This window comes from Oncorhynchus gorbuscha, linkage group LG17 (assembly GCF_021184085.1).
Source record: "Oncorhynchus gorbuscha isolate QuinsamMale2020 ecotype Even-year linkage group LG17, OgorEven_v1.0, whole genome shotgun sequence".
In the NCBI taxonomy this organism is placed as follows: domain Eukaryota; kingdom Metazoa; phylum Chordata; class Actinopteri; order Salmoniformes; family Salmonidae; genus Oncorhynchus; species Oncorhynchus gorbuscha.
In genome coordinates this window covers 49,198,410-49,341,982 of record NC_060189.1, presented here as the reverse complement: position 1 = coordinate 49,341,982, position 143,573 = coordinate 49,198,410, and the positions used below count along the sequence as shown (strand labels likewise).

At 43.0% G+C, this 143,573-nt stretch overlaps 6 protein-coding genes and 2 long non-coding RNA genes across 18 annotated transcripts; 5 read left to right on the top strand and 3 right to left on the bottom strand.

Moving 5' to 3' along the window:
* Nucleotides 1–24,838: 24,838 nt before the first annotated feature.
* Nucleotides 24,839–41,923, top strand: frg1 (FSHD region gene 1). Its single transcript, XM_046309564.1, has 9 exons — nucleotides 24,839–24,993; nucleotides 25,213–25,280; nucleotides 25,395–25,517; nucleotides 35,249–35,306; nucleotides 35,616–35,730; nucleotides 36,027–36,131; nucleotides 36,345–36,436; nucleotides 41,364–41,474; nucleotides 41,777–41,923. The coding sequence occupies exons 1-9, from the start codon at nucleotides 24,935–24,937 to the stop codon at nucleotides 41,811–41,813; spliced, it is 768 nt and encodes a 255-aa protein (XP_046165520.1). The 5' UTR covers nucleotides 24,839–24,934; the 3' UTR covers nucleotides 41,814–41,923.
* A 1,821-nt stretch (nucleotides 41,924–43,744) lies between these two features.
* On the top strand, nucleotides 43,745–49,052 carry LOC124002212 (acid ceramidase-like). The gene is made up of 14 exons (XM_046309563.1): nucleotides 43,745–44,036; nucleotides 44,165–44,211; nucleotides 44,585–44,675; nucleotides 44,781–44,867; nucleotides 44,995–45,073; nucleotides 45,189–45,263; nucleotides 45,391–45,436; nucleotides 45,690–45,834; nucleotides 46,000–46,054; nucleotides 46,153–46,234; nucleotides 46,441–46,572; nucleotides 47,331–47,454; nucleotides 47,637–47,693; nucleotides 47,819–49,052. The coding sequence occupies exons 1-14, from the start codon at nucleotides 43,869–43,871 to the stop codon at nucleotides 47,906–47,908; spliced, it is 1,278 nt and encodes a 425-aa protein (XP_046165519.1). The 5' UTR covers nucleotides 43,745–43,868; the 3' UTR covers nucleotides 47,909–49,052.
* Nucleotides 49,053–49,056: 4 nt separating this feature from the next.
* On the bottom strand, nucleotides 49,057–86,695 carry LOC124002211 (pericentriolar material 1 protein-like). Its single transcript, XM_046309562.1, is given in 41 exon segments — nucleotides 49,057–49,997; nucleotides 50,250–50,370; nucleotides 50,506–50,598; nucleotides 50,752–50,942; nucleotides 51,206–51,281; nucleotides 51,369–51,484; nucleotides 51,780–51,912; nucleotides 53,940–53,999; nucleotides 54,122–54,346; nucleotides 54,804–54,938; nucleotides 59,237–59,340; nucleotides 59,682–59,834; nucleotides 59,956–60,091; nucleotides 60,925–61,056; nucleotides 61,347–61,519; nucleotides 62,189–62,245; nucleotides 62,413–62,577; nucleotides 62,960–63,279; nucleotides 63,813–63,990; nucleotides 65,069–65,301; nucleotides 65,873–66,018; nucleotides 68,177–68,447; nucleotides 69,547–69,738; nucleotides 69,924–70,102; nucleotides 70,353–70,532; nucleotides 70,718–70,847; nucleotides 70,976–71,106; nucleotides 72,096–72,322; nucleotides 72,427–72,590; nucleotides 72,928–73,134; nucleotides 76,481–76,670; nucleotides 76,960–77,239; nucleotides 77,614–77,723; nucleotides 77,854–78,034; nucleotides 78,507–78,626; nucleotides 79,329–79,499; nucleotides 80,183–80,506; nucleotides 80,839–80,945; nucleotides 80,948–81,089; nucleotides 81,943–82,061; nucleotides 86,523–86,695. Coding segments are annotated over 40 exon segments (6,384 nt in total). The 5' UTR covers nucleotides 82,048–82,061; nucleotides 86,523–86,695; the 3' UTR covers nucleotides 49,057–49,971.
* Nucleotides 86,696–95,661: 8,966 nt separating this feature from the next.
* Nucleotides 95,662–98,068, top strand: LOC124001972 (zinc finger protein 501-like). The gene has a single exon (XM_046309163.1). It carries the CDS (start codon nucleotides 96,429–96,431, stop codon nucleotides 97,698–97,700), a length of 1,272 nt encoding a protein of 423 aa, XP_046165119.1. The 5' UTR covers nucleotides 95,662–96,428; the 3' UTR covers nucleotides 97,701–98,068.
* Nucleotides 98,069–102,488: 4,420 nt separating this feature from the next.
* LOC124002152 (oxysterol-binding protein 1-like) lies at nucleotides 102,489–118,738 on the top strand. 9 transcript variants are annotated; one of them, XM_046309469.1, is made up of 20 exons: nucleotides 102,489–102,706; nucleotides 103,843–104,021; nucleotides 106,204–106,412; nucleotides 108,044–108,212; nucleotides 108,542–108,653; nucleotides 109,001–109,199; nucleotides 109,354–109,468; nucleotides 109,679–109,733; nucleotides 109,859–110,029; nucleotides 110,531–110,776; nucleotides 113,554–113,674; nucleotides 113,786–113,889; nucleotides 114,082–114,362; nucleotides 114,564–114,823; nucleotides 115,285–115,326; nucleotides 115,498–115,536; nucleotides 116,130–116,162; nucleotides 116,250–116,282; nucleotides 116,404–116,442; nucleotides 116,896–118,738. In XM_046309469.1, the coding sequence occupies exons 2-20, from the start codon at nucleotides 103,885–103,887 to the stop codon at nucleotides 117,036–117,038; spliced, it is 2,508 nt and encodes an 835-aa protein (XP_046165425.1). In that variant the 5' UTR covers nucleotides 102,489–102,706; nucleotides 103,843–103,884; the 3' UTR covers nucleotides 117,039–118,738. The 9 variants fall into 9 exon arrangements, with proteins under 9 accessions (XP_046165425.1, XP_046165421.1, XP_046165423.1 ...); XM_046309465.1 differs by having other exon boundaries at nucleotides 109,676–109,733; XM_046309467.1 differs by having other exon boundaries at nucleotides 102,489–102,774; nucleotides 109,676–109,733.
* On the bottom strand, nucleotides 118,727–120,841 carry LOC124002155. Of its 2 annotated transcripts, none has more exons than XR_006832918.1 (4): nucleotides 120,414–120,841; nucleotides 119,824–120,278; nucleotides 119,583–119,657; nucleotides 118,727–119,313 (listed from the first exon to the last, which is right to left on the bottom strand). It is a non-coding gene; the product is annotated as an uncharacterized LOC124002155 (long non-coding RNA). The 2 variants fall into 2 exon arrangements; XR_006832919.1 differs by having other exon boundaries at nucleotides 119,914–120,278.
* A 2,072-nt stretch (nucleotides 120,842–122,913) lies between these two features.
* On the top strand, nucleotides 122,914–130,862 carry LOC124002156. Its single transcript, XR_006832920.1, has 5 exons — nucleotides 122,914–123,487; nucleotides 125,428–125,578; nucleotides 125,858–126,469; nucleotides 130,435–130,544; nucleotides 130,763–130,862. It is a non-coding gene; the product is annotated as an uncharacterized LOC124002156 (long non-coding RNA).
* On the bottom strand, nucleotides 127,907–137,757 carry LOC124002154 (probable E3 ubiquitin-protein ligase HERC6). 2 transcript variants are annotated; one of them, XM_046309474.1, is made up of 10 exons: nucleotides 137,633–137,757; nucleotides 135,653–135,749; nucleotides 135,463–135,573; nucleotides 135,164–135,240; nucleotides 134,982–135,038; nucleotides 130,755–130,824; nucleotides 130,269–130,435; nucleotides 129,929–129,992; nucleotides 129,144–129,229; nucleotides 127,907–128,915 (listed from the first exon to the last, which is right to left on the bottom strand). In XM_046309474.1, the coding sequence occupies exons 4-9, from the start codon at nucleotides 135,196–135,198 to the stop codon at nucleotides 129,155–129,157; spliced, it is 468 nt and encodes a 155-aa protein (XP_046165430.1). In that variant the 5' UTR covers nucleotides 135,199–135,240; nucleotides 135,463–135,573; nucleotides 135,653–135,749; nucleotides 137,633–137,757; the 3' UTR covers nucleotides 127,907–128,915; nucleotides 129,144–129,154. The 2 variants fall into 2 exon arrangements, with proteins under 2 accessions (XP_046165430.1, XP_046165432.1); XM_046309476.1 differs by lacking the exons at nucleotides 134,982–135,038; nucleotides 135,164–135,240; nucleotides 135,463–135,573; nucleotides 135,653–135,749; nucleotides 137,633–137,757 and adding an exon at nucleotides 132,613–133,670 and having other exon boundaries at nucleotides 127,907–129,229.
* Nucleotides 137,758–143,573: the final 5,816 nt, after the last annotated feature.

Below are 143,573 nucleotides of genomic sequence, written 5' to 3'. Positions count from 1 at the left end.
TCTACTGCAGCCCTCATCCTCTACATACAACACCCGTTCTGCCAGTCACATTCTGTTAAAGGTCCCGAAAGCACACACATCCCTGGGTTGCTCGTCTTTTCAGCTTGCTGCAGCTAGCGACTTGAAAGAGCTGCAACAAACACTCAAACTTGACAGTTTTATCTCAATCTCTTCATTCAAAGACTCAATCATGGACACTCTTACTGACAGTTGTGGCTGCTTTGCGTGATGTATTGATATCTCTACCTTCTTGTCCATTGTGCTGTTGTCTGTGCCCAGTAATGTTTGTACCTTGTTGTGTTGCTAACATGTTGTTGTCATGTTGTGTTGTTAAAATGTTGTTGTTATGTGTTGCTGCCTTGCAATGTTGTTGTCTTTAGATCTCTCTTTATGTAGTGTTGTTTTGTCTCTCTTGTGATGTGTGTTTTTTCCCATATTTTATATATATATATATATATATATATATATATATATATATATATATATATATATATATATATATTATTTTTAATCCTAGCCCAGTCCACGCAGGACACCTTTTGACTTTTGGTAGGCCGTCATTGTAAATAAGAATTTGTTCTTAACTGACTTGCCTAGTTAAATAAAGGTTAAATAAATATATACAAAATAAAAGCTGCCAGTTGATGACTTGTGAGGTATCTGTTTCTCAAACTAGACACTCTAATGTACTTGTCCTCCTGGTCAGTTGTGTGCCACGGCCTCCCACTCCTTTTTCTATTCTGGTTAGAGCCAGTTTGCGCTGTTCTCTGAAGGGCGTAGTACACAGCGTTGATGGTTGATGTTATTTCAATGGACACGTTTTTTTGTTGCTTTTCTTTCAAAACAATGACATTTCAAAGTGACCCCAAACTTTTGAACAGTAGAATACCAATTGAACAATTCAACGGAAGGCTAATCAAATGAGCAGCTTTTTAACATTTGAAAGACATCCTATACATCAAGATTCTAATAAACCCTTGTTAATTAACCTACAGGCTAATTTCATTAAATTTCATTAAATTAACGAAGCAGTGTAAATTACTGTCCTTTTAAAGTTTTCACATGGGAGCTAATTATGAATGATGTTTTATTAACGTTTCACAGACGTCAGCCCTTGATCTATACCAAATGGTGATTTGGAAGAAAAATAATTTGTAATACCAATATAGTGTGTTTCTTTCTAGAGATAGATGTGATGATACAGTGAATATTATCTCGCCCTGCAGGCATAATGAGGACTAAAACACCCATAAATGTGGACTGATTCTGCTCAGGCCTTTCAGTCTTTTCTCTCTCTGAGTTTCAATGGGGCAGTATGGGATTGGGCCGGAGCAGTTTAATGGTCGTTTCAATTCTTGAGATGTACTTATTGATTCTCGAAGAATATAACTTATAAATGCCTCATGAGTTTAATCATTGAAAAAGTTAAATGATCTATTTCTTTTACAAAAAAACAGGAACGTAAAACAATCAACGTCTTGGGTGTCATGGACTGTCAGGGTTTTGCTTCTAGAGCATCCCGTTCTGTGGTTTTCAATTTGCAGTGTAACTTTTAAAGCTTCTTTACTTTATGCTACGAAACGAGATTCGTCGCTTTGAGCCCCCGAGTTTCTTCCCTTCCTTGCCAGGAGCGATGTGACATCAAGAGCCAGATCTGAGGATTCAAATCATGCGAGGCCCCGTGGGCGTTCTCTTCTGTAAGCTTCCTAAATAGCAGAGACGATACGCTCCTATTAGATAAGCAAATGTATGTGGAGATACATAATACATGATTACCCAGAGGACTACTGTCTCATTTGGCTTGTTTTTGTCAAAGAAAGGGAGGGTGAAGAAGGAGAAGAGAATATCATGGTGTAGCTTGAATAAACATAGGGCTGCTAAAGGGCACCTCCTATTCACAATTTGTTGTTTTGTTCACCGTGATTTGTGGAAGGACATGCTGTAGGCGGAGTGAGAATCGACTGGAAATGTGTACAGCATTTGTGTAAGGAAAACAAGGAGGACAGCACTCGAGCTCCAACAATCCACAATCCACGGTATCTCGCCCAGTCTCGCTCATTTCTGAGGAGTTGGAGATGCAAATTGGACCATTTGATCTGGTTGTCTGTTGTTTACAGTAGATAGTCGAGGTGAGGGAGCTTTACTCGCACGGTTGATAATTGAGTCTCGAGACTCCTGCATCTGCCTCGTAGGTAGAAGCACGAAAACACGTTTCTTCTATTTTCTATTTTTCAGAACAGAAATTATCCTGGCGCTCACACTCGGCTCAGATGAGTAACATCTGTTTGTAAAACATATTTTATAAAAGCGGAAACAAGTATCACGTTAATGTGTGTCGGAACAAGATGTTGGCTTTCTGCAAGCTCCTATTACAAGGCTTTACTCGTCCAAACATGCAAATCCATGTCAAAAATTTGCCTTCTGTGTATAATCCAAACACAGTTCCCATGGGATTAGGATTGAGAGGAGAGTTTATAGAACAATCCCACTGGGCACAGACATTTTTTCCTCGTTGGTTCAACATAATTTCATTGAAATGACGTGGAAACAAAATTGATTCAAACAGTGTGTGCCCAGTGGAATGTGGCCAATATGACCCAGTCTGCAATGTACGGTGTTCATATTAGGACACAGCAGCCTGCGGACACATCTCCACCTCTACAAAGACATAGTATGTCCTGGGTATGTTGATCAACTTAAACCAGGTAAAAAGCCATTTATTTAAATTCAGGAGAAAGATTGTCTGCTTGCCTCAGGACACATCTCCACTACAAAGACATAGTATGTCCCTCAACTTGTAAAGCCACATTAAATTCAGGAGAAAGACCTAAACTCAACTGCTCCCTCCCGCTAATATTGCATCTTATCTGCCTGTGTGTTTGCTGCAGTGAGGTAGGATATGTTGAACTACACTATATATACAAAGTATGTGGACACCCCTTCAAATGAGTGGATTTGGCTATTTCAGCCACACCCGTTGCTGACAGGTGTATAAAATTGAGCACACAGACATGCAATCTCCATAGACAAACATTTACAAAAAAGAGTGCAGTGATTCACCATCATAGGATGCCACCTTTCCAACAAGTCAGTTCGTCAATTTTCTGCCCTGCTAGAGCTGCCCCAGGCAACTGTAAGTGTTGTTATTGTGAAGTGGAAATGTCTAGGAGTAGCAACGGCTCAGCTGTGAAGTGGTTGGCCACAGAAGGTCACAGAACGGGACCGGCGAGTGCTTCAGTGCTCAGCGCTTAAAAATAATCTCTCCTCGATTGCAACACTCACTATCGAGTTCCAAACTGACTCTGGAAGCAACATCAGCACCAGAACTGTTTGTTGGGAGCTTCATAAAATGGAGTTTCCATGGACGAGCAGCTGCACACAAGCCTAAGATCACCATGTGCAATGCCAGGCGTTGGCTGGAGTGGTGTAAAGCTTGCTGCCATTGGACTCTGGAGCAATGGAAACGCGTTCTCTGGAGTGATGAATCGCACTTCACCATCTGGCAGTCTGACGGACGTATCTGGGTTTGGCGGATGCCAGGAGAACACTACCTGCTCCAATGCATATTGCCAACTGTAAAGTTTGGTGGAGGAGGAATAATGTTCTGGGGCTGTTTTTATGGTTTTGGGCTAGGCCCTTTAGCTCCAGTGAAGGGAAATCTTAATGCTGCAGCACAATTCTGTGCTTCCAACTTTGTGACAACAGTTTTGGGAAGGCCCTTTCCTGTTTCAGCATGACAATGCCCCTGTGCCCAAAGCAAGGTCCATACAGAAATGGTTTGTTGAGATCGGTCTGGAAGAACTTGACTGGCCTGCACAAAGCCTTGACCTTAAGCCCATCGAACACCTTTGGGATGAATTGGAACGCCGACTACGATGTTCCAATATCTAGTGGAAAGCCTTCGCAGAAGAGTGGAGGCTGTTATAGCAGCAAAGGGGGGCTCCATATTACTGTAACGTCCATGATTTTGGAATGAGACGTTTGACGAGCAGGTGTCCACATACTTCTGGTCGTGTAGTGTACGGTCACTTTGTAAACGCTTCAGCCAAGTGAAATAACTACGTAACATTTGATATAACGGAAGTTCAGTTATTAACACCGCATCTCCTCCCCTCTGTCTCTCAGCAATGGCTGTATACACACCTGAGAACTCACTGTAATGCCTGTACAAGTTGGAGACACCTTTTGCTGAGTCTGTGGGTAATCTGTGATGTGTATGTTCTCTCACGTCACCCCGCTCCTCCGCTCTCTCCACTGGCTTCCAGTTGAAGCTCGCATCCGCTACAAGACCATGGTGCTTGCCTACGGAGCTGTGAGGGGAACGGCACCTCAGTACCTCCAGGCTCTGATCAGGCCCTACACCCAAATAAGGGCACTGCGTTCATCCACCTCTGGCCTGCTCGCCTCCCTACCACTGAGGAAGTACAGTTCCCGCTCAGCCCAGTCAAAACTGTTCGCTGCTCTGGCTCCCCAATGGTGGAACAAACTCCCTCACGACGCCAGGACAGCGGAGTCAATCACCACCTTCCGGAGACACCTGAAACCCCACCTCTTTAAGGAATACCTAGGATAGGATAAAGTAATCCTTCTCACCCCCCCTTAAAATATGTAGATGCACTATTGTAAAGTGGCTGTTCCACTGGATGTCATAAGGTGAATGCACCAATTTGTAAGTCGCTCTGGATAAGAGCGTCTGCTAAATGATTTAAATGTAATGTAAATGTATAACAGAGGAAAAAACATTTGTCAAAATAGGTTGAACCCTTGTTCATGATTGACTTCAGGTCATATAGTTATATTGAAGCCCTTTCTGTACATGTGCACATCCCAAATATTCACTCCGGTTCAGAGCCGAAAAACAGACTAAGAAGAAAGAAAGCCTGCGTATTCTGCTCCCAAGGGGGGCTTTCTTTCTTTTCAGGTGTCACCTTTTGGCCGACATGATATCATAATAATAATAATAATCATAATAATAACAATAATAATATACAGTGCCTTGCGAAAGTATTCTGGCCCCCTTGAACTTTGCGACCTTTTGCCACATTTCAGGCTTCAAACATAAAGATATAAAACTATATTGTTTTGTGAAGAATCAACAACAAGTGGGACACAATCATGAAGTGGAACGACATTTATTGGATATTTCAAACTTTTTTAACAAATCAAAAACTTAAAAATTGGGAGTGCAAAATTATTCAGCCCCCTTAAAATTACAGCTGTAAGTCGCTTTGGGTATGTCTCTATCAGTTTTGCACATCGAGAGACTGAATTTTTTTCCCATTCCTCCTTGCAAAACAGCTCGATCTCAGTGAGGTTGGATGGAGAGCATTTGTGAACAGCAGTTTTCAGTTCTTTCCACAGATTCTCGATTGGATTCAGGTCTGGACTTTGACTTGGCCATTCTAACACCTGAATATGTTTATTTTTTAACCATTCCATTGTAGATTTCGCTTTATGTTTTGGATCATTGTCTTGTTGGAAGACAAATCCCAGTCCCAGTCTCAGGTCTTTTGCAGACTCCATCAGGTTTTCTTCCAGAATGGTCCTGTATTTGGCTCCATCCATCTTCCCATCAATTTTAACCATCTTCCCTGTCCCTGCTGAAGAAAAGCAGGCCCAAACCATGATGCTGCCACCACCATGTTTGACAGTGGGGATGGTGTGTTCAGGGTGATGAGCTGTGTTGCTTTTACGCCAAACATAACGTTTTGCATTGTTGCTAAAAAGTTCAATTTTGGTTTCATCTGACCAGAGCACCTTCTTCCACATGTTTGGTGTGTCTCCCAGGTGGCTTGTGGCAAACTTTAAACGACACTTTTTATGGATATCTTTAAGAAATGGCTTTCTTCTTGGCACTCTTCCATAAAGGCCAGATTTGTGCAATACACGACTGATTGTTGTCCTATGGACAGAGTCTCCCACCTCAACTGTAGATCTCTGCAGTTCATCCAGAGTGATCATGGGCCTCTTGGCTGCATCTCTGATCAGTCTTCTCCTTGTATGAGCTGAAAGTTTAGAGGGACGGCCAGGTCTTGGTAGATTTGCAGTGGTCTGATACTCCTTCCATTTCAATATTATTGCTTGCACAGTGCTCCTTGGGATGTTTAAAGCTTGGGAAATCTTTTTGTATCCAAATCAGGCTTTAAACATCTTCACAACAGTATCTCGGACCTGCCTGGTGTGTTCCTTGTTCTTCATGATGCTCTCTGCGCTTTTAACGGACCTCTGAGAGTATCACAGTGCAGGTGCATTTATACGGAGACTTGATTACACACAGGTGGATTGTATTTATTATCATTAGTCATTTCGGTCAACATTTGATCATTCAGAGATCCTCACTGAACTTCTGGAGAGGGTTTGCTGCACTGAAAGTAAAGGGGCTGAATAATTTTTCACTCCCAATTTTTCAGTTTTTGATTTGTTAAAAAAGTTTGAAATATCCAATAAATGTCGTTCCACTTCATGATTGTGTCCCACTTGTTGTTGATTCTTCACAAAAAATACAGTTTTATATCTTTATGTTTGAAGCCTGAAATGTGGCAAAAGGTCGCAAAGTTCAAGGGGGCCGAATACTTTCGCAAGGCACTGTATGTATTTTCTATAGTGCCTTTCATACAGAATCTCAAGGCGCTTAAAAAAAAATAATCTAAAGGTCAATCAGGGAGCTTGCAGTTGATGGGAGGTGGTCTTTCTTCCATCTGAAATGCGGACAACGCTCACTTACTTTTCTCCGTCCCCCCCTTCTGACACCCAAGTGGCGACACGCATCTCTGCGTGCCTGGCAGACATCTCAGATTGGATGCTGGCCCATACTTCAAAATCGACCTTGACAAGATGGAACTGCTCTTCCTCCCTGAAAAGGCCTGCCCGCTCCAAGACCTCTCCATTACGGTTGACAACTCCACGGTGTCCCCCTCCCCGAGTGCAAAAACCGGAGGGAGGAAATGGGAGAGCCATACATTAAACACTTCACATGACAGAAACTAGGATAGAATTACTCCCAAAACTAGAAGGATTATGCGTGACCCTGGATAACACCCTGTCGTTCTCTGCAAACATGAAAGCAGTGACTTGTTACTGCAGGTTCATGCTCTACAACATCTATAGAGTGCGACCTTTCCTCACACAGGAAGCAGCGCAGGTCCTAATCCAGGCACTTGACCTTTCCCGTCTGGACTACTGCAAGTCGCTGTTGGCTGGGCTCCCCGTTTGTGTCATCAAACCACTGCAACTCATCCAGAATGCTGCAGCACGCCTGGTTTTCAACCTTCCCAATTTCTTTCATGTCCCTCCCGCTCCTCCGCACATTCCACTGGCTTCCAGTTGAAGCTCGCATCCACTACAAGACCATGGTGGTTACCTATGGAACAGCAAGAGGAACTGGCCCTCCCTACCTTCAGGCTATGCTCAAACCCTACACCCCAACCCGAGCACTCCGTTCTGCCACTTCAGGTCTCTTGGCCCTCCCACCCGTACGGGGTGACAGCTCCCACTCTTTACTTGTACTACTTTCTACATTGTAGAATAATAGTGAAGACATCAAAACTATGAAATAACACATAGTAACCAAATAAAGAAGTAACCACGCATGTAGTAACCAAAAAAGTGTTAAACAAAACAAAATATATTTTACACTTGAGATTCTTCAAAATAGCCACCCTTTGCCTTGATGCCAGCTATGACTCTGCTGATAGCTACGTTATTGAGGAAGAATGTACTTTCTATGCCTGTGATATGTGGTTGTCCCACTGTCACGACTTCTACCGAAGTCGGTTCCTCTCCTTGTTCAGGCGGTCGACGTCACCGGTCTTCTAGCCATCGCCGATCCATTTTTCATGTTCCATCTGTCTTGTCTTGTTTACACACTCACCTGGTTTCAATTCCCTAATTACATGTTGTATATGTTCCCTCTGTTTCCCCCATGTCCTTTTTCGGGAATTGTTTATTGTAAGTTCTCGTGCTTTATGTTACTGGTGCGCTACGGGTTTTCTACCCATGTGATTGTTTTTATATATTAAACTGCTCCGGCCATTTACCAAGTTCTGCTCTCCTGCGTTTGACTTCCCTGCCACCAGTTACGCAACCCTTACACCCACCTAGCTATCTTAAGATGAAGTGCACTAACTGTAAGTCGCTCTGGATAAGAGCGTCTGCCAAATGACTAACATGTAAATGTAATAAACGGTACTGATCCAGGCACTTTTCATCTCCCATCCAGGCTACTGCAACTCTAAGCTGAGCTGGCGCCATCAAACTCCTGCAATTTATCCAGAACGTAGCAGCTCGCCTGGTATTCAACCTTCCCAAAATGATTACTTGGGTCAAATTTGAGTCACAGAAGTGTATTGTGCCATATCACGTGTTGCTGAGCTCATGAGGGTGGCAGGTAGCCTAGTGGTTAGAGCGTTGAGGGCCAGTAACTGCTAAATTGAATCCGCCGAGCTGACAAGGTAAATATCTGTCGTTCTGCCCCTGAACAAGGCAGTTAACCCACTGTTCCTAGGCTGTCATTGTTAATAAGAATTTGTTCTTACCTGACTTGCCTAGTTACACATTTTTTTTAAATGAGCAGTATGATTTTCCATGTTTGAAGGCCTATTTATTTGCCAAGACAGCTATAAGTGGCAGCATCTCACTGTAGTAGGCTGCATCTCACTGTAGTAGGCTGCATCTCACTGTAGTAGGCTGCATCTCACTGTAGTAGGCTGCATCTCACTGTAGTAGGCTGCATCTCACTGTAGTAGGCAGCATCTCACTGTAGTAGGCTGCATCTCACTGTAGTAGGCTGCATCTCACTGTAGTAGGCAGCATCTCACTGTAGTAGGCTGCATCTCACTGTAGTAGGCTGCATCTCACTGTAGTAGGCTGCATCTCACTGTAGTAGGCTGCATCTCACTGTAGTAGGCTGCATCTCACTGTAGTAGGCTGCATCTCACTGTAGTAGGCTGCATCTCACTGTAGTAGGCTGCATCTCACTGTAGTAGGCCGTAGGCCATGTTTTGGTTATTTGGATCTCCCTTCGGCTTTAATTTACTGCGTTTGTTTACTGTTAATGTAACTAGCCTAAATATAGATTGTCATGCCTTTATCGATCTGATATTTTGGCCTAAATACTTTGTACCACTGTTTTGTTGTGTTCAATTCATTCGCATTCGCAAAGTTGTCGGTATTCTAAGCCAGAATGCTATTCAGCACTTTTGTTTGCATGCATGAATAACTAGGCTACTACTTTCAGCATTTAGTTTGCATTATTTTGGGAAGACAGCCGTGTGCACCGCTGCATTCACACAGGGCAATTCACCTATTACAAACAGCCTATCTTGTAGCCTGCATTCAATACCAACCAGCCTAGCTGCAGGGTGCTATCCATTGTGCTAATATAGCGCAGCAGAGATAAGACTACAGATTTCAAAAAGGACTTGATGATCTTTGAGTCTCTGCATTTAAACGCTGTTTACTGTGTTATAGCGTGATTACAGTGTATAAGCAGAATTCAATTTAATTCCAATGCAAGTACTCCAAACATTTATTCCCCTCGCTGATTTCAACTGCCCCCTTCATCACTTCATCCTGGCGCCGGGTACAGGAGGGCATCTCCCACTCAGCCCAGTCAAAGCTCTCCTCTGGCGGCGCCATGGAATTGATTTAAGATACTCATTGAAGAAGTAGGGTTTCAGATGCTTTCAGAAGATGGGAAGGGACCCTGTCGCTGTCCTGACATTGGTGGGAAGCTTGTTCCACCATTGGGGTGTCAGGACAGCGACTGAATCCCTTCCCATCTTCTGAAAGCGTCTGAAACCCTACTTCTTTAATGAGTATCTTAAATCAATTCCATGGCGCCACCAGATATTTTAGGTCAACCCTCAAAAGGTTATCAAAAAAACAAAACAGACACTTAAAAATAACACATACAGTGCCTTGCGAAAGTATTCGGCCCCCTTGAACTTTGCGACCTTTTGCCACATTTCAGGCTTCAAACATAAAGATATAAAACTGTATTTTTTTGTGAAGAATCAACAACAAGTGGGACACAATCATGAAGTGGAACGACATTTATTGGATATTTCAAACTTTTTTAACAAATCAAAAACGGAAAAATTGGGCGTGCAACAAAGAAACATAAACAAACATAAAACTGCCACTCTGGAGGAGAACTGCCCTTCGCCATTTACGCCCATTCAACATAGCCTAGATTTAAGTAGCTGTTACTTCTAAACGAAACAACCTGTTGGTGTTCTCACAGGCTAACAATGTTGTTTAGATTATTGCTTGAACAGTCGATAAGATTATATTTGGTTGCGATAGCAAAATGCCTATTTTGGATGCAGCAGTTGTAAGCTAGAATGCTAAAGCTCATTGCCTACATTGCTGCAGCCTACATAGGACAGGCTAAGCTACAGCCATTTTACTGGTTGAAGTTCAAGTATTTTTGAAGTATAATGTCGTTGATTTACGACGATGACACAAACATTATATTAAGCAGGACATTCATATGAGCCTCACAATCCAATTGTAATCCAAAAGTCGTGTGAAATGCACTCATAAGCAACATGTAAATTGAGACTTCTTGTTGTTGGCGGTCTATGAGAACTCACCCATGTTTTCGCCAGAGGTAGGGAAATTGTGAATAGCGATTCAGAGTGTACTGTAGCCTATCTTAGCGCATGTCAGCTTTTCAAAAACACTGAGAATAACACACATTAGGAACATCTTCTTAATATTGAGTGGAGATGCTGGAATATACATTCAACATTTTTGATCAAATAGGAGACAATCAGATAAATCCTATTTCACTTGAATTCTCTTGCTCTAAATCATGGTTTTCATCATGTACTCTCCATATAACACCACTATTGAGATTTGTGCAAAGCAAATGGTTCACACAGCCAAACATTAGGCTCGCTGAATTCCATTGACATCCTATTATGGACCGATTGGATCTCCTTCACCCCATTACCTTTCGCAGCACATCCTCTCTGTTGGCTTTGTTTTGAGTAGGCTATTTATTTTGCAGAAGGCTCATACTCTCTTCCTCCCCACTTTCTCCTCTCGTTTCCCTATCTCACTCCCTCTCTCAACACCCCCCCCCAGTCTCTCTCCCACCATTTCCTCTCTTTGCTTTCTCTCTGTCTCTCCTTCCCCCTTTCTGGCTTTCCTTCACTCTCCTTCTCTCCCTCTGTCTCCCTTTCCACCCCATTCTCCGTATCTCTCTGAATCCAAATTGATCAGAGCTTAGCCCGAGTATTAAAGGGCTTCAGTTGTCTCAGGTGCACGTTTTGTTTCTACAACGTTGACATTTAGAGTGAGAGTGGATGTTTGCATCATCTCAAATGCAGCAGAGAGAAATACAAATGAGCCTACCTACTGCCTAGCTGTGTGTCTGATTCGGGATATGATGAATAATGCATTTGCAATCCAGTAACTCTCTGTAATTTGTTTGGAATAGTGGATGTGATGCTCCACACTACTGTTTCCTTGACTAATTGCAGTTTTTTTTCTGACGTGCATAAGGTAGTAGTTTTGGAATTGTTAGGTTAGATTACTCGTTGGTTATTACTGCATTGTCGGAACTAGAAGCACAAGCATTTCGCCACACTCGCATTAACATCTGCTAACCATGTGTATGTGACAAATACATTTGATTTGATTTTGATTTTGATTTGACAGGACAATCCTCCATTTTGAGAACAGTGGAGCTTAACAATTGTCAAATCAATCTTTATAGTTGTAGTGTACTGGCTCTCTAACCAGGGTTTCAGATATTTTCTGGACTGCTAAAGGGGCGCTCAGTCTTAGGAATGTGAAACTAAAATAATTGAAGTTGTCGCCCAGAACCTTATTTCAATATTTAAATTGTCAAACAAAATCAACCTTGGGAGAATACAAAGGATATTCATCATAATGCCCTAACATGCTAACTGTTATTTTCAATATTGACTCCATAACGTCACAATACTCAAAGCCCATTTGACGATGTTCAACCGAATGCAGGTCATTGATTGGACAGTGCAGTGTTGTCAGGAACAGATGATGCTTAAGAGATGATGCCTGGCTTATTAGCGACCGAAGAGCTTTCAGGCAGGGAGGGCAGGAGGACATTCTAATACTTGAATGAGCATCAAAAGGTATCCGTGGCCTCGTCACCATCTGCACTGACATAAAGAAATGGATAGGTGAGATATCATTCCTGGTCGGCATCCTACATGTTACTTTCACCCATTCTGTGTTTTGAGATCAGTGTAGAATCAGGTGCAGGAGAGGGAGCCACTTTAGACTACTGAGATTAAACCAGAAGGAAAACATGTAGGACTATATGTTTAAATGTGTTTTTCTCTCCATTTCACCCCATTTTTCAGTTACCTGTAATTCCACAGTTTACCCCAAAAAATGTATGCCAAACATTAAACCATTGATTTTCAAAGTTTAACAAATCATACAACTCTGCGCACAAGGACTACTTTTAATCATTTACACTGAACAACAAAAAAACCATTTTACTGGAAGAACTGTGCTGGTGTAAAGTTCGGTAACGGAATTTTGGAATTTCGGTAAAACCTCCCGTTGCCACGTTTTCCAAAAACTCTGGTAAATATCTGCTCGGAATTAAGACTCAACAATGTCTGCAGAAAGAATGGAGTGTCAGCTATGACATGATACCTTGAGTTTTGAAAAAAATCTCTTTTGGTTAGTGAACTACGGTAAGTGAGGTGGATTTACACCCAGGAAACAGAATTGCGGTAACATGAGTCCATGATCTGTACTACACATAAATGCCTGATTATGGATATTAATGTTATTCTCTTCATGGTACACAAATGTAGAAATAAGCAATATCCTTCTTTGCATACTTGGGTATTATTCTACACAATGGCTATTATTTTTAATGCTCTCCGCCATCAAAACAAGACCAAATGTGGTTGGTTCAGACCAGACCAAATCAAAACAAATCATAGGCGTCTGTGTTTCACATGATTGGACATGAATGTATGATGCAGTAGAGTACAGCGGAGTACAGTAGAGTACAGTTTATTACAGTAAAATACAATACATTATAGTGTACTCAACTCTACGGTGCTCTACTGTACTATGCTTAACTATACTCTACTTTACTGTACTGTGCTGTGTAGCACTGTACTGTAGTGTACTGCACTGTGCTGTTTCAACTTGTGAACACAAAAATGCGTTGTAACTATTATGATTTCCCATTGTAGCCAATTCAATTGAAGAAATTCCGTGATTTTTTTTATTTGAATAATTGAATCATTCATAAACAAAATGGATATCAGCAGAGACACTATATCTAACTGGTAGGTCTACCTTTCTGTGCAATTTCATTATCCTTCTCCCCTTCATCTTAAAGATATGTGAGCTTTTGGTGATGGGATTGTAAGGCACAAGGCAATGTTTCTGATTACTTACAGAAAGCAGAGACGTTTTTCCTAAACTATATATAAAAGTGTTAATATTAGTTGCCAGGGTTATTTACATAAACATGATGCTATTTTGAGGTGTTTCTAATACCTTTTTAGGTCTTTTCTGGTTGACGTTTCCTGGTTGACCCTTTTTCCATCTGTTTGACAAGAAATCAAACTCTGCTTATTTCAATTTTTTGGGGGGATGGAAATTGGTTGAAAGATGGATATATGCCTTAATGTCTTACAAATATAAACTCTTAACTTTCATTTGGCACCCAATTTGACATGATCCTATGAACTTCACGTTGGTGCTCATGGGTCATTTTACATGGAAATGACCTTACTCAACACACCCCAGCCATACGCCTCCATGTACTATAAGGGATATGACTACTAGACAGTTAGGTGGATGGGAAAATGTCACTCTTAGTATGTTGTCAAACATGGAGCCCATGCTGTTTATCACATTTCCCACCAGCTGTAAATGGTTTTGTCGTAAATGGCACCCTAAGCCCTACATTGTGCTCTACTTTTGACCAGAGCCTTATGCTTTACTCAGGGAATTTGGGACGCAAACAAACATTTCAGGCTAAAAACACTCAGAGTGAGAGGGAGGGGCTGAATTATGCACCAACCTGTGTACTTTCAAACCTCTCCATACATGTATAATTCAGAGAGATGTGAATCACGTTCCAGCTGCCATGGACTGACATACTGTTAATCATTCAGTGTATCTTCACTTCACGCCAGATTTGCACACACACACACAGTGCCATACATATGCACGCAACACACACACTAGGGTTGAATGGCAGGGACCCTGATACCCAGATTTACAGGCCAAAACCACTCCCTTTTCCAGAGCTAAATAACTGCAAGGAACCGGTAAATGATAATAAATGATTTATATGAACAGCGTAGCGTGAAATGGAACTGTTAAATGATATGCCATGTCTAAATCTGGCTTCTCTACGGGCCTCTGCGGCCTCCTGGCTTCTCTACGGCCTCTTCGGCCTCCTGGCTTCTCTGCGGCCTCTGCATGACGAATCAACAGCAGGGTGGGGACAGACCCATCTCAATATGAAGCACGGTTCACAATGCATTTAGACCTACGTGGACCTCATCTCCTGGTGACTTTTTTTCTTGGTAGACCCACAGTCCATGCTACAGTCGTATAAAGGCTGAATGTGAGTCTTATTTACCCAAATCCCCCTGGCTTTTGGGGTTCAGCTTGTTTTTTAATTGTACTTTAAAAAAAAGTGTTTTGCTGCTGCAGAGTTTTAAAACAGCCTATCAAATCGTACACCGTTGCTTTAAATCAGTGCACGCACAAGCACTCTCTCGCGGTCTTTCTCTCTCTCCATCAACTCCATTCAAAATAGATCATCCTGTTCTAAATTGACATATAGCCTTATATATATATATATAGAGAGAGAGAGAGAGATGTCCTAGCTTGCCTTTTTCAGGTAATCAATTAAATTCAGTATTAGCCTCATATTTAGTTCATTCATGATGGGTGCGTAATAAGCATCTAACTTGTAACCTCTGTAGCTTCCAAAATACACAAGCATCTGTGCTCCAATGGCCTCTCCTTTTAAAACCCCTCCTTGGCTATTGGAGTCCCATGCAGGAGAAACTAGACTAGGATAGCTTGCTGGACATCATTTTTGTTGTTGTTGTTGTTGCATTTCTTATACAAATAGACTATTCGAAGAGGAACGCAAGGTCTTTTGTTGCTGAATGTTAAATGCAGCAGCCAATAGAACTCACGGGAAGTTTGAAAGTAGAGTGAACACGCGATGGAGGTAGGCTATAGCAGTTATTTATCCAGACCCATAGCCCTTCAATCTTTGCGAAGAGAAGTGAAAGCCTTCTGCATCCAATTCTTATCGTATACTATTCAAGGATGCCATTAGAGTGATTAAGATAAGGACAACGAAACGTATTTAATCTAGCCTAACTGTCGAAAGTGAGGAAAGATTGAAGCAACAATAGAGAGAGAAAGAGGAGGTAGGCTAATAACATTAGCGGAAATATTATGAAAAGTATATATGCGTCGGCCTACTAATTATACAAACAGGCCCTATTATAATGTAGGGATCATTAATCTCAGGTAGCATCAGGTTTGAATTGTCATGCTGATCAAAGCGCTAATCAAATCCAGACATGTACAGTACCAGACACAAGTTCGGACACACCTACTCATTCAAGGGTTTTTCTTTATTTGTACTATTTTCTACATTGTAAAATAAGACATCAAAACTATGAAATAACACATAATAACCAAAAAAGTGTTTATACAAATTATATTTTATATTTGAGATTCTTCAAAGTAGCCACCCTTTGCCTTGATTGACATCCTTGCACACTCTTGGCATTCTCTCAACCAGCTTCAACTGGAATGCGTTTCCAACCATCTTGAAGGAGTTCCCACGTATGCTGAGCACTTGTTGGCTACTTTTCCTTCACTCTGCGGTCCAACTCATTCCAAAGTATCTCAATTGGGTTGGGGTCGGGTGATTGCGGAGGCCAGGTCATCTGATGCAGCACTCCATCACTCTCCTTCTTAGTCAAATAGCCCTTACACAGCTTGGAGGTGTGTTGGGTCATTGTCCTGTTGAAAAACAAATGATAGTCCCACTAAGCGCAAACCAGATATGATGGTGTATCGCTGGAGAATGCTGTGGTAGCCATGCTGGTTAAATGTGCCTTGAATTCTAAATAAATCACAGACAGTGTCACCAGCAAAGCACCCCCAAACCATCACATCTCCTCCTCCATGCCTCACGGTGGGAACCACACTTGGAGATTATCCGTTCATCTACTCTGTGTCTCACAAAAACACAGCGGTTGGAACCAAAAATCTCACATTTCAACTCATCAGACCACAGACCAAAGGACAGATTTCCACCGGTCTAATGTACAATGCTCGTGTTTCTTGCCCCAAGCAAGTCTTTTCTTATTATTGGTGTCCTTTAGTAGTGGTTTCTTTAGTAGTTTTCTTTGCAGCAATTCAACCATGAAGGCCTTATTCACACAGTCTCCTCTGAACATTTGATGCTGAGATGCGTCTGCTACCTGAACTCCGAACATGTTATTTGGGTTGCAATTTCTGAGGCTGGTAACTCTAATGAACTTATCCGCTGCAGTAGAGGTAACTCTGGTTCCTCCTTCCACAAATGAACTTTTAACAAGGGACACCTGTTAATTGAAATGCCTTCCAGGTGACCTCATGAAGCTGGGTGAGAGAATGCCAATATTGTGAAAAGCTGTCATCAAGGCAAAGGGTGGCTACTTGATTAACACTTTTTTTGCTTACTACATGATTCCATATGTGTTATTTCATAGCTTTGATGTCTTCAATATCATTCTACAATGTAGAAAATAGTACAAAATAATAATAATAATTAAAAATGGAAATGAGTAGGTATGTCCAAACTTTTGACTGGTACTGTATATGCTTGATAATTCTTTTGAATGACACTTCCGGTTTTGGCAGGAAATACAGGGTTTCCCGGATGAAATGAGAAAATACTGAGAAAATATTTAACTCTAACATACACACACACAATTACAAACACGCATACACGATTACACACACACACACACACACACACACACACACACACACACACACACACACACACACACACACACACACACACACACACACACACACACACACACACACACACACACACACACACACACACACACAAAATGAAAGTTTGTGATTGCAGTACCTCCTACAGTGGAGGACTGTTTGATTGGAGGATCATGAATTCTGTTGCAAAACTCTTTGCTGCAGTAGGCTCTACTGAACACAACCCTATGCAATATTTATCTCAAAACCTTAAGGATGTCTGTAAGATATCAACAATAATGTATGTAGGCCTGTTAGTTTTTTTTTTTTTTGCAATATATAATCACAGCTGGACCCTCAACTGAACAATCAGATTGTGTGTCTGGAACTAACCGTTTAATAAGAATCAGCAGTAGACACTCAAACTGTATCACACCATGGATGTGTTCACCTCCTACTACCTGTACCTATGTCATTAAAAATGACCTAAATGAATATCATGTGTGCTTTTTAAACCAGTTCCTCTCATCCCAGGTGGCTCGTCCTGCACCCTCTACACACTCCACAACACTCCAATCACAAGCCATATTAGGTTTTCTTGAAATATAATGATGTTCCTCAGAATTACACATTCAGATATGCACAGCCCAAATAAATTTCAGTATGATTTACTTTGGAATCCTTCCTAAATCTCAGTGGCACAGTGGCAGGCTGGCAGCACGAAGCACTGTGCATGAGCAATTTCACTTGACTTGTGCTGGTAATGGTTAGGTCTCTGCAGTCCTGGGTTCCTTGAGATATCCCTACCCCATTGAAGTTGAAATGTAAAATGGTTAAGGTAAGGGTTAAGGTGAGGGTTTAGGTAAGGCCAGGTTAAGGTTAGGGTTAGGGTAAGGGTTGGGACATCGCAAGGATCTCGGATAGCACTGACCCTAGTGATTAGTAGTACATACAGTATCTATGAGGTGACACTGCCCCCTAGTGTTGGCATGTGACAGACAGTGGTGAGGGCAGACTATGATAAAATATTGAAACTGAATTTGAGCACACACAGACACACGCGCACATGCACTCTCACAAACACACACACTCTCTCAAAACACACACACACACACACATTGACTGGACTCTACAGCCTAATCTCATTGGCCCAGCAGCAAGAAGACCCATTTGGCTGCTAAATTAATCTCTTTAACATTCACAACTGATGAAGCACAACCTCTAGGTCTGGGAGGATGAAAGGGTTGAGGGACCTGCAGAAGACGGGTGGTACAAGGGAGGGAAGGAGAGAGTGACAGAAGGAGAGGGTGAGGGAGTTGTGTAGCGGGAACGGGAGTGTGTGCCAATGGTACACAGAGTCCCCACACAGCGAGCACCTGCCAGGGAGAAGGCATGCTGAAGTGTTCCTGGGGAGTGTGTGTCTGTGTGTGTGCCTGTCTGTGTGCATGCGTAGGACATCTACCGCAGGGTGACCTGCCAGAAACCTGAGTGTCACTAGTGTGTCCAATGGTGTATTACTGTGCTCTGAAGGGAAGACATGTTTATTCTTTTTTTATTCTTTATGTTTTTTTACTGGACACCAAAATGACTAGTTTCTTCAATCTCCACCACACAATTTGTAATTACAGAGAGCCAGCTACGGGCCTATATTTAACTGTGGTCCATGGCACTATATGGAATCGGAGATGGCGGATGATTGTAAAAGGGATTTTCTCAAATCACTGTTTTTCTCCAAACCCCTTCGTATGAGCAACTAATATTTTTGTTCCATCAATGTCACTACTACTGCAATTATCTGTATGCATTTGTTGACATAAGCCTTCATGAAATGAGCCATCCTCATTTGGTCGCCTGGAACGAGATAGTTATGAAATGCTCAAGTAGGCTACTGTCATGAATGCATAATGTATGGATTATGAATGTGTAGGAATCCTTCAAATAAAGAGCGACCCTGTTTTACATGACCGTGGATGGGGCCATTTTGATAATTACAATTTTCACCACGGACCTTTGTTTGGCAGCCATTCATGTGTCAGTTCTCCATCAAGTCCATTGTTTGAAATAGCTTTGTCAGGTGCGCCACCATGAAATGGCATGTCTAGCGAAGTCAGACCACCGTTGACTTGTCTCTCACTTGGCCTTTATGAGAATTACTACTAGCCCCCCCCCCCCCTATCACCATCATCCGACCTCTTCACGTGGAACCCATAAAGTGGCTACCTCTGTTTTCCTCCCTGTGGCGTCGCTAGCGACACTCGTCCCCAGGGAGTGCAACGTTTCTCATCCTCTCTAGGCTCCGAGTGAGCGTTGAGAAAGACAGGCGGGAAAATGAGCGGCGGAGAGAGAAACAAAGCAGAAAAGGGTTTTGTCTGTTACCTCCAACAAGGTGTTGAAAGGAAATTTCACGGCTGTTTATCCATTTGCTGAACTCCCATCTTCCATAGCCTGCGGCGGAATTGCCACAAGCCCCACAAATGACTAGAGACTGTAGTCAATTTCCCGAAGTAGAGCCCCATGAAGTCTGGTAATACCGCAGTCTAGCACACCACGAGAGGAGTATTCTACTCACTCCAAAACATTAGCCCCTAGACTGCTTCTTACTTCTTTTATCGTCTGAACCCCTTTTTCTTCCCGAGGTAAATATTTTTTTCCAACTTGAGAGTATACAGCAGCATCTTCAGTTGAACCTTAATTAGCTTTTGATTTGTGCTCTCTCGTCTATCTTGAAACAGAATTGGAAATGTAGGGCCCACAGACACAAAGTGATAGCTTTGTTTGAGCTGATTGAAGGTTGAATTAAATGTATTTCTGGAGGTTTTTTTCTTTCATTGGACTCTCATTTGCAGAAGTGAATTTACAGTAACACAACATAAATCAAAAGCATATGAAAAAGCATGGTTTACAGCTTGCTATGCTTATAATGCCCGTTTCCCAGACCCGGATTAAGCCTAGTCTTTTCAGTGGTGAATCTCCATTGAACATTATTTTTAGTCTAGGGCTAGGCTTAATCTGTGTCCGGGAAACCAGCCCATAGAGTCTGTGGTTGAGGGTCCACCCTTGTGTTGCTGACCACTCTCTTTTTGGAAGGCTTGGTACTAACAGAGAGAGGGAGGCGAAGCTTGGTTTCCACATCATTTCAACCAAAATGTTCTACGTGATGACGTTGAGTCAACGTGGGAAAATGATTGGATTTGAAAAAAGCTAACTTCAGGGAGTTCGCTTTTTTTTCCACCCAACTTTTAACCTAAATTCAATGACATGGCAAATTGTTTTATTTATTTCATGTTGAATTCACGTCAGTGACAACTCAACCAAATGTAAATCAAAAATAGACATTGAACTGATGTCTGTCCAAAATCTGTCCAAGTCTAAATCTGACCCAGATGCAGACACAGGAGGCAGATGGTTGGAGTCTTAGATGTTTAATAATCCAAAAAGGAGTAAGAGAATGGTGGTGGACAGGCAAAAGGTCAAAACCAGATCGGAGTCCAGGAGGTACAGAGTGGCAGGCAGGCAGAATGGCCAGGCAGGTTGGTACAGAGTCCAGAAACAGTCACGGGTCAAAACCAGGAGGACTAGAAAAAGGAGAAATAGCAAAAGCAGGACAAAGGGGGGAAAACCCTGGTTGACTTGGACATACAAGACGAACTGGCACATAGAGACAGGACACCCTGGGATAATAACACCCGGGGAATACAAGCAACACCTGGAGGGGGTGGAGACAATCACAAGGACAAGTTAAACAGATCAGGGTACCCCCCCGGGGGCGCCACCTGGCCGAACGGGGTGTCGACGGTGAAAAATAGGCCATAACCCTCCCAGTCAACCAGGTACTGGAAACCCCTGCCCTGTGGTTGAACCCTCAGCGGTGGTGTCTCACCGTATACGCTGTCTGGCCATCGATGACCCGGGGGGGAGGAATGGGCCTGAAAACAGAAGACAAAGGACTGTGAGACAAGGGCTTAATCCTAGACACATTGAGGTAGGGTGAATAAGGAGGGTACGGGGGACACAAGACGGACAGCGGTGGAACTCAGGACTCTGGAGATGGGAAAAGGACCAATGAAACGGGGAGACAGCTTGTGGGATTCCACTCGAAGGGGCAGATCCCGAGTGGAAAGCCATACCCTCTGCCCAATGTGATAGCGGGAGCTGGGGTCCGGCGACAGCCAGCTTATCGACGATACCCGGGCTCTTCTCCAGGTAGGTCGACAGCGGCAGACAAACATCTGGGCCGAGGGAACGTTGACCCCCTGATAAATACACTGGGTAAAACAAGCAACAGCTGGAGTGGATGGAGACAATAACAAGGACAGGTGAAACAGATCGGGGTGTGACAAGTTAAGCAGTGGCGATTTTAGCATGTAAATCTTGATGGGCCAAATTCCCAAAGAGTACAAGGTGGAGCTACTACCATATTGTGCGAATACTCCCACAGTTTTCTCAGATCTACAGAAAGTGCCATTGATTTAGAGGCGAGAGGTTGTTTTTGGACTGGGCCATGTATCCATAGGGTGGGAAGCCCTGACCGCTCCTATATGGTTACTCAATAATCAGGTCAGAGGTTACGCACCTCTCAAATGACAAAAAAATACCCCTTCCCCCATCTAGTCAGGAGACGACATCACCGTGTCATTCTTAACTCAGTGGTTTAAGAATCCTTTACTCTCTGCCGTCTCTCCAATGTCACCCACATCAAAGAGCACTCCAGGAGTTGGTAGATCTGCACCGCAGTCGTAATCCCTGAGGAGCAGCCGTCAGCGGGGCCCAGTGACATTGACAAAGTCAGCGGGGCCCATAGAGTAGCATAACTGCATGCCGTCACTTAACAGAGAGCCAGGGACACCTACTTGGGCAATGTCAGTCACTTTACCCCGAACCATGCCAGTCCTCGCAGGAAGGATTTGAGTGACATGGGAGAGAGAGGAAGGAGGTGGTTGCGGGAGAGAGTAGATGGCACTTATGTTTGCAAGGCGGGCTGAACAGGAGTTGAGGGACTAGTGCTAATGGTTTGGGGGAAAGGAACAGAGGGAGAGGAGGGGGACAAGGAGGGAGAGAGGGAGAGAGAGAACGAGAGAGAGGGAAGGGAGGGTTGCATGTCAGTTCCTATCAATTGTGACGTCTCGTACTGTCTGACGTGGGAGCACTCAGTCCTCAAGATGCTTTTTACTGAATAGCTGTTATTTAGGAACACCTCTGGTCAATCTCATCATTTTACAAAAGGGATTGCTTTCCTGGGCATTTAACTACTTACTGTGTGCATAGCCCATCATCATAGGGTTCATAGTTTACTGTGGTGTGTGCTTGGGTGGTGTGCTTGTGTGTGTGTGTGTGTGTGTGTGTGTGTGTGTGTGTGTGTGTGTGTGTGTGTGTGTGTGTGTGTGTGTGTGTGTGTGTGTGTGTGTGTGTGTGTGTGTGTGTGTGTGTGTGTGTGTGTGTGTGTGTGTGTGTGTGTGTGTGTGTGTGTGTGTGTGTGTGTGTGTGTGTGTGTGTGTGTGTGTGTGCGTGTGTGCTCATGCGCGTGCTTGCACCTTGATATTAACTTTCAAAGGGTTTGTCATAGTTTACTGTCATAATCCCTTCACTTTTAGAAGTCAAACTAAAATGCCACTCAACCAAATTCCACTAACGTCTCTCTTCTCTCTGAAACACTATTTCCTGAACCAATTTTTTTGTTATCCTTGTTTTGTGTCTTGGTCACGTAAAGGACGAAGAATTTTCCTTCACAGCTGAAAGGCAGCTAATGGGGCAGGAAGACTTATTAGATAAAATGCATTTTAAGTACACGAAAAAGAGGCAAAGAACAGAAAGAGAAAATCACAGGGCTCAATGACAAAGAGATAAGAGTCTGAGTCCAAAATGCACCCTATTCCCTTTGTAGTGCACTACTTTTGACCAGGGCCTATAGGGCTCTGGTCAAAAGTAGAGCATTATAAAGGGAATGTGGTACATTTTGGGAAACAGCCAATCTAAACATCCACAGAGAGCGCTTTCATTTGTGTGTTTGCTTGAAACAGATTTAATAGTTGTGTCAAAAACAGTCAAATCTAAACTGCGGTGACTTCTCAACAAGACTAACATTCGTGTTTGCAAATTGATTTGGTATTATTCGCTCCACCAACTCAAACTCGTCAAAACATTTTCAGAAGCAGCAATGTTTATTATCAAATTTTGTTATCGCTGCAATATCTGAATAATTTTTAAAAGTCTGGCATCTAGAGAACTTTCCCTACAATCTTACCATTTGAGAAATGTTAATGGACTGTGATCCAATCGAATTGCCTAATTTCTTTCCAAACTACAGTGGAAGGGAGTGAGGGAAAGTAGAAGGGTGTGAGGGAATTTCACCATATTGCTTGCACCTGACATGTCCTTGCTGATTTGATTTGTCTTACTTAAAACTCTACCCGGTATAGCCAGAAGAAGACTGGCCAACCCTTGGATCCTGGTTTCTCTTATAGCTCTGTGCCTTCCAGGGAGTTTTCCAAGCCACTGTGCATCTGCCTCTACATTGATTGCCCTTTGGGGTTTTAGGCTGGGTATCTGTAAAGAACTTTGACAACTGCTGATGTGAAAAGGGCTTTATATAAAATACATTTTATTGATTTATTGATTGTAAATTGTAATATCAATTAACAAGGAGCCAATACAACTCCCTAAAAAGACCATTTATCATCACAGAAAGCATTTAATTGACTTCAGAGTCTCTCTTTGTCTGTGTGACTTTTAAGCTCTGAGAAACACAGCTGCCACAAAGGGCAGGTTGCACAAGCTTCTGTCTCATTAATTTTACTTCCTGACACTGTCATCCAATGATTTATTACCTCCCGTCACAGGCTTCCTGATTGGGCTATTCTTCCTTAATGGGGTGTCATTAGTAAAAACATTAGTTTGAGCGCACCCCTTTCTCGGGAGGTTGATATCTGCTATGGCTCACAGGTTGATTGTTTCAACGAAGACTCTGGGAGGAATTGGTGCAGGAATTTGACACAATGCCATGTACCTGCTAGCAGTCGGTGGTGTCAGTGAATAACTCTTCTGGCACATTGTGTGATGTTGAGCAGCACACATATGCGTGTTTGTTGAAGTGGAATACATTTGTGTGTGTGCATTGGTCTGTGTTCATGCTCTCTTTCAGCCCCTCCGGGAGTCTTGGTGAATGAAAAAACAGAACCAACGTCTGGGAAGTAATTTACATGAATTTGCTGGTCAGGGACAGCAGACACACAGTCTATTAAGAGAAAAGCCAAACTCCAGTACCCCTCTGAGCCAGGAGACAGACAGTCAATCTCCCTCACACTCACACTGCCAGCCTTGGCCTGGACTCAGGTAGTTTACAGAGAGCCACTCTATGTGAGACTGGGCACTTAAGCTGCCCCTTGACTACGGCATGCATGTGTCCGTGTGAGTTGGGGTGATATTTTGAGTGTGTGCATGTGCAAGTTTAAGAGCACGTGTGTGTGTGTGTGTGATTGTCTCTGGCACACCTAGTCTAAAATGTTAGTAGAGGTGCTGACTGCTGACCAACAGCGAGTAAAGAAAGTCACACTATATAAGCTTCCAGTAATTTATTGGGTAAACCACAAACGTTTTGGCATCACTGTACCTTCTTCAGGGTAATGTCATGAATGTTTGAACCAGGTTATGTAGACAAACAGTGAAATTATATAATGTGCGACTCTCTGTCACACCTAGTAACACAATTAGTTACACACCAACTTTTAAATAGCACAAAAGAAAAACAAACTAGGCATTATTCCGAATCTGAACATATTCAATGTATTTTTCCGAACACATACAATGTAATATATTCTTCAAACAATAGATGTCGCTCGTTTGTTAATAAGTGATATTCGTTCTTACCTCGACGGGCACCATACTCCCATGTTGTTTTCGTTTGTGTATGTTGTTAGCTAGTTTACCATAATCTGAAGATATGGCTGAATATTCCAAAGTGAAAACAACAAAACTTGTTTTGAAAGGACTGAACAATGGGTGCGTTTATTTCTCAACATCGAATTCAATATTTGTTTGTGTAGAGTATGGCGAATCAAGCTGGCTAATAATGCTATCTAGCTAGCTATCATTCATTGACTGACCAGTCATGAACAGTTAGCTACTGGCTAATGTTAGCTAGCTAACTCTTTGCTATTTTCTTTTCCCCCCCGATTTCTAATTTGACCTTGCTAATGTTGATCCAAAATTGTCTTGTAGAAAGAAGAAGAAGCACAAGGATAAGAAGAGAAAAAGAGATGATGCGCAAGATAAACCGGATATTGTTGGTATGTTGTTTGCTGGTCAATCTGCAGCTAGCTAGATATGTAGCTAAATTGAAAAATGGTTATTAGGATATTCCACAAAGTAGCAAACAACTATGTTTTATTTCTGCTTTCTAGGTGGATGGTGGTGTATTAGTGGCTTTGGGGAGATTTCAGGAACGGTTGCGATAGAGATGCAGACTAATTCCTACATCCATGCCCTGGATACTGGTCTGTTCACAGTTGGTGCACCACATCAAGGTAAGAAAGGAGTGTCTTTAGCTAAATCTACCCACTATTTCCTTTATAGTGCACCACATCTCATTAGAGCCACGGAGAGCTCTGGCCAAACGTAGTGCACAATAATATAGGGAGTAGGGTGTCATGTGTTTTGTCATTAATGCATGATGATGATGCACACAATTTGCAGTGTGCCTTACTAGGTTGTTATGCTACTTGATTGGAAAGGGGGGAGTGTTTTGAGAGTCATTTTGTTTTTTGATACACCACTGTCGACAGGGTTCATTTTGTGGTGTGTGTGTGTGTGTGATCCTAAAATGTTATGCTAAGTGGTGTATGGAAGCGTTGTACTGCCTCAACCCAGAGGCTTTTGTGGTACAGTCCGTTAGGCTTTCACCTCTGCACCGCTTGAGTTAGGGGTCGAGTCCCTGTTACAGCTCTCACTCTCCTGTTACCAGGGAGCAGTGAGGGAGGTTTAACGTAGTGGAACTTTTGATTTGTTTACATACAGATTACTGTTTGAGACTTATGAAACACAAAGAGTTGGAGAGATTGCAAACCACGGGTGTCAAATAGTAGATGTCTGCACAATTCAAGACCTATGGGTAAATCCTTTTGAATTCACTCACTTTTTGACAGCACCCCGTTTGATTTGAACTAAACTTTCCATACCTATTTGCCCATTGTAGAATTGCTCAGAAAGTGAACACAAATCTTTGGGGTAGGGTTACTCATCACAAGACATGAACACTGAGTAGCCTTTAGTTTGACATTATTCATCACAGAAAAACTGAAAGAAATGCAGAATTTACATCACAAAAAAATTGCATAGAAAATAGCAAGAGAAAACATTCACTTGGATACATAATACATGGCATAAACATACTGCAGAACACTTGGATACATACACTACATGAGCAAAAGTATGTGGACACCTGCTTGTCAAACATCTCATTCCAAAGTCACGGGCATTAATATGGAGTTTGTGCCCCTCTTTGCTGCTATAACAGCCTCCACTCTTCTGGGAAGGTTTTCCACTAGACGTTGAAACATTGCTGCGGGGACTAATGCCGCAAGAGCATTAGTGAGGTCAGGCACTGATGTTGGGTGATTAGGCCTGGCTCGCAAAGATATTAGATGGGGTTGAGGTCAGGGCTCTCTGTGCAGGCCAGTCAAGTTCTTCCACACCGATCTCGACAAACCATTTCTGCATGGACCTCGGTTTGTGCATGGGGGCATTGTCATGCTGAAACAGGAAACTGCCTTCCCCAAACTGTTGCCACAAAGTTGGAAGCACAGAATTGTCTAGCATGTCAATGCTGTAGCGTTAATATTTCCCTTCACTGGTACAAGGGGCCTAGCCCGAACCATGAATAACAGCCCCAGATCATTATTCTTCCTCCACCAAACTTTACAGTTGGCACTATGCATTGGGGCAGGTAGCATTCTCCTGGCATCTGCCAAACAGAGAGAACGCGTTTCCAATGGCACTACTCCAGCCAACTCTTTGCATTGCGCATGGCTGCTCGGCCATGGAAACCCATTTTATTAGGACTGACGGTTTTTACGCGCTACGTACTAGAGGTTGACTGATTTAATTAGGGACAATTTCAAGTTTTCATAACAATCGGTAATGAGCATTTTTGGACGCAGATTATGGCCGATTCCATTGCACTCCACGGGGAGACTGTGTGGCAGGCTGACCACCTGTTACGCGAGTTCAGCAAGGAGTCAAGGTAAGTTGCTAGCTAGCATTAAACGTATCTTATAAAAACAATCAATATTAACATAATCACTAGTTAACTACACATGGTTGATGATATTACTAGTTTAACTAGCTTGTTCTGCGTTGTAAATAATCAATGCGGTGCCCGTTAATTTATCATCGAATCACAGGCTACTTCGCCAAATGGGTGATGATTTAATAAGCGCATTCGCGAAAAAAGCACTGTCGTTACACCAATGTACCTAACCATAAACATCAATGCCTTTTTTCAAATCAATACACAATTATACATTTTTTAAACCTGCATATTTAGTTAAAAGAAATTCATGTTATCAGGCAATATTAACTAGGAAAAGGGTGTCACTTCTCTTGCGTTCTGTGCAAGCAGTCAGGGTATATGCAGCAGTTTGGGCCGCCTGGCTCGTTGCGAACTGTGTGAAGACCATTTCTTCCTAAGAAAGGCCGTAATTAATTTGCCAGAATTTTAAATAATTATTACAAAACATTGAAGGTTGTGCAATGTAACAAATATTTAGACTTATGGATGCCACCCGTTTTATAAAATACGTAACGGTTCTGTATTTCACTGAAAGAATAAACGTTTTGTTCTCGAAATTATAGTTTCCGGATTTGACCATATTAGTGATCGAAGGCTCGTATTTGTGTGTTTATTATATTATAATTAACTCTATGATTTGATATTTGATAGAGCAGTTTAACTGAGCGGTGGTAGGCAGCAGCAGGCTCGTAAGCATTCTTTCAAACAGCTTGCTTGAATACAGCAATGTTTTATGACTTCAAGCCTATCAACTCCCGATATTAGGCTGGAAATACGATAGTGCCTATAAAAACATCCAATAGTCAAAGGTATATGAAATACAAATGGTATAGAGATAAATAGTCCTATAATTACTACAACCTACAAAACTTCTTAACTGAGAATATTGAAAACTCATGTTAAAAGGAACCAACAGCTTTCATATGTTCTCATGTTCTGAGCAAGGAGCTTAAACGTTAGCTTTTTTACATGGCACATATTGCACTTTTACTTTCTTCTCCAACACTGTGTTTTTGCATTTATTTAAACCAAATTTAACATGTTTCATTATTTATTTGAGACAGAATCAATGTTTATGTATTTATTATATTAAGTTCAAATAAGTGTTCATTCAGTATTGTTGTAATTGTCATTATTACAAATTTGTATTACAAATATCGGTATCAGCTTTTTTGGGTCCTCCAATAATCGGTATCGGCATTGAAAAATCATAATCGGTCGACCTCTACTACGCACTTCAGCATTTGTCCGTCCCGTTCTGTGAGCCTGTGTGGCCTACCACTTTGCGGCTGAGCCATTGTTGCTCCTAGATGTTTCCACTTCACAATAACAGTACTTACAGTTGACTGGGGCATCCTATGACAGTCACTAAGTCACTGAGCTCTTCAGTAAGGTCATTGTTTGTTTATGGAGATTGCTTGGCTGTGTGCTCACTTTTATTTCTTCATATACACCTGTAAGCAACGGGTGTGGCTGAAATAGCAGAATCCACAAATTTGAAGGGTTGTCCATATACCTTTGTATATATAGTGTATTCCTGGACATTTTCTTTTGATGATGGAAAACTGAATTTAAAAAAAGAGAGTAGGTCAACTTTGAAAATATGTAAGAGCTAAAATTACAGGCTGACTACACCGCTCGCATCGCAAAATAAATTAGAAATGTATATTATTCAATTATTGCATCCACACTGCTCGGGCGATCCAACGAGCGTCCAACGAGGGTTAAAATAGAAGTCAGTTCTATTTGTGACGCAGATCGCGCTGCAAGTCCTGCCTCTCCCATCGGTTTATAGAAGCAGGTGCCCACGTGCCATCTCCTCATTAGTTATATCCACGTGGGTGACTGAAAGACGAACGAGGTCAGTGGTGGTAATGCACCTAATTTATGAAACTTGCCAATCGCAATATAATGTCCAGAGAATAAAAAGCCTAATAGGAGGAGAGATGACTAGAAACGATTCGGTTGACCGTTTTATGTGTGGATTAATTGTCGGCGATGAGGACCTTGTGCATTTCAGGTAAAATAACAACTCAATGTTTATATCCCTGGACAAATTAGCTAGCAACAGCAAGCTAGCTAAATAGGACAGATTAGCTAGCAAGTGCAAGCTATCTAGCTAAATTTCCATAAATGTTTTGATATTTTAACCTGTGTGTCGTGATGCGTTTGGTGTGGGGGGGACAAAATAAATTTGTGCACGCGCGCAGCTGGTTTGGGTTCCATGTTATTGTACAGTCTGACAGCCGTGGGTAGTGTGGCATTTTCTTAATGTATAATACAGGCAGTAATAGAGGACAGTCTGTTTCTCTGAGCCTGATGGTGCACTCACATCCCTTTATTAGATGGAGCAGATGTGTGTTTGAGTGTGCATGTACCTTGCCAGGTGCACTGCAGCCTGCTCTGCAGTGACTGGAGCTGTGGTTGGACTGCTCCACTTCTGGAGATGATCCTCAGGGCCCTCCTCTGCACCCTGTCCAGTTGGGCCTGCTGCTTTTTGTTGCATCCAACTAACAGCACTCCACCGTGTTCCAGACCAGTCCTCACCAGGGTAGTATAGACTGTGACCAGATCTTCAGTGGGTAGGCCATTTCTGTCAAGAACAGTCAAAAAGTGCAGGTGTTTTGAGGCCTCCCCTCACTGACTGCTCCACGTGTGTGTCACCGCTGAGGTTAGAGTCTAGATGAAAATCAAGATACTTGGTTGTTGTTTCCACTGGTGCTTCCTGTCCTCCTGGGATGAGTGGTACAGGTTGTGGAGGGTCTCTCTAAAAGCATGTCCGGATTTCCATAGACTTTTTCCCGGTCAGGAGCATGTTGGATGTAGCCAACTCATCCAGTTGCTTTGCCTCCAAGCCCATGGAAGTGTCCTCCTGGATGCTGGTTAGTGGTATATGGCTTGGGACAGCCCCACATCATCAGCATACCCAGTGTCACTGAAGACAACTTTTCAAGTGGACATGTGATGGAGAAACGGATGTGGTGAGACCACGCCCTCTTGTGGCTCACCGGAAGTGGCTTCTGACCGTGGGGCTAAATTCGCCGGCATCCTTTACCTTCTTCCGCTGGTGTAGCTGTGGAACCAGGCCAGTAACCATGGACACAGTTAAATGTCAGCCAGATGTTGCAGGATCTTTGAGAGGGTAGTTGTGCAAGCTAACGCCGAAACACTTCTTAATCCCCTCGTTACTGTAGAATCCCTAGGAACTCAGCTGCTGAAATCAACTGTGATTCAAGTGACTTGCACCAATGATGCCAACCAGGGTATCTCCAACTTGGGTGGTCTGCACAACTCAAAACAGGTTGGCCCACTAAACTAAAGGTATCTTCGTGCCTCAGAAAAACTAATTGGAGCGTAGTTTCAATTGGAACTTGATTTGCCTATAATCATCATACATTATGGTTATAGTAAGGTTTGGTCTCAACTGGTAGCTTGAGCACACATTGTTTGAACTTAAATGGCTTAAGTCAAGGCGGTTCAACCATTTTAGATGGCAACGTCACTCAAGTTGTCAGAATAAGTCACTCTAAAATTACTGTAAATTCTTAAATGATTTCACTTTGTTAAGCCTTGCAATTCAAACTAACAAGATTAGAGAAAAAAAAATCTGAAGTGGTCCTGTTGATTGTTCCCTCTTATCAAGTCATTTTTTAAATGCAAGCCAGCCCAGCATGTCACTTGTATTTACTTACATTGTCTGCATCAGGGCCTCTCGAGTGGCGCAGCGGTCGAAGGCAGTGCTAGAGGCGTCACTACAGATCCAGGTTCGATCCCGAGCTGTGTCGCAGCCGGCCGTAACCAGAAGACCCATGAGGCAGCGCACAATTGGCCCAGTGTCATCTGGGTTAGGGGAGTGTTTGGCCGACAGGGATGTCCTGTGGCGGCTGGGCGCATGCACGATGACTTTGGTCGCCAGCTGTACGGTGTTTCCTCCTACACATTGGTGCGGTTGGCTTCCGGGTTAAGCGAGCAGTTTGTCAAGAAGCAGTGTGGTCCTTACGGGAGTTGCAGCGATGGGATAAGACTCTGACTACCAATTGGATATCACGAAATTGGGGAGAAAAAATACATTTTTTAAATATATATTTTTTTGTCTGCAACGGATTCTGTAATCCGGCATTATAGGCAGAGTAAATGGAGCTGGAAATTGTCAGGAATGAGTGAATCCCATAAGAGAATGGAGGAAGGTCCTAGTTCTCTCATGTTCCATTCTATTCTAATACGAAGAGAGCAAACCTTAAGAGCTGTAATAGACATTGCGTTCCATTAGCGTGGATAGCCTGGCAAAGCGGCAGGCAATTTTTAGTGTCATTAATTTGTGGAGAATAAGGGGGGGGAACTCCCTCATTTTTTTCCTCCATTTTCTTGATTTTTCGAAGACCGCCGCATTCGATGGCTGCCTGCGTGAAGTACCAAGCGTTTTGAAAATCAAAACCAATTTTGTCCTAAACTGTATAAGATTTAGTGGCGTTTTCGTTCTAAATCAATTTGAAATCACACTCTGAGAGAGTGGACATGTAAAATGAAAGGGAGAACTGAACTACTATGTTGTTCCAGAAGCTATTAGGACATTCATTTCTGCACAGCTTGCCGGGTAATGGTTTAGAGAGGTAGCTGGAATTGCTCCTCCACACACACACACACACACACACACACACACACACACACACACACACACACACACACACACACACACACACACACACACACACACCAGGCATTAATCCATTTCTTTGTCCTCTCAAGCATGTTATTGGATATCATCAATATGAATCCGGTGCTAGCTACGATTTATGGTGCCCATCCACTTGCAGACAATGAAATCATTTACATGGAGGAAATGTATTGCACAGCTCTGTGATGGGTTAGAATGCAACAAGGTAACAGGCAAAGATCCACATGAGTATCATTGAACTAATGTCATTGTGATTCCTTGCCTCTGAAATGGATAGTTTTGCAGCACAACTTTTAAATTGGTCACGTGTTTTCATACCACCAATTGGAATTGCGTCTGGGGTCCACGATAGATGGCATCTGTTGCGAATATCCGGACCCACATGGTAGGCTAAGGTGAAAACAGTAATCTCAAATCTAAAATGAACAGGAAAGATCAGCACAAACCATTTCATTTCGATAGTATGTTTACCGTTCCAAGTTGGCGTGCATGACAAGTTAGAGGGACATTGCCAACGTGTGCTGGAATCACATCTTTGAATCAAAGGCTCACAGATGACATGCTTAATCTCCCCACAGTTTGCCCCACTGACTAGCAGGCCAGAGCCCCATTACACCTGAGCCTCAGGCAAAAGGACTTGACTTGGGGGTGGAGCACCTAACCTAACTAGCCAAGCTAGACTAAATGGGAGTTTCCAGGCAAAGATTCTCTGCCCTAAGGCGAGACATGTTTAAGAAATGTTCAATAAAACCCCCTATCCACCCTCTGAAGACAGAAATGCAGACCTGAGATTCAGCTCACGTTTTTTTTATTGAAGAGGGGAAAATGCGCCAGGAGATAAAAACATCAACCATTCCTATTCCCTTGGTGAGGCTCTAACTCGGGAGGCAGGCACATTTTAAATGAGATGAAAGAGAAATAGAGTTACAGGGAGAGAGAGAGAGAGATGATGTTTCTGCACTTTTATGGGATTTTCAGTAAGAAGGAAACCCATCTAGAATAGTTTAGCCCTCTCAAGCTGAGAAAAGCCCTAGAGGTGCTTAGTCACTGGATTCAGGAGACGTTGTGAATGCCCTCTGAGTAAACTCAAGGGTCACAGGGAGCTATATGCCTGCTTTAGGGGATGAAATATGATTAGACTATAACCTGTCTATCTGACTATTGTGGTCTGAGAAACATGGAGGTATGTGAGCCTAGGGATTTTATTTGCTATCCCAATGCCCAAATGATTGCACACAGCGGTGTGGTTTCCCAATATGCATCAATCTGTCCTTGAAATTGACAGACTTTCCCCCTTTAACTTCCCTAATGTTGTGAGAACCTGTGATGGTCACATCCTTACGGAGTGTTTCTCTGTATGATTACCTAGCTTCCTTTCATCAGTGCCACTGATCTGTCAGGGCTCCCAAGTGGCTCAGCGGTCTAAGGCACTGCATCTCAGTGCAAGAGGCGTCAATATAGTACCTGGTTCAAATCCAGGCTGTATCACATCCGGCGGTGATTGGGAGTCCCATCGGGCGGTGCACAATTGGCCCAGCGTTGTCCAGGTTTGGCCGGAGTAGGCCGTCATTGTAAATAAGAATTTGTTCTTAACTGACTTGCCTAGTTAAATAAATAAAGGTTATATTTAGAGAAAAACATGATAGGTCAAAGCAATAGGGTAGAAATCCATCCAGAACTTTTATCCATCACTGATGAGAAAGGACACTAGGACATGAAGCTATATTGGGCAGAAATATTTGACATGTAAATATTCAGTATATTATACATCACATGCTAAGCAATTAGCCTATTAAAATGTTTCTGACTCCATAAAATGAATATATACAAGCAAGCATTGGGCAATATTCCAAGCATATAGATCCTAAGGTTAACTTACAGGACAACGCATGAACAACGTTGGGCTAGAAGTCTAGGAAATGAGAATTGATCATACAACCTTCCTCCATGGACTGGATACAGGATAAGAGTGAGAACAAAGGCATTTCATTCCATTTATAACATCTGAAGGTGTAACCTTTCAACCCAAAAACCAACCACCTTTAACCAATCAAACGATACCAAGTTACCAAGAATACCACACTCCCATGCCCAATCTCCACAGTGTCACTTTTTTTTTAAAGGCTTGTGTGAGACCAGTGTAAATAAGACAGAGGACCATAAAACCTTTTTGGATACAGTTCAGAGTTATACAAGATACATCCATATCAGTTAGCATCAGAGTTATCCTCAGTGAACAGGTTCCAGATAGATACCAAACATAGATATTAAAGCATTATTCTACCACTCATTTTATTGTCAGTCATCTGGATACTGTAACAGATATACATTTTGGCCCCTTAGAGGGAGAAGGACTGACTTGTCCTTGAGAATTGTCCTTTGTTCCTGGACAATTTGCCATGCAGCTCCAGGTGACAGAGAACAAAAATTAGGGCCGAGCCTACAAAGCCAGAGAAGAGTTTTGGAACTCAGGATAAGGATTGCCTATAATTTTACATCGGTCAGGGTGGGTTTAATCTCGTGTGGATGGACTACGATGACTAACGAGCAACAGTAGTCCCGGTGCTTTGGTTTTCCGTCGCTGGTTATTTGGCCAGATCAGGATTGTGTGACGACGGTGCTTAAGTTGGGGCGGGGAATTTCAAGAAATGATTACAGGTGGAACAATTTCTGAAAGGGTGGATGGAGCCTTTAGCTGAGAGTTTCTGTTTAAGGGGTTGGAGACTTCTCTAGTCTTATAGTATCTGTTCTCATACATCTCACCCCAGAACCTGATCGAGCATCTGATGGGATTACGCAAGATTTGAGGTCTGGGTTTCCGAGATTAGGGTGGGTGTAGGTGATCAATAGCACCCAACAGCAACGTCGTGTAGTAGCCCGAGGTTGTGTGTTTATAAATGACCATGAAGCATTAGTAAAACATGAAGGCTCTATCTCAGTACGTCTCAAGGGTAGACCCGCTGCTTGAGGAAATTATGCAAATTGTCTGTTTTCAGAATGACACACCGTGATCAAAATGCATTTTATTGGCACCACTGCGACAGATTTTCGTTTTTCTTTCTCAAGATCACGAACCTGGCGAGAGAACGTGAGAAATGCTAATTGTACACGTCTCGACACTCTGAATGTTAAGTCGGCAGAGCCAAGCTCCCAAATGTTTGAAGTGATAGTAAAGAGTCATCTTGTTTTTAATCCTCATTAAACCAAAACGAAGGTTCCTCTGGGATGATAAAGAGAGAATGCTCTGATTTTAGAATATCAAAAAGTGATTTGTGACTCTTTGATATTTGCAGACGACGAAGGGCCAGACCCCCCGGAGCAGTTCACTGCCATCAAGTTGTCAGACTCTAGGTGCGTATGAAGGGAGTAAATATCACCTACGCACATTTTATGTTGACTTCCTCTCCCCCCAAATCTGAATGGAATGTATCCTGGTGAGTTATAATAGACTTTGGAAGAACACTTACAGTCTCTTCAGGTATACAATTTTGTAAATACAAAATTGGATTTTAATTACAACGTTATAAAGGAGCATCGCTTCTGTTGTTCAAATGATCTTTGAATAGACTTTGGAAAAGTTGTTAGACACTCAAATCGACTTGCCATTATCCAGGAATTAATTTTGTTCTCCTGTGTCCCCCCCCCCCCCCCCCCCCCCAGGGTAGCCCTGAAGTCTGGCTATGGGAAGTATCTAGGGATCACCTCGGAGGGGGTCGTGGTGGGGCGTTCCGACGCCATCGGCTCCCGGGAACAGTGGGAACCTGTTTTCCAGGAAGTGAGTGAAGCAACTGCCAGTCAAAAAAAACATCAAAGTCAATGCATTTAACATATAAAGACTGTGATATAATGCCATATCATATAGAATTTGTTGCATAGTAACCCTAGGTATAGATAAAGCTCGTTTTCCTCACAGCTTGTTGCTTTGTTGATGCGTATCGGAGAGAAAGCTTGACGCTCTCTGCATATAATTGAGCTTTTACCTCGCAAATGGTGTATCAGCATGAGGTGAAACTCATCTGTCAACTAATCTCTTCAGTTCATTTCTGTTTTGTCTTCCATTTTTCTTCCAAGGGCAAAATGGCTCTCATGGCAGCAAATAGCTGTTTCATCTCCTACAGTGAAAGTGGGGACATTGAGGCCAAGAGCAAGTTGGCGGGGGAAGACGAGATGGTTAAGGTGATGTATATATTTCACAAGGTCACTCCCTAATCCCCCCCCCATCTATAATATAGAAATTACATCACCATCGGGGAGTCTGAAGTTGGTGACGGAATGAAAAAACAAAATGTCTCTGAACATTAGGGGGGAGCCAGGATATTGCTATTCAACATGCAGCTGTTTTGTGTTTTCCCCCTCTCTCCTTCTGCCTCTCTAAATGGTGATGAACAGATCCGGTCATGCGCGGAGAGGGAGGTCAAGCGGAACGACGACATTGCCGACGAGGACAGGGGCAACGTGAAGAACTGCGAGCTCAACTACGTGTATGTACCGTCTGTCTACCTATGTCACAGTGGCAGCAACATTTGCAGCGGTAATCATACAAGGTGGTGATTCCATGCCCTCTAGTCTAGAGAGGTTGTAACCCCTGTTGTACGGCTGGTCTTGTCCAAATGAACTTAATTCATGGTAAAGGTATAGGAAATGCAATGGCCATTTATGAAAAACTTGAAGACAGACCTTTGTCAGATATGCCCAACAAGGATCAACACTGAACTGTAACCTAAATTACAGTGCAGTACTGAAATTATACCATATACCAGTTCAGTAATGCATGCATCACAGTTAAAGGAAAACTCCACCCAAAAACTATATTTTGGTATTTGTTTCATTCGTCTATTGTTAATATAGTCCCAAAATCTTATCAGATTTAAGATATGTAACTTTCAAAATCAGAAATACAGCCGGTGTGATTTATTTTGCATCATATGATGCAAACTACAAGATTCTGGCTGCATATAAACTTCATTTTCAGCAAACTTCACATGTGTAAATATTTGTATGAACATAAGATTCAACAACTGAGACATAAACTGAACAAGTTCCACAGACATGTGACTAACAGAAATTGAATAATGTGTTCCTGAACAAAGGGGGTTGGGGAGGGTCAAAAGTAACAGTCAGTATCTGGTGTGGCCACCAGCTGCATTAAGTACTGCAGTGCATCTCTTCCTCATGGACTGCACCAGATTTGCCAGTTCTTGCTGTGAGATGTTACCCCAATCTTCCACTAAGGAACCTGCAAGTTCCCTGACATTTCTGGGGGGAATGGCCCTAGCCCTCACCCTCCGATCCAACAGGTCCCAGACGTGCTCAATGGGATTGAAATCCGGGCTCTACGCTGGCCATGGCAGAACGCTGGCATTCCTGTCTTGCAGGAAATCATGCACAGAACAGTCAGTATGTCTGTATGCTGGAGGGTCATGTCAGGATGAGCCTGCAGGAAGGGTACCACATGAGTGAGGAGGATGTCTTCCCTGTAATGCACAGCGTTGAGATTTCCTGCAATGACAACAAGCTCAGTCCGATGATGCTGTGATACACCACCCCAGACTATGACGGACCCTCCACCTCCAAATTGACCCCGCTCCAGAGGCCTACAGGCCTCGGTGTAACGCTCATTCCTTCGACGATAAACGTGAATCCGACCATCGCCCCTGGTGAGACAAAACTGCGACTCGTCAGTGAAGAGCACTTTTTGCCAGTCCTGTCTGGTCCAGCAACAGTCGGTTTGTGCCCATAGGCGACATTGTTGCCGGTGAGGACCTGCCTTACAACATGCCTACAAGCCCTCAGTCCAGCCTCTCTCAGCCTATTGCGGACAGTCTGAGCACTGATGGAGGGATTGTGTGTCCCTGGTGTAACTCAGGTAGTTGTTGTTGCCATCCTGTACCTGTCCCGCAGGTGTGATGTTTGGATGTACTGATCCTGTGCATGTGTTGTTACACGTGGTCTGCCACTGCGAGGATGATCAACTGTCCGTCCTGTCTCCCTGTAGCGCTGTCTTAGGCGTCTCACAGTATGAACATTGCAATTTATTGCCCTGGCCACATCTGCAGTACTCATGCCTCCTTGCAGCATGCCTAAGGCACATTCATGCAGATGAGCAGGGACCCTGGGCATCTTTCTTTTGGTGTTTTTCAGAGTCCGTAGAAAGGCCTCTTTAGTGTCCTACGTTTTCATTTCTGTGACCTTAATTGCCCACCATCTGTGAGCTGTTAGTGTCTTAACCTCTCTGGGATATGTGGGACGTTAGCCACCTCACCAACAGCCAGTGAAAGTGGCTGTTGCCAAATTCAAAACAACAAAAATCTCATAATTTAAAATTCCTCAAGTATACAAGTATTTTACACCATTTTAAAGATAGAATTCTCGTTAATCCAGCCACTGTCTGATTTCAAAAAGGCTTTACAGCGAAAGGACCACAAACGATTGTTAGGTCAGCACCAAGTCACAGAAAAACACAGCCATTTTTCCAGCCAGAGAGGAGTCACAAAAAGCACAAATAAAGCAAATTAAATCACTAACCTTTGATGATCTTCATCAAAGACACTCATAGGACTTCATGTTACACAATACATTAATGTTTTGTTCGCTAAAGTGCATATTTATATTACAAAATCTAATTTTACATTGGCGTGTTACGTTCAGTAGTTCTAAAACATGCAGTGATTGTCCAGAGAGCCACATCAATTTACAGAAATACTCGTCATAAATGTTGATGAAAATACAAGTGTTATACATGGAATTAGAGATATACTTCTCCTTAATCCAACCGCTGTGTCAGATTTCAAATTTAAAAAAACGTTACGGAAAAAGCAAACCATGAAATAATCTGAGTGCAGCATTCAGACAACAAAGCAGCCAAAAATATATCTGCCGTATTGTGTAGTCAGAAATAGCACTATAAATATTCACTTACCTTTGATGATCTTCATCAGAATGCACTCCCAGTTCCGCAATAAATGTTTGATTTGTTCGATAAAGTTCATGATTTATGTCCAAATAGCTTCTTTTGTTAGGGCGTTTGGTAAACAAATCCAAACGCGCGTTCAGGTCCAGCCGAACGTCAGACGTAAGGTTCAAAATTTAATTTTTTGTAGAAACTAGTCAAACTAACTATAGACTCAATCTTTAGGATCTTTTTATCATAAATCTTCAATAATGTAGGCCTCCCGGGTGGCGCAGTGGTGAAGGGCGCTGTACTGCAGCGCCAGCTGTGCCACCAGAGACTCTGGGTTCGCGCCCAGGCTCTGTCGTAACAGGCCGCAACCGGGAGGTCCGTGGGGCGATGCACAATTGGCATAGCGTTGTTAGGGTTTGGCCGGTAGGGATATCCTTGTCTCATCGCGCACCAGCGACTCCTGTGGCGGGCCGGGGCGCAGTGCACACTAACCAAGGTTTCCAGGTGCACAGTGTTTCCTCCGACACATTGGTGCAGCTGACTTCCGGGTTGGATGCACGCTGTATTAAGAAGCAGTGCGGCTTGGTTGGGTTGTGTATCGGAGGACGCATGACTTTCAACCTTCGTCTCTCCCGAGCCCGTACGAGATTTGTAGCGATGAGACAAGATAGTAGATTGGACAAGATTGGCTAACACGAAATTGGGGAGAAAAAGGGGGTCAAATTAAAAAAAAAATGTAGAAAAACAACGGAACGAGAGCTAACTCTCGTGACCGCGCCTCCCGAGCCTGTGGCACTCTGCCAGACACCTGGCTCATTCGCCTCTCATTCGACCCCCCATTTCACAGTAGAAGCATCAAACAAAGTTCGAAAGACTGTTGACATCTAGTGGAAGCCTTAGAAAGTGCAATATGATCCCATTTACACTGTATATTGGAATGGCAAAGAGTTGAAAAACTACAAACCTCAGATTCCCCACTGGTTGGATCTTTCTCAGGTTTTTGCCTGCCATATGAGTTATGTTATACTCACATACATCATTCAAACAGTTTTAGAAACTTCAGTGTTTTCTTCTATCCAATACTACTAATAATATGCATATTAGCATCTGGGACAGAGTAGCAGGCAGTTTACTCTGCGCACCTTATTCATCCAAGCTACTCAATACTGCCCCCCTGTCACCAAGAAGTTAATGAAGTTCCACAGGTGCATGTTCATTAATTGTTTATGGTTCATTGAACAAGCATAGGAAACGATGTTTACATTGTTTTATAATGAAACTCTTTGAAGTCATTTGGATTACAAATTATCTTTGAAAGACAGGGTACTGAAAAAGGGAAGGTATTTTTTTGTTGTTGCTGAGTTTATGTATTTTTGACATGCAAAACATTTTGGGGTGGAATTTTCCTTTAGACTTCACCTACTCATTCTCATAGTGGTGGGTGAAGTATTTTATGTAGGAAACACAGCCAGGAAGGTGGAGGGGTTGAACACTGTGACCTTCCGTAAGACAGACAGTGATTTCCCTCCAGTTTTCACCTGACAACCTTCCGCTCCGGCAAGATTTTGACAACTAAATCACAGGCCCGGATGCGCGAGGAGAAGGTGGGGGAAGCATAGGGGCGCCACTTCATCAATCCCACTCCCTTAAAAGGCTGAAGGGCCAAAGCTGCGGGGATGGAAACGAGAACGGAACGCCGCTGCCGTTTTTACGGCCTGTGGCGGCCCATTAAGTTCTGAGGGCTAAGCGTGAACAAGGCTGTCATTGTGTTCCGTTTCTCCTCTTCCCCTTTCAACTTCGTTTTCCGTTTTTTTTTATCTTCCCCCTCTCTCCATCGTTTTTATTTTATTTTGGAGGAAAACTCGAGGCAGATGGACTCATCATGTTGACGTGACGATAATGGCTGCTCTTGAGCCCGTCATCGTGATGTAGTGCTTAGCATCCCCGAGCGTGTTGCATGAACCGAGCACTGCCCGTGAATCATAAACCAATGACAGACTGTAACCACGGCTAGAGGGCCTAAATGTCGTTAGCGCGCCTTGTAAAAATCTATGCGTTTGTTTGCGGCCCTGTTGCACTCTGTATGTATCTACTTTCAGGACTGTTTACTTCAATGGAAATAGCACGGTACTTACACTCGTAAGTCGCTATATACACATTTGTCATTGATAATGGTAGTCTGGTTTATGCCCCAGAGAGTGCAATGTTGTTTATATTCTCTGACATTGCTCGTTCTAATATTTCTAAATTATTTTATTTGGGGGATTTGAGTGTGTTTTGTATCGTTATGTATTACTGTACTGTTGGAGCTAGGAACATAAGCATTTCACTACACTTGCGATTACATCTGTACGCGACCAATAACATTTTATTTGATTTTTGTTCACTGACGCTATTCTTTGTGTTTGACAGTGGTGTGACTGGTCCTTCTGTGTCTTATCATGAGACTTTGTATGATAACTGCGTGTGCAATAAGTCTCACTGAACACGGATTTCTGATATTACAGAAAGAAGTTCCAGAGTTTCCAGGACAGGCGGCTGAGGGTGAACGAGGAGGACAGCACCACACTGAAGATGGCCCGGAAAGACGGGAAGTTCCACGAAGAGCTTTTAGACAGGTGGGAGAACATCTTCATAAAGAGGCAAATCCTAAACTCATTTTCATTCAGTCTCCCATTGAGATCAATATATGAATGACATTTTATTTCAGTGGCTGTAGCTGCCCCAAACGAAACAACACACAAACGGGTTTTAATGATCAACACATTCAAATTTCCTTTCCAAGAAAATCACTCTGGAACTGGTCCAAATGACTGTTGACTTGTCACATGATAGCTATTTACATTGTCTGGTGGATAGTGGTGATGTAAGGACTAAAAATAATCACTTGTGGCTTTTTTTCGTTTTTTTTTGTCCACAGGAGAGCCAAGATGAAAGCAGACCGATACTGCAAGTGAAGATACAAGAGTTTATGGATTGTCCACTCGTCTTTGAATTCCTTGTGTTAAAATCAAAAAGGTTTTCATTTTTTATCATGAATAAATGTTATTTGGGTAAGAGAAAGTCATTTGTGGGATTGTGTCATTTCAATCCCTAAACCCCTTCCCTAGCTGGCTGCTCAGAAGGCCGATTAGCTTGTTTCACTGGGTTTTCCTGTGCGTTATCTCTCAGATAATAAACTGCAGTTGTGGTTACGGTGAGCTGGATTGTATTTCCTGTAAATCATTGCCAACATGCCTACCACCACTATCTTTGTTTTGCCCAGATCAGCAGACCTGTCAGATGTTTGGGACAGTCCATTGATGTTTGTTTATTAGGGAATACTGTAGGAAAGAGGGGGGTAAGTTGAGCCAGTCTTTGCTTACAGCATCACTCCGTCAAGGGAAGTATAGTATTCTTTCCAGCAAAGAAATCTACATATTTCAGGATGTTGTGTATCCCTGGAAATAATCTAAATTCATGTGACCATTTAGTTTTGAAAACAGCTTGGCAAAACTTACCCCTGGTATGTGGTAAACTGAGCCGCAGGGCAAGATAAGTTCCTCTATGGAATCGGTATCCCCTGCGTCCAATTTATAGTAGCTATTACAGTGAAATAATACCATGCTATTGTTTGAGGAGAGTGCACAATTATGAATTTAAATGTATTAATAAACCAATTAGGCACATTTTGGGCAGTCTTGATACATTTAACAGATATGCACTGGTTATATTGGATCAGTCGTCTAAAACTTTGCATATACACTGCTGCCATCTAGTTGCCAAAATCTAAATTGTGCCTGGGCTGGAATAATAGATTCTAGCCTTTCTCTTTCAAAGATGATGGTACAAAATAAATGCATGCTTTTTTCTTTCTTTTAGCAGATCAAATGTGTTATTCTCCAACATTAATTTCACAATTCCACAAACGGTATCAAGAATATGTAAATGTAAGAATATACATATTCTTTCTTCAGGTCCTGAGCTACAGGCAGTTAGATTTGGGTATGTAATTTTAAGGTGAACATTTAAAAAAGGGTTGGATCCTTTAAGCTGCTTGCAAATGTCTACTGAATGAAATATCACCATTACCATTTTAAAACCATGTCTATCTTTATTTCCCAAACACAATTCAACACAATTGCTTTGTCTTTTAATCATTTGAAGTATCTTTTAACAGTCTTACAAACATGTTATACTTTTAACATAGGCCAGGCAGGCCCTGTTATCTCATATCCCAGCCATAATGCCTTGCATTTCACCTGGGAAGAAAACAAACTTTAATTTTCTCAACTTGCCATTGGCTCAACTTATCCCAAGACAAACATTTTGACTATAATAACCCACACAGCTACAAGGATGTACCTTAATGCTAATTTTATGTCCTCATATTGAAGCTTATAGGAGACACCAACTGATGTGTAGAACAATGATTTACTTTGATTTTGATAAAAGCATCATGAAACCTCTAACACATTAATTTGACGTGTTACATTTTGCTTACTACTTTTTCCATGTTGTTTATTCCTTCACAGACTCCATGAAATGATGACCTCTTTCTACATATTTGGTCAAATTTAGAATTTTGTATTCGGCTCAATTTACCCCACACTCCCCTACAGCGTCAACGTGTGATTATGACAAGGCTCCTCAGCTTTTCCTCATCTTTTTCAAACTGTTTTAAAACAAGATTTGTTGACAAGCGAATTAGCTTTAAAAAGTCATTTTGTCGCAACCCCTTAAATGTGCTTTCAGTTGTTTTATGAGTAACCTGTGCCCAATTTTAACTACAATAATCCCATTCTATTGATATTTAATTGCCAGTCATGTCATGTGTGCACTTGATTTCACTTCAGTATAACAATCAGGAATGTACCAGTATCGGGTGGGAGGACATATCATTCCACATAAGTAGAATCCTATTTATACACTTACATTTGTATATGTAATACGTGACATTAAAAAACAACTAATGTATCTGAATCAGAGAAAAATGCAAGTATAAAATGTTGTAGCCGCCTGCCCATAGTGTAATGGTACGCTCCCTCTCAAATCACGAGGAAAGAATACACTTCCGTATTTTGAAGCTGACCAAAAATCAGAAGAAGCTCTACACACAAACAATGGGACACAAGATGGATAGGTTGTGTTGTCTTCTTTTGGTGTCCTTATCTGCAGTATCGGCACAGTTTGTGCCACCGGTAAGTGATCCAAATAATGAATATTCTGTAATCGTAAACTGTCTGCCAAATATTAGTTAGTCTGAGTTCTAGCTAGAAAGTGCGTTTTCACCTGAACAAAGCTTTGGTTTCTTTTGCCCTCTTAACAGTATACCGAAGAATGCCAGACGGGCATGTACCCTCCCAAAGGTCCAACGTAAGTATTTGCTATTACAGTATGCTAGCTAAGTTAGCTAGTTGTCCAAGGTGCTGTCAAATGTCCATAACATCTAAACAACTTGCATAAGTTTTGTAATACCCGGCCGGTCCCAGATCATGGCTCATGCGTGAGGCGGCACACCTATGCCAGGTTAACAAGAAGTGTTTGTATTGTGTATAACCAGGTGCATTTAGTCATTAGCTACCTGCCTCTGTCCATTGTAATTAGACTGGGGCAACTTTTGACTACTGTAGCCTTAAAATGAATCTCACATGACACTATTGTGTAATACCACTTGCAGGGGATAGTAAAGTGACCTCAATGTCATTATGCATCCATCTAACATCTCTCATGTCACGATTTTGATCAGATTCAAAGGGCCTGTCACCTGGTACACAATAGACCTGGATTTGCCCCCCAGCGAAAGATGGAAGCTAATCATCACTGACAAGAAAGCTGAGGTGAGAGTTTTACATGTCTTGTTCGTATCAATTATGTAAATGTATTTACTGTAGGATCAATACTCATACTGTTTTCTTATTCACTATTTGTCTGGTTTTCTTCAGTTGGTCAACATGATCCAGGCTATCAAGGATTTGGCCAACGCATTTGTTCCTAGTGGGAAACTGATAGATTTGGTCGACAAGGACTTGGTGAGAGAGTTTGATCATTTCACTGGAAAACTATTACACCTCATCTCATAAAATAATTTCAGTGATGATTTAATTTGACAATGTAACCATTTCTAATCCATTACTAATGGTCTTGTGTGTTCTGCAGCCTTTGATAGTGAATACCCTACCCTACCCATTCAATGAGGAAATAAAAGGAGTTGCGACTGCCTCGGGTGTTCCCCTTGGTAATATACAGTAACCCACAATTGCTTATTTCAACCCCTGACCGCAACGGCACTATCATTCGGTTTCTAGTTTCTCACCTCCATTCTGATTCCATTACACTTGGTTTCACTCCAGGCGAGGTTGTCCTCTACAACATCTTCTATGAGATCTTTACGGTGTGCACTTCTCTAGTGGCAGAGGACTCAAATGGTAAGTAGCTCATGTTATGACATTTGAATCAATACTTTAGTTATGTACATGTCATCATGGTAGGACGTGATGCTTGAAGTTTTCATGCACACACAGCATTTTGGTTTCTCTCCTTGCATTGTCATAGGTAACCTTATCCATGGGCGGAATATGGACTTTGGACTATTCATGGGGTAAGAATGTCACTGCTACGGTTTAGTGACAAAGGGATATCAAGGGTCCTACCATGCATTGTTTTGTGCTCCATTGTGTTAATAAAACTGTAGCTATTACAAACCCAAATTACTAGTCAGTCAATTTGGGTGAACAATACCTTTTAACCAATTTTTTATTATTTTAGCTGGTTTTCTGTAAACATTTTTCCAGTTGCTACACCTTTAATTCTTTACTGAAAATAAACCCCCTTATTGTTTCTTTCTCTACCAGTTGGGACATGAAAAACAGGTCCTGGTTGATAACAGAGAAACTCAAGCCTCTGGTGGTCAACATTGACTTTCAGAGAGGCAACAAGACGGTCTTCAAGTCCACTAACTTCGCCGGCTACGTGGGCATGTTGACTGGTATCAAACCGGTGAGCTCTGGGCTGCATTCAGCAGGCACAAATGGAAGCAAGCAACATTTTCAAATGGGAAAAACAAATCCCTTTTGAACGTGACCCTGATGTGGCATCTTTTTTTAGCATCATGGTAGTTGTGAAAGTGTAATTTGACAAAAACATTTCTCATTTTCTTTGAAGCATGCTTTCACCCTGACCATGAATGAGCGCTTCAGCCTTGATGGAGGATACATCGGTGAGCTACCCAACTCTCCCGGTCTCTCAAATCAGTACATTTATAGACCTGTTATGAATGCGGAGGGGGGAATATTAAGAGTGTGTCTGTTCTCTCAGGGATCGTGGAGTGGATCCTGGGGAATAGAGATGGGATGTGGATGAGCTTCCTCACTCGCTCTGTCTTAGAGAATGCTACCAGGTATCTTTCTACTTCCATAGAAGTATCAAATTACTGTCATTTAACTACTTTTGACATGTTTTGTTATTGAAGGCAATAATACACATTCTTGCTTTAATGAGGGCTGTATTATGGAGGAAAACCTGAGCACATTCAAGACCAGCATTATGAAACAGACATTTCTTTGGTCTCGAAAACACACCCTTTCTTTAACCCTGTGTGTCCAGCTACGAGGAGGCAAAGCACCTTCTGGCCCAGACCAAGTTGCTGGCCCCAGCCTACTTCATCCTGGGAGGGAACCAGACGGGCCAGGGCTGTGTCATCACCCGCTCCAGAGTCCTCAGCCTCGACATCTGGGAGTGAGTGGCTAAAACATATTACTATCCAATTTCAACTACTGAAATTAAATACTAAAACACACTACTAGTGCAGCAGAGGTCTCTAACTTGTGTCAGAGAAATACTAGTTGTGCAGGGTTCTGTTCCAGCTCAGCACTAGCATGCCTGATTTGAAAAGGTGCTGGGGTGGAACAAGATTACCTTGCATCACACTGGTCATACAAATCATATTGTTTAACATTCAGGGATGTGATCCAGACTACAAAAACAGGGACATCTGAAATGTCTAGCCAACAGGTACATTTCTATTACATATGGATACATGTCACGAAATGGGTAAAACAAATCTACTTTACGTCAAATTTGTAGTTAGTCTTGTCCCAATGCAACTCCCGTACGGACTCGGGAGAGGCGACGGTCGAGAGCCATGCGTCCTCCGAAACAACCATGCCAAGCCGCACTTCTTTTTGACACACTGCTCACTTAACCCGGAAGCCAGCTGCACCAATGTGTAGGAGGAAACACTGTACAGCTGGCAACCAAAGTCAGCGTGCATGCGCCCAGCTGCCACTAGAGCACGATGGGACAAGGACATCCCAGCCGGCCAAATCTAGACAACGCTGGGCTAATTGTGCGCCGCCTCATGATTCCTGGTCGCGGCCGGCATTGAACCCGGATCTGTAGTGACACTTCTAGCACTGCGCAACGCAGGAGGCCTAGATATTCCTGATTTAATCAGGAAGCATCACATTCCTAAACACTGTACTCCTGTTGTGAAGGATTGAGCTGAAGCTGGGCCGCTGGTACGTTCTGGAAACCAACTACGATCACTGGAAGGAGCCTCTGTTCTTGGACAACCGCAGGACTCCAGCCATGAAGTGTATGAACCAGACCACGCAGGCAGTGAGTACTACAACCACAGATACGCCATAATGTAGTTGGGCAGACACCAACCATTCCATGGCTGAATAAAAAGTCAACTAGAATTTGGCTCTGCTCCTTAATTTGACGTTTGTTTCTATTTCCTGTACAAATTCAAAGGTATCTTTGTGGTAAGATTCTTTTCTCCTATCCTTTCTCCTCAGAACATCTCACTGAAGACAGTGTACGACATGCTGTCGACAAAACCAGTCTTGAACAAGGTGAGCCCTTATTTACTGTTTTATGAACCATTCAAGGCATTTATCGATTCAATAAATCTGTCTAATGCGAAAGTCCTGTTAGCATTTCTCAAAAGACCACCCGAGTGACTGACTTGTCATTGCAGTTGACCACATACACCACGTTGATGGAAGTGAACAAGGGGAAACTGGAATCCTACATCCGTGACTGCCCCAACCCCTGTATGCCCTGGTGAAGCCTCCAAATGGGTTTCTAACAGAACGGTGGTGGGGAGATGGGCTTAACTGATTCAGAAACTGGAGAATCCTGTTGTACATATTTCAAGTCTTTGCGCTGTATGTAACTAAAGGCTCCAATCGAAATATTGCCTCAACATTGCTTAACCCTTAACACTCATACATGGGTTGAAAATGGCAGATTTGGGCACTGTTAAGCACCAAAATTGGAACAGTGGGCTGAACATGTCAGAGATCACGTTCTCTGAACTTGAGTATTACGCAACAAAGTTCCCTTCCCAGTAATTGGGCAACTTTGTCTGAGTGAGAAATGCTGTAAATTAAGGACTCTATGTATTTTGAAAGATGAGAGGATTATAATTAATACCACTGATGTCATACAAGCAAACCAAACACCTGGGAGTCCAAATGTGCACTTTACATTTCCAAATCATAAAACTCTATGATCACTGTTTGATATGTCATACCCTTGGTTTTTCTAAAAGAAATTGAGCCCATTTGAATTTGTTTTGCTACTGACTCCTTTCTATGCGCAGCAAAAATTAGTGTCTGAATTGCCTTGTGAAAGTGTAACATGTCTTGTTGCACCTACCCCACACTTCCCAATAGTCTTGTTACTGGATGTATCTGGATTTATTTTATTTTTTTCATTACCAAAATCTACACAAAGCTCTAATGCAAATCATGTGTCAAATTTGGATTCAGTTGAACTTGTACTCCCTTGGGTCTAATAATTTCCCCACAGTTCCCTTTCAACTACCATGTTCATGCATATGCCTTTGTGAGAAACATTTCAATAGGCCAATTCCCACAAGTGTAAAGGGTTAAATGGCAACTCAATATTTTGAAAACATTTTGCCATTCACACTTTATTCCATGAATGAACATGTATTAGCCTGTAATTTATATTAACGATAGCGCCTTTCTACCGCTGGTAGGGGATGATTGGTGAGGAAACGCCTCCATTTACCAAATCTATTTACAGGTCAGAGGACAGATTTTTACACAATTGAGAAAGTGCCCAGGACACATGAAAGCATTGATCAATCAGTTTACATCTTTTGCATTCAAGTCATCTGATTTTAGGTCTTATGTCTACAGCCTTCCAGTAAACTACACTTGTTATTAAACAAAGACAAGCCACCGCTTTGAAAAGTTCCATCATTTTATTCTTTAAAACTACATACAGTAGGTATCTTTAATTACATGGGAAACTGCCCCGAGAAAACAAAAAGGTCAAACTAAGATTTGGAAGGTAACATTAAGAGTGCAGTAAAAGGTGACGACAGCCCCATGACATAAGGGAAAAGATGTTAGGTGTCAATGTAGTCTTTACAGCCAAAGGTGAGGAAATGACTCGCAAGCAGCCTGAATCAAGTTTGAAGTCGTACTTGTAGTTCATTAGTGTTGCAGTTAAGAGTTCAAAAGGTCACTTGCTTGAAAAGCATGGGAGCTAGCGAGAGAGAATAAGACAAGGCCAAGAAGATGAACAAATAAAATTATTCAAAATGACAAACCGATTCCAAACTGATCCCATATCCGCAGAAAACAGAACTAAGGCGATTTTCAACAAGTTTGCTAGACTAGAGGATTCAAACGAGGCTTGTAAAACTTTATACGTAACACAGCAGCAGAGTGAGAGAGAGACCCCACCCTAAATCCCCAAATCAAAGAACACATTCAGTAATCAGGGGCTGTATGTATCAAGTGTCTCAGAGAATGGGTACTGATCTAGGATCAGGTCCAACTTGTCCAAACAATCAGTATGTATGATGATCAAAAATACCAAACTGATCTTAGACCTTCAGCACTCCTACCCTGATGTGCTTAATAGATACACCCTCGGGAGTAGAAATAAACAAAACAGTGTTGATTACATTACAGTTGTAGTTTTTAACCGTTGTAGTTGGGCAAACGGTTTCGAGCGAAGCTTAGTCACTGGCACGACATCGTCTCGCCAACCCTTGCGACCATCCAATCATTAAGTACCAATAGGAGTCTAAACATCTTTAGGATTATTCTGTAGTGGTTCATTTGACAACATTTGTACAAGACGGTCTTTTTATGCACTTTGTGCACCTATCGTTTCTGTAAGAAAGATGAGAAAAAAAAAGTAGACGAATCATTGTCTTCCTAGAGATATCGCAAACACAGATGGATACAATAGTATTAAATAGTACATAGCCAACATTTACATGTCTACACGGCAGACTAATATCGGTTCTGCAACATTTCCCTGGACATTCTGTGAAGTTGCGCTCTACCAGTTTCATGAAACAATTTTGAAATGAAAACTGTGCCAGACAGTGAATCATTTCACTAGATATTGTATGTACCAACCTGGTTCTTTGAGTGTGTGTCCATTGCCCACAAGTCCACTAGTGTCAGTGTTCCCATTGAGGATCTCAACAGACAGATTATTATTCTGCTGTTCCTCAACTACCCTCTTCTGGAGCGCCTCCTGTTCATCACACACACACACACAACATTACTAGATTTCACAAGACCAATGATCAGACAGTTTGTAAGAAGAGGGGAAAAAAGGAAGTGGACGTATTGATAACAAGGGAAATGGAGTCATTCTGGCTCGTCCCACCTCACATATGACTCTCAGCTGCATGGGTAAATCCTCCACTTTCACAAAGTCTTCCTCATCTGACTTTTGGCTCATGTTTCCTGATCCCACCTCCTGCATGAATTAAATGAAAGCATATACATTATAAAGGGTTTGGAGAAGTAATAAAGACATTGGAATACACAAATAAACTTAGACTTAAATAAATTCAACTATTAAAGAATTGTGTAGTTTAAAAAGGATCATAGGTCTATGTAGTGGTGTTACATCTATGTTGAGCATGACAGGTGACTCTGTGTCAGGGCTGCCGCTGCCGTTTGAGCCGTGGGAACCCTCCTGGTTGTTGGTGGTGGCTGAGGCTGCACCTCCCTGGCTCTCCCCCTCCGGCCTCCCATGCTCCTCACGCTCTTCCTCTGGGGAGTCTACCACATCAATGGACTCTGACTTACTGCTCTTGACTGGGGGTGGGGGCGATAAGCAAGCAGAAAAGTTTAGGATAGAGAGAAGGACAAAGGAGGGAGAGACATGATTTTTTTGGGGGGGGGGGGGGGGGGGTAATAGAGAATCAAAGGGGCTGAAAACACAGGCATCCATCAGACCAAACATTGCTATAATGAAAACATCTGGCAACCATTTACAAAAACGTGGACAAAAAAAAAACAGGTACTATTTTGGCTGACTAAAAGCCAAGACACAGAAAAACAACCATGAGCGTTCTTACCATCGTTACTCTCAGAGCTTTCTTGGTCAGACTTCATCTCTCGGTTTCCATTTGATGGGGCTTCATTTGCTGCTACCTGAAATACAGGAGAAGATGGTCTAATGGAAGTGTGCGTACTGAGTGTGTGTGTCCTAACCCGTTGCTCTCCACCATCATTGCTAACCTGCAGGGAGGTCTGGACATCCTGGGGCTCAGCTTCAAACTCCTCCATCTCCACCTCGTTCTCATCCTCCCCACTGCCGTAGTTAGTCAGGGCCTGGGTCTCCGCCTTGGACAGACCTGGCAAAGAATGCAAAACAACGAAGGGTTAGCACTAGGAGAACAAGTCAAAGGTGTGGCACTCGTCAGAATTGTAGTAGGAGTATACTTTGTTAGAAATAGGTTGGCGACAGTTGTAATGACGTGACCATAAAGATTCACAACAAATCCCCCATTGTGAACCTGCAGAACACTCGATCACAAGCTTCCTCTTGTAGCTACGGTCACTAGCAAGGTTTTCCGTGGTTGAACTAACTCACTTTACAGAGTAGCTTTAAGGCTAATTGAGGCACCTCGCATTGTAGTGTTCACTCACTAATAGAGTGAAGCAGCCCCTCTCTAGCCCCCTCTTCCTCCTCCATCTCAGAGGCCTCGCTGCTCCTGCTGTCTTTCCCCTCCCTTCCGTGCTGCTCCCTCTCGGTCTCTTTCTGCTCCGTCTCATCTTCATCCTGGCACACAGAGTGAAATGTAAAAAGTTAAGACATTTACACGCCTTAATCCCAACCTTTAGACTACACCAGGGGTGTCAAAATAAATAAATATATATAAACTCAGCAAAAAATGTCCCTTTTTCAGGACCATGTCTTTCAAAGATAATTAATAAAAATCCAAATAACCCTTTACAATTAAGTTAAAGACACGTTTCCCATGCTTGTTCAATGAACCACCATACACAATTAATGAACATGCACCTTTGGAACAGTCGTTAAGAAACTAACAGCTTACAGACGGTAGGCAATTAAGGTCCCAGTTATGAAAACTTAGGACACTAAAGAGGCCTTTCTACTGACTCTGAAAAACACCAAAAGAAAGATGCCCAGGGTCCCTGCTCATCTGCGTGAACGTGCCTTAGGCATGCTGCAAGGAGGCATGAGGACTGCAGATGTGGCTAGGGCAATACATTGCTATATCTGTACTGTGAGATGCCTAAGACAGCACTACAGGGAGACAGAACGGACAGCTGACTGACCTCGCAGTGGCAGACCACGTGTAACACCCGCACAGGATCGGTATATCTGAACATCACACCTGCGGGACAGGTACAGGATGGCAACAACTACCTGAGTTACACCAGGAAAGCACAATCCCTCCATCAGTGCTCAGACTGTCCGCAATAGGCTGGACTGAGGGCTTGTAGGCCTGTTATAAGGCAGGTCCTCAGACATCACCGGCAACAACGTCGCCTATGGGCACAAACCCACCGTCGCAGGACCAGACAGTGCTCTTCACTGACGAGTTGCGTTTTTTTCTCAGCAGGGGTGATGGTCGGATTCACATTTATCATCGAAGGAATGAGAGTTACACTGAGGCCTGTACTCTGGAGCGGGATCGATTTGGATGTGGAGGGTCCGTCATGGTCTGGGGTGGTGTGTCACAGTATCATCAGACTGAGCTTCTTGTCATTGCAAGCAATCAACGCTGTGCGTTACAGGGAAGACATCCTCCTCCCTCATATGGTACCCTTCCTGCAGGCCCATCCTGACATGACCCTCCAGCATGACAATGCCACCAGCCATTCTGTGTGTGATTTCCTGCAGGACAGGAATGTCAGTGTTCTGCCATGGCCAGCGAAGAGCCCGGATCTCAATCCCATTGAGCACGTCTGGGACCTGTTGGATCGGAGGGTGAGGGCTAGGGCCAGGGCCATTCACCCCAGAAATGTCAGGGAACTTGCAGGTGCCTTGGTGGAAGAGTGGGGTAACATCTCACAGCAAGAACTGGCAAATCTGGTGCAGTCCACGAGGAGGAGATGCATTGCATTACTTAATGCAGCTGGTGGCCGCACCAGATACGGACTAACTTTTGACCCCTCCCCCCTTTGTTCAGGGATACATTATTCAATTTCTGTTAATCACGTCTGTGGAACATGTTCAGTTTGTGTCTCAGTTGTTGAATCTTATATTTACACATGTTAAGTTTGCTGAAAATAAACGCAGTTGACAGTGAGAGGCTACTTCTTTTTTTGCTGAGTACATACAGTGCCTTGCGAAAGTATTCGGCCCCCTTGAACTTTGCGACCTTTTGCCACATTTCAGGCTTTGCACGCCCAATTTTTCAGTTTTTGATTTGTTAAAAAAGTTTGAAATATCCAATAAATGTTGTTCCACTTCATGATTGTGTCCCACTTGTTGTTGATTCTTCACAAAAAAATAGTTTTATATCTTTATGTTTGAAGCCTGAAATGTCGCAAAGTTCAAGGGGGCCGAATACTTTCGCAAGGCACTGTACATACACACACACTAAAATGACTAAACCAAATTGAAACTGTATAAATTATAATGGACGTACATTCATACAATGTCCAGCTTGCTAATAAATCACTGAATTGAAAGCTAGACAGTTCGGAGCGTCGACAGCAAAGAAATAAACACATTTTCTGAGTTTGACACCCCTGGACTACACTAAGTGTAGTCTAAAGAGACATCTGGCTTGAAACCACATAAGAAAATCATATGTTGAATGTTGATTTCCTCACTTTGTCTTCATCGAGATATGCTGGGGAAAAGGACTTCTCGACCTCCGGAGACTTGTTCTCCTGAAAGTAGTCAAATGTTCACCAGTCTTGAAATGTATTCACTCATTTTGTATTAGATTGAATGATACACACACAAATCCAATGTGAAAATACTCACCCACACCCCTATCCCCTCCACCTACCTCATTATTCCTGTGTTCCTGCTTAACTTGGTTATTATTAGGTCTCTTGTGGTTCTTGTGCCTGGCCTGGGAGTTAGCTATAGTAGCAGTACTACTGCTGTTGCTGTCCAGGTCTTGCATCAGTCTGAAGAAGGCCAGCTCGTTGAACAGGATCTCAGAGATCTCCACAAGCAAGTCCTCGCCACAGTCCTTTAGAGTACGTCCTGCAAACTTACTCAGAGAGTCCTGAGGGGGGAGGTAGAAACTTAGGACTCCATTTTGAAAATAATGACAAGCTAAAATCAGTACTAGATAGAATAGGTGTTGAGAAAATCTTGTCTAAGAAAGCTGCACACTGATACTTTTTTTTTTTAATGGCTGAATCAATAGATTCACAAGCTCATGCTTGGCTCTTGCCCCCCCCCCCCTCCTTGCTTGTTCTGCCCACTATAGCTCATTTGTTCCCATGGAAACGAGAGGCTGTGGTCTATCTTGGCTTAGTTATAAAAATCTTCGCTCAGTGGCTGAACCAATATTTCTGGCTATAAATTCTTATGTTATTAGTCTGCACTTTGTTAACTTTGTTCGAGTGGACGTTTTCAGCTCTTACACCAGAATAAAACAGTTACCGGACTAATCTGAGGTTTGAGTCACAGTGGGGAAAACTTCTAAATTGGCTATATCATCATAAGGCTTATCATACCTGCAGTATGCCTCCCAGCTGTCGGTGGAAGAAGCGGACAAACTCCTTGCTCTCGTCGTTCTGCTGGGTGAGGGTGAGCACCATGTGCCGCACCGACGTCAGCAGCTGGTAGGAACACACCTCGTCCATGTGCTCCTGACAGACCACAAGAACAAACAAAAAACCTCTTTCAGTTCTTTGCCTTTAACAAAGTGTATTGCTAGCCTGGGTACCTGACTGTTTCTGGATTCAAATCATGCTAGTTTGCCAAATTGTTTGTCAAAACAAAAACCAGAGCTTTTCCATTGCCAATAGTGTAAAATTGCCCAAGTCACAGTCACAATATTCTTATGTTTTGCACTCCAAATGTAACATGAGTCTGCACATTTGTATTTATTAGGGATCCCCATTAGCGGCTGTCAACTCTTCCCGGGGTCCAAACACGTAGAGGCACTTACATCACACATAAAACCAAAGATAAAACAGTAAATCATAACATTATTACACCACTACAATACAAAATGTATAATACAATACAACAATATAACGTACGTGTGTGTAGAGTGGGTGTGCTAGCGTGTGTGTGCGTATGAGTGTCTGTTCCTGTGTCTCTTCAGTCCCCGCTGTTCCAGAAGGTGTATTTTTATATTTTTATCTGATTCCACTGCTTGCATCCGTTACCTGATGTGGATTAGAGTTCCATGTAGTCATGGCTCTCTATAGTACTGTGTGCCTCCCATAGTCTGTTCTTGACTTGGGGATTGCGAAGAGACCTCTGGTGGCTTGTCTTGTGGGGTATGCATGGGTGTCCGAGCTGTGTGTGAGTAGTTTAAAAACGGACACCTCTGTGCATTCAGCATGTCAACACTTCTTATGAAGTCAACCTCTCCTCCAATTTGAGCCATGATATATTTACATGCATATTATTAATGTTCTCTCCGTGAACATTTAAGAGCCAGCCGTGCTGCCCTGTTCTGAGCCAAATGTACATTTCTGAGGTCCCTCTTTGTGGCACCTGACCACACAACAGTAGTTGCCTGTTGGACCTGCCTTGTTGATCATGTTGTTAAGACAAAGAGAAGTCAATAATAAAGTGCTGCTCTCTTTTTATTTATTTCACCAGGTAGGCTAGTTGAGAACAAGTTCTCATTTGCAACTGCGACCTGGCCAACAAAGCAAAGCAGTTCAACACATGCAACAGAGATACACATGGAAAAGGTCTATATACAGTATGTTGAAATGAGGTAGGATAGGAGAGGTAAGCCAAAAAAAAATAGGCCATGGTGGAAAAGTAATTACAATATAGCAATTGAAAAACTGGAATGGAATGCAGAAGATGAATGTGCAAGTAGAGATACTGGGTTGCAAAGGAGCAAGATGAATAAATAAATACAGTATGGGGATGAGATAGTTGGATGGGCTATGTACAGGTGCAGTGATCTGTGAGCTGTTCTGACAGCTGGTGCTTAAAGCTAGTGAGGGATCTCCAGCTTCAGTGATTTTTGCAGTTTGTTCCAGTCATTGGCAGCAGAGAACTGGAAGGAAAGGCGGCCAAAGGAATAATTGGCTTAGGGGATGGCCAGCCCCATAAACTACCCACCACTGTGACCTGTATGCTCTCGCTTCATATTCGTCGCCAAACCCACTAGATCCAGGTCATGTATAAGTTTTTGCTAGGTAAAGCTCCACCTCATCTCAGCTCACTGGTCACCATAGCAACACCCACCCGTAGCACGCACTCCAGCAGGAATATTTCACTGGTCATCCCCAAAGCCAATACCTCATTTGGCAGCCTTTCCTTGCAGTTCTCTGCTGCCAATGACTGAAACTAATTGCAAAAGTCACTTTAGCTGGAGACCTGTCAAACATTTTCTATAAGTCTTCACAAGGTTTTTACACACTGTTGCTGGTATTTTGGCCCATTCCTCCATGCAGATCTCCTCTAGAGCAGTGATGTTTTGGGGCTGTTGCTGGGCAACACGGACTTTCAACTCCCTCCAAAGATTTTCTATGGGGTTGAGATCTGTAGACTGGCTAGGCCACTCCAGGACCTTGAAATGCTTCTTACGAAGCCACTCCTTCGTTGCCGGGCGGTGTGTTTGGGATTATTGTCATGCTGAAAGACCCAGCCACGTTGCATCTTCAATGCCATTGCTGATGGAAGGAGGTTTTCACTCAAAATCTCACGATACATGGCCCCATTCATTCTTTCCTTTACACGGATCAGTCGTTCTGGTCCCTTTGCAGAAAAACAGCCCCAAAGCATGATGTTTCCACCCCCATGCTTCACAGTAGGTATGGTGTTCTTTGGATGCAACTCAGCATTCTTTGTCCTCCAAACACGACGAGTTGAGTTAACCAAAAAGTTATATTTTGGTTTCATCTGACCACATGACATTCTCCCAATCTTCTTCTGGATCATCCAAATGCTCTCTAGCAAACTTCACACGGGCCTGGACATGTACTGGTTTAAGCAGGGGGACACATCTAGCACTGCAGGATTTGAGTCCCTGGCGACGTAGTGTGTTATTGATGGTAGGCTTTATTACTTTGGTCCCAGCTCTCTGCAGGTCATTCACTAGGTCCCCCCGTGTGGTTCTGGGATTTTTGCTCACCGTTCTTGTGATCATTTTGACCCCACGGGGTGAGATCTTGCGTGGAGCCCCAGATCGAGGGAGATTATCAGTGGTCTTGTATGTCTTCCATTTCCTAATAATTGCTCCCACAGTTGATTTCTTCAAACCAAGCTACTTACCTATTGCAGATTCAGTCTTCCCAACCTGGTGCAGGTCTACAATTTTGTTTCTGGTGTCCTTTGACAGCTCTTTGGTCTTGGCCATAGTGGAGTTTGGAGTGTGACTGTTTGAGGTTGTGGACAGGTGTCTTTTATACTGATAACAAGTGGAGGACAGAGGAGCCTCTTAAAGAAGAAGTTACAGGTCTGTGAGAGCCAGATTTCTTGCTTGTTTGTAGGTGACCAAATAGTTATTTTCCACCATAATTTGCAAATAAATTAATTAAAAATTCTACAATGTGATTTTCTGGATTTTTTTTTCTCATTTTGTCTGTCATTTTTTAAGTGTACCTATGATGAAAAGTACAGGCTTCATCTTTTTAAGTGGGAGAACTTGCACAATTGGTGGCTGACTAAATACTTTTTTGCCCCACTTTACATACATATATACACATACATACATATATATATACACACATACATATATATATATATATATATAAAAAAGATATGGCAAATAGGAGTGGCAATATAGTCTGCTATTATCCTCAGTCATTTCCCAAGTTGTCAGACCCTGGTGGCTTGTCATTGTTGATAGACAACCATTTAACTTCTTCCACACCCACTTTATGGAATTCAAAATTACTACGCTCGTCTTTCCTCATTTAAATCATTTTTCTTGAATGTGTTGTGCCAGCAACAAACGCTGACACGTCATACCTAAGTTACCTAATCTTGCCAATGAAAAAGTAATTGTCATTGGCAATAACAGTGGGTTTTGTGAAAAATTAGCCATCTGTTTCAATGAATGGAGCATAGTTTGCCTTTTTGCCCAACATTCCATTTAAGGTGCTCCAAAGCTTTTTACTATCATTCATCTGTGTTTCATATTATAGTTTCTTCTTTTTACCATCATTCATCTGTGTTTCATATTATAGTTTCTTCTTTTTTCAGTACGTTTGTCAAATCGGTTGTGCACCCAGACTTGCCATTCCTTTTGCCTCATCCTTCTCAACCCTACCGTTTTTCAATTCCTCATCAATCCAAAGGGGATTTAACACTTTTTAGTTATTTTCTTAAAAATGGGTGCATGTTTTTTTGTAACTGGAATAAGCAATTTCATAAATTCTGAATATAAAAAACAGCAACACCTCCACCATTGGCATTTCTGTACATGTTATAACCATGTATTGCTGCCACTGTATCAAAGGTGTTATCAATGTGTGTTTCAGAGATATAATATTGTTCCTTAGGCTACATATGTTAATGTGGGCTATTTTTAGCACTTCTCTGGAATGCTTGATTGTTTTCATTGATTTAATGGGAAGCTTAGCATAAGTAGACATGCTCATGTTATTTATGTTTGAGCTGATAGTGCAGGGTGAGCTGCACACAGTGGAATTCCTACTAGGACACACAGTCTCAGTGCTAACAGTATAACTGGTTCATAGGTACATGATTTCTGCCTACAATAGCTGTAGGTAAACAGAGGCATTCAGGGCAATTAGATGGACAAATTAAGTTACTTACATTGTGTCTGCCAACGCTGGAGCATTAGGACAACTCTGCTACACAATGGTAGGGATTATCTGAGCTAGGCTTGGGCACATCCAGACCAGTAGCTTTCCAGGATGAGGATTGACCACCCCTAGTATAAATGAAGGACAGGAGACAAAAGGGAGACCACTATAGGGTATTGAGATGGGTCCTGGGTTCCTACCTTGAGGAAGGGGATGACTTCGGTCATTATGGCCTTAATCTGTCTGTCCAGCTGCTGGGTGTCGATCTGCGGACAGTGGACATCACCTGACCAGACTCCCGCACCTTTACACACACACACATATGTATTATTATTATCTCCCATCTGAGGTGTGTGTTTTGTAAGCTGGCACCAAGAGAAATCGAAACAGCTCAGCACACCATTGCCATATCCCATTTTTCTTTACTAAGTGCGTGAGGGCGCGACTGCACACTTCAAGGACTCTACATAAGACCGCAGACAGCCAAAGTGCTTTGCACATGGAAACACGTGTGTGGGAGTGTTCACACCCGCCGACCACAACACCGTAGAGTGGGACGAAGCACATGGCTTTGGGGAGCAAGCGTTACACATTTCTACCAGAGAGAGATGTAGAACAGAGAGAAGTTGAGAGAGAGATGTGTACCTTCCAGCAGCTGAGCAGCGCTAGCAGAAGAGTTAGCAGAGGCCTCAGAGGCGGTAGCAGCGGTGGTGTTGGGGCTAAACTCAGCCTTGAGCTTCATGCGCTCGTACTCTCTCATCCTGGCTAGAGCCTTGTCTAAGTGGATTACTGTGTTACCTGGCAGCACAGCATTGCAAGTGGCAGGAGAGGGGAGGGAGAGAGAGCGAGAGAACACAAGAGAAGGATATTAGAAGAGCAACGCGGGACAATAAACTCAACTCAACTAAAAAAATTATACCTAAGTCATCGTTAGCGAACGGCTCCAGGTTGGAGGTGGTGGACAGGGTGCTCTCGTTGTCTACCGATTCTGCGTCGTTCCGCCTCTTACTTGGGACATGATGCTTGATGACCCGGATGTTCTTCTCCGACACATCCTGAGAGAGGTAAAAAGGGAATTCAGTCACACACCACTCACCCATTGGGGGCTAACAAACACAATTTAGAAAGAAAAAAAATCCTAAACGAGAACCCATTCATCATTCATTGTTCGAATGAGGGAGAGGGGGGAGAACAAAAGAAAAACGTTGATTCATTGGAGAGACCGCTCTGCTAAACTCCCTTGACCGATTTTGCGTCTGTTCCATCTCGGGATGCAATAGACTAAAAACAACGGGCTGTGCATCTGCCCTTGTAATCCTTTTCTCCAAACATAAGGAGGAAAAAAATTTAAAAAAATAAAAAATAAAAAAAAATAGGGCATCTCATTCATCACTGGGGAACAAAGGAGTGATTTACAAAGACAAAAGGGATTGTTATAATTTAGCAAAACATCCGGGGACCTGGGTTAGAACAAAGACCTGCACAACCACACACATCTAATCTGTCCGGCAGGCAGCAACCGCAACACTTTGCTCAGAGTGACGGATGGGCCTCAAGGCACAGCCTTACTGACAACTGGAGCACTGGATTTCAAAGACGAGGGGGGGAACAAAGGAGGTAGGGGGAGAGAGAAAAAGAGATGGACGGAGTGTTTAAGATGGATGAGAGTGAAATAAAAATAGATGGTCAGTGTTTAAGATGGATGGCTGGAAAGAGCGAGAGATGTTGAGAGAAAGTGAGAGGTGTCAGGAATGAGACATGGGCAAGAGAGCTAGAGAAAAGAGCGAGAGATAGGGAAAGCTTGAGAAGAGAAAAGAGGGAGTGGGAGATATGACAGGCAAGTGATTTAATGAAGAGGCAGGTGTGTGTGTAAATCCGTCTGTCTCACCCCGTCACTGGTTGCCAGGCTTTCACTGGGGGTGAGCTCTGACTGGGAGCCGGCTGCCCAGGCCACAGGGCCCAGGGTGGAGGCCTGGTCCTCAGCCGCACTCTTCTCCGTCAGGTGCCTAGTCACTATGTCCTGGAGGTCAACAGCAAAAAGACATGGTTAAACATGAGAATCCAACAGCAAGGAAGAGGGTTACAATCATGAGCTGTACATTTAGAAGGAAAAAAAAAACACTGGATTCTATGCTCCTACGGGATTTAACAACAACATTTTGGCACCTCAAGTCTTTATCAGCAGCTCCTTGTGGCTTGAATCCATTCCTATGAGGTTTACCCATAGATTGTAATGAAATACTATTTGCAGTCTCAGAGTAGGAGTGCTGGTCTAGGATCAGCAGTAAATCCTCATTCGGACGTGTTTACCTGTAGGGTGTAGAGTGCTCTCTGGCGCAGGTAGTCCGTGTTGAGCAGCTGCAGCTCGTGGAAGAGCTCGATGAGGAAGTGGGGCCGCGACTCGTTCTGGGAAATGAGCGTGGCCACCTCCGAGTAGATAGTCTCCCTCAGGGCCTCGAACAGGGAGAAGTCACTGCTGGCATCTGGAGGTGTTAAAACGCAAGACAGACACTCAAGAAGATGTTGTCGCAAGTATAAGAAGCAGTCATATGTGGCAGTCAGATATATCTATATATATATCCATCCAGTATTGCACAGGTGGCGGTGTAGTCTTTGGCTCCAGCTCTGCTGAAACATACCTTCAACAGGACCTTGATTCGCTGAATCAGATGTGTTAAAGCCTGGAAAAGCCTGTGCACCTAGTAGTTCTCTAAGAGTAATGTATCGAAGGCAATGATACTGTACAATGGAACACATTCTAACAAATTCCTAAATGTAAAAGATAAAGCAATTGCATTAAAAAATATATATAATAATTAAAAAGCCAATCAGAATGCCAAACATATTACTCTGATTCAGAGGGGTTGGGTTAAATGCAGACACATTTCAGTTGAATACATTCAGTTGGACAACGGACTAGGTAACCCCTTTTCTCTTTCAATTGTTCGCCAAGTCCATTAGATCAAGCGAGAGACTCGAAGGTTACACTAAGGTTGGGATCTAATTTAAGTCCGTTAAAAGTTTAACTATTACATGCATGAGGTGCTTGAATGACCGATATTACACAAAAGTTGTGGGGAAACACCCCAAACTTCAAATCAGTGACAATCAGTGTTAGCTGTTGCTTAGCTGTGTGCTAGGGGTGAGTTTACCTGGCGCTTCAGTGCATGCAATTCTGTTAGAGAGGAAAGGTGTTCTCCAAGCATAGGCTGTGAGGAAAATCAAAAAAGCAACGACATAAATAAACAAAAAAGTAAAACGTGGTCACATTACAAAAAGGTGAGGACATAAAACCAATTAAACTCAAATAACAATAATAATGAAACTGAAGATGTGCGTGGACATGGTGTAGTGTGATCGGGTCAAGGTTTTGTACCGGAGGAGAGGTCGTTGGGCTTGTTGCCCGTCTTGGTCTTGGTGTCCAGTTTCTCCTGGGTCAGTTTGTCTAGCAGGCTCTGGTTCTGGTCCCGCTGGCGATGGGGCTGCGGCACCCTCTTCTGGACAAAGTCGGCCGTGCTGGACACACTGTCACTCTCCACTCCTGGAGATACACAAGCAAGGAAAGAGAAACACAAAACAAATAGAGGGGAGAAAGTGTGAGATATGCAAAAATAAACATTTACACGCATCGTATGTTTAAAAAAATACCCTATTTGTGCATTCGTCTTTTGAATAGATAGTGTTGACCAAGTCGCCTTGAGCAATACTGTTTCAGTTGTGTCTCCGAAATATTGAGAGGTCTTCAAATCTCTAGTCTTATGATCTTGTAAATATATCAACAGGCAGGTGCTACAGTGGTGGTGGTTGGAGCGAATTACCTCCCGGCCTTCCTAACTGAGCTGCTGGAGAGCAAGGAAATGTCAAGTTCTAGAGAAAAAGCACTCAATATAAATCATTACAGGTCCCAGTATCCCATGTTGTACCAGTGTTCTTGTGGTGTCCCTTGACCAGCCGGGTCCTCCTCTTGGAGTTGGGCGTCTTGTCGCGGGAGGCCAGGCTTGCCTGGGCAGAGGCCTTACGTCCTGCCCTGAAGGCCTTGGTGATGATGGTGGGGTCAGCCGGGTCCGGCATGCTGCTGAAGCTCTCCTGGGAGGCCTGGTCGAAGGCCTGGGGCCGGGTGTTGTTAGCCCCTCTATGGGGTAGAGGGGAGGGGGATTCAGTGATAGGAGCTGGAGGCTGGGAGACGTTGAGCCAGCCAGATTCATGGCCACGACTGCCGGTTCCTTCATTCTGCCTCTGGGGCCTGGTGGGACGGATACAGACAGAGAAAGACGGTTGGACTAAAGTAGGAAAAAAAGGGTGAGTAAGAGAGAACTAAGTAGCAATGAAGTATGCCTTTCATTCTTTGCCCACACACACACAGGCCTGGGAATTGCAAGGGATACTTAGGTGCCAATACGATATGTATTGCGATTCTATATGTATTGTGATTCGACACAGATTGTATTGCGATTTGATGTTCCAAACATATTGCTCACTATATGTGTCTGCTGCAGAGGGGCAAGAGAAAATTTGTTTTGATCAGTCAGGGAAATAGAAGTACTGAAAGCATGTTGGCTCACTATTTAAAAAAGACAGAGAACATGCTATAGGATGAATAAATACTGGAGTTTTGGCACAGGTACAGCCGACTAGCGCTAGCTAACGCTGCCTACATCAATTTTACAAATCGATACTTGGGAGTCATACGTCAGTAATAATCGATACAATATCATCCAAAAATAATATCACGATATGCAACTACTTGATTTTTGCCAATCAATCACTAACACACACCTTTTGTCTACAGTGCTGAGTGGGGAGCATTGTAGGGGCGGAGGGAAGCTCAAGTACTCTGTCTTGACTGAGGTGTTGGGATCCAGCTGCTGCTGGTGGTTGTCTGGGCTGACATGGTCACCAGCACTCTGAGGGAACTCCCCCATAGCAGAAGGGAACATGGGGTTGAAATTAAACCCTGTGGAGGAGAAAAATAAATGAAGTGAGCACACAGAGGTATATTGTGCAGGTTAGATGTTTTTCCACCATGAATCTGGTTCTGGAGGCAAATCTGCAGCATGGTCACTAGCTGGCCACAAAGTCATACAATCTGATTTTAAACCTAACCCCACTTGCTAACCCTAATCTTAAACTAAGACTAAAAAGCTTCTAGATTTTATGAATTTTTACAAAATACCATTTTGACTGGCTTATTTAAGGGGAAATCGTTCAGTTCTGCCTCCAGGACAAGACTGATGACAATAAACGTCAAACTGCGTATATTGTGATCTGGAAAACACTTGGTTACAAACATATCAAATCAGGAATTTCTCCTACTATTCCAGTATGCCCTCTATTCTTCAATAACACTCATATGTGCCAGAGCTTCTCAATTTCTAAAGCTAACCTCAGAATTGAACTGGGTCAAGGTGACAAGTATTTAAAGAAGTGCCTTCCATGACATTATTACAAAAGCAATTGATACATTTTTGCACACACAGTCCCTGAAAGAGACATTATTTGAACACTAACTATACAAAAACATTAAGAACACCTGCTTTTTCCATGACAGACTGGACTGATGAGGGGAAAGCTTCAGAGACAGGTTAAAGGATTTTTAAGCCTTGAGACATGGATTTTGTATGTGTGCCATTCAGAGGGTGAATGGGCAATAATTTAAGTGCCTTTGAACGGCGAATGGTAGTAGGTGCCAAGCACACCGGTTGGTGTCAAGAAGTGCAAAGCTAATGGTTTTCAACAGTTTCCCGTGTGTATCAAAAATGGTCCACCACCCAAAGGACACACAATCAACTTGACAACTGTGGGACGCATTGGAGTTGACATGGGCGCCAGCATCTCTGTAGAACACTTGACAACTTAAGAGTCCATGCCCTGACGAACTGAGGCTGTTCTGAGGGGGTGTTCCTAATGTTTGGTATACATTCTTGGATTTTTCATTCCTTTGAGAACTTTCACTCATGTCATAACATCAACGAGGAAGGGCCGAAAAACAATGGATGGAAGATGTATGTATAAAGGGGTGTTGGAAGGCGTACCGGAGGAGAGGGGTGTGAATCCGGCCAGGCCGGGAGGCAGGTTGAGGGCCTGGTTGACAGAGGGGGGCATGGAGGAGATGAAGGGGAGAAAGAGACTGTTGGGGGAGAAGGGGGGACAGGCACTGCCGGAGTCCCGGGACGTGGAGCCCTGGTTCTGGGCCTGCTGACCTGAGGACGAGGAGGGCGGCTGCTGTTGTTGTTGACGAAGCAGGTCGCTCAGCACCAGTTTCAGTCTAGGGACAAACGGGACAAATACAGGCAAGTCGTGTGTTAAAACCAAACCACATTCTTGTATTCACAAGTCATGTTTAAACCTGATGTCATGTTCACATATACTGCAGATAGTCATTTAACCATGATTGGCTATGCACTTAGAGCTATAAACTAATGTAGACATGACATGGGTGTGAACCTAACAAACAAAAGCTGCAATGAATACATGTTCAACTGAATTGTAAGGTCTGGAAAACAGACACGGATCATTTCCCTCATGCCATACATTGAGCCAGTGACATTAACAGATCAGTAAACGAGTAAAGTATCTGGGGATTTCAGATGAGAATTAGCTACAGTATATAGCTAAAATTGGGTGCAATGTTTGTTGTACATTATCTGTGCAAATGGGTCCTGTATGGCTCAGGTGGTAGAGCATGGCGCTTGCAACGCTAGAATTGTGAGTTCGATTCCCACGGTTGGACCAGTACAAAAAAGTAAACACACACACTACTAAGTCGCTCTGCTAAATGACAAAAATGAAAATAAACCAATAGATTCTAGTTGATTTTTTTTGCGTGTTTGTTCTACCTTTCGGCGTTGTTCTGCTGCCAGGCCAGCTGTGTGTAACACTGGCTGAGCTGGTGCATGACCAGGTGGACCTGGGGGGAGGACAGGTTGTTGGGCAGCGCATTGTACGGTCCTGTCAGCAGGGTCTGGAGCATGTAGGACAACATCTGGAGAGGGGGAGGGGAGAACAGGTAGGGACAAGGAAAACAGGTAGAAGAGTGAGAGATGTAGAAAGAGTGTGTGTGTGTGTGTGTGTGTGTGTGTGTGTGTGTGTGTGTGTGTGTGTGTGTGTGTGTGTGTGTGTGTGTGTGTGTGTGTGTGTGTGTGTGTGTGTGTGTGTGTGTGTGTGTAGAAAGAAAGTTTGAAAGAGAGAAAGAGGAGAACAAAATGGTATTCATGAACCTGTCTGTCATTTGGTTTCCCCATACAGGTTCTGACACCCAGTCAAATAGGATCTCAAGCAAACGGCTGATTTCTATAAAAGGAATAGCAGTGTTTGCATTTCCATCAGGACGACGACGCACGCCGAATAAATTCAAATTCAACACCATGCTCTATAGGTTAAGTGTCACCGTCACCGTAATATATCAATGACAATGCGGCGAAAATCCATTTAGGCACCTCTAACACAAGACTGGCATGAGTAATACATTTCTTTATTAACTTAATTTATCGACCTTAGTGAAATGTAATAGACATTGAACAGAAAGGAAAGCGAGCAGAAGTGCCAAACATTATTTGGCGGTGTGCCTAAAGCCTTAGGTTGCTGCTACCTTTTCTGTAGGTTGGGTGAAACAGATGTCCTGACTCAAAATCAGATAAGCTTTGCAATAACTAACTTCAGCCGGACCCCCTCTCACACAGAGGGGAGAGAAGGGAGCTGGTGGGGGGGGGGGGGGGGGAATAGTAAATCAAGGAGAGAACATCCCTCTCCAATGTTCACACAGGAATGTGCCTTTGTCTACACAGACATTTCCCACCGAAACGCTAACACGTTCTAAAGCAAATACTGGGACAATATTTCTATCATACACCATGGGGAATGGGCAGATGTGACCTAAAAGACCACTAATGTCATTTGGTTGTTATTTTGTGATGTCATAAAAAAAAATCAAGGAACTACTGTCACTTGAAATGTATCAGTGTTGGAAAGAGTACCCAATTGTCATACTTGAGTAAAAGGAAAAATTTATAGAAAATTACTAAAGTAAAAGTCAACCAGTAAATACTACTTGAGGAAAAAGTCTAAAAGTATTTGGTCTAAAATATACTACTAAAATATACTTAAATTCCCTATATTAAGCAAACCAGACGGCACCATTTTCTTGTTTTGTTTTACTTACGGAGAGCCAGAGGTACATTCCAACATAATTTACAAACAAAGCATGTGTTCATGACGAACCAAGACATTTACACGTAAATACATTCATGATGACTTTACTCCAAACGTGTGGCGGTTCGTGTGCAAAGTATATGATTATTGTGAGAGTAGTTACTAAAAATGTACCAAAGTATAATGTCCCCCTTCCCGTTGTAACAAGCCGCCATATTGTCAGTCCACTCGGGACCCTTTGCTAATGTATTAAGTGTGTATGTTTATCCTGTGTTACCATTTAGTTAGCTAGTAAATAATTAAACTAATTTGTGTAGCACTGAATCATAAGTAAGGCTGGGGTTTTTGCAGATGCAAGAGTTTACAACTGTTCAGAATGATATGATAGAAGGTTATCATTAATACGTTGACCGTTTATGAATGTGATTGGTAAAGACCCTTAAAGTTTAACTCGGGAGATGGTAACTCTTTCAAGAACCGCTCTCTTGGTGCCCCAATTCCTAATGAGTTAATTGTTAATGAGAATTTAAATTGGGTAACAATTAAACAGTTATTTCATTAGATAAATAACAGTCATCAGATTAATGAAAGTAAAGTCACGACACAGACCAGGCGTGAATACACAATATTCAGAATATTTGAAATACTTGTGTACTTTATTTGGCTTAGCTGGTCATGTACAATGGAAACAAACTCCTCATGTCAGGCAAGCTAAATTAACCTCAAATACCTCCTTTGGTTCGGTGAATTTAGACATGGTTCGATACGTATTCCATCATCCCTCATGCCAGACAAGCTAAAATCAATACATTCCAAAAGGTTGACATGCGAGGTACCCTTGATATAGCTTCGCTTGTCAGGTACATAGAAATCAAACTCCTCATGCCAGCTTGCCTCATACCTGACAAGCTAAATCAGGCACGCCTCAACCATGTCAAATGTTTTAGATAAGCCTATGTATTGGTGTGAGGTGACTGAACTGCTATACCAACCTGCTGGTCCTGCAGTAGGGTCTGACACATGCTGGTGCTGAAGTCCAGCTGCCTCTGTAGTGTGCCCACCTGCTCCTGCCAGTGGTGTGATGCTAACGCAGACCTAGTGCCAGAACCCTCCTTGAAGGACAGCTCAGCCGCCCAACGCAGGTTCTCCTGGCGCCTCGCACCCGCGATGCCGCCATGGGCTTGGGACTGTTGTTGTCGTTTGGCTCGAGAGGGTCGTCCACTAGCTACAGATGCAAATTGTTGGGGCGGCTTCAGAACGTTGCTGGAGAAAGAAGGGGGAGAGTGATATATTTGTATTATTGGGTGTCCAACGAGTTGTGGGTGCTGCTGTGAATGACCCAATTTTCCCTCAGAACTTTCATGATTTAAAGATTTATTAGTCTCATAAAAACAGGCTACGTATGGTCAACATCATCCAACAAAGTGCTTACTTGCAGGTTCCTTCTCAACAATAAGAAAATACCAACCAAGTAAATGGAAGAACAATACCGTATGTAACCTTATATCAATAGAAACCTATGGTGTGGAACAAAAGCCTGCACACCCAGTATCTCTATAGGACTGGAGTTGGGTTAGGATTAACCCTAACCCCTCATAACTGATTAATCAAATAAAATATTATTTGTCACATGCGCCGAATACAACAGGTACAGTGAAATTACTTAGTTACAAAAGCCCTTAACCAACAATGCAGTTAAGAAAAAAACAAAAGCAGTAAATAAGAATAGCGGGGCAATATACAGGGGGTACCAGAACAGAGTCAGTATGCGGGGGCTGTTGTTTACATATATGCATAGGCCCCCGCCCCGTGTCTTACCAGAGGCTGCTGTTCTATCCTGCCGATAGTGTATAACCCACCAGCTGTATGTTCTTAATGTAGTCGTTCAGCCACGACTTCGTGAAACACAAGACATTAAAGATTGTAATGTTGAAAAGGTCTGTCGCGTCGGAACAGTTAGGTCTACAAAACTACCCTGCCTATGGAAAGATGCGACTCTTACGATGGTTTCCTCCATTTTGCTATACAAGTGTCACGGGACTCGTCTGAAGGTAACCCATGCAAACAAATAGAAGTATGGAGGTAGTTTAGTAGCAACAAAAATAAGGGGTTAAATATGTGTCCAAAAATAACAAAAACATTTCCTGATCCTTCTTAAAAATCTCCTAACTGTATATCTTTTTTTATTACCCAAAGTCGTCCTAAAATTCTAAATGAAATCGCTAAATGAGCCATGGTATGACCATCTTAAAACAATTCCATATGTAGCCTAGTCCCCTCCAACGGGCTTAGACTTTTAGAGGTTAAGACTATTGTGCCCTGTATCTTTATCCTTGGGTATCCTTGTATGAATTTCACAGACCTGCCCAGTGTCTTCCTATTGCTGTAGGATCTCTGCTTCCTAGTGGAGTAGAGATGCAGGTCATCACTGGAGCTGGACTCTGCTCCGTCCTCTTCTTCTTCCTCCTCCTCCTCCTCCTCAGCACCCATCTCAGAGGGGTAGCCGTCCTCGTCTAGCTGACAGGGGGTGGAGCCGCCCCACGTGGCCATGGTCCTGAGGAGGAGGGAAACAAGTCAATTCAGGCCCCACTCAGAGACTAAACCGATCTCTCAAGGCACGTCATGCAGATATGAAAGCACACAATGGCTAAAAGCGTCATTCTACTTGTATCTGCAACATTCAGAATATTTCACATCATGGAACTCCCCCAGATTATTTAGGGGTAACGCTTCGCCCACCTCTCGTCCCTGCTAAGTGGCTGTGAGGCGGCGTGTCCCTCTGGGTCCTCCATCTTGTAGGGGGAGTCGCTGAGGCCGCTCCTCCTCTGGTGCTCGGCCATCAGGGATTCCAGGTGCTTCCTCCGCTGGCGCAGCTCCTCCCGCAGGATCTGGTGGCGCCGCATCTCACACCACAGCTGCTGGAGAACCACGAAGGTAAATGAGCCGTGTCATTTTCATGGTTACATCAGCAAAATAACCCACACTACTATACAGCTTCCTGACATCCAGCCATGGCTAACTCGGTTACGCTAACCATTACCAGTTAACCCTCAAGAAAAGCATTGCACTGAGCGGGTGATACAAGTGTTCCATTTGATTTTGGCAAGCAAGCACTTTAAGTCTGTGGGATGAGCATACTATCCTGTCAAATCAAAATAATGAACCCACCTCGTTGTCGGTGACAGAGGCATTAGTAGCGGCCTGGGCTGTGGGTTTGAGCACAGCGGTGGCAACAGGGGAAGCGTTGGCTTTGGGGGCTGCAGCCGGAGCAGGGGCCGGGGTGGAAGTTGCAGCTGGGGGCTTCCTCATCAGAGCCTGTTGGCTCACTGTGCTGCTGGACACTGACGACTGGAGAGAAGATGGGAGGGAGAGTGTGTGTGAGAGGTTGCCTCAAATAATACCCCATTACCAATATAGAACACTACGGTTAAGAGGGGTCAGAAAGAAGTTCTGACTCCAAAGCCTTTCAACACAATCAATCAGGAAATGGTGGTGTGTGCTCAGTTCTCAGTGTCTGTGCGTGCACGTGTTACCTGCAGATCGGGGCAGGCCCACTGCAGGTCCTGGATCTTGTCCTGGATCTCCATCAGCCGCTGGCGTTCCTCGTGAAGCTGCTGCAACTCCTGCTGCTGCTGACAAAGCTTCTCCTCATACAGCTTCTCCCTGAGACACATAAAAAATATTTTAGATTCACAAACAGAATCACCAGCTGTGTAATTCACATGCTTAAAAGCACTCACTTAGATATAGACACGGGTACTTTCATACACTTATTATGGTTAGTCTCCTACCTGGCCTTGTCTGTGAGGGTGAGGTCTCTGGGGCTCTTGCCTGTGGAGGAGGAGCCAGCAGCAGCACCTCTGGTGTTGTTGGGCTGCTGGTGGAGACCCTCGTCGGCTGTGGTGGCATCTGTATCGTCACTCTGGGAGGCAGGAAGTCACACGGTTACTATTCCATAAAGCTATCGCCCATAAATGACTCAAATTCCAGCTCTATTTTCTTGGACTGCAAAAGGGTCCTCTTCCACTCTGAACTGTCTAGACCACTCAGCTGCACCATGGTCATTTTAAATTTTCTAGCATGTGTTTTATTTTGTATTATTGGCTTATATGAGTGTGTGGATATGTTTTTACTCCATTTTCTGCTTTTGCATATTTTTTTTTATACTGAATGTTATCAGATCTTCAACCAAAACCTAAAATGAGATAGAGAACAAATAACAATGACATACTAATTTAATTTATTTCATAAACAAAGTTATCAAACACCCAATGCCTGTGTGAAACAGTTACTGTCCCCTTGCACTCAATAACAGGTTGTGCCACCTTCAGCTGCAAAGACTGCAACCAAACGCTTCCTGCAGTCGAGCAGTCTCACATCACTGTGGACGTATTCTGGCACACTCTTCCATGCAGAACTGCTTTAACTTAGCAACATTTGTGGGTTTTCAAGCAGGAACTGCTCTTTTCAAGTCCTGCACTTCAGCTTCCAGACAGATGGCCTGACAGTTCCCTGTAGAATTTTCTGATAAAGAACAGAATTCATGGTTCCTTCCATTAAGGCAAGTCATCCAGTTCTTGAGGCTGCAAAGTATTCCTAAACCATCACACTACCACCACCATGCTTGACCGATGGTATATGGTTCTTACTTTGGAATGCAATGTTTGGTTGGCGCCAGGAATAAAATGGGACCCATATCATCCAAAAAGTTATACTTCTGAATCATCTGCCCATAGAACATTCTTCCAAGAGTCTTGATGATCATCCAGGTGCTTTTTGGCAAACTTGAGTCAACTTTTTGGATGAGATTGGTCCCATTATTGACTTGCACTATGGGGCCTACAATTTATTTCAGATTCTATCTCTCTCTCTCATATGCTATGTTTCTCTGTTTCTAGTCAGTCCTCTCACCTGCACCATGGCCACCAGCTCCTGGAGCTGCCGTAGTTTCTGCTTGGCGGTCTGCAGCCGGTGGACTTTGTGGGCGAAATCCGCGTCCTCGTTCTCCAGGCTGCTCCTTCTGCTCGACCCCGAGCCAATGCTGTCTCGGGCCCCGGCCCCCCGCACCTCCTCTTCATCCTCCAGGGCATCGTCATCATCATCCTTGACCTGGTTGTAGGGGCGGTTGTACTGGCACTCTGGTGGAGACAGAAACAATGAGGGTTAGTGAGATGAGTGGATTGTGTGTGTGTGTGTGTATACAGGTTGCACACATGTAATGTGTGTATGTGTGTCACGCTACCTATGGCTGATGGGATGTTGAGGCTGCGGAGGTTGGCTGCTGCAGAGCGGTTGTTGATCTCACACTCGTTGAGCCTCCCGTCAACGTGGTTGTTGGTGCTGCCGCCTCCTCGGCCGTTGGTCAGACTGTTCATTTCTGTCCAGTTCCCAGAATGCTGTGGGTTTCTGACCAGGGGAAAGAAAGATGGAGAAAAAGGGTCAGGTCTCAATTTCACTCCCCGGCGTGATTTGCCCTTGGGAATTATATTATCTAAACCTTTAACATTTCTTATCCAGGAAAGTTATTGAGAACAAACTATATTTTAAATTAACCTGGTAATTTGGGGTACATGAAAGTAACAGATATGCTTGGCTCGAAACATACCCGTTACTGTCCGTGGTTGCCGGTTCGAATCCCAGGTCTGTGATGCTTAGAATCAGAATTGGACATGGTCCACTAATAAACAGATCTAATGAGAAATAATAACGACTGCACCCTACTCCGTCCGTGTCCTTCAAGTACCTGATGTTGGTGATGGGGGGCCGGCGGTTCTCCTGCTCAGAGTCGAACATGGTCTCCAGCATGGAGCCGTCCTCCTCAGTCTCCTCCTCCTCCTCTTCCTCCTTCACGTTCTCGTTGACTGTGTCCACCATCATGTCTGATGTCTGCTCGTAGTACTGCACCAGCTCACGCAGCTCGTTCAGACGCTTGTGCACCTCCTTCAGCTTGCTGTGGTGGGTGGGGGGGGGGGGAGACTTAGGCCTGATTCCGTTTTAAAATGTCTCCACCTCAAGGACTTAAAAGCACCGTAAGTGAGACCTCAAGCAGTCTATTCCTTTTGAGTCACATTTCAGAGTGTGGAGGAATGAATGGGGAGACATGGAATGGGGGAAAGAGACTAAGGTTGATACATGGACAACTGATTCAATGAAGGAGACACTTGACTAATTGGATCTATTGTTCATTCACCAGACGAATGAATGAATGAATGAATGAATAAGAGGGATAAGGGTGATGGATGGTAGAGCTTGTCTGAAGGAACAGTACAGCATGGATCTTCAGCTGTCGGTACCAGAGAGATACAAAGGGTGCATGCTAATAGACTGAGTTGGTTCCCTCTACTTATCTCCTTTACTTCATCGGCAGTGGGTTGTATTCATTAAGTCCAGGTAGTCCCAATAGAAAATTGAACACTGGTCACTGGAATAATGTTTACATACCGTTTTAATCATTCCATATATTGTATTTGAGTCCATGCCATCCTATTAAACTATTGCTGAATATATACTATTCTATAGACACACTAAATATTATATCCACAAACTCAGCAAAAAAAACTAAACGTCCCTTTTTCAGGACCCTGTCTTTCAAAGATAATTCGTAAAAATCCAAACATTGTAAAGGGTTTAAACACTGTTTCCAATGCTTGTTCAATGAACCATAAACAATTAATGGACATGCACCTGTGGAACGGTCGTTAAGACACTAACAGCTTACAGACGGTAGGCAATTAAGGTCAGTTATGAAAACGTAGGACACTAAAAAGAGGCCTTTCTACTGACTCTGAAAAACACCAAAAGAAAGATGCCCAGGGTCCCTGCTCATCTGCGTTTACGTGCCTTAGGCATGTTGCAAGGAGGCATGAGGACTGCCGATGTGGCCAAGGCAATAAATTGCAATGTCCGTACTGTGAGACGCTTAAGACAGCACTACAGAGAGACAGGATGGACAGCTGATCGTTCTCGCAGTGACAGACCATGTGTACCAACACCTGCCCGAGTTACACTAGGAACGCACAATCCCTCCATCAATCCCTCCATGTTCTGCCATGGCCAGCGAAATGCCCGGATCCTGTTGGATTGGAGGGTGAGGGCTAGGGCCATTCCCCCCCAGAAATGTCCGGGAACTTGCAGGTGCCTTGGTGGAAGAGTGGGGTAACATCTCACAGCAACAACTGGCGCATCTGGTGCAGTCCATGAGGAGATGCACTGCAGTACTTAATGCAGCTCGTGGCCACACCAAATACTGACTGTTATTTTTTATTTTGACCCTCCCCCTTTGTCCAGGGACACATTATTCCATTTCTGTTAGTCACATGTCTGTGGAACATGTTCAGTTTATGTCTCAGTTGTTGAATCTTGTTATGTCCATACAAATATTTACACATGTTAAGTTGGCTGAAAATAAACACAGTTGACAGTGAGGACTTTTATTTGGCTGAGTTTACTATCCATGTCTATACATCCCATCCAGTGCAGTCGGAAAGTATTCAGACCACTTGACTTGTTCCACATTTTGATCAATTACAGCCTTAGTGTAAAATGTACTAAATACAAAAATGTACTCAAACACACAATAACCCATAATGACAGAGAAAACAGAAATCCCTTATTTACATAAGTATTCAGACATTTTGCTATGACTCAAAATTTAGTTCAGGTGCATCCTGTTTACATTGATCATCCTTGAGATGTTTTAACAACTTGGGAGTCCACCAGTTGTAAATTCATTTGATTGGACATGATTTGGAAAGGCACACACCGGTCTATGTAAGGTCCCACAGTCGACAGTGCATGTCAGAGCAAAAACAAGCCATGAGGTCGAAGGAATTGTCTGTAGAGCTCCGAGACAGGATTACGTCGAGGCACAGATCTGGGGAAAGGGTACCAAAAAATGTCTGCAGCATTGAAGGTCCCCATGAACACAGTGGCCATCATTCCTAAATGGAAAAAGTTGTAAACCATCAAGACTCTTCCTAAAGCTGGCCGCTCGGCTAAACTGAGCAATCGGGGCAGAAGGGCCTTGGTCAGGGAGGTGACCAAGAACCCAATGGTTATTCTGAAAAAGCTCCAGAGTTCCTCTGAGGAGATGGGAGAACATTTCAGAAGGACAACCATCTTGGCAGCAATCCACCAATCAGGCCTTTATGGTTGAGTGGCCAGACAGAAGCCGCCACTCAGTAAAAGGAACACGACAGCCGCTTGGAGTACACACAAAATGCACCTCAAGGACTGACTATGAGAAACAAACTTCTCTAGTCTGATGAAACCAAGATTCAACTCTTTGGCCTGAAAGCCAAGCGTCACATCTGGATGAAACCTGGCACCATCCCTACGGAGAAGCATGGTGGTGGCAGCATCATGTTGTGGGGATGTTTTTCAGCGGCAGGGACTGGGGGACTAGTCAGGGTTGAGGGAAAGATTAACGGAGCAAAGCACAGAGCGATCCTTGATGAAAACCTGCTCCAGAGCACACAGGACCTCGGACTGGGGTGAACGTTCACCTTTCAACAGGACAACGACCCGAAACACACAGCCAAGACAACGCAGGAGTGGCTTCAGGACAAGTCTCTGAATGTTCTTGAGTGGCCCAGCCAATGCCCGGACTTGAATCCGCTCCAACATCTCTGGCAAGACCTGAAAATAGCTGTGCAGAGACGCTCCCAATCCAATCTAACAGAGCTTGAAAAGATCTGCCGAGAAGAACAGGTGTGCCAAGCTTGTAGCATCATACCCAAGCAGACTTGAGGCTGTAATTGCTGCCAAAGGTGCTTCAACAAAGTACTGAGTAAAGGGTCTGAATATGATATGACATTTCTCTTTATTTTTAATACATTTGCAAAAATGTTTTTAAAAAACGTTTATCCTTTGTAATGATGGGGTGTGTAGATTGATGAGGGGAAAAACTAGTTAACCCCTTTTAGTAAGGCAAAATGTGGGAAAAGTCAAAGGGTCTTAACACTTTCCGAATGCACTGTATACATACATATTCATATGCCAGACTCACGACATTGCTCGCCCTAATATTTCTTAATTCCATTATTTTAGAGATGTGCGTAGTGTTTGGAATTTTTAGATATTACTGCAATGTTTGAGCTAGGAACACAAGCATGTCGCTACATTTCGCTACACCCGCAATAACATCTGCTAAATATGTGTATGCAACCAATAAAATGTGATTTGGGCAAGTACAGGAAGTCCCTCTGCATTTCAGTCAGTTTTCTACCATTTGGCTCCTTATGAATACAACTGTGGTGTGATGTGCACCAATTGTAATAATTGTTGAAGTTTAGTACCGGAGTTTGTCTGCTGGAGCGTCCTCATGCTGGGGTTGCTGGGTGTGTGTGGAGGGATGGTAGGTGGAGGGATCCCGTCTCATGGCTGTGGCCCCGTTGGGCTCCCGGTACAGGGCAGAGGGGCGGTCCGAGGGGCCCGCACCCAGAGCCAGTCTATGCTGAGAGGACAGGGACACACCGCCACCGTGACCTGACAGAACACACATTACTCACACATGCACGGCAGCAAACTTACAAGCTTCTATCATATGCACCAGCCTTCCACCGCAAAGAACGTAAGATGGGAGCTGCGCAAAAAAAATACAAATAAATAAATACAAGTTTGTCATCATTAAAGGCAATGTTTTGCAGGAAATGGCATTTGTAGGCTTTAAACAAGCAAGAATCTCGCAAAAACAAAAATATCCATGCCCGCCCCCCCCCGCCCCCGACAGTGTTATCCTACTCCTAGTCAATTACCGAGATAAACCATAACTTACAGGAGTTGTTGTTGAGGGTCTGGTCACGGAGTGAGTGCAGCTCCTGCAGGATCTTGTCCATGGTCTGCTTCTTGTCCTGCAGCTCCTGCAACTTGGTCAGCTTGGCGCTCGCCGCCGACGTCGGAGTGATGGAGGTCAGGGAAGTGAGAGGGCTGGGATGGAGGAAGGACGAGGCAGAACGGGAAGGAGGGGAAGGCTGGGAGGAGCGAGAGCGGCAGACTTCCCGGGAGAGGGAGAGGCTCGCGGCTTGTCTGCGGTTGTCTGGGACTGCTGCCTTGGTCTGAGGAAGGAAAGGCACACAGGATGTTAGTAGGTGTTAGTAGTTGACCAAACATTCAACTCATCATTTATTACTTTGATGGGTAGTACTTTACATTACCACACAGGATAAAGTGGTAATAACATGGAAACAAGTTCTAATTACTCAACATGAAGACTTCATTTTGCCCAGTTATCCCTTCATTTAAATGTAAGCATTATAGTTACAGGGTTATACACCACGTCTGTAATAGAGGGGTAAACAATACCATGTTATTATAACTTTTGACGTTTGCCAGGATTGTATTCATTAGGCATCAGGCAGAAGAAAGCGCTAATACTTTTGACTATGGTGTGCCCTAATTAATACGACCCAGTATTCTATGATGCTGGTACCTGGGAGTCGTGCAGCTGGTTGTGGAAGCGTTGAATGAGGTCGTTCAGCTCATCGTTCAGCTCCGAGGTGATGCTCAGCCCTGACACACTGCCTGTGGTCTCTGTCGGCACTGAAACACACACCAAATGAAATAAGGTTACGTGTGTGTGTAGCTACCAGCTCTGCATGTGTGCTTGCGTGTCCAGTGTGCGTTGACTCCTCTGCATACGCGCTCTCTTTCTATGTGGCCCGTGTCTCACCGGTGTCAGCCATGGTTTGTGTGGCTTGCTGGGAGCTGTGCTGCATGGTCAGTAGTGCTGCCTGGCGGCCCTGTAGAGCCCTGAGCTGCTCCTGCTGCTCCAGCATCTTCTTCAGGAGCTCATGCTGCTTCTTCAAGTTCTCCAGCTCCTCCTTCTGGTCACTGCGGCCTGCAATGCGGCCCTGTTGGAGACAAGCACATAAGAAATCGCCAGCACAAGCAGAACTGGTTGTGCCTCAGATGCTGACAGTGCAGACTTCCAGGTGTTACACCTGCAAAGGAAGGGATGGAGAGAAGGGGAGAAGGAGGGATGGAGTGGGATGAGAGGGAGGGATGGAGAGAAGGAGAGAAGGAGGGATGGAGTGGGATGGAGAGAAGGAGAGAAGGAGGGATGGAGTGGGATGAGAGGAAGGGATGGAGAGAAGGAGGGATGGAGTGGGATGAGAGGGAGGGATGGCAGCAATACAATTAGCCTTGGTCTACTTGGGTGACGAATTCTAGAAGAAGTGTCTTACTATCTGGTAGAGATTGTAATGCGTATCCCTATGCACATATCAGATTATCTCGTTTGTGACCAATCCAAACTCCTCTATAAAACAAAAAACTAGCAGGGAGGGGAGGTTGGTTGTCAGAACTAGAGGAAGGGCTACTTACGGTGGCATTGGAGGCGTCCGAGGAGCGCACCTCCATGTTCAGGGTGGTGCTCTCTGGCAACGAGCCTGAACCCAAGGCAGAGTCCAGTGTTCCCGCCTCGTCCTCCTCATTCTCCCTCGCCTACAGAAGAGGCAGCGGTCAGTAAAATATTAGGCACAGACTGCAAGCACGGTCACCCTCTTCGGCCTGAACTATGGTACCATTGACACGGAGGGTGTAGTGGCTATGGGAACACGGGTCTTCAACCATTTCCTTCCCTTTCAATGTAATACTTGAACAGTGGTTGGTGAAAAAGTTGGTATACAACAATGGAAATAGTCATAACTACTCGCACATAAATGCCGGAGGGGGGTAACCTATGTAATATTGATAGCAAGATGCGCTGACAGCAAAATCAAATGACACATGCCATCCAGCAGTTCAGAAGCAATGTGTGTCATGTCCTAGATTTGTCTGCCAAATGGAACAAGATACAAGACTGTCTTGCCGGCGTTTCAGACGCCTTGGCATTAAAAATACATGACCAGGGTGCAGTGAAAAGTTCCCAAGCACAACACCTTGAACTATCAACAGCAATGGACTGCAGGCTTCTTTAACAGGGAAAAGCCCAAGGCTGCCATAGCTTGTTTTTACTATAAATACCATAGAGTGAATTCAAACTAAAAGCCTCTCAAAAGCAGCCACTTTCATCCTCAAATGACAGAAGGATGGAAAGAGAAAAATAAAGACATACAGATCAAGCCAAAGAGAGAGAAAGGAGAAAAACAGATAGAGAGACAGAGACAAAGCCAAAGCCTCGATAAGCCAGCGTACTGTACTGACCAGCATCTTCTGCAGGAAGCGGAGGTAGGACTTCTCCTGCTCCTTGAGGTGGGCGATGAGGTGGGTGAGGCGCTCCACGTTGGCCGGGATGTCGTTCTTCTCCACCAGGTCATCCCTCATGGAGCTGGCTTTGCCGATATACTCCCGGATCTGAACCAACTTGCTCACCACCTGATAGGGACACCAGAGAGTGTAAGGGTGTGTGAGAGACAGGGTGTGTGAGAGTGTGTGAGAGTGTGTATGAGATAGTGGCACAGCAGAGAGAAAGCATGTGTGCATGCATGTCTGTGAGTGTAAATGGTAGAGAGAGCGAGACAGAGAAATGGTGTGTGAGAGCGCGGATACCAGTCCGCTCACTGCAGACCGAGCCAAACGAGGGCAGAACTCACTTGGGAACCTGCGGTGGTGGCATATTTTTAAATTGCCCTAAATAAGCACTGGTTTCATCATCATCTTGCCTGCCTAGTCTCCCATCCTTGTTCTACCATTTATTTTCTTACAAGATCGAGAGCACAGCATGCCATGTGACGGTTTGCAGACAGTACAATCAGTTCAGCGCAAGCACAGACTTGAGTGGTGAAAATGCTGTTCCAAGGTATGCTATTTATAGATTTGTCCAAAATGGGTTACTGAGTAAGTTTTTCCTCTATGTACCCACAACTAAACTAACTTTATTGTAAGCATGTCCTGTGTTTGTTCCATTTTAATTAAGTATTGAAACTACAAACTTCAATCATTTGCATTGTGCAAGAAGTGGCTGATCAAACAAAACAGACTACATACAGAGAGTATAAAATGCAAGTGCTGAAAAGCCCTAATCCAGTAAACCAGTAAAGTGCCTAGACGTTACCTACCTGGCTACTGTCGATGCTGAGCTCTCCTCTCCCATCCTCCCTAGAGTGAAGGAGCCCTCTCTCGGCCCTTCTACCTAGCCTGGGGGTGTCATTGCTGGGCAGGGAGGGGGTGAACGCTTCCCTGAGACCAAGACCCAGGCCAGGGCTCTGTTTCTTGGCTGTAGCGGCGACGGAGGGGGTTGTGGGGGCCGAGGCCGCCTCACGGCTCTTGTTGGTGTTGACGTGCAGCGGCAGGAATTTGAAGGGCTTTTTGTTTTCCGCCGCCAGCTCTCGCTGATTGTTGGCTGCTGTGACACGACCCTGGGAGTCACTGCCCACGCTCCTCTGAGAAAAGAGAGAGCGAGGGATGTGTAATAACCTGGCTTCCAGTCTAAATTACAGTACTCTGAAACAGAACAATGCAGCAGAACCTCTGCGATATAAAAAGCTGGAAAGAAGGTCCTTTGGAACATTGAATAGTTTAAAACTTTCACATTCGTAAAGACAACACACTAAGAAATGTGTGCGTTTTTACATGAAACATCTTCCACAACATCTTCGGTGAACTTTACACATTTCTGGATTAACTATGACCCCCCTCCAGACACCAAAAATCACAGACGAATACTCAAAGAAGAAATGCTTAGTTAAGAAAGCTCTAGGGAGAATCCTCTCACCTCGTCTAGATCAGTGAAGTTGATCCTCTGCCGGAGACGGTCCAGCTCGGCCTGGTCGGGCACCGACATCTGGGTGGTGTACTTGACGTGGGGGAAGGAGTGGGGGTGTTTGTCCTTCTCCGCCCCGTGCTAGGTGTGGACTCCGGGGAGATGTCATTGGTCAGCCGGCTCTCCGCCATGCCGCCGGCCGAGAATTTCTTCCTGTTCTTCTCCGTCGAGCGGTTGGCCTTCTTCTGCTGGATGCCCCAGTCCTGAGAGGGGACAGGAAGCTTTGAAAAAGGAGTGTAGGGTGAAGTTATCCCTAAACACTGATCTTGGGTCAGTTTTGCATTTCCCCACCACAAATGGTTCAGGTTGGGTTTTGGGGTAGGGAAGCTGATCCTTGACATTTACCTTGGGGAACCTTCACTCTTTAAAAAAAGGACAGAAGGTCATATCCACGTGTTTTATGTAATACCATGTACTGTATAATGCTGTACTTGCTTGATGATAAGCACATTGTGGTTCCTCAAAAGGGACACATTACAATAAACTTGTAATACACCATTTCAAATCCATGTTTTGGTCAGGATTGTAGGTAGACGAACAGATTCTAGAGCTAGACAGTGAGGGGGCTGAATCCTTACTAAAGCTATAGAGTACCACAGCAAGAGTCATAATACCCATAAAACCTAGCGGTCAAACAGGGAAATGGTTCCAATAGTTTTTCCACCATTCATTTTTCTCCATAAGGGATTTTAGAAACACTTCATATAAGGGCTGTCTGTGTATTGTGTAGATGAAATGGTGGGAAAATTATTGGAACCATTTCCCTGATCTCTAGGTTTTATAACATCTCCACCGTGGGACTATATGCACAAACAACTCATGCAATCAGATTTGAATTACTTTTGCAAATCTCCAGTTAGGATTCAACCTTTTAGTGTCCATTCTCAATGGTCCCCCATTGGTCCCTCAATGGTCCCCCAAATGTCACCCCATTCCAGTAGTGCCCTACTTTCGACCAGGACCCATAGGGCTCTGGTCAAAGGTTGTGCATTGCACTACATAGGGAATAAGGTTCCGTTTGGGACACAGCCATTGTCTCTCTCGTCTCCTCTGTACCATGTTGTTGAGCCTGTCCTCTAGGCTGCTGCCGTTGGTAACGGTCCAGTTGTGCAGCTCCTGCTCGTCTGCACAGTCATCAAAGGGAGTGCCCCCTGTCGCCATGTCCTCCTCCGCACCTGTTGGGTTGTTGACATGCAGTCAGTCAACACTCAAGAACGGCTTTGAACTGGAGACAAAAGCATGTACACACACACAGTAGGTCTCTTTCATGCTGGCATACTGTGCACAACTCATTCACGCACACACCAAGGTTTCCATTTGCGTCTATATCTATGGCCTAAGCGCTTCCCTTAGCCGTGGTCTTGTTCAAAGTGGCAGAGCCATCAATTTATTCATTGACGGCTTTTGGACATGACATAAAATGAAAAGCCGATAAAATTGTGGTCAGCCAAATTGACCATAAAAAACCTCCCAGTGCAAAATAATGCTTTTTATTAATTGATGGGAATACAGTTGTCACCAACTGGTCGATCGACCTCCAATGCATTCCTAGTCAATCGCTAAAACATTTCTGTAAAAAACCCAATGATAAAGCACTGTGTTCCTATTTATTTATAGGTCTCGGGCTGCCGGTGGTAGGTGCACCCAATTCACCTACATGCCGGGTAGGCAAACTGTTGCCATTCTGTGCATAAAAGAAAAAGCTACAGCAAAGAAGATACTGTGAGATTAAAACTTAAAACCCCAACTAGAGAAACTGTCAACGAATACAGCAAAGAGCTGCTGTTTATGTGAATGAGTTCATTTTAAAGTTCTTACTCAGCACTGTCAACACTTTTATAGGCCATGAAATGCAGGTTCCCATTTTCACTCAGCGCTACAACAAGCAGTGCAGCAGTAATGAATGAGTAGGAAAGTGGATCTATAGGCATGCGTCATTATTAGCAGCTTGGGTCTTTTTTAATACAGAGGAATATTTCACTCTGTCCATAGGAGTAACATGAATTTGTGCACGAGGCAGAAATAATGTTGTGTGACTCGAGTTTCACCATCAGCCGGAAGACAGTGTCCATTTTATGGACAGTGGAGGAAAGGGAGAGTGGAGGGATGTTGAGAGGCGGACGCTCAGTCTGCTGCCCTCTCCCCTCTGCTGAGACTGACCATCAGATGCAGGCACCATCAGCCCAGTACAATTCTAATTACATCAGTAATATGTCAACGGCTCCATTACCGGTGTGACCATATAGCCTACCTCAAATTAAAATATTTATATTTTTTCAAATGGCCCGAACAACAATGCGTTGACAGTGCAATTCAAGCAAAGCTAATATGCAGTGACAATGTTTTGGGCCTATAGTTTACTGCACAAACCTAATTGTTCTAGAGTTTTCCCCGTTAACACTAACAACGTTTCCCTTTACTTTGGAAATTGTGATTGAATCAACGGAATATTATCCATGTTCAATGCAACATAACAAAGCAAAAAACTATGCAAGAGATTGTTGTAGGCAGAACGCGTCGGATTAGGATTCTATTGCATTGACACACTACTCTGCCCGTACCTGGGGCGGCAGGTAGCTTAGTGGTTAGAGCGTTAGGCCAGTAACTAGATCGAATCCCCGAGTTGAGAAGGGAAAAATCTGTCGTTCTGCCACTGAACAAGGCAACCCACTCTTCCTAGCCCTTTTCTAAATATTTCTTTCTTAAAACGACTTGACTAGTTAAATAACTCTATACAGACTTGTGCGGCATAAACAGTGTGAGCTACAGTAGACCTACATGCAAATAAACCATTGCCATATACGAATCTGTGCCATTTACTTTGAACTGTTTACAGCGGTTGTGAGTAGATGTGCTTGTTTTGAGATCAAAGCAAGAGCTGCATGCAGCCACGTGTGCACATTGTGTTCATATCCTTTGCTAGTTAGTGAGTTATTAGTCCAGTTATAGATAATTAGTAGTCAGTAATAGCTCATTTCTAGTCAGCAATGGGTGAGTGATTGTATCCGCCAAGAGCACAAAACCTGTACATTTCTAGACATCTTTGAAAAGCAAGTCAGTTAAAGAGCTTTGTCTTAAAAAAGGGTAGTGTTGTATTTTGAGACAGGCTTGAATAAGCTAAGTAGCCAATAGGCAGTCTGATGCAGTCTGATGCTCTGTAATAATGGTATGACAATAATGTATTTTATTTTGTAAAGTGGTTTCTTAGATCAAACAGCATTTCCAGTCACCTTGTCTGAAGGACAAGTTGATGAACAGGTTATAGTCAAGCCCTGCATGTTTTTTTTTTTTTCAAAAGTCTCATGGAATGTAAACCTACATTGAACACCACACATTGGTTGCTACTGTAGGCTGAAAGATGGAAAAAGCGGTTCTGTTACAATGTTATGCGGTGCATTTTCTTCATTGTTCATGATGGTAGGCCACTCGTAGGTCTACATTATGATCAAATAGCCACAGTAGCCTACATACTTGGCCACTGTTCAAACTAACTTAAAGCAGGTACAGCCTCAGTGTGGAGTAAACGCACACAGGAGGTTGCACAGAATTTTTACAACTTTCAAGTTTGAGCTCAGTGACGAAAAAAAATAGAAGGAACCTGGGTCGTAATGTATAATTTCTTACTTGCGCACATAGCCTATTTTGAGCGGAATATCGCTTGTCAGACAATGCTGCGCAGCAGCTCCTCAGCTCATTGCTGCTGAAGTAAAACATGTACTTTTATAAGACCACTCAGTGGGCAACAATTCTGAAAGCAGTCACCTGAAAACAGTTTTGATGGCCACGATTACAAAGCGCTACTGTTTTTATTTCTCAACTGGCAATTGAAACACGCTTCCCAATCAAGTGCAAAGGTAGGCATGCTATCAGCACGTCACCCACCACTTTGCAATGTGAGCTGGCAGCAGTATTCATTTTGAAAACATATACCTCTTTATTTTATTGTCCAGAAGCCAAAGGCAGAATCCCAGTTATATTAGCAACCTAAGTTTCTAACAGAGATTTATCTGTCACATATGGAACCTCTGGCATCAGGTGTGATGTTTGGAATAGTGTAGTTTGACCACAAATTGCATTTTGGCAAATGTTTGAAAATAATGCTTTAGTGTCTGCTTCATTACAGGCATTGGATGTTCTGTTAAAATGAATACCATAATCTAAATGTCTGTCATTCTTAGCACCACAGGTGGATGTTGTAATGGGTCATGCACACAATGCATAACATTATGGGTCAGGTACATTTTACAAATTGACAGCTAATTCAAATATTTAGGGTCACGTTGTCTGGCACCACACTTTCCCAATGGAAACCCTGACACACACACTTCAAAACAAACAAGGAAACCAATATACAGAGGTGTGTTTCCAAAGTATCTACATCGTTATGACATTAACAGAGTGCATGATTCTAGAGGTGTTTGTTGCTTTCAGAAACAGCCTCCAGTCAGAAACGGTGCCTTGTTTGGAGGAATGTTCCTGCAACTAAGCAACAGTCAACATTCACAGACCTTTCCCTAAGTATGACAACTTTACAGTAAACTAAACCATAACATGAGGCATAAAGTTAATCATCCAAAACACCATAGCTAGCTACAAACCATTGTGTGACTTATTTATGACATGGATAATACAACTGTACCGATATCAATAACGTTACCTATCGATTACGTACCTGTGCGGTGTATTCAGTTACCCACTAATAATTTGTTGGTTTGCTTTTGGAGAGATCGTGGACTGAGTAAGGATTTCTTGCTGACTAACAGTAGTTATCTAACTTCCCAACAAAAGGCACTGTTTAGTCAAGAGGGATTCACGTTAAACCAGCGTTGTAGACCGCTAGAATTCCCGGTAAAGTTTCCGAAATTCCCTCCACTTCAGCGAGTTCGATGGAGCCAACTGTCACTAGCAACAACTAACAACTAATGTTAGCCCCCCTCTGAGAACTTCTAGCTAACGTAAAATAAGAATGGGGACAAAAACAGTCATCAATATACACTCCAATAGCCTATCGATGAGGTGTATTCACCTCATCGTGTGGCAATCCAAATCTAAACTAGTTTACATTTGGCGTTGTCACTGTTTGGCAACATGAAGTTGCACGCCATGGTAACGCATGAGCCCCCCCCCCTACCTTCCCCGCGAAAACTGGGGGTGAAATTCCGACAATGGAAAATGCATTGTAGTCCAACTAACGTTACAATTGTTGCTTTCACTGCCCTTTGAAAGTTTGAAAAATAGATGTACAAAACGATGTTAAATTCGGAGAGGAAAGTACTGTCAATATCTAGTAGGAATTACAGTACCTTGCAGACACTTGCGTAGGTAACGTCAACTTGCTAGTAATGTTAGCTAACGTGACCCATCTAGCTAGCTGGCTAACTAAAAACAAACAAGATTTCACGGCCTGACAAGATTGCATGCCTAGATAGTTATTGTTGGCTATAACAGTTTCAAAATAAGTATACGTAGCTGGTTAAATACATTAGCTAATATCTACTCGAAAATAAAACACAAACCTAGTTTTGTTTTGGGTATGAATGTAGCTAGCGAACTGCGTGATGATGCTACGTTAGCTAGCTGGTGGTGAACTAGCCACTTGCCTTGGCTAACAAAAGTAGTGGAAAGAAATGAATTACCTCAGTGAGTGTTTTTTGAGAAATTATCGTAACACTTTATGGTCAACGGCTCATTCTAAGAGCCAGGAGAAGACTGTGTCTCAATAAGTACAAATAAGTCGTTTCGGTGTTGTTGATGAATCCCCTCAGTCAATGTACACTTATCGGTCCAGTGTCAGCCATTATATTCCCTGTTTCACGAGGCGGAATGATATAAAATAGTGCGACTCGCACAAGAGCCCTCATCATCAATACTGTCATGTTTTTCCTCAAATACACACACACATGTAAATAGTATATCAAAGTGACTAATTGTGTACAATATGTTTTTACAAAATGTACAGGCAATGGCACCCCTATTGAATAAGGTACTATTTGGGCTCTCGGATGGTTAACTAACGTTACGTTGCAATAATGTCAGTGTTTTGCCTAAAAGTTGTCTTTTGAACAGATCAAGTTTATTTCAATTTAAGCAAATTGGCCAACGACTTACAGTATTCACTCACACTAGTGTCATGGAAATGTGTAAATATTCCGACTGTTACTCGCTCTAATTATATGATAAACAAACAGGCCCCTTTGTGAATCAATAGAATGAGCTGAAAGTTTGCAACGCACAGACACATAAAAACACAATAAATCCCTATAATCTATATGAATAATACATTGAGACTGGAGAAAAGTATTTAAAAAACACCGCAAGATCTGCTTAAGTTTACAGACTGATGTGCCTGACCACCAATTCACAACTGCACTCTTTGCTACACCTCCATCCTGCTAGAGGCTCAACACATCCGATGAAAAACACAAAAGAAGACGACGCAGAAATATAATTGGAGGCGAGCATACATCAGTGGTTGCCGAGTTTATTTTGATGTTGAATATTCGTTGTTGGGACGAAAGCAAACCAGACGGCATTATTTACTTGTTTTTATTTTATTTGCGGATAGCCAGGGATATGCTCCAACACTCAGACGTAATTTACAAACGAGCAGTAGGGATGACAAGGGATGTTATCAACACATTTATGAAGATTTTACACTATTGTGGAGAGATGTACTGTTTGGATTCTTTACATACAATAGAAATAAGCGGAATCATTTTTATGTAATTAATTTCATTATTCTTTTGGCCAAATGTCATATACACAAATGTAAATTTACAAACAGAAATCCACATTTTTGTACCCTACAAAAATAAATGTAACTGTATTTTAAGACGGTTAAATGCTCTACTAACAAAAAAACTGTTCGAATTGTAAGTATATGCATGTCCCTTAAGGTCCTTGTGTAATTGTAATGTGATATTGTACCCCCTAGCTCGATTGTCCATTGTTTGTAATCTATGTATGCTTGTGTTCCCTCATGTGCTTTATGTATTGGTTTGTTGTTAATAAAAAATAAATTTTAAAAATAAAAAAAAAAACAAGGGATGTTATCTTGATAAATATGTGAATTAGACCATTTTCCTGTGCTGCTGAGCATTCAAAATGCGTACCTTTGGGTAAAATCTATGGAGAAATAATTTTCTTTGGGAATGTAGTGAAGCTAAAGTAAAGTTGTTAAAAATATAAATTGTAAAGTAAGGTACAGAGACCCCAAAAACGACTTAAAATTAAGTAGTATTTTCAAGTATTTTTACTTAAATGCTTTACACAAGTTGTAGTGACTGTTTAAAGAAAACTGAACCATGGATTACAGTTTCTCTTGGCCCATAGACTACTTTCAGGGTGAGGAACCATCTAACATCAAGTTGTAAAATAGTGAATACAGAATGACACAGTAGCATCTTCTCTATGTTATTTTATGCCCAATAAAATTGCTTGTATTTCAACGGTAGCTGTACAGCCTCGTCAATCATCTGAACTATTACTATGTACTGGAAATATATTATTATATTGATTCCGTTTACATCACACTCACAATTAAACCCTTCAAATTTGCTTTTGTATCAAGCCCAGCTCAAAACACTATCCAGCGGGCGGCGCTGTTGTCTATTTCTGGGCTCGTCACCAGCTGAAAACACAAAAGAAGAAGGCAATGCAAATAATTCTGCAAGTCGATATGAGTTTGTTTTGAATTGAATGTCGACCTATCAGTCCTCTGAAAATGGCCAAAGTACAGTCTTTGAGTGTGTTTGCTAGTGAGCGTTTAACAGTGGCTGCAGTAGAGATTTTGGGAGTAATAGAGAAAGTGGTAGCGAGATACAAGGAGGCGATTTCCCAATTTAAAGAGGAGAATGACCGTCTGGGAGACTGCTGCGGATCACACCTGAAATAAAACAATGTAGAATAGACCCCCTCCAGTTCTCTCTCACTGTCTCTGGGGAAGAGGACCCCCCTCAGGACCAGTCAGGATGTAGGGCAGCTTCAGGTATTAATATAAACTCCTCCCTGTGTGAAAAAATGAATGTGATCAGGAGGATAAACTTCAGTCCTTGACTCTTTCCTCAAATGGTGGAGTACAGAGAGAGTGACTCTAAACCAGTGAATCTCAAACCTTTTGTCAGTGTGACCCACCTTGACAATCCCTGTGACCCTCCAGATAATCAAGACAATGCCTCCAGCCACAGATCAGCCGCAAGCAGCGATCCGGTAGGACTTGACATCCGCCGACAATTGGATCCCAACACACCATTGAAGAAACCCAGCACCACTTCCAAAAAAACCTCACACTGGGAAAAGATTGAGTTGCAAAGGGGACCTTGAACAAGCACATACAGACTCATACAGGAGAGAAACCCTTTAGCTGTGGTGACTGTGAGAAGAGCTTCAATCGCAAGGGGACCTTAAATTAGCATATAAAGACTCATAGTGGAGATAAACCATTTAGCTGTGATGTCTGCAGGAAGAGCTACCAGACACAAGAAGAACCTAACTGAGCATATCCGGAGTCACACCGGAGTGAAACCATTTAGCTGTGGTGACTGTGGGACAAGCTTCAATCAAAAGGTTTCTCTTAACAGGCATGTACTGACTCACACAGGGGAGAAATCATTTGTTTGTGGTGACTGCGGGAAAAGCTTCAGACAGAAGGTTAGCCTTACCAGGCATATATGAACTCAAACAGGAGAGAAACCATGTAGCTGTGGTAACTGTGGGAAAAGCTTCAAGCGTAAGGTAGAGACCTAACCAAACATACTCTGATTCACACAGGAAAGAAACCATTTAGCTGTGATGACTGTGGGAATAGTTTTAACAAGAAGGGGAACCTAGCTGTATATTTACTGACACATACAGGAGAAAAAACATTCAAATGTGGTGACTGCGGGAAAAGCTTCATACTCAAGGAAAACCTACCTGCGCTTATGCATACTCAAAGGTACTGGAGAGAAACCATTTCGCTGTGATGACTGTGGGATAAGCTTCAGACACAAACTTAATATGGACAGTAATAAACTAAGCAAAAAAAGAAACGTCCTCTCACTGTCAACTGTGTTTATTTTCAGCAAACTTAACATGTGTAAATATTTGCATGAACATAAGATTCAACAACTGAGACATAAACTGAACAAGTTCCACAGACATGTGACTAGCATAAATTGATTAGTGTTCCTGAACAAAGGGGGGGGGGTAAATCAAAAGTAACAGTCAGTATCTGGTGTGGCCACCAGCTGCATTAAGTACTGCAGTGCATCGCCTCCTCATTGACTGCACCAGATTTGCCAGTTCTTGTTGTGAGATGTTACCCCACTCTTCCACCAAGGCATCTGCAAGTTCCCGGACATTTCTGGGGTGGAATGGCCCTAGCCCTCACCCTCCGATCCAACAGGTCCCAGACGTGCTCAATGGGATTGAGATCTGGGCTCTTCGGTGGCCATGGTAGAACATGGACATTCCTGTCTTGCAGGAAATCATGCACTGAGCGAGCAGTATGGCTGGTGGCATTGTCATGCTGGAGGGTCATGTCAGGATGAGCCTGCATGAAGGATACCACATGAGGGAGGAGGATGTCTTCCCTTTAATGCACAACATTGAGATTGCCTGCAATGACAAGCTCAGTCCGATGATGCTGTGACACACTGCCCCAGACCATAACGGACCCTCCACCTCCAAATTGATCCCGCTCCAGAGTACAGGTCTCGGTGTAACGCTCATTCATTTGCCGATAAATATCGAATCCGACCATCACCCCTGGTGAGACAAAACCTCGACTTGCCAAGCACTCAGTCCTGCCTCTCTCAGCATATTGCGGACAATCTGAGCACTGATGGAAGGATTGTGTGTTCCTGGTGTAACTCGGGCAGTTGTTGTTGCCATCCTGTACCTGTCCCGCAGGTGTGATGTTTGGCTGTACCGATCCTGTGCAAGCGTTGTTACACGTGGTCTGCGAGGACGATCAGCTGTCCATCCTGTTTCCCTGTAGCGCTGTCTTAGGCGTCTCACAGTACGAACATTGCAATTTATTGCCCTGGCCACATCTGCAGTACTCATGCCTCCTTGCAGCATGCCTAAGGCACGTTCATGCAGATGAGCAGGAACACTGGGCATCTTTCTTTTTGTGTTTTTCAGAGGCAGTAGAAAGGCCTCTTTGGTGTCCTAAGTTTTCATAACTGTGACATTAATTGCCTACCGTCTGTAAGCTGTTAGTGTCTATATGACCGTTCCACAGGTGCATGTTCATTCATTGTTTATGGTTCATTGAACAAGCATGGGAAACAGTGTTTTTAACCCTTTACAATGAAGATCTGTGAAGTTATTTGGATTTTTACGAATGATCTTTGAAAGACAGGGTCCTGAAAAATGCATGTTTCTTCTTTTGCTGAGTTCGTATAGAACATCCACAAAGAAAGAAAACAGAACAAATTTGGAAATAATAAAGAAATAAAGACCAAGATCAGGAGATGGACAACTCTTAGAAAAGCAACCCTGGATCATTCATGTTTTAGGTTTAAGATAAATATACTGTATGTGTGATTCATTTACGTTTGTAAAATGAGTTTGATTTAATTTCATGATCAAAGAGTACAGCGTATTGTCGGAACAACCAGTCCTGGTCTGTGAGGAAACGCACACTGCTGTTCAAAGTATGTTTTCACCTTATTAGAAACAGGAATTCCTGGTTGTTTTTTGTCTCTCATGGCTATGAGAGAATGGCAAAACTGATGTTATCAATACATTAAACATGTTAGAATTTTCAGGGTGAAAAAAAGGGGAAATTAACTAATTAACCAATCATTGATTAAATTACCTGATTATACAAACAGCTGTGGTAGTGCTGGGCTCAAACAAAAATGTGCACTCCCTTGGGGTCAACCGGGAATGGAGTGAAGAACACTGTTCTATTATGTTCTCTCGGGTCCTGATGGATATGATAATGATGGAAACTCCCTCCAGCCAATGCTAACACCAACCCAATGCTTTGAAATCTATTACGGGCATTGTTCAAGTGCACACTTTGGGAGAAGTGTGTAGAATTGGGACGCAAACAACGGGAGAATCTCAATTGGTTGGTGCTTGACTCCTCGCGTCCTCACCTCCATCCTCTCTTCGCCACCATTTAAAAAAGGTTCTGGAGGAGAGGCAAATTACGTTTACATAGGAGGAATCCCAAAAACGTGTAAAGTGATCCAAACAAATGTAGCTCGTTGTGCAATACATTTCATAGATAAAATGACAAATAGCGTTTTTTAAATGTGTGCATGCTTTTCCACTACGATGCAGGAGTTGAGCAAATCTAATTGAGAAAAAGGCAGATAAAGCGTAATATATATAAAGCAATCAGTTGCACATAATTTAATGCAAATATGTCAATCATTATTTAAATATGTTGATAACCTGGAAGCCGGTGTTTGGAGGATAACCGTGCCAATATAACACTAGTGTCAATATGTCCTCCAAACACCGGATTCTTGGGCATTGTCACTTTTATACAACGGTTACAAACATTTTCAAATAATATTTGCATTAAATGTTACTTTGATTCATTTATTCATATTAATTTATCCTTCCACAAGATATCGCCCCGATACAAACCTAGGGTTGCTGGTCGTTCGTTCGTTCTATCGGTTTGGTTGCTAGAAACATGACCCAGTCGTTTTGTCTATTCTGTATCTATGGACCCAGTCGTTCTCTCTAAATGTTCCATTGACATACTGGCTGGCAATGTTCTTATCCTGTGCTTGCTAGCTCGCCAACTACGGTTAATTTACAGTCGTGTCAAAAAGTGCAGCCAGAATAACAGCAAAGTAGCTGCCTTTGCATTTGTTTAATCAAATCAAATTTATTTATACAGCCCTTTGTATGTCAGCTGATATCTCAAAGTGCTGTACAGAAAACCCAGCCTAAAACCCCAAACAGCAAGCAATACAGGTGGAGAAGCACGGTGGCTAGGAAAAACTCCCTAGAAAGGCCAAAACCTAAGGAGAAATCTAGAGAGGAACCAGGCTATGAGGGGTGGCCAGTCCTCTTCTGGCTGTGACGGGTGGAGATTATAACAGAACATGGCCAAGATGTTCAAATGTTCATAAATGACCAGCATGGTCAAATAATAATTATCACAGTAGTTGTCAAGGGTGCATCAAGTCAGCACCTCAGGAGTAAATGTCAGTTGGCTTTTCATAGTCAATCATTAAAAGTATCTCTACCACTCCTGCTGTCTCTAGAGAGTTGAAAACAGCAGGTCTGGGACAGGTAGCACATCCGGTGAACAGGTCAGTATTACATAGCGCAGGCAGAACAGTTGAAACTGGAGCAGCAGCACGGCTAGGTGGACTGGGGACAGCAAGGAGTCATCATGCCAGGTAGTCCTGAGACATGGTCCTAGGGCTCAAGTCCTCCGAGAGAGAGAAAGAGAGAATTCGAGAGAACATACTTAAATTCACACAGCACACCGGATAAGACAGGAGAAGTACTCCAGATATAACAAACTGACCCTAGCCCCCCGACACATAAACTACTGCAGCATAAATACTGGAAGCTGAGACAGGAGGGGTCAGGAGACACTGTGGCCCCATCCGATGATACCCCCGGAGAGGGCCAAACAGGAAGGATATAAGCCCACCCACTTTGCCAAAGCACAGCCCCCACACCACTAGAGGGATATCTTCAACCACCAACTTACCATCCTGACCTGAGACAAGGCCAAGTATAGCCCACAAGGATCTCCGCCACAGCACAACCCAAGGGGGTGGGGGGGATCGAACCAGGGTGTCTGTAGTGACGCCTCAAACACTAAGATGCAGTGCCTTAGACCGCTGCACCACTCGAGAGCCCACGCTGCATCACGTCCAACGGCGGCTACCAAAAATGGCGCTGAAATTGTAGTTCTAACCGCTTCTGTGGTTTGTTTAGAATAATTATATTACATTTACTTTTAATACTTAAGTATATTTAATACCAAATACTTTTAGACTTTTACTCAAGTAGTATTTTACTGGGTGACGTTCACTTTTACTTGAGACATTTTCTATTACCGTATCTTTACCTTTTACTCAAATATGACAGTTGGGTACTTTTTCCACCACTGGTTATTTTATGCCCAATATTTTGTATTTGAACGGTATCTCTATCTTAGACTTATGTTTAAATTTATATTATTGTATAACGGACATATCATATTTTACATGAGCATACTCACATTTCAGTTGAATGCATTCAGCAAGGTTACCTTCCAACCAAATGTTTGTTCTTATCTATCCCAGCTCACAACTGCTGGGGGCGCTGTTATCTATTTTGGGACTCAACCGCTGACAAACTTAACGAAGAAGACAACACGGAAGTATAATTGATACTTGTTTTGTTTTGTAGAAAGCACCTGGCGTAGACGCATTGAACTGAATACCGAACTCTGAAAATGTCTAAACTACAGTCTTTGAGTGTGTTTATTAGTGAGCGCTTAATGGTGGCTGCAGTGGAGATTTTTGACGTAGTAGAGAAAGTGATAAAGGAGTGTCGGGAAGAGATTTCCCGATCTCAACAGGAGAATGACCGGCTTCAGAGACTTCTGCGGATCGCACCCGAGATAAAACTATGTGGAACAGATTCCCACAAGTTCTTGCTCGCTGTCTCTGGGGAGGAGGTTACCCCTGAGCAGCAGCACTGTGAGCAGGAGAGCCCCAGTCTGGGACAGGAGGACCCAGAGCCCACACAGATTAAAGAGGAACAGGGGGAAATCAGGACCAGTCAGCATGTAGGGCAGCTTCAAGGGCTGAAGGCTGGCATCGTAGAGTTTATATTCACTCCTCCCGGTGTGAAAAAGGAATGCGATCAGGTGGATCAACTTCAGTCCTTGACTCTTACCCAGACGTTGGAGTACAGAGAGAGTGACTCGAAACCAATGAATCTAAAACCTTTTGTCAGTGTAACCCACCTTGACAATCCCTGTGACCCTCCAGATAGTCAAGACAATGCATCCAGCCACAGCTCAGCCGCAAGCAGCAATCCAGTAGGACTTTACGTCAGCCCACCATTGGATACCAACACACCATTGAAGAAACCCAGCACCGCATCTAAAAAACACAAGGGGACCCTCAATGAGCGTATAAAGACTCATACTGGAGAGAAACCATTTAGCTGTGGACATTGCGGTATAATCTTCAATCACAAGGGGACTTTTCACAGGCATATTCTGACTCATACACAAGAGACATTATTTAACTGTGGTGACTGTGGGAAAAGTTTCAAGGAGAAGGGAGACCTAACCAAATATCTAATGATTCACACAGAAGAGAAACCTTTAAGCTGTGGCGATTGTGGAAAATGCTTCCGACACAGGGGACATCTGAACAGGCACATACAGACTCACACACGAGAAACATTATTTAACTGTGGTGACTGCGGGAAAAACTTCAATCGCATAGAGCACTTGAACGTGCATACATTGACTCACACAGGAGAGAAACCATTTAGCTGTGGTGACTGTGGAGAAAGCTTCCGACACAGATATAGGCTTAAAAAGCATATACTGACTCACACAGGAGAGACTTTATTTAATTGTTCTGGCTGTGGGAAAAGCTTCAGACATAAAGTGAACATGGATAGTCATATACTGGTAGTCCACAAAGAAAGAAATCAGGATGAAAGTGTAAAGAAAAGTAAGACTTAAGACAGATATTCTGTCAGGAGATGGGAATGAAGGTAGTGGGGGTGGTGATGGGTTGGGTCGGAGGGCCGGGGGTCATAGTCTCTGCTTTCCCAGGGGGTGGGGTGGCTCTTTTTTTATATCCCTTTATCCCTTTCATGCTTTAATCTAATAATATCTGGGAATTGATTTGTAATCAAAACAAACAAAAAATAATCATTCCCATAATTACATTTGATTTTTTTTTAAGAAACCAGAATTATGCTTTGTTTTGGAATCTTTCAGGGTGATGAGATAATGGTGATACTGATGTTATTGGTGTAAAATATTGTATACTTTAGGCAAAAATAAAGACATTTAAAAATATATATATATAAAAAATCACCAATCATCAAGTCCTTGATGTTAAACAGGTCTAGTGCTTGGCTAAAACAAAAATGTGCACTCATGTATCTCTGTTGATTTACAAAGAAATAACCATGAAACGGCCAATATCAATTACTTTTCCTCCTGGTGATGGTGCTGTGTTGTCCCCTTGTCCTAGAGAGCCTACACAAAACACAGCCCTTCTTTTAACTGTTTCTAAAATTCCCTATGGGGAAAAAATGAATGGTCGAAAACGATTGAAACCATTTCACTGTTTGATCGCTAGGATTATGGGTATTAGGACACCTCCATTGTGGGGCTCTATGCAGTCATTGAATCACACTCACCATATCACCTATTGCAGCTCAGAACTCCATCCAGCTGGCGGCACTATATTCCGTTTCTGCGCTCGGCACCCGCGGAAACAAGTAAAATAAAACACGGAAATCGGTTTGGAAGCGAGTTTGTTTTGATTTCCTACAGTCATTGTGTGGACCAAGGAAGACACGAAACTGAAAATTCCGTTTGAAGTTTTCTGAGAATGGCTAAACTACAGTCTTTGAGTGTATTTGTTAATGAGCGTTTAACAGTGGCTGCTGTGGAGATTTTTGACGTTGTAGAGAAAGTGGTAGCCGAGTACCTGGAGGAAATTTCCCGTTCTAAAGAGGAGAACGACCGGCTACGGAGACTTCTGCGGATCACAACAGAGATAAAAGAGGAGGAAACCCCTGAGCAGGAGTGGAGCCCCAGTCTGAGGCAGGAGAAACCAGAGCCCACACAGATTAAAGAGGAACAGGAGGAAATCTGGACCAGTCAGGAGGTAGAGCAGCTCCAAGGCCTGGAATCTGACACCATTGAGTTCGTATTCACCCCTTGTGTGAAAAGTGAATGCGATCTTCCCCAAACCCAGACTGTGGATGGCAGAGGGAGTGACTTTAAACTGTTGGATCACATAAAGGGTCTCGACATTTCGTGTGACCCTCCGGATAATGAAGGCAACACCTCCATCCACAGCTCAGCCGTAAGCAGCATCCCATTAGGACTTGACAGCAGCCCACCATTGAGAGAACCGACAAAAAGCAGCACAGTGTCTAAAAAACCTCATTGCTGCCTTGACTGTGGCAAATGCTTCACTCAGATTGGCCGACTGAAGATGCACTCGAGGATTCATTCAGAGGCCAAACCATTTAGCTGTGGAGACTGTGGGAACCGATTTCAGCTGAAGGGAGAACTAACCAAACATATAGTGATTCACACGGGAGAGAAACCATTTAACTGTGGTGACTGTGGGAAAAGCTTCAATCGCAAGCTTACTCTTAATAGGCATATACTGCTTGTTCACAAAGAAGGGACACAGTACGAAAATGGAACGGCGAAAGGAGAGAAACCATTTTGCTGTGGTGACTGCGGGAAAAGTTTCACTCGTAGGCAGACCCTGAACAGACATAAAATGATTCACACAGGAGAAAAACCATTTCATTGTGGGTACTGTGGGAAAGGCTTCAATCGCAAGGAGACCCTCATTGATCATATCCAGAATCATACAGGAGAAAAACCGTTTAGCTGTGGCGACTGCGGGAAAAGCTTCAATAGGAAGAGGAACCTAACTTCTCATTTACTGACTCACACAGAGGAGAAACCATTTAGCTGTGTTGACTGTGGGAAAAGCTTCAAGCAAAAGAGTGACTTAACCAAACATATAATGATTCACATGGAAGAGAAACCATTTAAATGTGGAGAATGTGGAAAAAGCTTCAATTACAAGGTTAACCTCAACAGGCATATACTGTTCATCCACAAAGAAAGAAAATAGGAAGATGGTGAAAGAAGAAAGAAAAGTAAGACAGATCTTCTGTCAGGAGATGAGAAGCAGGATGTGGACAACTGTTTAGTGAAACAACTCTAAATCATTCATCTTGTAGGTTTCAAATACACGGATATGTGATTCATTCACTTTTGTCAAATGTTCTATGTAAATAAAGTTAGATTTTATTTGAATAATGATCAAACAGTACAGTACATGCTATTGTTCAAAGAATGGTATGGATGTTTTCACGTTGTTAAAAACAGGAGTTTCCCGGTCTCTCGGGGTGATGAGAGAATGGTGAGACTGATGTTATTGATACATTCAACATTTTTTTAACTACTAATGAACTAATAAAGTATTGTATTAGAAACATGTATTATAGTGCTGCACTAAAACAAAAATGTGCACTCCCTGTGGGTCCCCTGGGAATGACTTTTGGACCACTGTTCTATTATGTTCTCAAGTCTAGATTTAAAGGCCCAATGTAGCTGTTTTCATCTCAATATCAAATCATTTTAGGGTAACAATTAAGTACCTTACTGTGATTGTTTTCAATTAAAATGGTCAAAGAAACAAAAATAACTTCCAAGCAAAGAGCAATTTCTCATGCAAGAATTTAGCTAGGACTGTTTGGGAGTGATCTGAGTGGGTAGGGGAAAATTGAAAACGAGCTGTTGGCAGAGAGGTTTGGAACTGATTTTCTTATTGGGCCCTTAACTAGCGATGTCACCAGGCAGGCCAAAACTCCATCCCACCAAAACAAACTGAAATTTCAGGTGGCCTTTTAAAACCACTTTTACGTTAAAAGGGCAATTTCACAATTTTTTTATATTTTTTATTCCAACCTCAATGTGGAAATATATAAAACACAGAAAATCACAGTTTTGTCTGCACTAGGCCTTTAACAATATATGTCAGAGTCTAGGATGGTAGTTTTACCATAGGAATCTGCCAGCAATCCACAGTATCTCTATTGACTTGAAAAAAACATGAAACATATCACCGTTAATTTGTCTCATGGGTCTGTGGAATAGCATTGTCCCTCCAGCTGAGTGTTGTATGGAGTAGGATGTAATTATCCCCAAATGCTGATTTAAGATCAGTTTTTTTTAAAGAGCATAAACCGTTACAAATGATATCTGGTTCTCTCTTACGCCTATCAGAACACACACACACAAGAAAACATTACCTGTGGCAGGATGTCGAAGATCTGAAAACAAGACCCTTTATCAACATTTCCCACAAATTTTTTTCATAACATGCCTATTATCAATTTTAACAAGAAAAAAAGATCTTGAATTTGACCATCGGATATTAGTCTCAAAATAAATTAAGTGTACTGATGCCTCTGTCTTTATGACCTTGGCTTGGGGTGAAAGTCTTAAGAGGATCCAGTCTGCTCCAGGAGTTAATCCAGCTCCAAGTTAGTAAGGGTGGGTCGGTTGTACTCATGGATAGGACTGTTTATGTACATGAGTGTCATAGACAGCTGCTTGACAACACCTACAAACTCAGAAGTGATCCCCCCTTCCCAATTTCAGAATACTATCTTTACTGTCCTAGATGGGTATTTAGTTCTGGTCAGATAACCAAAAAAGAACATGCTTTTTTGGCTATTCAACACCCTCTATACTTTGCAGAAATTACACAAGAATGTTACACAACCTATTGTAGCGGGCATTGATGCAGTAACGGCCCCTATTGTAGCGGGCATTGATGCAGTAACGGCCCCTATTGTAGCGGGCATTGATGCAGTAACGGCCCCTCTATCTACTTTTGTTGACTTTTTTATTAGACTACTCGCAGAACAGCTCCCCTCCTTTGTAAATAAAGGACACCAGCAGTATGATCTCTATCATTGAATCGCTTGATCCTCTCCCTGAGAATACCTTGTTAGTTACGTTTGATGTTGAGTCATTATACACTAATATTCCACACGGGGGCGGTATTGAAGCTATGGAACATTTTCTTCTGCAACGTGACCCTAATGAACTGCCTCCAGTTGACAATCTGGCAGGTTCTCAGACTTCTGGTTCATTCAGATTGCCCACCTCTTAGTACGGTAAACCCTGGTCTAGGAGCAGTTGGTAACATTGGCCATCACCGTCCTCTATGTTGTTGAAGAAGCGGTGGGAGCAAAACACCTTCATCGTGAGGTTTCGCGCTGTCTATAAACGTAACATGCAACCATTTACAGATTTCACTGAGTTACAGTTCATATAAGGATATCAGTCAATTTAAATAACTAAATGAGACCCTATTCTACGGATTTCACATGACTGGTAATACTGATATGCATCTGTTAGTCACAGATACCTTAAAAATAAGGTAAGGGCGTTGATCAGAAAACCAGTCAGCATCTGGTGTGACCACCATTTGCCTCATGCAGAGCGACACATCTCCTTCGCATAGAGTTTTATCAGGCTGTTGATTTTGGCTTGTGGAATGTTGTCCAACTCTTCTTCAATGGCCATGTGAAGTTGCTGTATATTGGCGGGAATTGGAACACGCTCAATGGGTGAAATGTCTGGTGAGTATGCAGGCCCTGGAAGAACTTGGATATTTTCAGCTTCCAGGAATTGTGTGCTGATCTTTGTGATATCGGGCCGTGCATTATCATGATGAAACATGAGGTGATGGCAGAGGATGAATGGCACAACAATGGGCCTCAGGATCTCATCAAGGTATCTCTGTGCATTCAAATTTACATCGATAAAATGCTATTGTGTTCGTTGTCCGTAGCTTATGCCTGCCCATACCATAACCCCACCGCCACCATGGGGCACTCTGTTCATCAGCAAACCACTCGCTCACACGACGCCATACACGTGGTCTTCGATTGTGAGGCCGGTTGGACATACTGCCAAGTTCTTTAAAACCACATTGGTCGAGAAATGAGAATACAATTCTCTGGCAACAGCTCTTGTGGACATTCCTGCAGTCAGCATGCCAATTGCACGCTCCCACAAAACTTGAGACATCTGTGGCATTGTGTTGTGTGAAAAAATTGCACATTTTAGAGTGGCCTTTTATTGTCCCCAGCACAAGGTCATGCTGTTTAGTCAGCTTCTAGATATGTCACACCTGTCAGATGGATGGATTATCTTGGCAAAGGAGAAATGCTCACAAACAGGGATGTAACAGGGATATAGGGAACATTTCTGGAACATTTCTGTGATCTTTTATTTCAGCTTAAGAAAACACGAGACCAACATTTTACATGTTGCGTTTATAGTTTTGTTCAGTGTTGTGGGAGAACAAGTGAAGGAGATGAAGGCTTGTGTGGGCCAGGGTCTACCAAAGCCAGACGCCTGGCGATATCCCATTTAGTTCAGTGTCTCCATAGTTATGATTAACCCTAGAAAGGAGGAAAGACAAAGAGGAAAAGATGGAGAGTGTGAATTTGCTTGTCAAAAAATTGTTAAAATGTGGACACAGCAAAACTTGTATTTTTTCTTGTCCAAGAGGAAGAGGACACACACAATTCTGGTCCTTGAGAAAATGGTTTGCGTTCTCTTCTCAAAATGACAAGCGTACACTACCTAAAGGTGGACATCACCCTCATCCCTTTGGGGCGATTCCAGACCAGAGGGAGCGGAAAATATTTAGGGTATCAGATGTTGCTGTCAATTCTCACAAAGAAACTTCAAAAACGTTTCTGAAAATCATGATGAAAGTGGGCATTTTAGTCTCTTTTTAGAGCATACTGCACATGCCTCCTGTAAGAGTTTATGATCTGTGAATCATACATAATACAGACAATATCTTGGTGTCATTATACACCTTATAATGTGCTCAAACATATGGCGGATGTCTAGATTCAGAAATATACATTTTCAAATTAATTTATTCAACATTAAATCTATTAACCATCCAGGCAATGTCAGGACATGTAGGCAGAGCAACAAAGGGACCAGTCAAGGTGCGTCTGGACATAAAACTAGAGTGGCAGCTCGTAAGCAGTGTCCTATTTTCACTGGACGTGCCACCTTGTCTCAGACCTGTTGTTTCGACCCTGGGCCTCCTCTCCCTCCTCTCTCTCTCGACCTCTCTCGACCTCTGAATGCTCGAACTAGGAGGATTGGCTCCTAGTGAGTTGGCATGGCTCCAGCAGAATCCAACTGACACAGTACCTTACCAGCTGGAGATGGCTCCCAGGTTAGATAAGATTCAGGGGACCGTTGCTCTGAAGAAGGCCTATAAAGGTATCCAGAGCATGAGGAAAGCTGCGCCCCTGAGGTGAGGCTGGGTGGCCTCCCCGGTGTGAGGCGCATCCATGGCAGATGGCTGAGACCCTAGCTGGGTGGGAGTCCTAGGGCCTTACATGGCAGGGGACTCAAAGCAGCTGCTACTAAGGTCACAAACTGCGATTTGGAACCTAACTGGGCATGAGACATACGGTAGTGCCTCGGACTAGAACAGGACACTACGGGTCAACTGAAGCTGACACTGCTAACAGACTGTGGACCCATGGCACAGACTAGTGGGACAGGAGGCTGGTCAAGATACAGGGTGAGATGTTTTTCATCACCAATAAAATATCTGGAATTGGGGTTATGGTAATCTGTTCCAAGATATGTGGTTAAGGGAAACTGCTACCCCGAAAGAGCCAGAAAACACCAGGGGTGTATTCATTATGCCGATTATGTTGCAAAAGGCTTCTTAAGTGGAGCAAAAGGAACAAAGCGGGGCGGGACCTTCCTTAATTTGTCCAATGGAAACTCTAGTTTTGCTCTGTTTGGTTCTAAAAACGGTTAACGGTTTCCGTAATGAATTCACCCCTGTACGCCCCACCCAGTGTTCCACCCAATGACTGTGTTTGAAGGTTCCACCAGAGTTGAGAAATATTACATGAGTTCCTTAACATGTTTTTTAAAAAATACGTTTTTTGACGATGATTCTTATATTTGTGTTCACGTTTTGAAGCGAGTGTACTTTGTTGAACGTCTCTGGCCGCACACAGGTGGTACCAGTGAGTGGACTAGTTCTTTTTGCATGGACCGGATCCCCAGGTGGGTGGATATTTAATTTTAGGGCCCAATGAAGTCTACAATGTGCGCACCCCGCCCATTGATACAAGGTAAACGTTAGGTGGGAAGATTTGTAAAAAAATAAATAATAATGTTAACAAAAAACTGTGAAATCAATTGTGTTCCTGACATTTAATGCTAAGGCGAATAACTTTGATTGGGAAGGTGGTGGCTTTTTTAAGCAAAAGTAAATGTCCAGTCGGATGTTGAAGTTGTCAAGGTATAGAAGCCCAAGGAAATTGCGTCAGTTTTTCCTCAACATATTGATACAGGTTGGTTGATTGTATGGCTCATTAATTTACTAGCTATACGAGCGTAATAAAGTGTATTTTTATTGCAAAACTTGAGTTGATAAGCTGCTCAAGGCATCGACTCGCGGTCGACGGTCGTTAGCGCCGAGGTGGATCCGCCTGTCATTGTCGTGAGTGCGGTGTGTGATGCTGCACTTTAGCGCCAGGCTGTGCTGTGTTAGGCCGCTAGTAGCTTATTGTTGATTTTGCACTGACAGTGCTAAATGTGTAAAGTGTATAGTCATTGCAAATTGTGTAGTAGTAACTAATATCCCTCTAGCTTCGTGCCAAAGTTTGGATGGAAACGTTATTGCTCTTATCTTCTTGCTCTCGACAAGACTGGCTATGCCGTTAACGTTAGCTACTGTAACTAGTTTAGCTAATGCTACCTGTTTAGCCTATCTAGCGCGACGTTTGCAGGCTAGCTAGGAAGAAGATAAGTCTTGTTAAAATCACTAGCAGCAGTTGGTCTCCAACAACTTATCCAGCTTAGCTAGCTAGCTAAGTTGCTGATATGACTTGCTATATCAATTTACGCAATATGATACTGTTAACCAAAGACAGGCAGTTGACACTGACACACAGTGTCACTGATTGTCGCCCAAAGGCCGGTAGATGGCGATATCGAAATTATTCAATATCGTCATCTGCCGGCCTTTGGGTTATGCTGATTTGTAGTGACTGTCGAAACTGTTCTGACTTGACACTGACAGCATACGTGGTCTTCTAGTATGTATCCCAAGAATGTATGGATTAGTTGGCTAGTAAATAGTCTGTAGATTTTCCCATGCCATTTCCAGGTTGTCTTAATGTTTTTCACCTCCCTAGGCTCCAATCTACTAGCCTACTGTGGAGGCTCAGACTGTCGTAATGTCGGAGCCCAAGGCACTCACCCCGACTCCGGCTGGAGACACATACAAAGGATGGCTATTCAAATGGACAAATTACATCAAGGGCTACCAGCGACGATGGTTTGTCTTGAGCAACGGTTTACTATCCTACTACAGGTAAGAACGGGATGAGATGGGGTGGCATGATATAGTACCTCTTCGCATCCTCTGTAACAGATAAGACTAACAGTTACCAGCAATCTTTGCTGCCTGTAATTCAGGGCCGTTCCTGCTTGTAGGCATTCCTGCATCTGCAGGAACCCCTCTTTATACTTATATTGGTCAATTTTTAAGCTAGGACTCCAGTACACAGGCAGGAGGTAGGGTGCTCCAGTACAGTAGGTGGCGGTAATGCACCATAACATTGGATGCCAACCGCCAATTAACCCCACAGAAGAGGAGGCGGGGGCGACAACGTCGGTAGCTAGCTAGGACAAAGGTAGTCTGTGTCCTTCGCCTCTGCTTGTCTGGCACTGTTTTGCCGCAGTTCTGTAAACAACGGCGAGGGCAGGTGTTCGACAAGTGGGAATGAAGGACACTGTTCTAGCTAGTTAGTTGGCTAGCTAGGAATCCGGTACAGCAGGTGGGATAAGTAGCTAGCTAGCATACCAGTAGACAGTGTACTGCACCCCACCTGTTAGGCACTGCTTTCCAGCAGTTCTGTTAACAAGGGCAGGTGTTTGTGCCAGTGGGAGTGAAGGACACTGTGCAAGCTAGCTTGTTAGCTAGGAGGACTCTGGTACACAGCAGGCGGGGGCGATACCGGTAGCTAGGTCATAGGATACCGGTAGACAGTGTCCTTAGCCCCTGACAAACTCTGATAATACTTTTATTTTTTATTTGACCCACATTTTAATCGCCTAGACAATCAATGGAAATCCCAAATAACAAAAGTGTCACGCAAGCATGACGATGTCGTGCTCGAGGTGGGGGCATTCCTGCCGATGCCGTAATGCCCCCATGCAGAAACGTCCTGAATTGCGGGCCGCAATCACACGCTATTGGAAAAATCTAGAAGAATGTCATTGTTATCCAGGGATATGGCTAGGGTCATTTTTCCACTGTCAATGTATAGACAGTTATATTGTAGTTGTGATTTGCTCTGTGTTGTGTTGACATTTCTCCTGCACTATAAGGTGAATACAACTTGCTCCTTTTATATGCATATCATGAGTTTTGACTATGGCGCACAGTATCATAAAGAAATTGAAGCTAGAGGTCATCGTGGAGTCCCTGTTTAACTCTGCCATTTAATGGTGTCACAATATTGCATGACTCATCTTCGTTTTGCTTGCAACAAAGATGTGTGTCTGAATGCTTGGCCTGTTTTCGGCCCTGTGGAGGAGTCATGTCTTCACTGGGCTGTGTGATATGAGTCGTGTTTGTTTAATGAGTTTTGGAGACACATGTTGCTGTGTACCATTCACCTCCCACTCCAAGCATGCTGTGTGTTATGAACAGTACTGTTTGCCTAACAATTTAGAATCCGGTGACAAGCACTTTCACACACTTTATGTTCCTCTCTCTGAGTCTTGTTTTCTCTCAAATAACTTGCCAAGAGTGCATTTAGTGAGACATTTGCTCAAAGGTTTTTGCAATCATGTAAAATTGCCAAACCAGAAATCTGGAATGTTTTTCCAACGCTAGGCTAGATTGTCCCTGACATAGCATAGCTGTATTGGGCAGATTCCTTTGTTCCATATGAACAAATTAGTTAGGCAGCAATAGCCAATATTCCAGACTGGACCATCAGAGTCAGCTGGTTTCTATTGCCACACTTCCCTGTAATCTGAGTATTGGGTCCCCACTCCTCTTTTCTGGTGTAATCATAATGGTTCCTGGTTAAACTGGTTGTAATCAGAGACCTTTACCTAATGGAATGTAAAATAAAGCAATGTGGAACAGAGAGCATTGTTATCCAAAATTATTTTACTCCAACTAGCCTAAAGCTTCCTCAGTCTGAACATATTCCATAACCTCTTTCCCTGTTTCTGGTGTTAGCAGACCAACAGAAACAAGTTAGGCATAATTCAAGTGATGTCTTCATCTTGGCTTCCAGTAGGCTTAGAGAAGCTTCTGCCGTATTGCTTCCTATATGGTTCCATCAGATGAGCAAACACTGAAGAGGATCAGGTTAGGAGGCTAGGAGTTGTTTTCAGACCAGCCATACAAGCAGGAGTTGGAGCTGGTTCAGGAGTTGGAGCTGGTTCAGGAGTTGGAGCTGGTTCAGGAGTTGGAGCTGGTTCAGGAGTTGGAGCTGGTTAAACCCACCCTTCTCTCTCACTCTGTTTCTCCCCAGGACACAGGCAGAGATGGGCCACACGTGCCGGGGCACCATCAACCTGGCCACGGCCAACATCGCGGTGGAGGACTCGTGCAACTTTGTCATCTCTAACGGCGGGGCACAAACCTACCACCTGAAGGCCAGCTCTGAGGTGGAGCGGCAGCGCTGGATCACCGCCCTGGAGCTGGCCAAGGCCAAGGCTGTCCGCAATCAGGCCGAGTCTGGTGAGGGAGGGAGGATAGGAAAAGGAGGAGGGAGAGGAAGGGATTTGTCTGGGTAGAACGGTCTGTGATGGGTACAGAGAGGGAGGGAAAGGGAAGAAGGGTTGAAGGGTGTGTCTGTGTGGAGTGTATACTGTATGTGTTTGTTCATGTTCCTTTGAGAAAGAGGTGGTTATGGAGAGAGAACATTGTTTTTTTCTTCTCAAGAATTATGGTTTACTGTATAACCCCCAGTTAGAGTGAGGGGGTGGGGCTATCATTCTGACATCATATATTTTTTTCTTCTTCATATACTGTACCAGTCAAAAGTTTGGACACCTACTCATTCCAGGGTTTTTCTTTATTTTTACTATTTTATACGTTGTAGATAACATGGAATCATGTCGTAACACAAAAATATTTGAGATTCTTCAAAGTAGCCACTCTTTGCCTTGATAACAGCTTTGCACACTTGGTATTCTCTAAACCAGCTTCGTGAGGTAGTAGTCACCTGGAATGCATTTAAATTAACAGGTTTGCCTTGTTTAAAATTTAATTTGTGGAATTTCTTTCCTTAATGCGTTTGAGCCAATCAATTGTGTTGTGACAAGGTATGGGCTATCTTCTGAACACCACCACTATTTGGTAAAAGACCAAGTCCATATTATGGCAAGAACAGCTCAGAAATCAAAGAGAAACAACAGTCCATCATTACTTTAAGACATGAAGGTCGGTCAATCCGGAAAATATCAGTGCAGACGCAATAACCATCAAGCACTATGATGAAACTGGCTCTCATGAGGACCGTCACAGGAAAGGCAGACCTAGAGTTACCTCTGCTGCAGAAGGTAAGTTCATTAGAGATGCCTGCCTCAGAAATTGTAGCCCAAATACTTAGAGTTCAAGTAACAGACAGATCTCAACATCAACTGTTCAGAGGAAACTGCGTGAATCATGCCTTCGTGGTCAAATTGCTGCAAAGAATCCACTACTAAAGAACACCAATAATAACTTGCTTGGGCCAAGAAACACGAGCAATGAACATTAGAGCGGTGGAAATCTGTCCTTTGGTCTGATGAGTCCAGATTTTTGGTTCCAACCGCCGTGTCTTTGTGAGCCGCGGAGTAGGTGAACAGATCTCTGCGTATGTGGTTCCCACCGTGAAGCATGGAGGAGGTGGTGTGGGGGGACTTTGCGTATGACACTGGCTGATTTATTTAGAATTCAAGGAATACTTAACCAGCATGGCTACCACAGCATTCTGCAGCGATACACCATTCTATCTGATTTGCACTTAGTGTGACTATCATTTGTTTTTCAACAGGACAATGACCCAACAACGAGTCCTTCAAGACTGTTGGAAAAGCATTCCAGTTGAAGCTGGTTGAGAGAATACCAAGAGTGTGCAAAGCTGTCATCAAGGCAAAGGGTGGCTACTTTGAAGAGTCTAAATATTTGTATTTGTTTAACACATTTTTGGTTACTACATGATTCCCATGTGTTTTTCATAGTTTTGATGTCGTAACTATTATTCTACAATGTAGAAAAAGAAAGAACCCCTGGAATGAGCAGGTGTCCAAACTTTTGACTGGTACTGTATATTATAGTGTGTGTGTGTGTGTGTGTGTTAATCCCTTTCTTTTCTTCTTCTCCAGACGACTCTGGTGATGAGTGTCCCACGTCACCCCCTACCTCGGGACAGGGCGGAGGGGCTCGTAACTCTAACTCAGAGGTACAGTCCACACTACGCACTCTGGGCAGCAAGGTGGAAGACCTGAGCACCTGCAACGACCTCATCGCCAAGCACGGATCTGCCCTCCAAAGGTCAGAGGTCAACCCATCACGCTCACACAAACCTTACAATAAACAACTGGTTGAATCCCCATGTATAGACACCGATGGTAGTACAAGATAACTTTGCCCACATCCATAGAACACATCAATGGATGCAAAATGCTATTGTTTTGTTCTATCCTTACAAGCATATAGTAACTGGTTGGCCAACTAAGGGCTAAGATTTTGTTATGGACCAGATATGTGTCTTGGTTGCAGAGTCGTCTGAGTGAATAAACAAATTACAAACACTACATACAAAAGGGATGGGATGGGTTGAAGGCAGTGGTTGACTCTCCTTAGCTGTTCATCTGTCCTAGGTCCCTGTCAGAGCTGGAGGGGGTGCGGCTGGGAGGCGACACTGATGGCAAGATCCGGCAGGTGACGGAGAGAGCAACGTTGTTCCGCATCACCTCCAACGCCATGATCAACGTACGTGTTGTTATTGTTTTTGTAGTGTGCAAAGGACGACACTGGTTTACAAAGCGTCGTACATAGAATACAGTCGAGGTCTAATAAATCAGTGTAATAATTTAGTAAATACCTCGTTCTAGCTGAAGCCCACCGTACGAGCCATCTGTATCTTGACTGTTACACAAACATTTACAAGGCTTTGTAGTATAGTCTGAATGTTCTAAAAGCGTTTCTGTGACGTTTCCTTAACGTACCCCCCCCCCCTTCCCCGGGCATGCAGAGACTCCCTGGCCCAGACCCACCGTACTGTTTTTGTGTTTTTATAAAATGTTTCTCTAACCTTTCCCTAACATTTCTCCCCCCAGGCGTGCAGAGACTTCCTGTCCCTGGCCCAGGCCCACAGTAAACGGTGGCAGAAAGCCTTGCATTCGGAGCGGGACCAGAGGATAAGGCTGGAGGAAACATTGGAGCAGCTAGCCAAGCAGCACAACCACCTGGAGAGGGCCTTTAGAGGGGCCACCGTACTGCCCCTCTCCCAGAGCAACCCCGCCTTGGACAGCAAGAGTAAGGCATCACCTCTGACCCCGAACGATCTGTTACATTAAACTCTTTGAACCCCTGAACCTTAACGCCAATCTGGCTGTTAGCCTGCTAGTTAAGTCAACCGCTGAATCGATGACCTGCTCTCATAGTATTTTGTTTTCTCCCCCTCTCTCAGGTTCGGGCTCAGTAAAGGGTGACGCGAGCGACGAGGATGATGAGAACGAGTTCTTTGACGCTATGGAGGACCCGGCGGGGTTCATTACTGTACCGGCCGACCCCAAGTATCATAGGTCAGCACGCCTCTACCTCTTTCTTTTATTTTTGCTCTCCGTTTCCCGCTCTTCTTTTTCTCTCGCTCAACCTCCTTTTTAACAATACAAATGGCATGGCATTTTATGAGCGATTTTTAAACTGAGCTTTTAGAAGGCAAACTGTAATTGGTAAGATGCATTTATTTTTCTCCTATATATATCTCTGTTTCTTTCTCCTCCACCCAGAAGGTCAGGAAGTAACGTCAGTGGTTTCAGCACTGAGACTGGGATTGATGACCAATCAGTGAGTGTGTAAATGTGTTTAGAAATGTATTTATTTATTTTTTATTACTTGCTTTACGGTACATAGGCTGTCCCTTGAAAAAAAAAAAGTGTTTGTGTTCTGCCCTCTTCTTTGGCCGCCCACAGCTTTGTGACGAGCAGTCGTTGGGGTCCAATCCGGAGTCGCCGCAGTCCCTGGAGGTTGAGCCAGTGAGGAAGAGGCGGACCAAAATCCCAGACAAGCCCAACTATTCTCTGAACCTCTGGAGCATCATGAAGAACTGCATCGGCAAGGAGCTCTCCAAGATCCCCATGCCTGTAAGAAACACGTGTGGTGTGTGTGTGTGTGTGTGTGTGACTAGACTACTGCAGCACACTCTAAGCATTGCTTTCAGCTCTGTGCATTGTATTGAACGAGGGCAATGGGAGAGAACATCTTTCTGGAATGAAATGCATCGACAGGTAACTGCCAAAAATAAAGGAAACACTACTTGAGTAAATTAGGGATACAAAGTATATTGAAAGCAGGTGCTTCCACACAGCATGGTTCCTGAGTTTATTAAGCGGTTAAGGAGCATAGGGGGTTTAAAGTGTGTGTGAGACCGCGTTTTCCATCAACAAAACACTGAATGTTGGAATGTTTCATGGAACGATAGTGTTGCATCCCTCCAATAGAGTTCCAGACACTTGCAGAATCAATGCTAAGGCGCATTGACACTTCATGTCAGTGTTTCCTTTATTTTGGCAGTTACCTGTATTTTTTTCCTTAACTCGTCCATTGTAAGTTTCCTTTCTCTCCCCCTTTTCTCCCCTTCTCAGGTGAACTTCAACGAACCAATTTCCATGCTCCAGCGTCTATCCGAGGACTTGGAGTACTACGAGCTCCTAGACAAGGCAGCTAAATGCCAGAGCTCTCTGGAGCAGCTGTGCTACGTGGCTGCCTTCACCGTATCATCCTACTCCACTACGGTCCACCGCACAGGGAAACCCTTCAACCCCCTACTGGGGGAGACCTACGAACTGGACCGGCTGAGGGAGAGCGGCTACCGCTCACTGTGTGAACAGGTAATAAAGGGAGAGGAGGGGGGGGGCAAGGGGTAGGAAAGAGAGGAAATTGGAAAAACAGAAGGGGGAGTGAGGGATACAGGTTCAAATGGCTAAGAGGGAGGGGGCAGAGAGAGGGAGTATTCGAAAATAAGCTTTGCATCTACAGTGGCTATATATGTTTTTAAAACCAATACACTTTCAATAAACCACAAATTGACATCGCAATAATTTTGATCGTATCAATCCGGTTTATTACAACGAGGAGACCCCTCCAGAACAAAAGCAGAGAAGGCCCTTAAGCATTAATCTCACAGCATCAAATGTTCTGTAAACACCAGCCCGAAAGGCTAGCAGGAAGTCGCTGCTACAGTGTCACATATATTATTGCTGTCCTAGAATCCAGTCTGGCGTCAAACATTAACCATAACATTCAACACTGGCAGACATTCGATACTGGCAGTTAAACAGGTCAAAGGTAAGAAGATAAGTACTTGGTTACAACAGATAAATTTAAACTCACAAGTGACAACTACTTAATTAGATATATTACTTAAACATACAGTACCAGACAAAGGTTTGGACACCTCATTCAAGGCTTTTTCTTTATTTTGACTATTTTCTACATTGTAGAATAATAGTAAAGAAATCAACACTATGAAATAACACATGGAATCATGTTGTTACCAACAAAGTGTTAAACTAAATATATTTGAGATTCTTCAACGTATCCACCCTTTGTCTTGATGATGCTGAGCACTTGTTGGCTGCTTTTCCTTCACTCTGCGGTCCAACTCATCCCAAACCATCTCAATTGGGTTGAGGTTGGGAGATTGTGGAGGCCAGGTCATCTGATGCAGCACTCTATCACTCTCCTCCTTGGTCAAATAGCCCTGACACAGCCTGGAGGTGTGTTGGGTAATTGTCCTGTTTGCAGCAATTCAACCATGAAGGCCTGATCCACACAGTCTTCTCTGAACTGTTGATGTGTCTGTTCCTTGAACTCTGAAGCATTTATCTGGGCTGCAATTTCTGTGGCTGGTCATTTTAATGAACTTATCCTCTGCAGCAGAGGTAACTCTGGTTCTTCCTTTCCTGTGGTGGTCCTCATGAGAGGCAGTTTCATCATAGCGCTTCATGTTATTTTTTTTGCGACTGTACTTGAATAGATTTTCAAAGTTCATGAAATTTTCCAGATTGACTGACCTTCATGTCTTAAAGTAATGACGTATTTGCTTTTATGAGCTGTTCTTGCCATAATATAGACTTGGTCTTTTACCAAATAGGGCTATATTCTGTATACTCCCCCTACCTTGTCACAACACAACTGATTGGCTCAAACGCATTAAAGGAAAGAAATTCCACAAATAAACTTTTTTTAGCAAGGCACACCTGTTAATTGTAACCCATTCAAGGTGACTACCTCATGAAGCTGGTTGAGAAAATGCCAAGTGTGTGCAAAGCTGTCAAGGCGAAGGGTGGCTACTTTAAAGAATCTTAAATATATAAAATATATTTTGATTTGTTTAACTTTTTTGCTTACTACATGATTCCATATGTGTTATTTCATAGTTTTTGATGTCTTCATTATTATTCTACAATGTAAAAATGAAGAAAAACCCTGCAATGAGTAGGTGTCCAAACATTTCACTACATTTATATTACATTTAAGTCATTTAGCAGACGCTCTTATCCAGAGCGACTTACAAATTGGTGCATTCACCTTATGACATCCAGTGGAACAGCCACTTTACAATAGTGCATCTAAATATTTTAAGGGGGGGGGTGAGAAGGTACTAGTACTAGTACACTAGTACTGTACATGGTTAATTCCTGTTTCCCTTCCCCAAGGGAATGCATCTGTCTGTCTCTCCCCGCACATACAATTATGTTTATTACATATCAATCCATATCAACAGTAAATCAAATACAGGAAAATAATGACTCATATCATTTCCCATTACAATTCTCACAGTACATTTACAGGGAAGGCATTGATGGGTAGTGGTACCTCTAGAAACAGCCAGTTAGTCAGAGAACTGTCAAGAGTTCCAGCGCTGTCTATCACCTGTGGTGCTGAAACGTTCCCTTCTGCTGTAGCACATTCCAACAGTACGCCACATAATACCCATAAAACCACGGAAATGGTTCCAATGGTTTTTCCGCCATTCATTTTTCACATTGTGTATTTTACAAAATAAATTGAATTGTGTGTGGTGTGGGCTTACCTTTTACGTGATGTTTTTGATAGCCATGAGTTTTATCAATACATTTGCCTCAATTGACAAAAAAATTATTGCTATGCTAATTATTGCTAAAGTTACCTTGTCCAAGACATTTGCGCGGTTATCAACACGTCACGCCAGGGTAAGCCTACACAAAACACAAACCTTATGAATTCGTTCTAAAATCCAAATGGAAAAATGAATGTTCAGAAAAAACGATTGGAACCATTTCCTGTTTTTATGACTCATACTGTGGTACTCAATTCCCTGGGAGGGAAAGCGAGGAAAACGGAGAGGAATACACCCTAGTGTCAGCTGTGAGAAACAACGTCTCTCTTTATTCACACACTTACACTTTACATAAATTTTTACATATGTTGTTTTAGACCAGCACAACCACATCTGACTCAAATAATCGGCTAATCATCAAGCCATTAATTAGTCGAATCGGGTGTTTTTAGTGCAAAGTTAAAATAAAAATGGTACTCTGTGGGTCCCCAGGACCGGAGTTGCAAAACACTGTGCTTAGTGACTCAATTGTAATATCGCCCTACCCAATCCTCCTCCATCCAGGTGAGTCACCACCCGCCTGCAGCGGCTCATCATGCCATCTCAGAGAGAGGCTGGACCCTCCGACAGGAGATCTCCCTCGCCAGCAAGTTCAGGGGAAAATACCTCTCCATCATGCCTCTGGGTAAGGCAGTGTGAGGACTGATAGTTGCCAGCCAATGTTTTCATCACGCTCAATCTTTGTTTGTTTAGTTGGCATTTGACATGTTTACTGTGGTGTAACTGTCTTCCACAGGCTCTATCCAATGTATGTTTGAGAAGAGCAACAATCACTACTCGTGGAAGAAAGTTACTACAACAGTACACAACATCATTGTGGGCAAATTGTGGATCGACCAGGTAAGAAAAATATCACACAAGATGGCTATATCTGTTAAAGTGACATTATCATGCCACAATCTTTGGAATAGACATATGCAGAACCTACTGTGGGTGTTAGGAGATTTTAGACCAATCCCAAAAAACATTCAAGATGTGTTTTGTTGATCTACACACACAAAGAATTCCATTTTCTCTCTCTGTTTTTTTCAGTCGGGCGAGATAGATGTGGTGAACCACCGGACCGGCGACCGCTGCCATCTCAAGTTCGCCCCGTACAGCTACTTCTCCAGAGACGTGGCCAGGAAGGTGACTGGTGTGGTGGCAGACAAGGAGGGTAAGGCCCACTATGTGCTGTCAGGGACATGGGATGAGAAGATGGAGTTCTCCAGGGTGATGCAGAGTAATAAGGGCGAGAACGGCACCGAGGGCAAACAGAAGACCGTCTACCAGACACTCAAAGCCAAGGAGCTCTGGAAGAAGAACCCACTACCGTGAGTAGAGGGTGGGGGTGGGTGAGGGTGTGTTTAAATTTTTTTTTAAACATTTTTTAAATTGCGCTGAAGTGCAGCAAATGAAAAAGACATTTGGTGTGTCAAAGAACACGGCTTTTTCAATCATCTCACCTCTGTTGTTTGGTCTCTCGCTCTCTCTCTCTCATTTCCCTTCTTTATTTCCCATCCTCTCATCTGCAGTGAGGGTGCGGAGACCATGTACTACTTCTCGTCGCTGGCGCTGACGCTCAACGAGCCCGAGGAGGGCGTGGCGCCCACCGACAGCCGGCGACGGCCCGACCAGCAGCTGATGGAGGCGGGCCGGTGGGACGAGGCCAACGCAGAGAAGCAACGGCTGGAGGAGAAGCAGAGGAGCGTCCGCCGCGAGAGGGAGCGAGAGGCCCAGCAGGCAGCCAACCTGCCTGAGGAGGGGGCAGAGGGGGTGGAAGTAGCGGAGGACGGTGAGAAAGAGGGAGGGGGGCGAGGGAAGGAGGTGCAAGAAGGGCTATATCCCAGTTTATCTCCTTCCTTCCAAGGTGTTCACTTTCCTGTACTTATTTGAAAGGAAATGACTGGTATAAGAAACATGGTGGAGACACCACTAACCTATGTCTCACCAATCCAATATTTGAAGTAGTAAACAAGTGTACAATTGAGGATATTATTGGGACATGCCCAAGATGGGAGCAAGATCCATTTCTTGTGCTTGTAAGCAAGTACTCACCATTAACTTGAATGAGGAGTCTGGTCTCTTTGGCTTCTATTGTAGTTAGAGGAAAAGGAGATGGAGGCAGGTTGGAGGAAAGACAAAGTGAGTGTGTCGTCCCAAAGCTGTTGTGTTCATAGTCTACCTGTCTGTCCCTTTCTCCTCTTGTATATATCTCTGTCTTTCACACATCTGTCTGTCTCTCTGTCCCCCAAGCTGTCATTGAGGACTCTTTCATCACTGACTCGCCTTTGAAAAGCAAGTACTCCTCTCTTCCCCCTATTGTCTCACTACCTTTACTATCACACACACACAATCCGTTCCACTTTTCACACGGTAGGTGTATGTAATAATTCTGACGAGCCATCATATCCCACTTTCTTTATTCATCTATCCATCCTTGGTTTGTGCTGTGTTCTGCCGATGCAGTGGAGATTGGCACGGAAGCGAGCCAGGCTTCGGACGAAAGCAAGTACCACAAACTCCCCCCTTTCCTCCGTCCATCTGTGTCCTTATAGCACACGCCCTCGTTTTCTCCACCCTTTCGCTCTCTTATTCCCTCTCCTTCATCCTGCTATCACTTTCCGTTTAGTGTGTGTATACAAAGGTAGTTGGCTAGCTTTTTTTGTGTCGCAAATATGCTTGTCAATCAATACAGTGTTCATTAGTGCACAATGTAACAAAATGTTTTGCAACAAAACTCTTATTTGACAAGTTCAGGTAGTCCCTTCTTGTTTTGGAATGTTTGTCTACCTAAAATGTCTAGTGAATACGACCCAGATTTCCAGGCTATGCCTAGAAATGACTTATTGTGCTGTGAAATTCACCTTTGAATTCTAATACTCGAGGAATGTTTAAATTGATATGCAGCAATGTCCTGTGGTAGCAAACAGCTCAGTAGCGTAGTTAAAATAGGCTAGCTTTAATTTTTCACATCACACCAGTAAGTATCATAGTATATTAAATACATTTATTTGGTTAGGTTGCAGGTCCCCCCCCCCCCCTTCTTTTCATAATTTCATTCCTTTGTCAATTTTTCATGTTCCTCTCTCCCCCTTCAGCGGACCCTGACGATTCTCCACCTCACACTCCAAGCAAGTAGCCCTCTACTCTTTTCCTCTCTATCCCTGTTTTTCTATCCGCACACTCACATACTCATCTGTCAGTCTTCCCTTTTGCAGCCCCACGTGGTCCGCCCCTCTCAGAGTATCAAAGCAAGTATTCATTGTTCGGGACACACACACCATGATTTAATTCTCGCACCTATTTAGATACAATTTCCACATCAGCCATCATTCCACCATCCCTCATATTTCCATTTGTCCCCCCCCCCAGTCGATGACATGGAAGGTCATTATGGAGCTGCTGTCAAAAGCAAGTAACACCAGTGCTGTTCTTTCTCTCTCTCCTTCTGTCTCTTTCTCTGTTGTTATTTGTCTGTAGTTTGTCTCCTTCCTCTTAGAAGCTCTAGTAGTTGCAGAGAAATACTAGTTCCCAAAGTCTTGCGGTGGTCGTATGTCAAATCTTGTAGCACTAGAAATGATAACTCTGGTAACTATTGTAGCTAGACACCACCATACTGCTGCAATGTTGTCCTTGTCATCCTATTGTTCTAATGTTCTGCTTCTCCAGGATCATACCAAAGAGGGATGAGCCAATACTGTCATAATCATTGCTCAAGCAGTGACTGAAAAACTCCTGACCTCATCCTTCTTTTATATGGTCTTGATGCAGAAGTCCCTGTCCCAAAGCTTCCATGGCAGGTCCTCAACATCTATGGTTCTTTCAATGGATTAAATGTCTTTCTTTTTCTCTTATTCCCGTCAGGCGTCCACCAGGACAACTATGAGGCGATGTGGTTCGAGCGGACCGAGGATGCCGTCACGGGAGAGTCCATGCACGTCTACAAGGGGGGCTACTGGGAAGCGAAGGACCACGGCAGCTGGGACGTGTGCCCCGATATATATTGACCCCCCCCCCCCCATCAGCGAATTGTACTAACCCAGGCATTTGGAATATGGAAGGCCACAAGCTGCCCTCTTTCCCCAATTGAAGAAGGGGCAACCTGGGTATCGACCCTGTTTAACCCCAATCCTCCCTCTTTCAGGATAGATTTTGGGTTGTAATGCCCCCAACCTCTCCCCTATCACTCTCTGTGGGGATGGTGTGCACAGGGGCAGTGAGACCCTGCAGGACAGTGCAACTGGACAGGGGGACAGACCTGTTTTCTTCTGCCTTTATCTTCTGTGTAGGGTCCGTTTCTCCTAGATGTTGATCTGGGGTCCGTTTTGCATTTCCCACCATTGGGGGAGCCGAAGCTGATCCTAGATCTGTAGCTAGGGAAAACGTCACCCCCGTCGCTTCAGCTTCACTACAATGATTAGATATCTCCCCTTAGAGCCACTGTCTAGGCCTTTGTCTTTCTCTGTCTCTTCCTTTGCCGGTCTCTTTCTCTCACACTTCATCTCTTACTATGTTAGTCTGTGGAAAAGACTGGGGGCAGATAGGTGGTCTGGTTGATAGATTCTAGCGATTTAACACTAACTCTACCTTGTTCCTCTTCCAAAGGATATGGACAGTTTTGAGTATGTGAAGAGGGTTATAATAGCAATGGGTTGGTGCTTATGTCTGTTTTGAGGCTGCCAGATTTTCAATGTTTCACAAATGCTGTAAAGAGGTGTGTGTCCTCCAGAACTTGGTGACATCACATTAGGTCCTCTGCTGCTTGGCACTTGGATAATTTGGGCTTGGAGCCTGTTTTCCATCTCAAAGCAGCGTAATGGTCTAAATGAAGGATGTATCGCCATAATACTATTTAAACAGTTCCTACTACGCCCTACATCCCAAAGATAACTTCCACCTCTTCCAACAGCAAAGCAATCTAGCGTAGCTGTAGTTTTTTAAAAATAGGATTAGTGTGTGGAGCAGACTTGATCGTAACATATTGGAATAGTGGCCTAGTACTTTACTGGGTGGATGTGTCCAAAATAGCATCCTATTCCCTATATAGTGCACTTCTTTCGACACCTTATAGGCAGTGTTCAAAAGTAGTGCACTATAAATTAATAGGGATTCAAGGTGTGTGAGGCCACTCTTCGTCTACATGAACTAAAGTGTGTGTACAGTGCTAGTACACAAATGTGAGCTTGAGTGCAAGGTTTGAGTTCCAAAAATAAATCTTATTTTCAAGTGTACTTAATGTGAGTGTGAGGAAAAATGAAACAGATTGCTAATATTTGTATATATCAAATGAAGTAATAATTAGTGCGTTATGGTCAGAACATGAGTTTCTCCTAAAACTGGATTGTCCGTTAAGTCATTTGTTTGATCACTTCTGTGTTGTCCTAATCCCTGGCCCTGTACAACATGACTGAACAGTTGTCCCAAGTTTGTTTGCACAAGTTACACTGCTGTGAAGACCAATGGTTGTGAAAAAAGTGCAAATACAAAAATTGCTTCACAAAAATATCAGTATCAAAACCATTCATGCGTTGTACCAATTTGCCATATTGGTTGTCTTTATTTTCAATAATTCTGTCCTGTTTCTCCATTCATCATACTTTCCAATCTTTTTATGCTCATTCATTCTCTTATGGATCTTGGTCAGTGCACTGTGAGAGTAACAGCATCGCAGGGTGATTGTAATAAAGCCTGACTGGAGAAGTGCAAACTTGCTTTATAACATTATTCCTCTAATGCAACACACTAATAAAGTGGGCAAAAAGCATAATCTAATGACCCCACAAAGGTTGGGATGTGATATAAATGTGGTTTGTTTAATGGAACATTGCATTACAAGTTGATAAGAGTTCCAGCTTACATTTGGATTTCCACAAGAGACAGGAGGCACATTTTGCGTCGGCAATGCTCCACAGCTGGTTAATTGTTTTTAAAGGGTTTGCTGCTCATGCTCTCCAGTCCCAACAGCCTCACACAGTTAGCATAGCCATGTCAGCCCTAGGCACATCCGAAAGATGAAGTAATATGGTCAATTCCACCTAGCCTATTGATGGAAAGATCGCCTTGTTATCCTGGCGGAACTGCAACACCGGGTCATTGCATGTAGCAGATGACCAGTTCTCTCATATCTACATGGGGTGCTTCTGAATGTCCCATCAGTCAACTTGAGCACTCCCTCTACTTGTCCCCTTTGCCACCTTTCTGTGCAGCTTTTGGGTTCCTGGGCCGTGATTTCTGCAGCATGGTGAGTGTGTCCCTCTTCTCAATCTTCGTTGTGTTCCGGATCTGGGATAGAGACGTCACAAAAAATAAGATGTAGCTTTTAGCCTGGGGCTAAATAGTATCACGTGTCAGGACTGATTTAGGATCCTTATTGCCTTTTAGATCAAGAATAATGATAACATGTACATGGGGAAACCTGATCATAGAACGTGACAATTGACACATATAGCCCCTGAAGTCAGCAATAGAGATCTGCATGGCTCACGTAGGTTACAGTGAGAAACAAAGACGCCATCATTTGGGATCACGTGGGGCTGCGTGTATTGACTTACCACTTGCACAACTTCGGCCTTCCTCTCATTCTCAGCTCGCCTTTTCAAGTTATCCTCATGCCGCTTCCTCTTTTCCTGTATGGGATGAAAGATACCCAAACAGTTACATCATTAGGGGATGCCTAAATAATCAGTTGCACTGCCAACCTCTGTGTTAAAGAACCGGGAACTCAAAAATACGAGATCGAGTCAGTCAGTGCTCTAGAAAGAGGCCAGAGTTCAACCCTCCCCCCCAAGTTACCAGTTGTCTTGAATGCAGTTTCCAGTTTTGAACGCGGTTTAATCCCTACTTCTTAAGATGTTAGTGCACTCATGTGAACAGGTGACAGACCTCTTTATCCCTGGCTTTGTCCTCCTTCAGTTGCAGGTGTAACGGATGTGAAACGGCTAGCTTAGTTAGCGGTGCGCGCTAAATAGCGTTTCAATCGGTTACGTCACTAGCTCTGAGACCTTGAAGTAGTAGTTCCCCTTGCTCTGCAAGGGCCGTGGCTTTTGTGGAGCGATGAGTAATGATGCTTCGTGGGTGACTGTTGTCGATGTGCAGAAGGTTCCTGGTTCGCGCCCGGGTATGGGCGAGGGGACGGTTTAAAATTATACTGTTACACAGGGAATATTTTTAACAGCTCCTTCTCTCGCTTGGCTGCCATCTTCTCCCAGGAGGAGCACAGTGGATTGTCTCTTACAAGGGCAGAGAACCTGAAAAACAAGGTACATATAAAAAGGTACATTTCATAATTTATGGACACCATAGGCACAGTGTTTGCATTGGCTGGGCTGACTAGTAATAGCATATGCAAGCAGTTAATATTGTAGGCTATTGCCCCTACTGACCTTTGCTTGTTGCGGTCCTTCCATACCCGTCCGGATTTCGGTTTCCCCAAAGGTATCAGGTCAAGTTTCTCATGACTCTGAACGAGTCCTCTTTTTGGCTGTTTTATTTGGGCGGTCCGGAACCGTCTCCATTGGTACGGGACCAACCTTGTTTTCCTTCTCGGTGCAATGATGTGACACAGCTTGAATAAATGTACCTAATGATTTCCCTACAGGTTTGTCTGATTTGACTGGTTTTGGGTATGCCTCAGCTGTTGCCAATGCACTTGATTTGGACTCCCTGCTTTGAAGTGTTTTCGAAAGAGCCTCTACGCAGGGGTCCCCAAACTTTTTCCTGTGAGGGCCACATAACTTTTCCCTTCTCTGATGGGGGGCCGGTGTCAGTTTGTAACAGAAAAAGTGTGACGATCGTAGGGGAGCTTAAAAAATTTATTGTTTTCCAGAAAGCCACACATAACCAAATAACCCTTTCCAGGTTCTTTACAGAAAAAAAGTCAGGAAACAAATAATAACACTATTAATGAAATAAATAATAACTAAATAACCCTCTCTGAGTTCTTCACAGAAAAAACAGGAAATAAATAATAACTAAATAACTCTCTCTGGGTTCTTCATAGAAAAAAAAGCCATGGAACATTAACTTTCTGTCGTGCCATGCACAATCTTAACAGATAAAAGTTCAGCTCAGTTGTCAGAGCAGAATCTCTCTGACACATGAGCAGTCTCTTAAAGTTCTTGTGTTCCTTCCTTATAATCCTTTTGTAGGTTCCAGTAGGCTTGTAGACACCGCTGTTTGCAGCTCTCTCTCATCAACTTCCCTGTGAAAACCACAAAAGAAGCAGGTTGAGAAACTGAACTAAGTGATACAGCACCTACACAGCACAATACATTTCACTACCAGTATGGTTGTAAAGATGGATTTTATCCCAGTAGATTTTATTATGATTATATTTGTTTATGCTCAGAATGACTCATTCAAGTCAAAAAAGTGAGCTTACCTATGTATGTTCATCAGTGTGAACTGTGGGCCTGCATCTGGCTGGTGAGAAGTTGAATATCAGGTTCCATTCTAGTTACAGCCAGTCTCAAGCACTGATGCAAATGTTCATCTGTCAATCTTGATCTCATCGGGGTTTTCAGCAGTTTCATGCGAGAAAAGGTTTTCTCGCAGATATACGTGCTGCCAAAAACTGTGGACATTTTCATTGCGTGTTTTTTGATGTTTGGATATGTGTCGTTTGGGAGGGCGGCATAGAAGTCAATGAGACTGTTGGGCTTGAATGCGTCTTTCAGAACATCACAGTTCTGTAACTCAGCCAACTCAAACTGATATGAAGGCTGTGCTTCATCAATGTCGGCAACAAAGGGGTTCTGAAAAAGACGGATTTCTTTTGCATGAACATGTAGTTCACTGAATCGCACACCGAACTCCGCCTTCAGCATTTCCAGTGCTTCCACGCACTTTTCAGCTGGGAAAGGGACCGCTGGGTTCTCTGTCGACAGGTTTTGGGTAGCAGGAAGATGGACGAAGTTGCGCTTTTTCACTTGTTCCAAAAGCAGCGCTATTTTCACCTCAAATGCTTTTATGTGTGAATACATGTCGCAAATGAGTTTCCCCTCGCCTTGTAGCTGCAAGTTAAGGCTGTTAAGTATTTCTGTCACGTCTGTTAAAAATGCGAGGTGCCATTTCCATTCTGGGTCGATCAGCTCTGGGACCGTTTTGTCTTTTAAATGAAGAAATGCGTTAATTTCGGGTAGCAGCTCGTAAAAACGCCTCAAAACTCTGCCCCGGCTCAGCCATCGGACCTCTGTGTAGTACAGCACATCTCCGTGCGTAGACTCCAGTTCAGACAGGAATTCTTGGAACTGCCTGTGTTTAAGTCCCTTTGCTCTGATGAAGTTTATGCACGACACCACAACCTTCATTACAGAATCCCACGTCAACACTTTGCAGCACAGTGCTTGCTGGTGAATTAGGCAGTGGACTCGTAGCGGGGCGGTGAGACCCCTTTTTTCCAACTCCCGGTTCATGCGTCCTATTAGACCGCGAGTTTCGCACACCATGCTAGGAGCCCCGTCAGTCGTGATGCTAGCTAGCTTTGACCAGTCCAGGTCCAACTTCTCCATGGTTTGGCACACTTTGTCAAAAATATACTCTCCCGTTGTAGTCCCTTTGAGACTTTGGAGGGCTGCCAGCTCCTCGCATATCTCAAAGTTTGCGCTAACTCCACGAATAAAAATGAGCAGTTGCGCTGTGTCTTGCACGTCCGTGCTCTCATCCAGTGCTAATGAAAAAAAGTCAAATTCTTTCGTCTTCTGCTGCAGCTGGGCATATACATTACTCCCGATTTCTTCAACGCGTCTGGTGATTGTACTCGCCGACAGACTTACGGCATTAAATGCATCTTTCTTCTCGGGACACACCTCCTCCGCGACAGTATCCATACATTTCTTAACAAACTCTCCGTCAGTGAAAGGCTTACCGCTTCTTGCTATCAGTTTAGCAACCCGAAAGCTGGCCCGAACGGATGCCTGGTTCAGCTGAGCTTGGCGTACAAATGTATTCTGCTGAGATAGTAGTCCACTTTTTAGCTTTGAGAGTTTGTCTGCTCGTATTTGGCCTACGGCAACTGGTTCCACGACTACAACCGCTGGTTTGGGTTCCGTCTGGTTCTCTGCATTCTCATTCGGTAACTCTTGAATGACAGATTTCCTTGTTCGGCGTGTTGGAGTCTTCGGTACTTCAGAGTCAAGATACACAGCTGGGATCCGTACTCTACGCCCGCTACGAGTCCAAGTCACAACGGGAGGAGGCAACTCGTCCTCTTCGGCATCCAGTCCTTCGTTTGGTGTTTTCTCACTTGTCGACATGTTGTCAAAATTATGATGGCGTGACCACAACTAATCAAATACATATGTTATTTGCAGACCTTTTAGAGACGACTACATGAGCAGAGTTCGGAAGCCCACGTGTGTATGTTTATGATACTTACTACCACCAAGAGAGAAGAGATGACCGGAAGTACGAGCATACAGTTTGTGCCTTGGGCATTCCATGAGACTGCCGCCTACCGGTAAGGTGTTGGTACTGCCATAACATCGTCACATAACTTCGTCAACTTCCGCATCTCATTTGTTGACGTCCAGTAAGGCAGTCAGTCAGTAACAGTCAGTAATTCATTCAGTGCATCACGACATTCAAATATGGCTTGCTCATGCCGGGTTGGAGATGTCCTATTTTGTTCCCTCTTTACAAGTACACTTACATAGTTCATTTCGTAGTAGCTTAGTCTGAATTATTTGGAGAATAAAAACAGACACATACAGCAAGCTAACGTTACCTATTCATAATTCAAGCCAGTTTTTGGGATGCACTTAACTTGAATGATGTTTAGATTAGCCTATAACTTCAACTAATCACATGTTCCTTGAACAATTTTTACCCGCTAGTGCACTGATTTAGCATATCTAGATTGATTGCTTTCAAAGTATAGTAGCAAACTAGCAACATTTCCAACCCTGCTTAGCTGGCATTACCTATCACAGTTGATCTACTGCAAGCTATAGAAATTAATAACCTAAATGTACATTACAATGACCTATTTCCCACTCTGTATCTGAATTCATTTAAATCGAGAAGTAGGCCTTTTCAACGTTGGCATAGCGTCAAGTAAATAAAAATGTAGCGGATTGTGTTCGTAACCCCCCCCCCACACACACACACACACACACAAAATATATATGGTGGTGAGAACGTTTAAAGCCCCTGTGAGCTGTGGGTTACGCCATCTGTCTGTGGTTGATATATTGCAAGCCAAATAAATGAATAACGTAAATATGCATTAGAATATCCTCTTTTGCTCTCTGTGTTAATTTTCATCGAGATGTATGTAGGCCTTTTCATTTTATACACCCAACAACAGCACTTGACGAGAGCTCAACGATTGGCAGTCACGTTGTTGTTGCCAACCTTGTGCCATCACCTGATAAATCATCTCTTCACCATAAAAAGCTGAACCTGTAACAGAACAGTTACATGACTGCAATGCAATTTAATAAATTGCTCTCATGATGCGGTCCCTCCGACAACTCTCTCTAAAGTCAGTTTGATGTAGCCATAAAACAAACAGCACACTGACTCCATGGCTCCCCCAGATTTAAAACTACTATATGTAACTCTTACGTTGTAGAAATCTCTGTCAGCTTGGAGTGCCGCAGACCTTCAGTGTGGAATACAATAATGACTACTTCCTTAAGGATGGCGAAGAGTTCCTCTACATCTCCGGTAGCATCCACTACAACAGGATCCCCAGGGCCTACTGGAAAGACAGGCTAGTCGAGATGTATATGGCTGGACTGAACGCCATTCAGGTGTATGTAGACTTAGCCTGACGACTCACACTAAATTATTCCGCTGTTTGTGGTGATGAGGGGCGTTGTAAAATAAAAAACAATGGCATCAGCAATTGGATCGTCTCTAACCAATCAGAGTATCAAAGCCAATGACAATTTTTCAAACCGCCTCTTTACCCATGTGTGTTCTGGCTCTGGCACAACCCATCGGTTTCTGGACCAATGACACGGCCCAGAATGTGTTCGGATTCGGTGAAGGGTCGGGAGGTATACTCTGATCCAGACTCATTGTGTAGAAGAAACGTAAGTCCGTAGGCTTGGCGTAGCGTTTAGCAAGGAGCCTGGGTAGCCAGGCAAATGTAGACTGGCCACTATGTCATAAATACACTGAATGCCAACCAGTTAGATCAGTGTCTTCAATGGTCCTTCTAGTTTTCAGTTAGTCATTTCAGTGGCCAATTTGGACATAGAGTTAACGTTGATTAAAGTAATTCAAAGAAAGAGCCATTTAATCAAATCACCTCCAAATATTGATAACCAGACAGAATTCCTTCATCGGGCCTTAAACCTCAGACAGTGCTATGATTTACCATCTGGTGGTATGGACTTAAAAACTACTTCATTGTCCATTTTGGTTGAAAAATTACATTTCACATTCCAGGTACATCCCCTGCAATTTCCATGAGCTCTCCCCGGATCGGTACAACTTCAGTGGGGACAGGGATCTAGAACACTTCCTGCAATTGGCCAAAGACATTGGTCTGCTGGTTGTACTGAGGCCTGGGCCCTATATCTGTGGAGAGTGGGATATGGTGAGAGAATGACTGTAAACAAATGTTTTATGATAAACATACCTGTTCCTTTATCAGAACAGTGGACCCATCATTACTGTTCAGGTGAGCCATGTTGATATTCAATGATTAATAATAAAAACAATTGGGGAATCAATAGCAAAAGTTTGGATAACTTCATATTGTGCCTTAATTAACTCTACAATTCAATAGAATACTGTTTGTCGAACATTGCCTCTCATCACCTTAACAAGAGACAATCTCTCTCCTCCTCTCTCCTCTCCCTCTTCTCTCTCTCAGGTGGAGAATGAGTACGGCAGCTACTTTGCCTGTGACTACAACTACCTGAGTCACCTGACCAGTCCTCAGGTTCTTCAAAGAAGGAATATGTATGTTGCAATTCAATATGGTCTGTCATCAGGTTGCTGCTGGAATCCTAGAGCGGGATTAGGCCCTGACCATCAACGTGACTGGGAAGGCTGGGAGTCATGTGGACATACTGGTGGAGAATATGGGCTGAGTCAACTATGGGAAAGACATCACGACTTTAAGGCAAGATGTTATTTCAAGCTGGCTCTCCATGGTAGACATTTAACCACCATTAATAAAGCACCCTTCCATTAGCTACTTCATTTTACATAACCTTATTCTCTCTCTCATTTATTTATTTATATATGAGACACACAGAGGGCCTGGTGTCTAAACCTGACATTGGGGTCCGATATCCACACCGGCTGGTTCGTCTTCAGCATCGACAGGGCTGTTAGCCAGGGTCTTCTCTGGAAGATGGGCTCCAGGGAGGCTGGCATCCCACCACCCTCTCCCCTCTCCGTCCCCTCCTTCTATGGGGGCACCTTCGTCATCCCAGACCTGCCCCAGGATACCTACATCCAGTTCCTTGACTGGAGAAAGGTGGGGTTTTACCTTTAAGAAGATTTTGATTGTTGAATGGCTGTACTATGTGTTGTTCCTGAGCAGGCACCACAACTACACATGACCTTCTAGATAATGTGACTGACTAGTCAACTGCAAATTACCTTCTAGATAATGTGACTGACTAGTCAACTGCAAATGACCTTCTAGATAATGTGACTGACTAGTCAACTGCAAATGACCTTATAGATAATGTGACTGACTAGTCAACAGCAAATGACCTTATAGATAATGTGACTGACTAGTCAACTGCAAATGACCTTATAGATAATGTGACTGACTAGTCAACTGCAAATGACCTTTATAGCTAATATCACTGACCTGTGTCATCTGTGCATTGACAAGACTGGTGTGTTAGGCTTCTGAACTAAAGCCTAGGCATTAGCCTTAGACACACCTCTTCAGATCTCAGGCAAGGTTACTCATCACACAAGCGTGGTTTACTGAACCACGTTATTTTCATATACCCTGGTGCAACATACTTGTTCATGGTCCCTGACATTACTGAATCCGCGGCCCACAAATCACCTTGTAGGTGCACGCTAGCATCCTGAGCACATGACCGCCCTGGAGCTGGAGGGGACCCATGCACCCCCGGGCCCTGTACTGTGGAGGTCACCAAAACACTAGTCCTGAACGCCACGGTTGTCTGACCACAAACACCAGAGGGCGCTGTTCCATAAAGAGGATCTCTGATGAGCACTGATGAAAAATGCACTTACTGTATGCGATCTATTTGCACTGACCTTTTTTTAAATCAAAAATGTTTAAAAATGAATCACGGGAGGCTGCACCTCTTACCTCTATTTGACAATTCAGGGTCTTAAAACCCTAAATGTTTTTGTTTACACAAGCATCTGTATTCAAAGGTGAATTAAGTATGTGTCATTTGAACAGTATGTATGTTTGGAAGGGATATGAACTTGAGGTCAGTGGTGCTCAAATCATGAACCTGGAGGTCCATAGTACTGCTGGTTTTCTTTTTATGCCAGTGCTCTATGCAGCTGACAATGCCCCTTTTTAAAGGCATTTTCCCCGATGTTCACAGAGATCACATTCATGGTAAACGCTGGCATGTCTGCTCAAGTGTAAATGACCGTTTAAAAGTTTCTTATAGTGCGCTGCGCTATAGAGCGCCTTCCATTAAATCTTGCCCTCTATTGTGAATATGTGAGCCAAATGATCTGTGCTTTATTGTGTGCCACCTAACTGGGATATTATGCTTTCATAGATTTCTGTAATTAACCATTTTGGGTGTCTTGTAAATGAATAGTGATTGCGTTCAACTGAACCTCATCTGCTTCTTTTGCTCAATTTGATTATTTCAAATACTTTGGGATTTCTTGGTTGTTGTGATTTTTGTTAATGTGTTGTTTAATGTGCAGGCACGAACCATTCTGTACTGTTTGATTTAAAAATGTTTTTTAATCAAATGTGAATGCTATATGATTACACACAAATGGCACAGTGCCGCACAGATGAAGTTAAGATTTGAAATGCAACCCTACATTAAAACAATCCAAATCTCAAACCAAACTATGGAACAATGAAAAGATGAACACAGGAGAGGTGTGTAAAACAGAGCAGCAACATTATACACCCTTATTCATTCCAGAAGCCTCTGTTGTGGCTCTATAAGCTGGCTCTGTAGTGTCTCTTTGAAGGGGTATATGGGAAGCTGCAACAGAGAGTGACAGGTCAGTGCCTCTGGGAAATGCTTTTTGGGAGGAGTTCAGAAGGGTTTGGACCCTCTTCCTGGTCTGGTTCATACCCAGGATGGGCACACGATCACAGGTGGTAAAAGAGGGGAGGGCAGTAAATGACATAATATAACTTAAATTCTCAGTAGCCTACTTATGTGTTCATCTGTTATCATGAAAATGTTGCACACTTACACATGAAAGCTTTCTTTTAATCCCCTGTCAGTTCCTCAAACACCTCCCAGAATGTGATGATGTTGGGATGCCCATAATATGGTGAAGCAATAGACACTTGACACAATTCAAACCATTTGTCAAATCAATGTATTGAAAACAATGTATTAGCCAGGTTGCAGAACGTGTTACAGAAAACATGTTCACCATGAATCTCAAATCAACCCCAAGGACACTTGTTTTTTTAGGCTCCATCTTGCCCTCTGACAGGCTAGGTGACATTTTCACCATGTCTTATGTGTTTTTACTTGTCTAATGCTCTCAGATGAAGACAATTGGCTAGGGGCAGAGTTGGGACTGAGCTTCAGTCATGTTTCAGCGTTTCCCAGTCGACGTTCTCCTTCCCCACCATCACTCCCCTCAGTTCCTCTGGCTGGTAGAACTCCACCACGTCCATGTCACACACTTTGAAGAAGCCTTTCCTGAACTCTTCAAACACCTCTATTGACTGGTTGAAGATGTAGTTCACATAGGTGTCAACAAACTCCTTCCTGTCAAAAGAATGACAGACCGAGTCAGCGATCCATTGAGTTGTAGCTAATATAGGTTGGTGTCAATTCCAGTTGGTGTCAATTCAAGGAATGAAAAGACCTATTTACTTTCAATTATGGTTTTTCCATTCATACAATTACATTTCAGGTTGAGATTATTTTTGCTAAAATGGAATTGACCCCAACCCTGGTAGCTGTAGCAATGGAAAAATGTGTCATACTGTGAACCTTGTATTTTGTCAGTTGTAAATATTGCTATAATCTTGCTTGTTAGCACTTGTGACGAGGTCCACCGCTATGTCACCCCACATCACCTATAAATAGTGAGTAATGAAAACAGTGAGGTAAATGAACAATGACAACACTGCAGACTGAGGGTATGGACAAATAGATGGGAGTGATCTGGGAGAGACACACTGAAATAATATAATTGATCTTATGTTCAGTTATTCATACCGCTTCACTTCAATTAACTACAGATGTAGGATCTTAATTTGAGCCAATTTGATACAGCAGGAAAATAATCCTGCAACAGGAAATGTTTATGTGTATTATATTAATGGACATTTTTTGTATGGGTTGATGCATTTTTTCGTAAGGGCAAATCAAGTCTGTCATTTTAAAGTGGAATAACTAACTTTAGAAGCCTTGTAATTACTTTTTTATGATTTTATTATTTAACCTTTAACTAGGCAAGTCAGTTAAGAACAAATTCTTATTTACAACAGTGAGTTAACTGCCTTGTTCAGGGTAGAATGACAGATTTTTACCTTGTCAGCTCGGGGATTTAATCCAGCAACCTTTTGGTTACTGGCCCAACGCTCTAACCACTAGGCTACCTCTAACCACTAGGCCCCAGACCTTTAAAACCTAGAATACACTACAAGTTTGCATTTCCTGCTGTGAGGGAAAATTGTCAACCACAAAATAGTGATCAAATTAAGATCCTACATATGTATTATGTTAAATATTATTTGTTCATTGATCAAACTGTTTATAAATGCATTACATACTGAGAAAGTCATGTCCATATTTTCGACATCATCATCAGGATAATCCAAGATGTACTGCAAAGTCCTTAAAAAGCATTGAAAATAATATGTGACAATAGATGTGACAATTATAAATGGGCAATCAACAAATAATGATGCACTAATCAATAAAAAACGATTTATCTAAATAAGTCATCATTGTTTATCCACACAGAGCAAGAGCCATGTCCCTGAGATGCAATAAAATGCCTCGAGATGCAATTTCTTAATCTGTCTTTGGTGTCCTTATAACAAATACAACTGCCTGTAATATAATACATTACTGACTAAAGGATAAAAATACGTTATGGTATAAACCTACCCTGCTTCAATGGGGCTAAACTCTCTCAAGTCCTCTAAAGAGGCCTTGATGTTCACCAGCTTCTTGAAGAATGCCATGGTGAAGGGGAAGTGCACCATGTTGTTGTTGTACAGGGCCATCCCACAGAGAACCCCAAACAGGAAATAACGCTTCTTCTCCACTCTAGGCTGTTAGTGAGGATGGGTTGGACAAGAGACAAGAAATACGCCATGAGGGAAAAGCATAGGACATGCTGTTGATAACCTGAAAACCTGCTTGATATGCAGTACAGGGAAGGTAATGTGGGTTCTAGAATACAGTAGTAGGCTAGTAATACAGTAGTAATTCCGCAGTAGTTCCTCTCTAGGAACATAACATTACAGTGTTTCACTACCAACACCTTTGAAGCTATTTGAAAGTCCAATGATTATTGATAATCATAAAATAATGTGGTGAGGCGTGGACAACCTCATAATCCATGTGTGATTTCCCTAAACGTGCTGTCACCTTTGCAGGGAACCAGGCCAGCGTCTTGGTGTCGCTGTACATGAACATCCCAGACTCGGGTACCAACAGCCTATCAGACAAATGGAGACGTCTGTCAACCTCGCACCCTCGTCAAAATACACCTGAGAGGGGTAAGCACTACGTTTCGGCGTAGCCCTTCTCTGTTCAAAACATTGTCTCATCATTGGAAAGCTATCATTCCTAAATGGAAAGTGTGTTCGGTGAGTGATGCTCTCCTCAGCCTCAGTTCAAAGAACGGAGCAGGGGGATTCTGCAATGCATACAGTACAATATTAAGTCTTCAGTCAGTGCTCTTCTAGTACAAGACAGGTATTCATTTCAACCAGTTTCTCCCATCAAAAAGGTTAAGAAATATGGTTGGTTTCTTCAGTAGTGGCGGTCAACATTCTGGAGCTGCTTGGAATGCAGGCTTTTGCTCCGGCCCTGTTCTAACACACCTGATTCAGCTAATCAAGGTCCTGGTGAGCAGCTGATTAGTGGAACCAAGTGTGTTAGAGCAGGGCAAGAGCAAAAGTCTGCATACACAGTCAGTTGGTCTCCAGTAGGGGGTTTAGCCACCCTGATTTATACTATCTGCTGTATTTTAAAATAATATATATTGAGAAGCAAGTTTCATTACATTTGTGAGTGCGGCATTGAAATGCATTAAAAAATGTTTATCTTGCTGTGCAGATTCATCGAGAATGGGTTAATGACGAAAGATGGCAGGTGTCTGATCCACATCTTGAAAGTGATGGAAAATAAAGTGTACAATGCATCTCAATTAAGGAGCTTCTTCGTCTAATTACGTTGATCTGCACTGAAATTAACTTTAGCAAGTGAGAAAGATTCTCTAGTAGTAAAGCAAAATGTTTCCTTCACTCTCTTTCCAGATAAGTTCAGGTAGAGGAAATCTCAAGCCTATATTGAGATGCAGCCTAGGACACTTTCTAAGACCCAAACAACAAACATCAAAACACCTCAAGACTGACAGCAAATAGCATGGTTAGCAATCAGTGACTGATACAAAATATATGTTTTTACCTTCTTTGAACATAAACACCAAAGCTTTACATCCTCCCCTAGAAATATGTGATTGAAGTGAACATCAAAGGCAAACCAAAAATCTGGAGAGATCCAGAACGTTCCAGACAGTACCTTTTGATGGATACAAAAGGTACTGTCTGGAACGTTCTGGGTCTCTCCAGCTTTTTGGTTTGCCTTTGAAATATAGAAAAGTAAAATACATTTTGACAATAAATACAAAATTATTAGCAAGTATTAGCAAAATATTTTCCATGTGAGTCAGCAAAATATAATTTAATCAAGTCTCAGATAGGTCTCATCAGTTCTAAATAGGTTGCATTGAAACAGCTGCCACCCTGGCACCAGATTGGTCCCGGAAGTTGACTGGTTAAAATGGGAAATCAGCTTTATAAATGGATTGACAGTAAGAGCAAAGAAGCATGGACACGGACTCTGTGGAGATGGCCGAGGACCTGGAGAAGGTGTTTGACCCCAGGGACCCAGGGACACGGGTGCGTTGAATATGTTTACTTTTCAGAATCACCAACAGGGCCTTCTTCCACACCCCAATGTGCTTGGTCATGACAAAGAGCTTCAATGAGTCGGTCACATCCAGGACATGATAGCACACAGATTGGCCGACGGATAATGGCACCGGAGGGGATGGCTGCATTTTTATGTGCTCCTAACCAACTGTGATATTTTGTTCGTTTTTTTTTTTGCATTGTTTGTAACTTATCTTACATCTTCTTACTTATTTTGTACATAATGTGCTGCTACATTCTCTTATGACCAAAAATAAAGTCTGGACATCAGAACAGCGATTACTCACCTCGAACTGGACAAAGAATTTTCCTTTAAGGAGTCCGATGCGAAGGATATACTGCTTTCTCGGGAACGGGCACAAATCCCCATCATTTGCGTGAAGAAAAGATGGAGAAAAAGGTTGGGCTGCCTTCTGAGAATTTGTAAGCGAGTAAGTAAACCTCCACTGCCATCCGTTCTATTGGCCAGCGTGCAATCATTGGAAAACAAATAGGATGATCTACGTTCAAGAGTATCCTACCAAAGGAACATTAAAAACTGCAATATCTTATGTTTCACAGAGTCGTAGCTGAACGACGACACTGATAATATAGAGCTTGTGGGATTTTCCATGCATCAGCAGTACAAAGAAGCTGTCTGGTAAGACGAGAGGTGGGGTGTGTGTCTATTTGTCAATAACAGCTGGGACACTAACCCAGATGCTTTAAGAAATCCATCTACACCCTCAGACAAACCATCAAACAGGCAAAGTGTCAATACAGGATTAAGAATGAATCATACTACATGACTTTGATGCTCGTCTGATGTGGCAGGGCTTGAAAACTATTACGGACTACAAACCCAGACGCGAGCTTCCCAGTGAAGCGAGCTTACCAGACGAGCGAAATACCTTTCACTGAAGCATGCATGAGAGCACCAGCTGTTCCGGACGACTGTGTGATAACTCTCTCGGTAGACGATTTGAGCAAGACCTTTAATTAAACAGGTCAACATTCAAAGCCACGGGGCCAGACGGATTACCAGGACGTTACTCAAAGCATACACGGACCAACTGGCAAGGGTCCTCACTGCCATTTTCAACCTCTCCCTGACAGAGTCTTTAATACCTACATGTTTCAAGCAGACTGCTGTAGTCCCTGTGCCCAAGGAAGCAAAGGTAACCTGCCTAAATAATTACCTCCCTGTAGCACTCATTTCAGTAGCCATCAACAGCATCATCCCGGACACCCTAGACCAACTCCAATTCACATTCTGCCCCAACAGATACACAGATGATGGAATCTCAATCACACTCCACCCTGCCCTTTCCCATCTGGACAAAAGGAACACCTATGTGAGAATACTGTTAATTCACTACAGCTCAGCGTTCAACACCATAGTGCCCACAAAGCTCATCACTAAGCTAAGGACCCTGGGACTAAACACCTCCCTCTGCAACTGGATCCTGGACTTCCAGACGGGCCGTCACCATCATTTAGTTTGCTAGCTACACAACAGTCGTAGGCCTGATCACCGACAACAATGAGACAGCCTATATGCAGGAAGTCAGAGACCTCACAGTGTGGTGCCAGGACAACAACCTCTCCCTCAATGTCAGCAAGACACAGGAGCTGATCATGGACTACAGGAAAAGGCGGCCCGAACAAGCCCCCATTAAACATCGACGGGGCTGTAGTGGAGCGGGTTGAGAGTTTCAAGTTCCTTGGTGTCCACATCACCAACAAACTATCATGGTCCAAACACACCAAGAGAGTCGTGAAGAGGGCACGACAACACCCTTTATCCCCCAGGAGACTGAAAAGATTTGGCATGGGTCCTCAGATCGACAAAGTTCTATAGCTGCACCATCGAGAGCATCCTGACCTGGTTGCATCACCACCTGGTATGGCAACTCCTCGGCATCTAACCATAAGGTGCTATAGAGGGTAGTGCGTACATCCCGGTAAATCACTGGGGCCAAGCTTCCTGCCATCCAGGATCTATATACTAGGCGGAGTCAGAGGAAAGACCAAAAAAATAGTCAAAAACTCCAGTCACCCAAGTCGGAGCATCGAGTCTAGGACCAAAAGGCTCCTTAACAGCTTCTACCCCCAAGCCATAAGATTGCTGAACAATTAATCAAATGGCCACCCGGACTAATTACATTGACCCCCCCTCCCTTTGTTTTTACACAGCTGCTACTTACTGTTTATTATCTATGCATAGTCACTTCACCCATACCTACATGTACAAATTACCTCAACTAACCTGTGCCCCCTCACATTGACTCAGTAACGGTACCCCCTGTATATAGCCTTGTTTTATTTTATTTCATTTCTCAAACAACTGATAAATCTTTACTCCATTTCCCAGCTGCCCTTGCTTTCCGTGCCCAAATGAGTAGATCTTATTGGAGGGCCCCACAAATGCTAAAATATTTCTCAACAGTTAATTCTAAAAAGGTCTTATGCTAAGATGAAAATAACCAAACACATATTAGATATATCAGGGGCCTCCAGCTATAGCCTGAGGGAGCTACTGGGTGTGAAGGCTTTCGTTTAAACACAGCACACGTGTTTCAAACAATGTACTGTTCATGGTCTTCGGGTCCGGACCTTGATTACTGAAATATATTTAACTACAGACAACATATACATTGTATAATGTATACTGTACCTGTTGTGTCCCCTAGTCCCAGTCGCCCGGCGGTGTCCTTGCTCCAGCTGAACACAGCTCCAGAAAGGGACAGAGCAAAGTGAGAACATCGTACAGGATTACACTTGTTGAAAGGTTAGACCATTTTGGTTAAGTCGTATTGTGAAACTCGAGCGATTAGTGGTGTGTTCATGGTCATTTACCCTGTGTTAGTGAAATTGAATGCTGGTCTCCACATGCAACCTGAGTTACCTGTCGGTTACATAGGTTATCCAATGGTCTGATAGAAAAAAAATCATTAAAGAAAGAAACTGATGAATCAGATTAGAGTTGGCCCATTTGAATTAAATGAGAAATAAATAGTTGTTATACTTTAGCTATTTGAATGTGGGGGTGGCTAAAACGTCAATCAAAACATTGACACAGAATTACTATAAGGTATTGCTCACATTTTTTAGGGTAAGCTATGTATAAATGCATCATTATATGGAATGGAACCCACCTGGGAATATTGGCTTTGTCCAAGCAGAGAACTCAGCCCTCTTTGACAGTAAACCGGTATGAGAATCTCCGCAACTCAGAGCCGGAATCATCTCCTTACAGTTCACAATCTCTAAAGCACATAAAACATATGATTCCGCAACTCAGAAAAATATGTTATAAAAATTGATTGGAAAGGAGATTAGACCTACTCAGTTTCCCTGTGATTATTATCCCATCTTGGACCTCTTGAATCCGCACGACTGACACGTCTCCCATTATTTCTGATAAACGAGACCACACTGTTACCTGAGGACAGATCCTGAATTTTAGATTTTAGATTGAGGTGTATAAAATCAATGCAACTAATATCAGTTTTGGTCGTATCTAAACCATTCGGCTTCACTAAATCAAAGCCAGTATGACTATCGACTATCCTCTCCCCATGAAATCATTGTTGTGTTGTATTCTTAAACTAGTCCATATAGTTTCTAACACTTGAATGACAGCACTTGGCGATGCTCCGTCTCAATGATGGGTATATGATCAATATCATGCCAAATGTATTCACAAATGTAAATCACTTTCCACAAATGTAAATTAAGCATTTCACTGTAAGGTCTACTTACACCTGTTGTATTCGGCGCAGGTGACAAATAAACTTTGATTTGAATCACCAATCCACAAATGTAAATCACCAATCCACAAATGTAAATCACTTTCCACAAATGTAAATCACTTTCCACAAATGTAAATCACCTTCCACTAATGTAGATCGCTATCAACAAATGCAATTCACTATCCACAAACAAACACCTTTTGATTTGTATTTGTAAATCGATATATTGCGTTTGAATTGTTCTACAACTGCAGATATGCAGGTCATTTCCAAAGGCCTTCTCACGCGTAGAAAAAGAGTTATCACGCGTAGAAGGCGATTTGTATTCTTTGAAAAAAAAACGCTTTCAATGGCTCCTGCAGGAATTATAGTATGGTAACTATAATATGTGTAACCATAGTATGTCCAACGTAAATAATCGAAACCCGAGCACTAGATTACTATATATTTGCAAACCAAAATTGCGGTGTACACTCGTTCATCACCCAAATAGATTATAATGATTATAATCCATCCGATGTCTCATGTTGCACAGACGATGAGCATTAATGAGACATAAATAACGCTTGAAACATTACCACCTAGTCGATACCTATTTCTAATATGCATTTCAACTGGCTGCTTCACCTTCTTTATGCTGTCATGCTGAACTGAAAATAGTTTCTGTTACGTATACGCTGGGAGTCGGGAAGCAAGTTCAGGAAGTGACTTTTAATAATAAATAACACAAGGCACAAAACAAGAAACACTAGTAGCGTACAGACATGAAACAACGGAACCCGAAACAATAAGGCCTAGGGAGAGTACCGAAGGGAGTGACATATATAGCGATGACAGGCAGGTGACTGAGTCCAGGTGAGTCTGATGAGGCCCGGAGAGGGAGTGTACGTTATACGTGACAGTTTCGGAGTTTGAAAAGAACCATGCATCAGAGACGTCCTTCAGATTTTGCAGTGGTTTTTTTCAGATGTTATAATAATTTTAATTATTTTCATTTTTAAACTCACGTTTATCAGGATTATTTCTAAAAAAGATCTGTCAGCAGTGTTTTGCTGAGGGTGCACACTGACTGGACCAGGCAAAGAGTAAAGAAAATACAAAAATTGCTTACATTTTTTGGGTTATTCTACTTTATACCAGTGTAGCAGTTGTACTAAACTCATAAGGCATAAAAGTTCTTCAAAAATCCATGTGCATAATTAATTAAAATGACAATTGAACAGGTGAAGAGGTATATGATAACCTATGCGGAAAATAGGGATGGGAGTTTGAAATTATTTTATTATTCGAATAGTATCATACATTTTATTTTCTTATATCTGGACATGTGTTTTTTTAAACGTACGTTTAAAGGGGAGAAGGGAGAAGCTGGCACTTTATTGTTGCAGCTGGAAAGAACAGGCCAAGAGAGAGTTCGGAGGGAGAGAGAGTCGCCAAGGGAATTCGGCTACAGCCAAGACTAGCTAGCTAATTTGCAGCAGCAACGATATTATTTATTATCATTCTATATAACAGTGCCTGTCTTGACTGGAGTAGCCTATTGGATTCGACAACACTTCCTGTAACTACTCACCTCAACGCTAGAATGCAATGGGCTGCTATAGCATGCGAAAATACCAGTCATTAAAAACTAGCAGTATTTCAATCTTCTCCATTTGACAGTTGGGCCGTATCTCATCCCTCAATTGAGGTTTCTGAGACATATCTGTCGTTGGCTCCGCGCTGTCTTGATCATGGCATAGCCGCCTTCCCGACTAGAGAGAGAATGTAATAAACGCCTCGTCGGATTCTGGCTAGGCTACAATGCCTTCAGAAAGTATTCATACCTTCTGACTTATTCCACATTTTGTTTTGCCTGAATCCAAAATTCAATAGATATTTGTTTTCTCTCACCCATCTACACACAATAGCCCTTAATGACAAAGTGAAAACATGTTTTTAGAATTTTATTGCACATTTATTGAAAATTATATACAGAAATATTTAATTTACTTAAGTATTCACACCCCTCAGTCAATACTTTGCAGAATCACCTTTGGCAGCGATTACAGGTGTGAGTCTTTCTGGGTAAATCTCTAAAGAGTTTTCCACACCTGGATTAGGCATCATTTGCCCATTATTCTTTAAAGAATTCTTCAAGCTCTGTCAAATTGGTTGTTGATCATTGCAAGACCACAATTTTAAGGTATTGCCATAGATTTTCAAGTAGATTTAAGTCTAAACTGTAACTTGGCCCCTCAGGAATATTCACTGTCTTCTTGGTAAGAAACTCCAGTGTAGATTTGGCATTGTGTTTTAGCTTATTGTCCTGCTGAAAGATGAATTAATCTCCCAGTGTCTGGTGGAAAGCAGACTGAACCAGGTTTTCCTCTAGGATTTTGTCTTTGCTAAGCTCCATCCCGTTTATTTTTCATCCTGAAAACCCCCCAAGTCCTTGATGATTACAAGCATACCCATAACATGATGCAGCCGCCACTTAAAAATATGGAGAGTGGTACTTACTAATGTGTTGTAATGGATTTGCGTTCAGGAAAAAAATTGTAATTGCTTTGCCACATTTTTTGAAGTATTGCTTTAGTACCTTGTTGCCAACATGATACATGTTTCGGAATTTTTAAAATTCTGTTCAGGCTTTTCACTGTCAATTAGGTAGTATTGTGGAGTACCTACAATGTTGTTGATTCATCCTCAGTTTCCTCCTATCACGTAACTGTTTTAAAGTCACCATTGGCCTCATGGTGAAATCCCTGAGTGGTTTCCTTCCTCTATGGCATCTGAGTTAGGAAGGACACCTGTATCTTTGTAGTGACTGGGTGTATAGATACACCATTCAAAGTGTAATTAATAACTTCACCATGCTCAAATGGATATTCAATGTCTGCTTCTTTTCATTTTTATCCATCTACCAATTGATGCCCTTCTTTGCAAGGCATTGGAAAACCTCCCTGGTCTTTGTGGTTGAATCTGTTTTTGAAATTCCCTGCTTCAACTAAGGGTCCTTAAAGATAATTGCATGTTTGGGATACAGAGATGAGGGAGTAATTCAAAAGTCATGTTAAACACTATTATTGCACACATAGTGAGTCGATACGACTTATTATGTGATTTATTAAGGACATGTTTTACCTCTGAACTTATTTAGACATGCCATAACAAAGTGGTTGAATATTTATTTTTAATTTTGTATTAATTTATTTTAAAAATCATAGAATGCAATTCCACTTTTACATTATGGCGTATTCTGTGTAGGCTAGTGACCAAAAATCTAAATGTAATACATTTTAAATGTAGGCTGTAACACAACAACATTTGGAAAAAGTCAAAGGGTGTGAACAATTCTGAAGGCACCGTAATTGAGGCCACATGATGCGGTTTCTCCCCAGACCAATTCAGATAAAACAACAGCCTACCAGTTGGTTGCTCGTTGTAGCCTACTCCTCATTTCATCAACTTTTCTTCTTATATATATATATATATATATATATATATATATATATATATATATATATATATATATATATATATATATATATATATATATTATTTATTTATTTATTTATTTATTTATTTATTTATTTTTTACATAGAATTAAGCATAAAGATTATGGCTCAAGATTGCAAGAAAAGGTATGTGTGTATGTGAGAGAGAGAGATTATGTACAGTATCTAATAGAGAGGAAGAGGAAGAGAGTAAGAGGAAGTGTTATACAGTCCTCTGAGGAAGTGAGACCATTCAACGGACTGTCACACAAGTTCAGAAGGTGAGATTAAAAATCTAATCAATTATTATGTGGATATTCAATTTCTTATGGGTATTTCCGAATCAATGGAATAGCGCAAAGTTCTCTGTATCGAGCATAGCAAAAGGTTTCTCAAACAAGGAAATTAAATAGGCTAGTGGCAACTTAAGAAACAATATTAATGTGTCATGCAATCAAGGTATGCACTTTAGGAAATATACTGCTAAAGTATCTGCTGACAAATTAACAATATGTTTGCAGTGTACATGATTATTCTGTAGCATAATTAACTGTACAGCAACATTATATTTTAGCAACCTTTGACCAGAAATAAGAAGCAGGAAGTAAAGTTCTAGATGTGGGGAGACTACAGTAAAGAGGAACTATAATGTTTCAGGAACTTGGGTGGTTTTCTTAACCTGATTTGAGTTGATTCTAGTGACTAATTGTGACCCTATACAGTCATAATGTAAGGTAACATTGTAATATACAGTGGGGAGAACAAGTATTTGATGCACTGCTGATTTTGCAGGTTTTCCTACTTACAAAGCATGTAGAGGTCTGTAATTGTTTTTATCATAGGTACACTTCAACTGTGAGAGACGGAATCTAAAACAAAAATCCATAAAATCACATTGTATGATTTTTGCACCAGGTCTTCTTTAACCTCTGAAGGCTCCTCTAATAGGTTGCTGAGCAATGGCTGCATTTCTCTGTTTTCCTGACCGTTGGGACTGACCTATAACAAACTGAAGGTTTGCCAGACATGCATGCAAAATAACAATATTAAAATGTATGTGTGCACAGTGTTCAGTCATCAGCATACCTATACATAGACACACAGGCTTCACTCAGTGCCAGTGGCAAGTGTGTTAGCGTGTGTTTGAGAATGCCGTGTGTGTGCCATTGTGTGTCTCTTCGTAGTCTGCGCTGTTCCATCAGAATCCATCTGATTTTACTGCTTGACTGAGTTATGTGATGCAGTCATGGCTCTATGTAGTACTGCGCATTTCCCGTAGTCTGTTCTGGTGGCATATCTTGTGGGGCATGTATGGGTGTCTGAGCTGTGTGTTAGTCACTTAAACAGACAGCTCGGGGATTTCAACATGTCAATACCTCTCACAAAGACAAGCAGTGACGCAGTCAATCGTTCTTCCACCCTGAGCCAGGAGAGATTGACATGCATATTATCAATGTTGGCTCTCCGTGTACATCGAAGGGCCAGACGTGCTTGCACTCTTCTGGGATAATTGTAATTTGCATGTTCCTCTTTGTGGCACTTGACCATATGTTTTTTTGAAAAGGCAGTAAAGGAGGCTGAATGAACTGTTTCGCTGCCAGACAAGGCTCTGCTGATAGCCAGGTGTAGCAGTGGTAACGATTCACTCCATTGTGCTGAAACGAAAGCTCTGCTGTTGGTCCTAGCAGTATGTGGTCACCGTTATAGTAACTAATGTGATGTTTAGTGTTGTCTTGTGTAGTGGCTTTGCTGGCATGCATCCTCCATTTTTTTTTTTTTTTGCCCCACCAAGAATCACATTTAAAAATGTGCCAGTGCATAACACACGTTTTTCCAGCAGCAGGTTATGATCGATAATGTCAAAAGCTGCACTGAAGTCTAACAAAACAGCTGCCACACTCATCTTATTATCAATTTCTTTGTCCGAGTGCCGTACATGTTGAATGCCCTTCCCTATAAGCGTACTGAAAGTCTGTTATACTGAACAAAAATATAAACGCACATCCAAAGTGTTGGTCCCATGTTTCGTGTTTCATGTTTGGAGCCAGTAAAGGGTGCTGTTGTTGGCAGAGAGGTTTGCAACTCTCATTGTTATTGGTCTATTTACTTATTTACCACCTGGTGAAGGAAATTACGTGAACGTGTCTTGTTATTTTTGGCAATGCAGACTGCTGAAACAATGAGATTAAATGTCATTCTAAGCAGAACATTAGTTGTATCCAGGATTCCAGGAAGTGTCTCGTTCGTATGTGGAGTTTGTCTGTAGGCGATTGCCTGGTATTTATTTGAAAATGACGTGGGAACAATAGTTGCTTTCTGGTACCTCAGAGAACAACTGGTAACTACCTGGTTCCAAACGATGCCCAGTGGTGCTTGTTTAAATTAATTTAAAGAGTAATTGATGACTAAATATGATGTAATAACCACTTCAGAATGTAATTTCTTAGTAAATATCAGGTAAACAGTGTAACTGATTAATCAATTCCTTGCAGGGGTAACAAATCAAATTTAAAAAAGTAAAATTACATGCACCAGCTTTAAGTTGCTGGGACCTCCTAATAACGTTTGATTCTATTTGACATCTCGATAAAAGCAACGGCTTCACCCTGCCTCTTGTTATTATTGGTTGTGTGTGTGTATGTGTGCATGCGTGTTGGTGTTGTGTATGTGTGTGTGTGGTATTTTCCGAAGAAGAAGACAAGAGAATCGACGCAGTGAGTCCGAGAGCAGTTCTGGTGTTTCCTCAACATTCTTTTTTTTAACTTGCAACATCAACAAAATGAGTGAGTCAGGATCACAATGCAGCCGTTTTTCATATCAATAATTAGATAATTAAAGTAACAATTAAGTAGCCTACCTTCCTGTAATAGTTTTTTATTAAAATGGTCAAAAGAAACAAAAATAGCTATTTTAGCAACAACCATAGATCTCACCAACATTTAAACAAAAATGGATTGCAACAATAACAATGTTACACATTAATACAGGGACATACCTGTGAATACAATGAATAAATTAAATAATAGAACACCCCTTCCCCCTCCAAAAAAATAATAATTCAGGACATAATTTATACAGTGGGGCAAAAAAGTATTTAGTCAGCCACCAATTGTGCAAGTTCTCCCACTTAAAAAGATGAAAGGCCTGTAATTTCCGTCATAGGTACACTTCAACTATGACAGACAAAATGAGAAAATAAATCCTGAAAAATCACATTGTAGGATTTTTAATGAATTTATTTGCAAATTATGGTGGACAATAAGTATTTGGTCACCTACAAACAAGCAAGATTTCTGGCTCTCACAGACCTGTAACTTCTTCTTTATGAGGCTCCTCTGTCCTCCACTCGTTACCTGTATTAATGGCACCTGTTTGAACTTGTTATCAGTATAAAAGACACTTGTCCACAACCTCAAACAGTCACACTCCAAACTCCACTATGGCTAAGACCAAAGAGCTGTCAAAGGACACCAGAAACAAAATTGTAGACCTGCACCAGGCTGGGAAGACTGAATCTGCAATAGGTAAGCAGCTTGGTTTGAAGAAATCAACTGTGGTAGAGCAATTATTAGGAAATGGAAGACAAAAATCCCAGAACCACATGGGGGGACCTAGTGAATGACCTGCAGAGAGTGGGGACCAAAGTAACAAAGCCTACCATCAGTAACACACTACTCCGCCAGGGACTCAAATCCTGCAGTGCCAGACGTGTCCCCTTGCTTAAGCAAGTACATGTCCAGGCCCGTCTGAAGTTTGCTAGAGAGCATTTGGATGATCCAGAAGAAGATTGGGAGAATGTCATATGGTCAGATGAAACCAAAATATAACTTTTTGGTAAAAACTCAACTCGTCGTGTTTGGAGGACAAAGAATGCTGAGTTGCATCTAAAGAACACCATACTTACTGTGAAGCATGGGGGTGGAAACATCGTGCTTTGGGGCTGTTTTTCTGCAAAGGGACCAGGACGACTGATCCGTGTAAAGGAAAGAGTGAATGGGGCCATGTATCGTGAGATTTTGAGTGAAAACCTCCTT

Excerpts from the sequence above, each read along its gene's own strand:
- frg1 (XM_046309564.1), top strand. The coding sequence starts at position 24,935 with ATGGCTGAATATTCCAAAGTGAAAACAACAAAACTTGTTTTGAAAGGA. Across the intron at positions 24,994-25,212 it reads TTGAAAGGACTGAACAATGG|AAAGAAGAAGAAGCACAAGG; the intron begins GTGCGTTTATTT and ends ATTGTCTTGTAG. Across the intron at positions 25,518-35,248 it reads AGTTGGTGCACCACATCAAG|ACGACGAAGGGCCAGACCCC; the intron begins GTAAGAAAGGAG and ends TGATATTTGCAG.
- LOC124002212 (XM_046309563.1), top strand. The coding sequence starts at position 43,869 with ATGGTACGCTCCCTCTCAAATCACGAGGAAAGAATACACTTCCGTATT. Across the intron at positions 44,676-44,780 it reads TCACTGACAAGAAAGCTGAG|TTGGTCAACATGATCCAGGC; the intron begins GTGAGAGTTTTA and ends GGTTTTCTTCAG. Across the intron at positions 46,235-46,440 it reads GTCTTAGAGAATGCTACCAG|CTACGAGGAGGCAAAGCACC; the intron begins GTATCTTTCTAC and ends CTGTGTGTCCAG.
- LOC124001972 (XM_046309163.1), top strand. The coding sequence starts at position 96,429 with ATGGCTAAACTACAGTCTTTGAGTGTATTTGTTAATGAGCGTTTAACA.
- LOC124002152 (XM_046309465.1), top strand. The coding sequence starts at position 103,885 with ATGTCGGAGCCCAAGGCACTCACCCCGACTCCGGCTGGAGACACATAC. Across the intron at positions 110,030-110,530 it reads TCTCCAAGATCCCCATGCCT|GTGAACTTCAACGAACCAAT; the intron begins GTAAGAAACACG and ends TCCCCTTCTCAG. Across the intron at positions 114,363-114,563 it reads TGGAAGAAGAACCCACTACC|TGAGGGTGCGGAGACCATGT; the intron begins GTGAGTAGAGGG and ends TCTCATCTGCAG.
- LOC124002154 (XM_046309474.1), bottom strand. The coding sequence starts at position 135,198 with ATGTGGAGACCAGCATTCAATTTCACTAACACAGG. Across the intron at positions 130,825-134,981 it reads GGGACTAGGGGACACAACAG|GCTGTTGGTACCCGAGTCTG; the intron begins GTACAGTATACA and ends TTTGTCTGATAG. Across the intron at positions 130,436-130,754 it reads TGGCCTGGTTCCCTGCAAAG|CCTAGAGTGGAGAAGAAGCG; the intron begins GTGACAGCACGT and ends CCTCACTAACAG.